Genomic DNA, 144,179 nt, shown 5'->3' on the forward strand with positions numbered 1-144,179 from the left:
CATATGAATTCTAAGGAGATTCAAACATTCAGTCTAAAGCAAGAGTGAAACAAAAGAGAGGAGGAGCTGGAGCACTGTATGTTAATCCAATTTGCATGGAGAAGAACCTCAAGGGGCAGAAAAGATGGTGACAGATAAACAGAGGAAACTAAAGTTATCTAAAGAAGAAAAGCAAAGGGCCTGGAGCAGGCTATTCTGGCTTAAGGAGAAGTCTATGTGGTTTCTTAAAAAAACATTATTCACTCAGTCAATATAAGCCACCTCCTATGTGCACAATACCCAGACAGGCTCAGCATAACAAGGCAACAGGATATGAATTCTGTCCTGGAGGAGATAGTCTGAGAAGAAGCAAAAAGAAGAGACTGTTGTGAGAGAAAGGGAAGAAAAAGTATTCAATATAGCTGGTGAGGAGTAAGGCTCTACAGAGAAGAAAATCAATGTCATGCTGCTCCTTGACGGAAAAGGAGATCTGAACTGCCTGGAATTGCCCACTTTTGCATCAACATATATTTGTTGAGCCACTGAACACATAAGAGGCAGGAAGGAAAAACCAGTCTTTCCTCAAAGATGGCTTTGTAATTCCAGAGTAGGACAGGGCTGACCTTCTAGCCATCTCATGTGATATGAGTTTGGATGGGTTGTTTTTACCCATGTACTCACAGGGACTCAAACATCTATGGTGGCAAGACACCATTATTTCCTCCAAGAAAGATATGCTAATTGGCTAAATAGATGTTTGTTATGTATGTTGCTAAGGATCCAGATAGTTAGAAATGTCCAGCTGACTAACTACTTCTTCACTTTTCAGCTTACTTTTGGCATGCCTTAGAAACAGCTAAGATGAGATGATTTCTACACAAGTCAAAACAAGTGTATTATCAGCCAAGGGACTTCCTAAGAAAATGCTGTTCCCTATTTAAATAACAGAATCACCCTTGAGAACACTTCAAAGATAGACATGGCCTTGTCTGAGCCATTTTGGTTCAGTACAATTGGCCAGACTCATGGGAAAACCTTTCTGTTTGTGATGAGTGACGATGGCAAGAGAGCAGAAGGCCTTCTTCTTAGTTTGTGTTCCTTCTATTAGGCCACTTTTCTTAAACTGTGTGGTCAAATTTTGTGCTGCCCTTTGTAGACACTGCTGCTGTGGAAAATTCCGAAGCATCAAAGAATCCTAGAGCTTCTACAACCAAGGAATAAGTCTCAGGAGCCTTTTAACATGTGCCCACCTAATATTTGTTTCATTTCAATGTTGCAGAGTTTAGTGAGATTAGCAAGGAGCAGAATGAAGAACAGCTCTGCTTTGGACTGACCTGCTGGGTCATGGCTGAGGTACCTTGCTTCCTGACACAGGCAGAGATGCCCAGGCAGGATCTAACCCAACACTGTAATGTTGCTGTAAATTTAATGTCTTATTTCCTTCTCATATCCAGTCACCACAAAGACTTAAGGTAACCTTGTGTTGCCTTGCTTTCTATGCCCAATCAGCACAGGGTTGACGGTCATCTATGGAACAGAGAAGTTAAGCAGTCACGGATTTTAGGGATGTGGGCTTTAACCATGTCCACCTGACAGTGCTGACCTTCACATTCAGTTTTTCTTTTCCTCTGCTTCCCAGTGAGTCCAAATATCTCAGAGAGAAGAAATGACTTTCGGATCACCCAGGGTGTCAATGGTGGATAGATGGCAAATTCACATCCATCATCACACTCCAAGACTCAAGGGCTCTTGGGCCAGAATCACTTTTGCTTTCAGACTGTGAACTCTTAAATTTTTATTGAAATGTAGCTGATTTACAATATCATGTGAGTTTCAGGTGTATAGCACACTGATTCAATTATAGATAGATAGATACTCCTTTTCAGATTATTTTCCCTTATAGGTTATTACAAAATACTGAGTATAGTTCTCTGTGCTGTAAAGTAGGTTCTTATTGGTTATCTGTTTTATATATAGTAATGTATATATGTTAATCCCAAATTCCTAATTTATCCCTATACCCCCTCCCCCTTAGTAACCATAAATTTGTTTTCTATATCTGTGAGTCTCTCTCTATTTTTAAATAAGTTCACTTGTATCTATTTTTTTAGATGCCACACATAAGCCATGTTATATGGTATTTGCTTTCGTCTGACTTACTTCACTTAGTATGGTAATCTTTAGGTCCATTCACACTGTTGCAAATGGCATTATTTCATTCCTTTTTATGGCTGAGTAATATTCCATTGTGAATATATATGCCATCTTCTTTACCCATTTATCTATTATACTATGAAATCTTATTCCAGTATTTCTCATGTTCCTCTTTGAAAGAAACACTGTGGAATTCAATTTTGATATATTTTGGATTTTGAGTGGAGATGTATATAATATCAGTCCCCTCCTGTGTCATGGGTGTCCAGATATGTTCACAGGAAGCCACATTCATTCAGGTATTTTTATGTTTCTTCCATCCTCCATCTAGTGTCTCTCCCTCTCCATTTGTAAGAGCTCCCTCCACACTTGATTCACCTATTATCCTCCATTTTCTTGACTCTTCAGCAAAACCGTGATACTGAGCCTCCTCAACTCTCTAATGGTTTTTGTCTTCCTTCTCAGTAGTTCTTCTGATTAACCTCTATTCTTCCTTTTTTCTCTCTAAAGCCTGATGGCAAGGTAATCTCTGTTTTCCCTTCAAGACTAGCTATCTAGCTTCTCTGATTTTCAACTTGGAATCCTGGGGTCATTTGACTTTAATAATGGGAGTAACATGGCACGCCCTTTCTCCGCTACTGACGGCAAGGCAAACCCCTTCTGATCTCACTTGTCCTCTCAGATTTCCCCTCCAGAAATGCTAACCTAGCACCTCATAGAAATAGAGATTCATCAAGATATTAACTCCCCAATCCATCTCCACCTTAAACAGTCACTATCTCCCTCTTTAACATGTAACTTTTGTTTATGAAGTTATTAAACCTTGAGAAGAAACCACGTAGTCTGTTCTGCTCATTTTATAGTTGAGGGAATTCTGGTCTAGATGGCATAGTGACTTGGCCAACGTCACACAGCCAGGACTACTTACTGGCATTCGCATCAAGGACCTGCTCTCCATCTTCTTTCTGTGCGGTCTTCTCACTCTATTGTCCCCTCCCTTAGTCCTGTCAGTTTCTCTTCAATAAAATCTTGCATCTGTAATATTGACATACCAGTTTTATGCCTTCTAGGACCTTAACACAAAATCAACTAAATTGAGTGATCGAATTTTTGATTCAGTAATTAGCAGAATAAACCTGACTTCTAGATCTTTTCCTGACTTCTGAACAGTTCCCACCCTTCCCCTCTTTGACTGACTCACCTTCATTTTAGGTAGTAAATGACGGTGAGCCCCCAAGTGTGTTCTCGTGAGTTACTTTAGTCAAGAAGGGCCTTGTGTCAAACATGTTTGCAAATGCTCATAGCACATCCGATCTCTGCCTTGGCAATTCAGGATGTGTGTCAAAGGCTCTGGGAGTGCTGTAATCAGACAATTTTCATGACACTGTTTAATTTAATATTTATCAAGTCTCTTTGGTTATAGAGTTCTTTTCCTGACAACAACATCTATTGAAATCTTGCAGCATACATTTTAGGAAAAAGTAGTTCTAGACTCTGTATCTCTATTTTTGTCTGGATCCCTGACCTTCTCAAATTCTTGGCATACTTACACTGCCCTACAAAAACATTCCCATTCTATGGACTATCTTTTTAAGTTCCTACCATGTTAAAGTATTAATAGGGGCTCACTACATCTAGAAAATCAGTGAGCTTGGAACCTAAAATGGGTTGAATCTCATTGACTTTGAATGAATAACTTTACTTTCTGTGAGCGTTGTTTCTTTACCTGTAACCCCAGCATCATAATTCCTGCCTTGCTTATATCAATATTGCTTTAAGGATTGGCAGAAATAATGGACAGGAAAGCATGTCATTTACTCTAAAAAAGTGGTATAAATGTTAAAAATTGCTATGATGGTAATGACAATGATGCTGAACCTCTCTCCTTAAATTACAGATTTACTTTAGTGTCAAAAGTTCCCAAAGAAGTTTAAAAACTAGTCATATTGAGTTTAATCTATCACCTGGGTTTAGGGAAATACAGCTAAAGAATCAAAAGCAGAAATTTGCAGACTTCCCTGGTGGTCCAGTGGTTAAGAATACTCCTGCCAATGCAGGGGACATGGGTTCAATCCCTGGTCTGGGAAGATTCCACATGTACGGGGTAACTAAGCCCATGTGATCCAGAACTTATGCTCCACAATAAGAGAAGCCACCACAGTGAGAAGCCCAGGGACCACAGCTAGAGAGTATCCCCCTCTTGCTTCAACTATTGAATGCCCAGTTCAGGGCACCAATTCAGGGCAGCAATGATGACCCAGTGCAGCCAAAAATAAAATGATAAATAAATAAGAATTTTTTTAAAAAGCAGAAATCTGCCAGCCACAAAAGAGAAGAAGGAAGATGTAAAGCTAGTGGGGAGAAAAGTTAAGGAGAATTTAAAATCATTCTCCAAGGAGGAGGCGGGGCTCTCATATAATTTCAGTAAGAGATTTCTCCTGACCTAGGGGCAGGGGTAGTCAGCCAGGAGCTAGGCTCCTGGTGGAAACATACATGAAAACCTGTTGAAGAAATGAAAGGCTTTGGCTGAAGCAATAGAGACCCCCTTCTCAGTGATCTGAAGGAAGCCAGAAACCGTTGGAGAACATGCAAGGTCTTTTCTCAGACATCCCAGAGATTTATCCTTTTTGCCCTGAAAGAAAAAGGGCAAAGAGGGCCAGACAGCAGTTCCTGGAGTTCAACAATTCAGAGCTGAACCAGAAAAATACTAGTTTCTCATAGATGGGTTTATTTGAGTGCGTTCTTCATGTCTGCCAGGCCGGTGGCCAGAAAAACATCTGTTACACATTTTAATAGGGTCTTCGGAACACATCACATGACACTATAATCCAAAGGAGTGATGTAAATGATAGGGAAATTTAGAGATCACAGCTGGCCACAAACGAAATGTGACATTGGCCCTTTAAGGCTTTGTCCTTCTGACCACTCCAGGTTTCTAATCTTCCTGCCAAGTGGGCTGGAGGCCAAAATATTTCTTAACTTTGCATTTATTTCAGGGTGTTAATCTCATAGGCAACCAACTCCTATTTAATAAACTCAAACTCCCCAGGCCCTCCCGCTCAGGGATGCCTGTGTCTGCTCTCCCGAAGGCTCAGCATAAAGGTGCCTGCCGCTGTCTTTTCCCGCTTGCCTAGGGTGTTGACACGGCAGTGTCAGGGCATCATCCGGCTGTCATCAGCCCCATGCCACAGATGGTACCTCAATCATGCATCCCCTTCCCAGGGCGCCTGCCTCAGCCACACGAGCAGTCTACCTGCCTCTGAGACTTACTTCGGCTCCAGATGCTAGGAGGCGAGGCAGAGTAGCTGAACTCGAGACCAGCTTAGGAGTTTTGAGCTCTGATACCGATCACAGAAGGAGTGGGCTTCCCTTGGCCTATCCGCAGCCCTATTTTTAATCACTAACCAAGAAAGGTAATGAGAAAGTACTTGAATTACAAAGATTCCCATTTATTACTCTGGCTGACCCTCCACAAAGCATCTCTTTTCCCCTTTGGCAAGAACAGATCACTATTGACACTTTTAGAAGGCCCTGGGCCCCTCTCAATTATTGGCCTAATCTCTGCCTGCTCTGAAAGCAGAATTCTTTCCTAACTAGATTTTTTTTAGAAAGTTAAGAGGCTCTTCTTTGCTTTATTCATTGGAATGACTTGGTGAGCTAATATGTTCTCCTGTCAGTACATTTCATGGGTTCAGCAACATCTGCAGGATGTGGAAAGAGCAGGAACAAACCAGATGTTTCCAAAAGGTAGCTCCACTAAGCCTTCTTAACATAATTATTGCAATAGCACGTCTGCATTTTATGGTACTTCTTCTATCTTTATGTGCTGTGAAGTTTTCCCGTAGAAATCCAAACTCGTGGACCCAAGTTCCTTCTAAACAGATTTGCAATCTTAAAAAAAAAAAAAAAAATTGACATATATCCTCCATTAAATCCAAATTTCCTTTATCAAATTTTAGAGGGGAAAAATAGATTAAGGAAATGTGGATATTTATCTCAGCCTTCAATATTTACACTTATTTGGTTAATTACCACTTAATTACACTGTCAAAGGGGAAAATTTTACCCTGGACTGATCAGTGCCCACCCTTCAGGGCCTCACTTCTTTGGAGAGGTAGACCTCTGCTCAGAGCCAACTCCTTCCTCCAAGAAACATTTGTAATGATTACTTGACAAGAAGTGCAGATACGAAATTGCGCAATGGAGAGCCATCACTCACCAGAGTCCTGCTCTCAGCTCTCAAGCTAGAGCAACAGTGCCCCCCAAAGCAAGCAGCAGAAATATCCTGTAAACTGACACTGGGCTGCCCAAACTTCTATTTTCTGCTTCATAAGCTGAGGAGCTATTTTAAGAGTTGCTGGCCGAAAAGCAGGCTCTATTACAACCAGACGAGCATTCCAACCAAGCTGGGGAGCCTCGGCTGGAAACAGAAAATGTTTCCACCTATTTTAACTCAGACGCCAGGAATTCTCTACGGAGGAGATGGGGGTGGGGAGCAGAAGTAGGAGTAGAAAATCAGAAAACTTCTGAAGTTTGCCAAACTGGAGGGAACAAAGTATAACTAGATTAATGCATAAATCTTATTAACCGAAAGGCAGCTGAATAGAGTCATTTGTCATCAGAGTTTCTCCATCTTTTAACAAATGGCAATATTTTTGAGTCTCACAGTTCTCTGCCAAGTGGAAGACCTCATTAAAGCTGTTGGAAAATAATAGTATTTGAATTAGTTTAATTATGATATGATGAATTATCAACCCAATTTTTAAAAACAATACTCAATTAGTCTTTTTTTTTTTTAAGCCAGAGACTGTTTTCCAAAACAGGAAATGAAGCATAACACCCTTAATTTCATCATTAGGGTAGAATCCTAGACACTCTGATGCAGTGGTTACAATGACATGTAATGAAACCAGCAGTCCCACCCCAGCAATCCCCTCTGTGCATAGACTAGAAGGCCTTTTGGCTCCAAGAATGGAAACTGCATTAAGCCAGAGCCTGACCCAAATTTTCTCTTTCAAGTTCTAAGCCCTGTTTTCTCTTTTTCCTTCTAGCTTGGAATAAGGTCACTCTATAAAAAATGAAATTTCACATTCCTAAAAGACAATGAACTGATGATGTCATATCAGCCTGCTTAGTCTTTATGCTGCTCTTGGGGATATTTCAAGGGGAAAAAAAAACAGTAATAATGTACTGTTGGAAAAAGAGAATGAAAGCCAGGAAGCCTGAAAACCAATCTTTCGAAACCAAACTGTATAATTAACAACATAATCATAAGAACCTATAAGGAACAACCCCTTCCACTCCTTTGCAAAAAGCTACAATGAGACCCCTCACCCATAATATTCCAACCCAAACAGCTAAAATTAAAAGGACTGATATTAGCAAGTGTTTGTAAGAATGGGAGAAATTAGAATTCTCATGCATTCTAAGTAGGAGCATAAATTGGTACAACCACTTTGGAAAACTGTTTGATAGTACATACTAAATATATAAATCCTAAGACCCAGCAGTTCTACTCCTGGGTATATATCCAACCTAAATGAGGATGTACGTCTACCATAAGGCTTGTACAAGGGTCTTCATAGCAGTTTTATTTAGAATAACCCCATCCCAAAGGTCCATCATGTGTAAGATAAATTGTGAGATATTCAGTTCATAAACTATTACATAGTGATACTTTGCATACACAAAAAAGAGTGAATACTATGTGATTTCATTGACATTTTGTTCAAAAACAGACAAAACTAATCTGTGATTATAGAAGTGCTCATATTAGTGATGGAGGTAATGACTGGACAGGGCATGAGCAAGCCCTTGGGATGTATTGGGATTGTCTGTATCTTACCATGGGTGTATTTCCATGGGTATATACACATGCTAAAATTCATGCAGCTGAGCAGTTACGATGTATGAACCTTATATATGGTATAACACTCAAAAAGGAAAAGCAATAGAAAAAGAAAGACAAAGGGTTAGGGTTAGGATAAAACCTCCCCCTGAGTCATCAGTTTTAAGCACATCTCACATAATGTTACTTCCTACATTAAGCTCTCCTGCACTTTCTGCTTCCAATGACAATGATTGCAAGCTCTTCACTTGGTTTACCAGGGCCATGCCTACCTTGGTTTTGGGCCCAGCCTACCTCGATATCTCTCACCACTTGTGTTCCACTTCCTCTTTCTGACTCCCTTCCAGCCACACTGATGTTTTTCTCCTCAAAAATATCAAGCTCATTCTGACCTAGGTCCTTGGCATTTGCTCTTCACTCTGAGTGGAAAACTCTTCTGCCAGAACCCTTGCCCAAAAAGGCCCCCAACCCATCATTCCAATCTCAGTGCAAATACCAACTCTTCTGCTTGACCACCCTAGCTAAAGTAGCATCCTCTTCTCACCATCCCTCTGTCGCCTACCACCCCACTTAGCTTCTTCAATTTTATATATAGAACTTGTTCTCTAAAAACTATTCTGTTTATTTACTTTATCCTTCACAAAAATACATGTTTTTTGAAAGAGTGGTCAAGGTCACTCTCTTAAGGTGGCCACTATGTCTCCAGTGTCTAGGATGGAGCCTCACACCCCAATAGACACTAAATAACTATTTACTTAATGATGCGTAAATGGTTCAGTAAGTGTATAAATCATCTCCCTCAGAAGTTAATATGCTCACGCTCAGTTGCTTCAGTCATATCCAACTTTTTGCAACCCCATGAACAGTAGCTTGCTATGGGATTTTTCAGGCAAGAATACTGGAGTGTGTTGCCATTTCCTACTCCGGAGGATCTTCCTGACCCAGTAATCGAAACTGCATCTCCTGAATTTACCACTGAGCCACCAGGGAAGCCCCAGAAGTTAATGGGAATGGTCATGTTAATCAGGGGTATTATGACAGTCAAAAGAGCACTGGATCAGAAGTTTGAAAACTAAGAAATCTGCAATAAGTGATCACCTTCTCTAACATCTTTCATATTCTTCTATCTATGGTTAGTTGGAAGGCTGAACCGGTAGACGTGAGAAGGGCATAAACAATTCAAATCAACAAAGAGCCCAAAATAGAGACCTCAAAAGAAAGACATAAGGTCAGGTTGGTGTGGTCAGAGGACCTTGCAAAGGCTGTGGGGTTTTCACTGGTCCTGGAAGGCTGGTTAGAAGCAGCGGAAATGGATTGAGGGGAACAGAAGATCTGCAGTATTGGACTTGGGCCAGCAAATATGCAGAGGTTAAAAAAGCCAAGGCATCATCAAGGACCAAAGCAGATGAATATCACTCGGGATAGTATTGAAGATTGGGCCCCCACCAGTGTCCAAACTTCATTTTTGAACACACCCAGCTCTTAGAAGGGGGATTAGCAATTACCAGTGAACCAAACTTCTCCCAAAGAGAAGCAGCTTGTATTACATATATATACATAATATACATAAATACATACAGAATGTAAACATATATATATAATATGTTCATAAGTACATATATATATATACATAATTTATTAGCTGAACACTGGCCTCACTTGAAACTGTGGCCTGAAAGCTGATATGGATCAAATGTTAGAAATTTATCTTATTATCTTTGGCAAGATAGAAATTTAAATGTATTCCCTATGTGGAGGTGAGAGGTTTGTATATAGAACCACCAATCTGTAGAAATGCATTCTTTTATTCATTTGCCCTAGTATTTTGGCTGTATAGAGCTAATATTATTGCTTGTATTTGAGTGTTAAAATACTATCTCATTACTATCCACTACTATCATTAAGCCAGTCATAAATTCTTTAAAACTATAATTAATTTTCAAGCTATAAACTTTCCAAATAAATTCTTTGATGGAGTAGGAATCACTTGATTAAATTGAGCATGTGATATAGCAATTGTAAAGTGTGTGTGTGTATACAAAGCCAGAGTGTAATGAGTAACACACTTGCCCAGTAACTTATAGGTTAAAAAAAAGTTTTTAGAACCTAAATAAGTTCAAACTACTGGAAGTGGGATGCAAGAAGAGATGAAAAGAAAGCTCACTGAAACCAAATATTCCTTGTTTGAAACAGTTTGGAGTTTGATCTGGAAAAAAGAAAGAAGACGATTCTGTTGTTATTTTTTCAGAACTGATTCATTTTTTCTTACTGCACAGCTGGAAACACATGGAAAGAGGAAAGGTTTTCACTACAGAAGACTCAGGTGGAAGTAACTTGAGCTAGTAAATTGTGAATTTCATACCTCTAGTGCTCGAGTTGGGGCTCAAGTTTGGCAATGGCCACCTTTTGGTTACAGAACCAAACCAAAGAATTCTAGTGTCAGCTGAGGATTCTCTCCTTGACTGTATAAGACTGGCAAAGTTGAGGCTGCTTTCCACTGGACCAATCAATTGGGTTAATCTTGTTGCTTTAGAGTCTGGCAGAGATTTCAGAAAACTCTCAATGGGTAGGCCTACTGCCATTTACAACATCTGTACATCCTGATATTGCTCACAGTTCCCAGGTATCTGCCGCAGTCAAAGAAACCACCAGTACATTCTTATTTAAAGAAGAAGGTGAAGGGAAGAGAAGGGGAAAAGCAGGTACTTTTCATTTATATGACGTGATAGAAAAGCCTCAAACAATGAGAAAAATTTCAAATTTCTGCTTTCAGCATTTGTCTCAGGCTGTGTGTACATGCTTGGCAATGAAAGACTGCTATTTCTAACTTTTACTTAAAATGACTGCTATGTGTATGTAATATATAACATCAATTCTCCAATCTTAATCAATAGCTCTGCAATGATGATAAATTGGTCTATCTGAAGGTTGCCATTTAAAGATGTTGCAGTACCATTCAATCATTCTAAGCTGTCCAACTCCACCTACAACTGCCTATTAAAAAGCAGTTCTCTTCAGGGTTTTGTTTTATTGTTTTGCTATTAAGCCATCATAGTTTAGCTATTGTTCCCTGAAAAGTCTGTGTGAATCCACAACCACAGGTCCTTGCTCCGGCCACTCTGCATATAGTTCTCTCTCCTTCCCTATGAAAATACATTCCTCTGGGTCTGCATTCTTTGCCCTACGCATCCATCCTCTTCCTCTTCCATTGGACCTATTAGTATCATTTAGTTCCTAGCATGTTTCTTTTATTGTCATTTATCTTTTTCCTTAATGGCAAAGACTATGGATTTTTACTTTTAGATATTTCTGTGACTGGTGAGATATGCCATTCATAAGGAGTGTTTTAACGGCATATTAATGGCAGCACTGAAAACAAAAAATGTAAAAAATTGGACTCAAGCAGATCTGGGTCAAACCCCAGATCCACTACTTGCTAGATTTTCCCTTTCCCTGGCCTCCATATTAAATCACCAAGCCCTTTTCTTCTTCCAAAACATGTGTTTAATCCCGTTCCTTTCCTTCTTACTCCATTGCCTCTGTTCACACCACCACCTCTTTCCTCAACCACCGGAACAGACTTGTGACCAGCTTCCTTGTTTCCACTCTTGCTCCTTGCCTTCCATGCTCCATAATACAACAAAATCATCTTTTTGTTTAAGGAAATGGCAACCCACTCCAGAATTCTTGCCTGGAAAATCCCATGGATGGAGGAACCTAGTAGGCTACAGTCCATGGGGTCGCAAAGAGTCGGACACGACTGAGCAACTTGACTTTCTTTCACTTTCATACCTCGCATTCCCTTGCTCAAACTCTTCAATGTTTTTCCACTGTGCTTAGAATCAAGTCCAAATCTTTGACCGTGGCTTCAAGGCCCTTGTGATCTGACCTCTGCCCCAGCAGCATCTCTATCCCTCTCTCACTATAATTTAACCACATTAGCCCTTGGATAGTTTCTAGAAATGGCTGAGTTCTTACCTACCTTCAGGGCCTTTGCTTGCAAGTTATCTCAACCTCGAATCCTCTCATTTGATGCTCAACTGGGCTGGCTTCTTCTCATCTCCCACGTCTCAGGACAAATGGCCTTATCATTTCATAATCTTCTTGATCACTCTAAGTTATTCCTATCTATCTTGTTATCCTTTATTATAGCATCCTGTTTATTTCCTCTGTGACACTTACAACAGTCTATAATTATCCCACTTATTTGTGTACACTTCTCTGTTAACTGCCGACTCAGTGAAATGTACCATCCATGAAATCAGGCGTCTTATCTGTTCTGTTCTCCATAATATCTGTAGGCACTATGTATCAATACATAATAGATGCTAAATAAACAATTTTTGCATCCTTACTGAACAACAAATGTTAACTTACAAGTGTATTCACAATGCATATATCAATACTTCCATTACTCCCCTCCTGGCCTTTGTGTTATTGTTATCATGTGTTTTACTGGTACACATGTTACACCATACACTGTGTATCATCATTTTTAAAACAGTTGACTGTCTTTTAAAGAGATTTAGCTAATAAGAAAAAAGAACCTTACATATTTACTTATGTAGCTAATGTTTCTAATATTCTTAATTATGTTGTATAGATCTATATTACTACATGATATCATGTCTCTGCTTTAACATTTCTTATAATACAGTTCTCCTGATGATACATTTTTCCAGGTTTCATTTGTCTGAAAAAGTGTTTATTTTGTTTTCATTTTGAAAGCTATGTTCACTGGGTATACAATTTTAGCTTATGTTAGTTTACAACTTTAAAGACATTGTTCTACTGTCTTCTTGCTTGCATGCATGCTAAGTCACTTAAGATGTGTCCAACTCTTTGCAACCCTGTGGTCTGTGCCCACCAGGCTCCTCTGTCCAGGATATTCTCCAGACAAGAATACTGAAGTGGGTTTACATGCCCTCCTCCAGGGGATCTTCCTGACCCACTGATCAAACCCAGATCTCTTAAGTCTCCTGCATTGGCAGGTGGGTTCTTTACCACTAGCACCACCTGGGAAGCCCCACCTTCATGCTAACATCAGGTCTAATGAGAAATATGCCATCATTTGGCCTTTGTTCCTCTCTATATAATCTGTTTTTTGTTTGTTTGTTTGCTTGGCTTTTCTTCTGTTTTTAAGATCTAACATTTTGCTAGTTTTGAGCAATTCGATTACAGTTTGTGGGGTGGTTTTCTTTATGTTTCTTGAGACTGGAATTCATTGAGCTTCTTGCATCTGTGGATTCACAGTATTCATCAAATTTGGAAGCATTTTAGCCATTATTTCTTAAAGTATTTTTATGTTTCATTCCTCTTCCCTCTCAAGTAACATGCGTGCTAGGCTGATTTCAGTTGTTTGACTATTCAATGATGCTCTCTATTTTACGTTGAGTTTTATTTCTCTGTGTGTTTCCCTTAGGACAGTTTCTATTGCTATGCCTTCAAGTTCACTAATGTTTTCTTCTGCAATATCTAATTTGCTGTTAACCTCATCAAATGTGTTTTTCATGTCAATCGTGTTCATCTTTAAAAGTCTGGTTTAGATCTTTTTTTACATCTTCCATGTCTCTAATTAACTTGCTCAATCTTTTTTCTAGTTTCTCGAACATATGAAGTATAAGAACTATCTTTAACGTCCTGTCTGGTAATTCTAATTTTATTGTTAGTTCTAGGTTGATTTTGATTAATTGATTTTCACCTCAGATGGATTATGTATTCCTGTTTATTTGCATGCCTGATAAATTTTAATTGGATGCCAAGTATTGTGAATTTTATTTTGTTGGGTGCTGGGTATTCTTGAATTCCTGTATATATTTTTGAACTAGACTTTGAGATATTAAGTTATTTGGAAATTTTGGTCCATGTTTAGCTTGCTTTTCAGATTTGCTAGGTAGCCTTAGCTACAAGGCTATTTGTTCTTCACTACCAAAGCAAAAAACCTCCTAAAATTCTGCAGAATGTCCAAAGAATAGTGGTGGTTTCCGATCTGACTGGGGTAAAGAGGCACTATACTTTACCTTGCATGAACGTCAAATCCTGTTCCATGTAACACTTACAAGTAATTCTTTCATCTTCCAGGGTAATTTTTTCGTTCACATCTGCTGATTAGTGCTCAGCTGAATTTTCAAACAGAACCCTCTACAGATATCCAGCGTTTTCTTTCTATTTAGTTTTTCCTTCTGTGGCATTCTGTCCTGTGACCTCTAGCTGCTTTGGTCTCTCCAGATTCTAAGCTTCATCTCTTTATTCAGGGAGACCTCTCTCCATGAGCCACAGCCTATTATTATTCTCAAGGCTATAAACTGTAGCAATTGTAGGGCTCAATTCAATTGTCTCATCTCTCAAGCATCTCTGTCCTTTGATGCTTGATGTCCAATGGGTTGATTTTTATTTATATCAGAGGAGACCATATCTGGCCTGTGTTACTCCATCTTGACTGGAAGCAGAAGTCCCAGAAATGCATGTGAGCATCGCTTAATCCTCCTTCTTATAGAGCTACTATCTGGGGAACAGGTCTAATGTATATTAAAATGGTAACAACTAGGAAAACATGAAAAAAAAAATAAGAGAAGGAAGAATGTGCAGTGAAATACCACATCCTAGTTATGCTGGAGCTGAAAGATATCAAAAAGAGAAGGGAATCACCTTTACTGATTACTACATTACTGGGGGTTTATGAAACAGGCCTTGCTACATGAAATTCTCATCTATTTGGTGAGGAAGAAAAAATCAAGGTAAAGTTAGTAAGGAAAAATAAAGCCATTTTTCCAACTCATCCCTCTTCTCTGTGTATACATGTAGCCTCTTAGTTCATTAAGCGATGTGACCCTCCTCACAAAGGAGGGTCATCAGCCGATACAAGGGCCTGTGAACACATCATGGGATGTGCTCATTATACCACAAAGACAGAATAGGGACCAAGCAATCACAGGGCAACACAGAAAATTGTTTTATAAGCTGACTTTTACAAATTGATTTCAAAACTGGGGAGCAATTACCATTAAGCAAAATAATTTGCTGCCCCGAAGAGGGTAGGGCAAGGCAGTAGGTCCAAAGATAACCTAAGCCATCATTAGAGAAATCCAGTTATTTAGTCAATTTTACTTATTTACAGGACTAAAGATTAATGAGTTCAGATACTCACTCAGACAGTAATTAGGTTTCAAAAACATACTATAACACAATCAATCATGGCTCTTGAACATAATGGCATTAGGGCAGAGCCCTCTTTCAGCTCCAGTTATTAGCAAGTGATTGGTGAACACTGGGCTAAGCTGAGAGGCTACCCTAGGGCCTTGCAATAAAATGAAAGAAGACCCTTAAATAAGAAGAAAGAGTATCTTTGATCCTTTGTCCTTCGCTTGGATATTCTGAAATACTGTGCTAAGGATGTGAGATTTATATAACAGAACTTTAATGATTGGTGGCATTTTAAAATGTAGTTGGTCTTTCACTTGAAACACAGCCTTACTTGATAATCTAGCTACTTACAGTCTTCTGAATCTAATCTTTGGGAGATAATATCACTTTCTTTTAGATTTTTTGAAAATTTACTTTCTCATGACTTTACGAGTAAAGATAATTCAAGAGCTTTATAAATATATTGAGACCTCATGGCACCAAAGAGAAAGCCAAAAAAATAAAAAAGCCAAAGAGCTTTAAATGAAGAAGTATTTTTAATCTGCTTCTACTTAGCAAAGAATGGTTTCTCCTGTCATGAAACAGAGGAATTAGGTAAAGGTACAAGTCCTACACTTGTGGAAATTAGGATGGAGAAGAGACATGAGAAAAAAGAAAGAACAGTAAACATTTGTGGTAATTTTAGATTTACAGAGAAGTTGCAAAGATAATAGAGAGTTCCTACATATACTTTACCCAGCTTCCTTCAATACTGACATCTTACATGACCATGATATACTTGCCAAAACTAAGAAATCATTATTGGTATGTTACTATTAAATAAACTCCACACTTCATTTGGATTTCACCAGTTTTTCCACTAGTATCCTTTTCACCATTCCAAGATTCAATTCAGGATGCCATTTTGCATTTAATTATGCCTCCCTAGTCTCTTCCGGTGACACCCACTCAGTCTTTCCTTGTTTCCCATGACCTTGGCCATTTTGAGAAATACAGTCAAATACTTTTTAATTTAATTTTTTTGGAGTATAGTTGATTCACAATGTTGTGCTAGTTTCAGGTCTACAGCAAGGTTAATCAGTGTATATACATATACACACACATATATATATATAAACACAGTGTGTATGTACATACATATATATATAATCAGTGTATATATATATATACACATATACACACACACACATATATATAAACACAGTGTGTATATATATACATACATGTTATCAGTGTGTATATATATATACACACACATATATATATAAACACAGTGTGTATATACATACATATATATATAATCAGTGTATATATATATACAAACATACATATATATATATACATATATGTCAAGTTCAGTTCCCTGTGCTATGCAGTAGGCTCTTATTAGTTGTTTATTTTATATACAGTAGTATGTATTGTCGATCTCAGTCTCCCAGTTTATCATCCCCTCCTTCCTCCTTGGTAACCATAAGTTTGCTTTCTACATCTGTGACTCTGTTTCTGTTTGTAAATAGTTTCATTTGTACCATTTTTTAAAAGATTCTACATATTAGCAGTATCATATAATATTTGCCTTTCTCTGCTGACTTACTTCACTAAGTCTGACAATCTCTAGTTCCATTCACGACACGGCAAATGGCATTATGTCCTTATTTTTTCTGCTGAGTAATATTCCACTATGTGTGTGTATGCATGTATGTGTATCACATATATATGTATATACATATATACATTGCATCTACTTCATCCATTCATCTGTCAGTGGATATTTAGGTTGCCTCCATATCTTGGCTATTGTAAGTAGTGCTAATATGAAGACTAGGGTGCATGTATCTTTTTGAATTAGAATTCTCTGGATATATGCCCAAGAGTGGGATGGATGGACCATATGATAACTCTATTTTTAGCTTTTTAGATGACCTCTATACTATTTTCCATAGCGATTATACCAAACATATTCTTACCAACAGTGTAGGAGTGTTCCCTTTCCTCCACACCCTCTCCTGCATTTATTATTTGTACTGGTCATGTATTTTGTAGAATATTCCTCAGTTTAACAAATGTTCTCTCATGATCAGACTGGTATTTTGGATTTTGGGAAAGAATACCACAGATGTCAAGTACCCTTCTCATTGCATCATATAAGAGGGTCTATGGATATCAACATGATTTATTAGTGTTGATATTTCATCTTGCTCACTCAGTGAAGATGAGACCTGCCAGTTTTCTCCACTGTAAAGTTCCTATTTTCTCCTTTTCATACTCTATTCCTTGGAAGAAAGTTATTGCATCTAATACCCACTCAAGAGGGAAGAAGGGAGTTAAGCTTTATCTCCTGGAGAAGGAAAATCAACTTACAGTATTTAGAGTTCTTCTTCCAGGATGATTTGCATCTTCTCTCCCATGTGTTTATTTATTCAATCTTTTCCCTCACTTATTTTAAATAAACATGTTCTCCTAGCTGCTTCTCTCTCTATTGGGTTTCATGTCAAATTATAACAAGCTCATTAACTCAAGCTGTGTTGCAAAGACACACCGGACCTCTTCAGAAGACACATGCTTGTCCTTCAAGAAGCCACTGTGCAGCTTATTAAATTTGTAATTTTACTTTTCAAATGCTTTTCTTGCTCTTTTGAATGTAAAGTTTATTTTTCTGCAGTTGTTTGCGTACACTCCAGACATTTCCTTTTCTGTAATATTAGGTCTATCTCTGATGCAGTTAATTTTTTTCCTACAGATTATGCAGGTTATGGAATTAGTCTAAGACATGTAAAGTCAGACAATGTCTCCACAAGTTTTTAAGAACGGCTGAAAAAGAAAACTGTAACATTAGGATCATTCAATTCAGCAGTTGTTTGGTTTCCATAACAGCAAACAAAGGATTTGACTGACTTTCTCTAAACTAATCATGTTTCAATTTGGACCTACAATCCCTTTTTCCATGTGAAGTGAAAGTGAAGTCGCTCAGTCATGTCCGACTCTTAGTGACCCCATGGACTGCAGCCTACCAGGCTCCTCTGTCCATGGGATTTTCCAGGCAAGAGTACTGGAGTGGGGTGCCATTGCCTTCTCCTACCATGTGAAAGTCCATGTGAAAAAAAAAGAACTTACTCACCCCCACCTCCCTACATAGTCTCCTCTCCACCTAACCCCTCCCCAAGGAGAAAAAAAAATTCCTTTAAATTTCTAAATTTCATCCTGAAATAGATAGCCTCAGAAGAGCATAGGGGTTTGCACTTTAAGTTTGGTTTATCTGAGTCTCGATCAGCTGGCTTCCTGAATGAGCCACACCAAATTCCTTGTGTCCTATGCCAGGCTCCTGTGAGTCACAAGTCCAGTCCTGTTTTCTTACCAGCTTTTCCAGGGAAGAGCAACATGAGACCCATGGGACCTGCATTCCCGCTCCAAAGAAGGGTTCTGCCAACAAGGCATTGATTTCAAATATGGGTAAAGGCATCCCCTTGGTGTGTCATACTGAAGGAATATTGCCAATGCTAACATGTGTTGTAAGTCAGCCATTCCCTCATTCTGTTGATAATAAGAGCTTAAAGGAAGAACAGGGAGGCGTCTTCCTGGCAGATGCCAATCCTGTTCTTGGTACCCACCTGGACCTGCTGAGGATAAAGAGGATGTAGATCCCTTTATTCTCTTCCCTACCCACTGATGTTCTTTCTGTCAAGAACCCCTTCTTTCTTCTCTTCTCAATCTCCTTCATCTTTCAAGGCCAAAAATCACTGGATCTTCTTGCAAAGTTTTCCATAGCTCATGGATTTCTATCCTTTAGAAGTTCTGGTGTCTAAGCATATATCCTTTTTATTATATACTATCATGTTGCTCTTTCAAATGTGTTTTTTTTTATTCTAATCCAGCAATTTGAGGTTTAAAATAAAAAAGTCTTCCATATTTTATCAGTTCTTTCTGCTAGAATGTAAACAACATGAAAAGTCTTAAGATGTCTTTACTGCTGTGCTGGTTGCAATTCCCAGAGGACCTAGAAGATAACATGAGCTCAATAAAAATTTTTGCATGAGAAAAAAAATTAAAGAATCCTCACAGTGCCTAGTGTATCTCTTGCACCCTGTAGTATACTGACTGTCTAATTAACTCAGACCTATTCTCAAGAGGCTTAAGATCTAAAGTAGCCATAAGAGGTCCATCTCTAATGTCTTTCCAGTAACAGGTAACTGAAAATGTTTTATTTTAAGTTTACAGAGCCATTGAAATCCCCCCTCTTCCAAAATGCTTTCTTTTTTTTTTTTTTTTGTTATTAAAATAGATTTATTATCCCTGAGCGTGGCCTATCTTCCTGTCTTAACAACAAGCTTGAGAGGATGCAGGAGGCGATGCCAGGGACCCCGAGGTCATGGTGAGTCCTTATCTCATTCTCTAAGCAATTCCATGTTATAGGTTTAGTGACTTCTTTCTCAGCATTCTACTCTGGGAAAATATAATTGAACAACTCTCAATATTTTTGATCCATTAGCACTGACAACATCAAACATTAACCTCGAAAGGAGTGGCTGAATATTGAAAGTTAATTTCTACATCTTTTCTTCTGTAATCTCAAAATGTGAAATCATGACAACAACAAAGTCAGGAGTCTTTCTCAAGTGCATTTTTAGTTTCCTGAAATTAAAACACAAGCATTTTTCTCTACATAAATTTTGTTTATCCTACTACACAAATCTCAACTTGTTACCTGTTGGTGAATTTTTGTTGAGCTTACTTTGTTTGCTGAGGTTTTTTGTTGGAGCCTTGTTCAAGCCTTCTTATCTCCAGATGATACAAGCATGGTCATTTGGTGTTGCTGTTTAGTCACTAGGTCGTGTCCAACTCTTTGCAACTCCATGGACTGCAGCATGGCAGGCTTCCCTGTCCATCACCATCTCGCAGAATTTGCTCAAACTCATGTCCACTGAGTTGGTGATTCATATCTCCAGATGATTCAAGCATGGTCATTTGGTAAACATTCAAAATTCTTCATTTATTTAAATATACTTATATATTTATAGCTTTAACCTGACAAATGATGCTAAAGTGTAACAAAACTTCAAAGATATGTATCATTTATTGCTACAGATACACATTGATCATCTCAAAATGTGTTTTCCCAGTGAAAAAATGATGGTGACAATTTCCCATTCAATCCTTCTTTGCAAATGTAATTTCTGCAGCTAAAGAAAACCAAAAAAAAAAGAAAGAAAGAAGGAAAATGTTTAATAGTTTATATAAAACTTGATCTGGTCGAAAGTTACCTTCAAGTTTGTATTCTCAAAGGTAATTTGGTGACAGTTAATCAATCTGCTAGGGTTTTGGCTGTGTGTTTGTGCACATGTATTTATAAAAAAACACACCCATAAATGCTTTATTGCATTTCCTTATTTGGGATTGTGGTTTATCACTTGAATTTCTCATCCATCCTTTCTCATTTCTTTTTAGATTTCCCTTTTATCCTCCTTACCTCTCTTATTCCCTTGTCCCCCTACCTTACCCCACTCCTACATTCCAGGGATCTGGGACTTGTACCTTTACTGATTTGCCTAAACCCCCATTTTAAATACATGTGTGTAACACGGGGAGGATCTCCCAGCCCTGTCCTATCACCGCAAACTGATCAGAAGAGCCTGCTGAACCTAAGGAGATCAGAGTATGAGCATTTCAATGGATAATAGTAATCAAGCCACTAAGGATCAACCTCTTTCAGAACCAGTTAAAGGACCAGCCAGCAGGCAAGACGGGGCAGAGGCAAGACCCCTGAAGGGAGGCAGAAACCTCCCTCTGAAGCTTCCGTGCTGTCGTGGCTCTATCTGAGTACCCCCTAATTCAAAATTCCTCCCTCTTCCCCTATCCATGGACAATAAATTCAGATTCCAGGGCTAAATACATTTCCCTTTGTGAAAAAAGACTAACCCCTCCCCCATCCCAGTGAATACAGGTTAGTTGGGTGAGCATTCCTGAGTTTGAATTTCTCTCTGCTGAGACCAGTAAGTCTTTTCAGACACAGCACTGACCATTAGGATGAAGCTTATGGTCAGTCCTTCATGTTCAGAGTTTCTCACATGCTGTCCCCTCCTCTCTGCCAATCTATTTGGTGACAACTAACCCTGGGTGCAGAGGAAGGGTGTGGGAGCGGGGACAGGGAGGTAAGGAGTGTGAGGGAGCCAAGGCAGGACTTTCACTTTCAAGGCATAAAAGATGAACTTCAGGCTGCCAAATCCCACAACCTAACTGAAGCTCTGTCCTGGTTTGAGCTATTACTCAATGTTCTATGCTTTCATATTTTAAGAAAAGTTTATTATGACAAGTCAATGACAGCACTTTTAGTAGGTCAATAAATCATGGACGTATCATATCACAGAGATGACAGCTATGTAAAGCATCACAGGGAACTTGATATTATTTCAACAAAATAGCAACTAGAGCCTCTTGGCACTTACTGTAATTTTAAGTCAAGGTTTAAAAATATATTATTATTAATATTACTGAATGGGAAATTTTCTTGGAAGTGGTACTGAGAAACAAAATAACTCATCACAAAGTTTTGTGTGAGAAGGAATAACATATTAAGTGGGGAAGATTTCCAAAATGTTTCTTCTCGTATTTATGTGTTGGTTAGATTCTATAATTTGCTAATATCAGGATGGGGGAGGGGAGAAACTCAAACCAGATGAAAAATAGGATAAGAAGATTGTCAAGAGCTTTTCTTCATGGTCTCTTTCCAAGCATATGGTAAAAGGAGAGATGATAATTTTTAATAAGCTTTAGATAGTAGCAGAGTAGAGATGGGAGGCTGACCCAACCCTGTTTTCTTACTTTCAGAGTGGAAACTTCGAAGCAGCTGTCAGAGCTGGGGTGACAGATGTTAGCAGGAAGGGTGCAAAGGCAACAACTTACTCCTCCTTCAAAACTGTGAACATCATCCTGTGCCAACATGTTTTCTGTTCTCTAAGGGGAGAGGGCAGTGGAATGGCAGGATTAAGAAAGTTTAATAAACCCTGATATTTGGGTAGGACTTTCCCATTTTGAAAATGCTTTCACATGTTTGATTTGATTTGATTCTTAAATCAACTTTATATAGGAAGCAATTTGGGCTCGGCTGTAATTCTTTTCACAAAAGACAGAGCAAAGTAAGTGACTTTCCCCAAACTACATCACTGCCCATGAGAAGGGGACAATGCCCAGTCTCCCAGTGTCATTTCACTGCTTTTCCCACTGTACATGTTTATCCTGTTTTCCATCTGGTTTGGGTTTCTCTCCCTTCCCCACTCTGATATTATTAAACAATGAGCATCAATTTGAGAAGCTGCATTTGCAACCCCTTCCCCACTTAATATTACCTTCCCTCTTACATCCAACTTTGCAACAAGTTGTTTGTTTCCAGCATCCCATTCAAGACTATGCTAGTCTCAGGTCACTATTTCTTTTAACCACTATTAAGCTGGTAACACTGAGATTCAGTGATTACAGCGGCCAGTGTTCCATTAATGCCTAGAGGGGGAAGTAGACCCTGGCATTCCTCCTCCCCAATCCTGGCCTCAGAGCTGGCTCTTTGGCTCCAGCTTTTAACCACAGCGGAAGGTGTTCCACATGACAGAGGGCATGGTGTCCAGAATAACATCTTGGCTGGGGCATAGAAGGGCCTGCCTTCCCTTGGCTCCTGGAAGGTACCAAGAAAGTATTCAAGGAGAGCTTTGTCATCCAAGTGACTCTATTGCTGTTCAGTCGCTCACTCATGTCTGACTCTTTGTGACTCCATGGACTGCAACACACCTGACTTCCCTGTCCTTCATCATCTCCCAGAGCTTGCTCACACTCATGTCCATTGAGTTGGTGATGCCATCCAACCATCTCATCATCTGTCATCCCCTTCTCCTCCTGCCTTCAATCTTTCCCAGCATCAGGGTCTTTTCAAATGAGTCAGTTCTTTGCATCAGGTGGCTAAAGTATTGGAGTTTCAGCTTCAGCATCAGTCCTTCCGATGAATATTCAGGACTGATTTCCTTTAGGATGGACTGGTTGGATCTCCTTGCTGTCCAAGGGACTCTCAAGAGTCTTCTCCAACACCACAGTTCAAAAGCATCAGTTCTTTGACATTCAGCTTTCTTTATAGTTCAACTCTCATACCCATACATGACTACTGGAAAAACCATGGCTTTGACTAGATGGACCTTTTTGTTGGCAAAGTAATGTCTCTGCTTTGTAATATTATTTTTAGGTTTGTCACAGCTTTTCTTCCAAGGAGAAAATATCTTTTAATTTCATGGCTGCCGTCACAGTCTGCAGTGATTTTGGAGCCCAAGTTACTCTAACAGTCACCAAATTTAGGCAGATCACTGGTTTCTACAACTTTGAAGCAGAGATGCAAAAGGAGGTGTAATAGAATGAGATTTAGGCTGTCAATACTCTGAGACAAAAACCTCCAATAATCAAAGTCAAGTAAGTCACGCTGCTGTTCCCTCAAGTTATTCATTCCCTCAAATTGCTTTCAGTGGCTTCTTTTCCCTTCCAAAACTGCTCTAGAAAATCATTTCATATAAATATATAAATCAATTGTAAACACACATCAGCCTTGAGCTGTCATCATCCGCACCCCTGGAGGCACCAGCACTTAAGCCCAGCATTCTCCATTCTCTAGAATGTGCCTCCTAAAAACAGCCAGAGAATCCTTTGCTTGATTTCCTTTTGTGGGCCAGGCTTGGGGAACAACCTGAAATGAATTCAGCATATAACTTTCAATAGCCCTGCTGGCCAAATCCGTGTCTGAACAGAAATAAACCCAAATTGGCAGAGAGGTAGGGAGTGTAGCAATGAGATTTCATCATAGCACCATCCTCCCAAGAGATCTATAAAGAGGCAGCTCTAGGTGAGAGTAAAGAACCCAGAAAGATAGAGGCAGCAGGAAGAAGGGACAGGGCACCAACAGGCACTAGTGGTTTAAAAATAACCACATCTCAGCAGGCAGTCTGAGTCCAGCACCGAAGCCACCATGGGGCTGTGTCTGGGATACGACAGTTCTGGGGTGGGCACCACCCCTTGTGCGCCAGGTCAGCTGCACGATACATTTTCCTTGTGTGTTTCCCTGCATGATCCATTTTCCTGTTGGTTTCTCTTTTTGCAGATCTGTGAAATGAAAATGATAACATCGATGTCATAGCCTGTTGATTTCACATGATGGGTGGGCAGGACACAGCACAGCGAAGAGGAGAAAACACTTTGAAGCCACGCGATACGTTTTTGCTTCTAGTTCTTAATAACTGTGACTTTGGTTATGTCACATAAACTCCTTCAGGCTCAGACTTCTCAAAAGGGGACAAAAATGCCATCTTCATGGGAACAGCGTGTGTGTGTGTGTGTGTGTGTGTATACTGTCACTTCAGTCATGTCTGACTCTTTGTGACCCCATGAACTGTAACTTGCCAGGCTCCTCTGTCCATGGGGTTCACCAGGCAAGAATACTGCAGTGGGTTGCTATTCCCTCCTCCAGGGGATCTTCCCAACCCAGAGTTCGAACCTGCATCTCTTATATCTCCTGCATTGGCACGTGAGTTCTTTACCACTAGCACCATGAGAACAGGGAGAAGATAAATGAGATAATGGACATAAAAGTACTCAGCATAATGCCTAGCTTCTAGTCAGTGCTCAATAAATGGTTAAAAACAGGCACACTCTGAGACCTATATTTATATTCTATATTTATTCTGAGACCCCAAATACAATTGAATATGAAGGAACTTGGAACAAAATAAAATATTCTATTATTTTATAATTTATCATAAGAATAAACATATGCTATTCTTATTAATATTTACCCTTTAAAAGTCCAACCATCTTTTAAACACCTGCACTTTTAAGCATGTCCAACAGTTTTAATATTGGTTAATTGGAACCTATATTATACTTAATTATTGGCCCCAACCTCCTACAGTTTGTGTTAAATATTCACTCCCCTAACATGCCCTTCTGGTCAAAAAAATTCTCTTTCTCTTTCCTTGACTTTGGGTTTGGTCGTATCATTTGCCTTGGCTTATCGGAGTTTGCTAGAACAACTGGAAATTAGCTTGCTCAGCGAGGTTGCCATCTCGTGTGTATACTAGATCACTTTAGTCGTGTCCAACTCTGTGTGACCCTATGGACTGTAGCCCATCAGACTGTCCATGGGATTCTCCAAGCAAGAATAGAGGGGTGGGTTGCCATGCCCTCCTCCAGGGGATCTTCCCAACCAAGAGATCGAGTCCACATCTCTTCTGTCTCCTGCATTGACAGGCAGGTTCTTTACCACTAGCACCACTTGGAAAGCTCCAAAACAACCTTGGGAATTTATTTCCTTATAATCTCCCACTTAAAGGCCAGTGTATCACTGGATGTAGCCTCCCAGGTTTCTCTGTCCATAGAATCCTCCAGGCAAGAATACTGGAGTGGGTAAGCCATTCCCTACTTCAAGGAATCTTCCCAATCAGGGGTTGATCCCAAGTATTGCAGGTAGTTGATCTCTTGTACTGCAGGTAGATTCTCTTAAGTGTGGCCATAAAAATAGCTTCCTGGAGCTGCAGATCCCAGAGTGACAAAAGACACATGAAGCAGATCTAAACCCAGACATAGACTAAGCCACACCCAGCTGAGCCTGGATCAGCCAACCAACACATATATAAGCAAGAAATAAACATTTATTTCTGTATGCCACTGGGTTTTGTGGTAGTTTTCTATGAATCATATGGAGGCAATAGCTGACGGGTGAAAACAAAATAGCTCATCATTAGGGGTAAGAAGGGAGAATGCTGGCCTTTCCAGGTGTGTCTGCCCCACCTGAAACTTCTGCCCTGAGCGGCAGGAACAGAAGCCACTGGAGAAACAGGGTCCTCTGACACCCTCCTGGCAGAGGGGAGTGGGGAAAGCTGATTTATTTCCTGATGATTTTCCCACAGCCCTGGACCCATCTCCACCAGTCTGTTCTGTGGCTCTTGTCTCCACCTTAGTCAAAAAGCATAATATCATGGACTCTGAAGAATCAAGAGCACTGCACAACAAATTAAGGCGTTTTGAAAGTAGCTGAGATCTTGTATAATCCTTAAAACTTGTGAGTCACTATTCTGTATACTTGAAAGGTATATCATACCATAAATCAACTAAATCTCAATTTAGAAAAAATTAATGGTAGCTGGGATCGAGTGATAAGAGGGACTGAGAAAATGCAAAGACAAAATTGTAAGGGTGACAGAATCCATTTTCAGTTTCACTCCTACTGTTCAGGAACCCAGGATGTCTTTCCATCATACAACCAAATCTGCCCAGGAAAGAGTACAGTATCACTTGTTTAAACGTTGGGTTAAATATAAATCTATATCACTCCTCCTAGGGCTATTTTGTTACCAAGGCTGTATTTAGCGGAATAAAATGTCTTTCTGGAAAAAAAAAATCAGGAACTGCAAAAGAATGGGAAAATTATTTACTGATTTTCTTAGGGGAGGAAAGGGAAAATTACCCTAAATCCTGACTGTATGCCACACATCGCCTTTTAGAAGATGATCCAAGAATTGAAGGTAATAACACAGCATTGCATATATCCAAGGTATACTTTGCTGCTGCTGCTGCTAAGTCGCTTCAGTCGTGTCCAACTCTGTGACCCCACAGACGACAGCCCACCAGGCTCCCCCGTCCCTGGGATTCTCCAGGCAAGAACACTGGAGTGGGTTACCATTTCCTTCTCCAATGCATAAAAGTGAAAAGTGAAAGTGAAGTTGCTCAGTCGTGTCCGACTCTTAGCAAGCCCATGGACTGCGGCCCACCAGGCTCCTCCGTCCATGGGATTTGCCAGGCGAGAGTACTGGAGTGGGGTGCCATTGCCTTAAAGGGTAATAAATACTTCAGCAATGTATTTCAAAGATGATCATTTTGAAGATGTATAACTGAGACACAGAAAAAAAAAATGGAAGTGATGGCTATCAAACAAGTGTAAAAGTTCTTGTACTCTAGAACAGTCTGTAAAAGGCTAGGACAAGTAAAAGCTATCATCTTCTGTATCATCTTTAATTCCAGAAGACTTCAGAGAATAGAGCTTTCAGAGGACTGGTGACTGGAAATCTACGAGGCAAGCCTGTTAAACCTAACATCATAAATGCAAATCTATTTAACTAATGATATTAACCAGCACCTGGCTCTTCCTTTCTGTTGATTTCTAGGGCCACATCATATCACACTCAAGGCATCACTGGGATCCAGAGAGAATGAAAAACATTGTCCTTAAGATATATACACTGAAAAAGAGACATCAACAGTCAATTCCTTTACCCCAGGGTGATCCAGCAGTGAAGCCCAGAGAATAGCCCATGCCTGCTGATTCCTTTCCACAAGCAGTGGATGTACTAATGACTACATAAGACATCACAACTCAAGAAACCTTTCAGTCGACAGTAATCAGTCAAGATCTAACAAACAGGTATGGACGACAGCTATGGGAAAATGAGTTATACCAAACTGTGTGAAAATGGACTGGGTCAAAGTAATGATATGGCCAGCTTTGTCCCTGTCCTCAAAAAGTCTTTGGAGTGAAGAATGAATCAATGAATGAGTCAATTTGCACATAAGTGGATTACTTTGAGGCAGAGCCAAGCATTGCCATTGTGAACGGTGTAGAAAGTAGCCCTGAACCCACTCACACAAGACCCCAGAAACAGAATCCACTTAAATGAAACATGCCTTTTGGTTTTAATGTAATCTTTTATTCATAAGCTACAGAGAAAGAAAGCTTAAGGTTTATATTTGTACTAAGATTAATCCTCTGGCTCGTGAATTGAAGAAAACAAAATAGGTCAACAACTCAAAATTGACTTTCTTAAAAAAGAAGCACATGCAGAGGTGGGCGTTGGGCTAGAAAAGTTGTGGTGCTCTATAATGTTGAAAGCCACGTCTCTGTGAGTGGAAGAAACATTCTAGATGTAGAAAGTGAATTTTCATGAAAATATGCACTCCCTGGGGATTTTAACATCTTGGACTTCCCACGCTGTGCTGGGGAAGTGAAAACTTGTGAGGAGCAAAACATCGGGGAATTTTTATTTGCAGCCATAAGTTATCCCATATGGCTGGAGAGTGATTTTTTATACGATGGTTAGGAACTTGAATTAACTTGGCTGTTTATTGTAAGAAGAAAGCGGAGATGGGTGGGCTGGCCTTCTGTATCATACTAAGGCCTGCTGTAGAGGCAGCAGCAAATCATCTCAAACCACAATAGTCTTTGGTGGCTGAAAAATTATGGCAAGAGTGACAGTGGGATAAAGCAATAGGATGGCAGGGAGAAGAAAAAAATGGAAAAGCAATGTAAGTGACTGCCAGCCAATAGGCAATGCTTGGTAATAAATAGCAAGACAAGGGAGAAGAAGGAAATGAGGCGAGAGGAAGTAGGTGTTGGGAAGATCATTCAAAGGCAACAAAGGAGGATTTAAGCAAGATGTAAAACACAGGTGGAGGAGATCCTTGACTATTACAGAGGAAAATCAAGGCAGTGTAAAAAATAAGACAAGCAAAGGTGCAGAATGAACACAAGATAAATTATATAAGACGTTGAAACAAATAAGACATTTTTAAGTACATAAAGAACAAGGGGTCAAAGAAATGGCAAGGGAAATTTACTGCCAGAAGAAGCAAAAAAAAAGAAAATTAAATGAATACTCTGCCTGAGTGTTCACAGAGAACAGGACAGATGCCAGAAACAAGCATAAATTTCCAGAAGAAGCAAGAAGAAATATTTAAGGATCTCAAGATCAATAAGTGGGACCAGTCATCAAGAAATTTCCATGTTTCCAAACCTCAGAAAACTCCAGAGTCAGAAACGACCTCCAGCCCAGGGCCTGAAGGGAAATGGTGGAACTGGTCTCTGGAACCTTCTTGCAGGGCTTTTGCAAAACTAGAAAGGTAAAGGCAAGAGCAGTCCAAGGGAGGCAGTTTGATAGCAACTGGGGATGAACCAAGAGCCGTTCTTGGGTGACCATGTGATGAGGCCTAAATGCAGATGGAGGTTGACAGCCAACTCCCTCATGACTGGCATTTTCCCTTTGAAAAGCAGTTGTCAGTACAGGCTGGTGTCAGTAATAAAATGGCTGGTATTTGGACACCCTCCGAAGGCCAGTTGTTGTCACCCCAGCCTTTAGCAATGGTACCAACAAACTGTTGACTAAGTGATCACAGTGTCTTTTGACCCTGAGCTATGAGAAGTTATCTCTGACCTGCTTCCAGGGAGAAAGATCAACAAGATGAGCAAGAGAAAAAAGCAAGGAGCTCTGGGGAATCCAACTCATGGCTGAGGCTGTGTACTAAACTCACTCTTCACTCACGTCACATTCTCTATCCCAACTCTCTTCATGTCTCACTCTTAAATTTCTTTCATTTTTTTAATTAACTTTTTTATTGGACTATATTTGATTTACAATGATGTGTTAGTTTCTGCTGTACCACAAAGTGAATCAGTTATACGTATACACATGTCCACTCTTTTTAAGATTCCCTTCCCATATGGCCATTACAGAGTACTGAGTAGAGTTCCCTGGGCTATACAGTAGGTTCTTATTAGTTATCTGTTTTATATATAGTACTGTGTATATCTCAGTCTTCCAATTTATCCCTCCACACTCTTTCCTCCTTGGTAGCCATAGATTTGTTTTCTACACTTGTGACTCAATTTCTCTTTTGCATATAGGTTCATTTGTGCCATTTTTTTTTAGATTCCATGTATAAGCAATATCATATGATGTTTGTCTTTCTCTGTCTGACTTACTTCACTCTGTATGATGATCCTTAGGTCTATCCATGTCACTGTAAATGGCATTAATTCATTCTTTTTTATTGCTGAGTAATATTACCTTGTATATATGTACCACATCTTTATCTATTCTTCTGTCGATGGACATGTAGGTTGTTTCCATGTCCTGGCTATTGGAAATAACGCTGCAATGAACACTGGAGTGCATGTATCCTTTTGAATTATGATTTTCTCTGGATATATGCCGAGGAGTAGGATTGCTGGATCATATGGTAGCTATATTTTTAATTTTTTAAAGAATCTCCATACTGTTCTCCATAGTCACTGTACCAATTTACATTTCCACTATTAGCATAAGAAGGTTCCGTTTTCCTCTCATCCTCTCCATATTTATTATTTGTAGACTTTTTGATGATCGCCATTTTGACAGTGTGAGGTGATACCTCATTGTAGTGTTGATTCGTGTTTCTCTCTTCCCTGATAGCTCAGCCAGTAAAGAATCTGCCTGCAATGCAGGAGACCCTGGTTTGATTCCTGGGTTGAGAAGATCTGCTGCAGAAGGGATAGGCTACCCACTTCAGTATTCTTGGGCTTCCCTTATGGCTCAGCTGGTAAAGAACCTGCCTGCAATGTGGATACCTGGGTTCGATCCCTGGGTTGGGAAGATCCCCTGGAGAAGGGAAAGGCTACCCACTCCAGTATTCTGGCCTGGAAAATCCCATAGACTATACAGTCCAAGGGGTCGCAAAGAGTCAGACACGACTGAGTGACTTTCACTTTCAATCATTAGTGACGTTGAGCATCTTTTCATGTGCCTCTTGGCCATCTGTACATCTTTGGAGAAATGTCTATTCAGATCTTCCACCCATTTTTTATTAGGTTGTTTTTTTTTCTAATATATTGAGCTGCATGAACCATTTGTTTCACTCTACTGTAAATATCTTTGCTAGCGTCCTTAAATGTTGTTTGAATATCACTGAGAAAGTAAAAAGGCTTGACAAAAGAAGAGAAAAGAAGAAAGAGGCAAAATGGGGAGGAGAGGGATGAGGAAGAAATTGTGAGTTCACTTCTCAGGAGAGATGATGCAGCAAAGGAAAAAAGCATTGTCTGAATGGGGAAGAAAAATGGGTTGAAAAAAGAAAAAGATCCAAGAATTCAGGAAATGATATAACAAGGTGGGGTTGAAAAATGGAAGAGTAAACTAAACTGTAAGAAACGAAGAAAGGATTTGAAATAGAAGTCAATTGTTAGCAGACTTACTTTTGGCTTTGAAGAGAGTCCTAGGAGGCAAGTCACTAAGCTTGTGAGAGAAGAAAGGAGCTAGGCATGAAACCAAAGCATCAAGCAAGGAGAAAGACAGAGATTTAGGGGTAATCACAAGAACTTCGCATCTTATAAAGTGGGTGTCTTAGAAGGGAACTTTGGCCACACCACTGAGTCTCTAAACACCAAAAGCTACTCCCTGGGAAAACACACACACACATACACAGGCACACACCTTGCCATAAATACGTGCACATGAACACCCAATACAATACACACACACACATTTCCATCAAAATAAACCAATTTTGGCTCCCTTTCTTCCCCTTTTTGAAGGGGAAGAAATTTTCTTCCCCTTTCTGAAATAAAGATGAGTGATCTAAGAAAGTTGCTAGTGGGAGACACAGATTTTTCTAATATTCTAGTTATTTGACTCCATAAAATTTAACATCCACAGTTATAAATTGAACACGAGTGATTATAATTCTACATACAGATAAATGATAATGGCTTTAAAAGATACCTTATTTACTAATTTGATAAAAAATTCTTAGCTTAAACTTAGAGCTCACCAATAAGGAAAACAGTTCATAAATCCTAAGTCAGTTATCGAATTTCATAAAATTTCAGAATTGAAAGTGAAGATTGATGGGGTCACATAGGTCATTTCCCCATTCAAATATGCTTCAGTTCCTTAGTATATGTCAGAATGGTATGCATAGTTTTCATGTTGATTAAGTCAAATAATAGCCTGGATGTTATGCTTTTCCTCTTCTCCATGTGGCCCTGTTCCTAGCACATTGCTCAGTCAGAGTCATCTGTGTCTATTCCTTTATTTTCTGATCTTCCATGTGAAGTAAAGATCAGGAAATTTTCACTCTGATTTTGTAATTAGGCAAATGGAGTCCATGAGGAAGGAGCCATGTGAAATTCGTGTCAACTAAATTAGAACAAGAAAAGGGTTGCCCCATCACCTAATGAAAAAGAAATCTGTTTATTGTAGGGGATGAAATGTAAATTGAGTCTGGAAACAAGGTCTCCAAGATGTCTTCCTTCCCCTCTACACTTCCCCGCGCCCCAGCCCACACAAGAACACAGGGCACTTTCTGGAAGTGGGTAATCCTTGCTAATAAGCAGCCATGGGTACTTGTTTGCATTTTTGCAAATAAGTGGAATTTTCTAATTTTTTATAAAATATAAAAAATTTTAAAGTGTAGTTTTTTATTCCCTAGCCAACATTCCAAATGTCTCTGTGAAGATGATCTATGTTTTGTGAAAATAAAATAGTTCTGACAACACTATTCCCTCTGGTCAAGTGCAGAAGGCTGGTCACTTGAAACTGGACGTGGCTCTCCAATTCATCTCAGTCCTCATTTTGTTGTCTACTTGGCCCCTGTAGTACCTTGAGTTTTTGACATCTGTGCTGAATGCTGTTGATGATGCCGTTCACTTACTAAGTCGTGTCTGACTCTTGCCACCCCATGGACTGTAGCCTGACAGGCTCCTCGTCCAGGGGATTTCCCAGGCAAGAATGCTGGAGCGGTTTGCCATTTCCTTTTCCAAGGGATCTTCCTGATCCAGGGATCAGACCTGTGTATCTCGCATTATAAGAGGATTCTTTACCACTGAGCCACTAGCGAAGCCCATGAAGAAAGCATAAAAATCCCTAAACACGTCACTCAGTCTTTCAAAACAATGGTCAGTGTTCTAATCTGCTTCTCTGAGAAGGCAGAGATCAGAGGACAAGTCAAAATCACCCAGTAAAGCCTGGTGCTTCATATATATTTATGAACAACAAAAGAGCCACAGAACCAGATGACAGGGCTTAATTAGCCCCTGCCTCACTCTAAATTACAGAATAAAGTAGACTTCTGGTTTTTGACATTCTTTGACAAATGAGATTAAGAATTACATTATCCCCCCCTTTTTTTTTCAACTTAACTACTTATGTTCTTCCCTTATTTTATTGTTGTTTTCCTCATTATACTGTCTTAAACTTGATGTTGATAATCTTACTAATAATTATAATTATATTATGGAACATTTACTTTCTAATGTCTTCTTTCAAATACTCAATATATATTTTACTATGACTTTACCAAGGATTATATGGATAAACTAATTTGTTATGATGTTGGCATTTTTCAGCATTTACCTTGAAAAATAACACTGGGTCTTTTGAATGTAATGACCTGAAATTTCTAGAAGTAATTTGATGATTTATTTTAATTATTATCAAGTAGAAGGATGATAAACAAAACTGAAACTCCTTACTTCATTAGGATGCCTCATTCTGTACCCACGGGGAAAACAACAGATGAAGTATCTGGGCCCTGACCCATGGTAACCTGACTGCCAGCGAGGCAAGCATTGGTTAGAAAAGGTCATACATTGAAGTCTCAGGATCTATAAGCCAAAAATAGCACAAGGCACTGAAAAAAAGACGAGTTTTTTAACTTATGAATTCAGTGTAACCACATGCTTCTCATATAGTACAGATTCTTTTATTCAAAATTAAATGTGTATTCTTATGATAGAAGAAGTTTTATTATAAAAAGGCTGCAAACCAAAATGGATCATAACTCTTTTACAAACATAACTTTTCTACCCTGCCTTCACCACAAAACACACATATCCCAAACTGGGCTGTAGCCAAGACAGGCAACATTATTTGCAGGGCCTGGTGCAAAAGAAAAATGCGACTCCAGGTTCAAAAATGACTAAGAATTCAAGATGGTGACTGTGGAGCATTAACTCAAGGTAGGAGTCCTTCTGAGCCCAGTGACTTATACAATTGCCCGGGTCAGCTGCCCATGAAACCAGCCCTGGGTGCAAGGAAGACATTTTGAAAGCTTTGGGAAAAAAGTAATCCCTCCTTTCAAAGATATAAAAGCCATTTAGCCTTTCTTTCTAGATCCTTGTATCCAGTCTTAGGGAAGACAACATCCATACTTGAGAACAGAGCCTGGGGCTACAAAAGAGAACCAACCAACAACTGATGAACCTACATGGACCCATCATTACTGCCCAAGTCTGTTGTTTACACTAGGATTCACTCTTGGTGTGGTGCATGCTATTGATTTGGACAAATATACCCACCATTATAATATGCTTCAGAGTAGTTTCACTGCCCTAAAAATACCTCTGCGCTCTACCTATACACTCCTCCTTCCCTCCAATACTTGCTAATCACTGATTTTTTTACCATCTCCATAGTGTTGCCATTTCCAGAATGTCATATAGCTGGAATCCTATAGTATGTGGCCTTTATATTTTATTTATTAAAATTTATTTTAATCTGGACCATTTTTAAGATCTTCATTGAATTTGCTACTATACTGCTTATTTTATGTTTTCGTTGTTTGACCCCGAGGTATGTGGGATCTTAGGTCCCTGACGAGGGATCAAACCTGCACCACCTTCATGGGAAAGCGAAGTCTCAAGCCAGAGAAATCCTTATGTGACTTTTTAAAATTGACTTCTTTATTTATTAATACACATTTTAGATTTCTCTATGACTTGATAGCACGTTTCTTTTTTTTCTTTAGTGCTGAATACATTTCCATGTTTGGATGTGCCACAGGTTAATTACCCATTCACCCCCTCAGGGATATCTTTGCTTCCAAATTTTGGCAATTCTGAATGGAGTTGCTATAAACATCAAAAGAAAAACGAGAGAGAGAGAACATCAACCATCCCTCCAGGTAACTTTCCAGGTGTTACCTCCACCCCTGCATCCTGAGGGGCACATTTGCTTCCTCCCCAGAGGAGGGAAGATTTGCTCAGGCATGAACCCTTTGGGCCCCCAGAGTGGGCACATGAATACGTAACTAAGGCTGAATTTCAATAGGACTGCCTGCACCTTTTTAACCTCAGGGCAGATTTATGTTCCTTCAGTTCTGTTCAGTTCAATCATTCAGTCATGTTCGACTCTTTGTGACCCCATGGGCTGCAGCACACCAGCCTTCCCTGTCTATCACTGACTCCCAGAGCCTGCTCAAGCTCATGTCCATCAAGTCGGTGATGCCATCCAACCATCTCATCCTCTGATGTCCCATTCTCTTCCTGCCTTCAGTCTTTTCCAGCATCATGGCCTTTTCTAATGATTCAGTTCTTCGCATCAGGGGGCCAAAGTATTGGAGCTTCAGCTGAAGTTCCTTAGGGGAGTTTGAATTAAAAATATCAAATCCCTTTCTTTGAGAAGGGGAAGACCACTATAAGGAGGAAAACAAGGGCAGTGAATTCCTCTTTAGAAAAGGGTGGAATAGCTCTCCTAGAAGGGCCTTAGCACAGCAAAGCAAAAGAACCCAGATCCAATGGATCAACAAGTCAGGGAGGCTGGGTTAGCTTAGACCCTGAAGGACGCTGCCTTGGTAACAACAGAAACCGGTTGAGAAATTCTAAGAATAGACCCTCAGGCATTTTGTGGGCAAGGTTTTGGGAGATCAGGCTTTGTGGAAACTGTGGCATCAGCTCTTGGCAGGGACATGGAAGGTCTGGTGCTATTTCCCAATTGAACTTAATTGTATGTTTCCATAGAACATTCTAGTTATTCCTTGGACTTGGCCTACCCGGTTACTTCTCAGCTCTGAGAAATTTATACAACAGGATTTCAGGTGCAGGCAGGTGTCTCGGTGTTGCGTTTGGGGGGTTTAGGCTGGCAGTGGCCAGGGAAGCAAGATAACTGGGTTGTGACATCAAGGGGGTATGTGACCTTGAGGCAATGCCCAGCACCTTCAAACATAACTTCTCAGCTTCATCAGCCAAGAACCTGGGAAAACTTGATTAAATCAGGAAGTTGGCTCCTCTTAAGAGCCCTGGGGTAAGAGGGTAACTGGTGAAGGATCAGGTCTGGGCTGCACCCCACCCTAGTTCCAACAAGTGAAGCTCCCTGATTTTCTTTCATTTTATTCCCCCACTAGGGCACAGAGGTGACAAAGGACAGCCCCACCATGTTCCATTTGGGTTCCACTAGCTCTGACACCAGTTTCCAGGGTCCCATCCCAGCCCCACCTCTTCCTAACTGTGTGACCTCACATGTGTTTTTGAACATCTGTGCCTAAGTTCCTTTGTTTGGAAAAGAAAAATGACCATACTATATACGCTGTGAGTCTTTGTGCAGCCTGAGGTCAAATGTGTAAAATATTTAGCTCACTCCCCAGTTTCTAGGACAAGCTCAATGAATGTTAATTATAATAATCCTGTTGGATAAAGAATTCCACAGCAAAAGAAAGGCTGAAAAAACACTGGACCTGATATCTTTAAAGGTCTCTCTAGGACTAAGGTTTCCCAGGTGGTGCAGTGGTAAAGAATCTACCTACCAATGCAGGAGATGCAACGGACATGTGTTCGATTCCTGGGTCGGGAAGATCACCTGGAGGAGGAAATGACAGCCCACTCCAGTATTCTTGCCTGGAAAATTCCAGGGACAGAGGAACCAGGCGGGAAACAGTCCATGGGGTTGCAAAGAGTTGGACACAACTGAGTGACTAAGCACAGCACAGGACTGAATTTCCATGATTTTTCGACCTTTCGCCCCTTGTTGTCTTTATCCCTTCACTCCCACCCTACAAAAGCCTTGGAGCTGAACCAAAGTCAAACAGGAATCTTCCCTTGAATATGGGTGATGGTGACAGAAAAGGGAGAGCAGTGGGTGTGTCCAGTAATTTCAAGTGTTCCTGAAAATTGCTGTCAGAAAGCCCAGGATCATGGGATTTCTCCTGGCCTGTTTTAGTGGGTGTAACTGAACCCTTCCTCCATGGAGAGAACTGTGATGGCCTCTTGTCTCTGTAAGAGCAAGGCCTAAATCTCTATTTACCTCTGCAGACAACAATGCTAAAGCCAGTGGCAAGCACCATCACAAAGAAAAAAACCTAGGCCGAGGCCGGAGCAATAGCTAAGGCCTTGCAGAATCCATATAATTTATGTCCACTCCACGGCGCCAATTCACAAACGACCTCTCAGCTGGCAGTTCCCTTCCCCGGCTTTTGCCTTCCACCTGCTTAGTGAGAAAACAGCCACCGATGACAGGAGTCCAGGATAAATCTGTCAGCGAGACTTACAGGACAAAATCTCCCGAGAAAGGCTTGAGGAATCCAGAAAATAAATCTGTGTGTCCCAAACAGTAGCAAGGTTACTCAAGTTTATTATGTCTCCTTTTAACCCCTCGGGTATGAGCTTTATTGACTATAATTATCACCAACCTCAGATGACACCAAGTAGCATCCTGTCTCTTGCTACTGCAAGGACTGCCCCACACAGACCTGCTTCCTGGGGAACAGACTCAAACGCAGCAGGTTTTGGACAAGAGGTCATGGTTATCTTCTATCTGACAGGTGAGTTGGATGCTTCCTGCTTCGGATATTTCAGGAAGGGGCTGGACATTGACAAAGGAAGTCAGGCATTTAGCATAAGCTGGAAAAGGATTTCAAGTGACTTAGAGGACAAGAGGGTAGAAGGGTCACAGGCTACAAGATAAGAGAAGTTCCAGAGCTGTCATCCAAGCCTGCAGACTTGACCACAAATCCACAGTGATTCCAAAAGAGGTCTGAGGACACCCTGAAAAGCTTGACCCTGTCTTTTAGAAACCCCTTCAGTTTCCTCCTTTGGATGTCAAGGGCACTTCCAGTAATAGCCAAGCTGCAGAAACTGTGAAAGTTAGCAGAAGATAAGAGCTCCTCCAAAGGCTACACCGGTTAGACAGGCAAGGAAAAGGTGGAAGAGTGGAGGCAATTTAAGATTACCTGCTGCCCAGGAGATAAAATCCTGCCTCCTAAACTTGATGCTCAAGGGTCTACCCAACAAAGCCAGCTTTCTCTGGCTAACTGTGCCATCTGGACCACCCAGATGCAGCTCCAAAGTTACAATTGCAGGCACCAAAGGGACCTCAGGTTCAGCCCAAGAGACCGCAGTTTCTGATACATTAAAGTTGTCATATATATGTATATATAAAACTGCCAGTGTTTGTGTGAAGCCCATAGGATAACAGTTTCTTTAGAAATATTACTGAACTTTTGCTTGCTTTTAGTACTGAAGGAGCAATTACTTTCCTGTAGAAGTTTTGTTTTGTTTTTTAATATAAAAAAATCCCCCTTGAGAAGTGGGGGTCCTACAGTCTACATGGGCCCGTTTTTTCAGTTAGGCAATCTCTTGCCTGACATCTTTCTCTCTCCCAGGGTCTGATAGAAATTTAATGCAAGCCACAAATGAAATTTTAAACTTTCTCATAACCACTTTTTAAGAAAATAAAAAGTAAACAGGAAAATTTTCATAATATAATATATCCAAGCTAATAACATTTCGACATGTAATCAATACTTTCAAAATTATTAATGAGATGTTCTACCTTTTTCATATTTTCAATTGAGGTACACTTAATTTATAATATGTTAGTTTCAAGAGGAAAACTAAGTGATTAAGTTATGTATATATATTCTTAGTTTCTCAGTTGTGTCCGATTCTTTGGACCCCATGGACTATAGCCCACCAGGCTCTTCTGTCCTTAAGAATTCTTCAGGCAAGGGTAGAATACTGGAGTGGGTTACCATGCCCTCCTCCAGGGGATCTTCCCAACCCAGGGATCAAACGCAGGTCTCCCGCATTGCAGGTGGATTTTTTACCAGCTGAGCCACCAGCAGGGAAACCCAAGAATACTGGAATTGGTAGCCTATCCCTTCTTCTGGGGAACTTCCCAACTCAGGAATTGAACTGGGGTCCTCCTGCATTGCAGGCAGATTCTTTAGCAGCTGAGCAACTGGGGAAGTTATACTTCAAGGTCTCAGATCCTGCTGCTCCCCATGCCTTCCTACCTTCCACACCCTTCCTCCCTCCCCCTCTGCTCTCTCCCATCCACACCTCTCTGCCTGCCTGCAGCACAGGCAAGGATACTAGAGTGGATTGCCATGCTCTCCTCCAAGGGATCTTCCCAACCCAGGGATCAAACCCATGTCTCATATGTCTACCTGCCTTACAGCCAGGTTCTTTACCACTAGCACCACCTGGGAAACCCCAAGTGTGGGTCATGTATCCCCAAAAAGTTTGAAGCCTGTTCATGGCTAGTAAATGTGCCTTTCATCTTTTTTCTCCTCCCCAGCACTAAGCAGAATGTGGGACACACAGTAGGCTCCATGGGTACTGGTTCAATTGACTCAATTTCATTTTCCTAGACACTGTGCTCAATGTTTTCTTTGCCAATGAAGAACATAGAACAACAAAAGAACAAAGAGATGTGTTATTTTTTCTCCAGGGGCCAATTCTCTCACTTTTGGATAGATGCACTTTGCCATCAAGAATATCTTGAGACTTCCCCTGACCTTATTTTATACCACCTCAGGCTTCTCATCAGCATTCTCAGACTCCAAATATATTTCACAAATCTATTCAAAATACTTTCCAAGGTACATTTCCATATGCCTCAAACTCCTTCTCCATTTCAATATCATTGAAATAGAGAAGATATGGACCACTTTGAGGAAAATGACCAAATGGCAAGATAAAACTCTCTCTTTCCTCTTGGAGGTCTGAAGAAGAAAGGCCACGGGGATGGGGCAGTAGGCAGTTACAGGTGCCTGTGTCATAGACTTTGAATGCATAGCCATGGAGCCTTTGCACCATGGAGGTAAGGTCCATGGTGTATGATTTGATCCAGAAACCCTTTGGAAGACTTGAAGTGAACTATGGAAGCAGGGGGAATCAGGAAACCTGGACCATGAGCTATGACACATATCACAAATTCATCAGTTGCAGAAATGCCTGGAGAAAGTAGTCAGCTAAACCTGATCTCAGCAAACATCATTCAGCACCCACCCAAGGCAAATCATGGGGCGACCCTTCATCCTGAAAGGATGAAGATCTTTCTCCTTTACTCTGACATCATTTTAAGAGAGGATGAGGGACTTCCCAGACAGTCCAGTGGTTAAGACTCTGCGCTCCCAGTGCAAGGGGCCCAGGTTCCATCCCTGGTCAAGGAACTAGATCCCATATGCCACAGTTAAGAGCCCATATGCCACAATTAAAAGATCCTACTTGCCACAATGAAGACCTGGTGCAGACAAAATTAAAAGAAAAAAAGTACAGAGGATGAGGTGTAGGGAAGAATCTGAATAATAACTCAAAGAGATCATCTACCCATGAACTAAGTTAGAACCAGGCTACAAATTTGGACACTACAGTTTTTCTGTACATCTCAGTATAGGATAATAACTCTGTGACCCTGATATAGATGAATGAAGTCATGGAGTAGATGAACCTAAAACAACAATTTATGGGATGCAGATGATATGCTTGTAGGCGGTGAATGACTTTCAGACGACGTTCACATTCTCTAGAGAATTTGTAGTCACAAAATGTACTTTAATGAAACAGCACTGGCGTTGAGTAAAGTACATTTTAGACATCACATTCAAAATAGCATTCACTGAGCACTTTGGGCCAGCCACCATCGATGCTCTATTAAATCAAACCCACTTCCAAGGCACTTACAGAAGTCTGCTCTCAAGAAGGTTCTGGTGTTTGTCATGTAAATACCTTAGTGTAAACTAAATTAATGATGTACCTCTCCATCACTTGCAGTTCATTTGTTCATGGTAGTGGTGATTGTTTACACTTTTAAGTCATTCTTAACTATAAAAGCAAAACTTGGATCTCTGCTAGAGTGACTTGCAAGTAGTAAATACCTAGGGAGCTGTCTAGTTTTTCCTACCAGGAGGTCTTCCTCCCCGAAATTCATTTAACAAATACTGATGGTGCTAACTCTGTTCTAGATCCAGAATTAAATGCTAAAAAGATATAGATGCTGCTCTGCCATCTCCACTTGGAAGCCCCACAAGCATCTCAGATTGAATACACCATAAGAAGAGTCCATGATTCCACTCATACAAACCTGTCTATCCCCAGTTTTCCTTATCACAGAAGATAGCAGAGCTGTGTAAGCAATGTGCTCAAATTGGGAACCCTGACATAATCCAGTTCCTCCCTTTAACCAACACCTCCCTATGCACACTAATGCACACACACTGACACATATCCACATGTGCATTGTGAAATTAACTTAACAAGGAGGCTATTAAACCCAGGTGGCTAATAATAATAATAATGTAGGTGCCACCTATGCAGAATCTAAGCCTGTAAAGATTTCAAGCTTATGAAATCAGAACCTAAGGGCAACTGGTCACAAACAGCCAAGTAGGCTTTACACTAGAGCCAATCAACAATTTTCTTGTTTTGCCTCTGTTTTTTCCGGAAAACTCTCTCTCCAATTCCTGTCAATGGAGTGCTGCTGGTCACCTCTGGTTTGGTACTGCCTGATTCAAATCAGTTTTTGATCAAATAAACTCCTAAAAGATGTAATATGCTTCAGTTTATCTTTTAACAGCACACACATACACACATGTGTCCAAGGAGTCATTCCCTTTTTGCCTGGAAAATCCTATGGACAGAGGAGTATGGTAGGCTACCGTTCATGGGGTCACAAAGAGTAGGACATGACTGAGCGACTTCACTTTCAGTTTATCTTTTAACAGCACACACACACACACACACACACACACACGTGTCCAAGGAGTCATTCCTTTCAGTCCAGTCTCCAAATCAGATCTTGAATCTGTAGGAGAGTAAAAGTAATTTTCCCTCCACCTTGCTGAGTTCTTGGCTGAGATGCCCTGTAATAAAAGATTAACAAGATGTAAAGCAACAGAATTTTGTTAACGTATATACTTCATGGATACATGGAAGATACCCAGAAACAATGAATAAACTCCCCAAAATGGTCCAAGTCACCACCTTGAGCTCAAGACAAAAGAAAGATATTGGGGAGAGAGAGGAGGTCAGTTACTTGAGAGGTGACCAGAAAAAACACAGGAAGCAAGTGTATGGTTGTTATGCAGATTGAAGTGGGTGCCTTCATCACTAATCCATGTTTCTAGTGATTTAAAGTCATTCGCTTCTTGGGACAGGGAGGGAGGCAGCCTTATAAATGGAGATTTCCTTCATAAGTGGAAATTTTCCTTACAAAAGGATAACTTCTATTGTTTCTCTGCTGTTTTCTACTGTTTTCACTACTGTTTTCTCCTATGACTGCTGGCTCTCAAGAACAACGAAGTCAAAATAAATCGCATGTCAAAGAAACTTATTTGGGGAGGCGTGTTCTCGTCTTCAAGTCTGGGCTCCACTGTCTGTGCCCATTAGCCCTGCCGTCTCTCCACCAGAGCCCAGACAGACTCTGGACAGCTTCTTAGCGTCTGCTGCTTCCACACTTGCTTCCTCTAGTGCACACAGACCTCGGCCCTCAAATTAGCATTCAGACCGCCTCACTCTCCTGCTTAAACCCTCACTGGCTTCCCAGGTCAAATGGAATACTATCCCAACTCCATCCCGTCCCTCATTTACCCCGCTTTTCTCCCCATGAGATCTACTCTTTCCACCTCCCCAACCTCACCTTTAATGTCTTTCTTCACCACCTACGTGCTCCAGTTATGATGGCTCCAGGTGGTTCTGAGAAGAGATCACATCCTTTCTACTTCCAGCCCCTTCCCTTGTTATTTATGCTGCTTTGAAGGTGCTTCCCCAGTTCCATGACTGGGGCCTGCCCTTCCCACAGGTCTCAGGTTAAATATCACCTCCTCACCAACTTCCCCGGAGGTCCAATGGTTAAGACTGTGCTTTTACTGCAGGGGACACAGATTTGATCCCTGGTCAGGGAACTAAGATACCACATGCCACATGAGAAAGCCAAAAAAAAAAAAAAAAAAATCACTTCCTCACAAACTTCTTCCCTGATCATCCTAGCATAGTTTTTAACTATCACTAGCATTCTGTTTATTAATAGCAAAATCACAGGTTATAAATAGAGGATTGAGTTTTTGCTGGTATAACATCACAGTTAAGAGCCTGGACTCTGAGGCCAGACTCTCTGGATTCAAATTCTGACTCTGTCACTTCCAAGCTGTGTGGCCTTGGAAAAGTTACTTAACCTCTCTGTGCCTCCATTCTGTTATTTCAAAAATGTAAAAAAAAAAAAAATGATAGTACCTGCTCCACGGAGTTGTTGGAGGATCAATGAGTCAATATACATGAAGTACTTCAGAAAACGACAGTCTGTAAGACATATGTCATTTGTTAAAGAAATTCAAAGCATAAAATATGATGCAGGCAGGAATCCTATTTTTCTTTCTTTAATTCTTCCCAGGGCTTAGCCTCTTGCCTAGCACAAAGTAGACATTCAATGAATGCTCATTAAATACATAGACATATAAAAGAATGATGAAATGACATAACTTCTGTTCCCAGAGAATCTGCAAGAGAACCCAACAGGTTGCAAACTTAAACATGCAAATAAATCACCTGAGGATCTTGCTAAGACCTGAGAATCTTGTTAAGATGTCGACTCTGATGCAGCAGGTCTGGGGGAAGCCTGAGAATCTGCATCTCTAAAGCACCAAGTGGTGCTGAACCACAGTCCACACTTTGAGTATCAGAGTCCTAGCTGACTGTCAATTGACATAGGTCTAGAAATGAGCTTCTGAAAACTGGCTGCCAGAAACAGGCTTCCTATTGCTATCTGTGTGTACCTTAGACTCTCTTCCTCCTAAGGCCATCCCAGAGTTAGCACCTTCTGCAAGCATTGATGGAGTCTCAACGGACAGTGCTCATGATCCCACTCAGATGTGGGGTCAGTGATCACCCCACCTTTACTTCTGACCACCTGGGGAGGTCTGTGAAAGGTCTCCTTGTATCTTTCCCCTTTATCATCACTGGGCCATGGATATATTTCATCTGAAAAGACTCTTTTCTCTTTAGGGCTCTCTTTGGGGTCTTACAAGGTGTTGTAAATGTGTTCCCTTTACACCAGCATTTTCAGTAATTTATTCCAGATACTAGTCTTGTGTTATTTAACTCTTAAATGCTTTCAGATTTCAAATATGCTTTATATCAGCACATACAAACTATGTGTGTTGGCACTGGTATTTAAGAACAAGAAGGTTAAAATTTCAAAAGCGACGCCCTGATTTCTAAAACATGATAAAGGTGTGATTTTTTTTTTCCCCGGGGCAGGGGTGAATGTGGCTGGAATTTCTCAGAACTTCTCACTGGTTCCCTCTCAGATTTTAATACTGCCATTGCCTCTAATGTAGTGTATGCTCCAGAAGGGCAGTCTTCCCCTTTTTTCCAAACTTGCAACTGAAATAATCCTGGAAGCACTTTTGAAAGTAAGCGTGGTCTTCACACGAGAGGACATTTCACAGAGCCACAGATGAAGACTGCAACCTCACTGTATATCTTCTTTAAACAGTCACAGCCTGCAATGCCTAATTATCTGCTTCCAAAAGCATTTGGTTAGGCACACAACACATCTCAGTAATGGAAATGGACTCGGATCTCCTAGAGCCAGTTCATAAAAGCAATGGAGTCGTTTTAATACTGTCAATTCCCTCTCGGCAGTACAGTCGAGTAATGTAGCAGAACTGTCTGATGGCCAAGGTAATAATCGGAAGAGATAGACACATCTACTGGCTGATATGGTAGAATTAGCTCATTCGTTCAGCTGAAAGAGTTTGGCTTGAGGGCCCCCTGGTACTTGTTCACATTCCACTGTCCCCTCCATGGCAACACTGCAGAGGGGCTCTGTAGGTTCAATGTCCAAATCCTTACCTGCTCCCTGGAACCATAGCTCCATCTGTCACTCCAGCGAAATCTCACTGTCTCTCCCATTTGTACTCACAGCCTTTATCCTGGGCACCAATTATTTTGAGCTTCCCTGGTGGCTCAGAGGTAAAGAATCTGCCTGCAATGCAGGAGATACTGGTGCAATCCCTGGGTGGGGAAGGATCCCCTGGAAGAGAGCATGGCAACCCACTCCAGTATTCTTGCCTGGAGAATTCCGTGGACAGAGGATCCTGGGGGAGTCACATAAAGTTGAACATGACTGAAGTGACTTAGCATGCATGCATGCACACACCAGTTATTTTAGTATTTGAGAATACTAACTCTAGCCAAAAAAAAAAGAAGCTGTTAGAATTTCCTACTTTAGAGATTCTTCATAACTGACAATCAAATGTCCAGCTAAACTGAACAAGATGCTGCTTTTCCATTGTTGAGTCCTACACTTCTGGAAGTTAGAAAATTCTGTGATATGCTGAAGTATCTCTCACTGATGTCCCATGGTCCTTGTTTTATCCCAACTGAACTTCCCTCCAAAACACAATGATTCATCATTGTTCTTCCTGCTATTGGTTAATATCCATGTTAATTATTCATAATTCCCTGATAGCTCAGCTGGTAAAGAATCCACCTGCAATTCAGGAGACCCTGGTTCAATTCCCAGGTTGTGAAGATCCCCTGGAGGATGGCATGGCAACACACTCCAGTATTCTTGGGCTTCCCTGGTGACTCAGATGGTAAAGAATCTGCCTACAATGCAGGAAACCTGGGTTCAATCCCTGGGTTAGGAAGATCCCCTGGAGAAGAGTATGGCAACCCCCTCCAGTATTCTTGCCTGGGGAATTTCCACAGCCAAGAGGAACCTAGTGGGCTATAGTACATGGGGTCATGAAAAGTCAGACATGATTGAGTGACTAAACGCGCTTCCTGTCAATAATCAGGCCTCCAAGGAATCACTTCTCCTTTCTTCTATTTATCTCCCCTAATCTAGTGAAGCTACAACAGGAGAACTATACTGAAGTTTGATGTTCATCCCTGCCCCAGATTCTTAGGCATAAAAGGATAAACAGTGGTAACCTCCCCCTCCGCTCCTGAGTCTTGGTTATGGTTTAACAATCACAAAGGAAGAATCATAGTGTCCACACTTCTCTAAAGCAAGCCATCAGATTGCTCTCCAAGAGGAGAGTTAGGTGGGTTTTTTTTTTTTTTTTTGCTTAACAAATATATTTTAAAATGGAGGTCACTGATTTTACAAGGAGAATTAAAATACAGCACACTCAACAGACAGTCTTCCCTCCTCCCCAGGGCTGACCAGGCAACCTTGGTCTAAAGCATAGGATGCTTTTAGTAAAATATAAAGGGCTTTCAAATGGGCTTCCCTGGTGGCTCAGAGGTTAAAAGCATCTGTTTCCAATGTGGGCGACCTGGGTTCAATCCTTGGGCTGGGAAGATCCCCTGGAGAAGGAAATGGCAACCCACTCCAGTATTCTTGCCTGGAGAATCCCATGGACGGAGGAGCCTGGTAGACCCCAGTCCATGGGGTCTCAAACGGTTGGACACAACTTAGCGACTTCACTTTCTTTCAAAAAATTACTGGTGATTGTCATTGGCATTATTAAGTCTATGGCTTGACACTGTAACTATACAACTGGCAACTTCCTCCAAGTCCAATTATGACCACTACCAAGTAAGTGCACAAAACCAACTTTTTCTCCTAGGAATCCCTTTATCCATGAACAGTGATTCTCAAAGAGGCATGATTTTGACCCCGGGAAATGTTTAACAAGGTCTGGAGACACTTTTGGTTGTCATGGCTAGAGATGGCAGGGGTGCTCTTAGCACCTAGAGGGTAGAAGCATGGGATGGATGGTCCTCCAAACAAAGAATTATCCCACCCAAAATTGTCAGCAGGGCTGATGTTGAAGACTCCTATTCTGTGAGATCATGAGAAGGAAAGAAAAGGATGTTCTTAGCCCAGTCTCTATCTGGGACCTCATTATCAGCTCTCTAGGTCCAAGTGGGACTGAGTACAGTAACAGAGCCCTGGCCTTGGAATTGGAAGATGGAGACTCACCCCAGATGCTTTGCAATTGTGTGATCTCCAACAAGTCAAACTCCCCAGGGGTTAATTTCAGTATTCTGTCTCTGAGGTCAAGTATACCCTAGGTTGGGATTCACAAACACATTTACCGTAACTCAAGTGACATCATAGTGCCTCTTCCATGTTTTTGTGAGTGAAAGAGATGCTATTAATACTCATTCTGGGTCAACAGGCATAAATCTAGACCATCCTGGGCAAACCAGGACCTGTGGCCATCCCACCAATAAGAAGAGAGCAGCAGAAACTAGCAAAGGGAAACAGTCTTCTCTTGTATTCATCTGGTATTCTGTCCATTTCAAGAGACTTACACATTCACTGGCTTGCCTGCTTCTTACATCCACTGTTTTATACAGGAAGGACAAGGATCATTATTACTCTAATTGAAGGGCAAGCAAACTGAAAAATAAACTGGGAAGCAGGGGCCCATGTGTCCCTGGTCTCCTGATTTCTAGCCCAGTGTCCCATCTTCCACAGAAGTGTCTCCCCTCCCCCAGCAGCATGGCAGTCTAAAGCAAGGAGTCAGGATGGCATGGTGGCAGATTTGTGGATCCATGCCTATTTCCTTAACGGTTTAGCAAGCCTGTTATGTGCATTAAGTGCTGGCTGCATAAGAGGGCCTGCAACACCATCTTAATACTAACCAGGAGAGAAGCTGGTTAACATTAAGTGCTGAGAAGGTCCTGAGCCAGGACAGATAGCCATATTTTCTTCATTAATGCTCAACTTCCTAAAGCATTGCTGGATAGCAAATCACATCCATCTTTATGGGCAGTTTAGGGAGAAAAAAGGAAGAAAGACATGCATGGGTAATAGAGAACATCCTCACAGAGAAAACTGTCAAATCTGGTCACCTGATTTTAGATCTACTTTTTTTGTTGTTTTTCTCTGTATTTTGTTTTATTGTATGCCATGAGACAATAGATTTTTATTTTATTTATTTTTAAACTGACTGTCCGGTTTTTGGTGTTTTGTTTTTTTTTTTTTTCTTATCTCATTTTCTACTTGTTGCAAAGCCTGGTCTCTTAGACCCAGATCTAGAAACTTGGATTAGAGTTTGCCTTTGCAGTTCAATGTAACCTGAACAGATTATTCTCTTGATATGACCTCCTCGCATGGAAGTATGCGAGGTCCAGCGCTGGACCGTATTCTCACTATAGTGGTCACATAAAATGGCCTCACTCCTTTGTTCTAACACAGAGTTTCCAGTTAAAATACAGGATGCATAGTTACACTAGAATTTCAAGTACTAAAATACTATATTATTTCAGATAATAATATCTTAGTATAAGTATGTTCCAAATATTACAGCAGGCAACTGCAAAGTACAATAATTCTATCCTAATATAAGGATTTCCCTGGTGGCTCAGTTGTAAAGAATCTTCCTGCCACTGCAGGAGATGCAGGTTTGATCCCTGAGTCAGGAAGATCCCCTGGAGAAAGAGATGGCAACCAACTCCAGTATTCTTGCCTGGAGAAATCCATGGACAGAGGAGCCTGATGGGCTACACTCCTTGGGGTCACAAAAGAGTCAGCCACAACTTAGCAACTAAACAACAATCCTAATATAAAGGTGCTCTGACTTCCTCCACAGACCTATTGTCCTCTGGCCTGGAATCATTTGAAATACACTGTAATACAGATGACCACAGATCTACTTAAAATTAGAGATCCTAAATTATCCAGAGCCATTAAAAGAGGGTTGTTGTTTTGGTCTTTTTTTCGAAAATATAGAGACTGAAGCTGGTGGTTATTGTGTGAAATGGGGAATTTCTGTATTCCACTTGAAGATTTTAACCAAGTACTCACTAGTACTTACAGGCTGATCTGAGACTCAGGATTTTTACCTAAGAGAAAAAATGAGCTTAATGAAGAGACGCCATTTGCTGATTTGAAGTAATGACCAATGGCAACTCCCAGAGCTGGCCGGAGAGGTTGAAAAAAAAAAAAAAAATCTAGAAATAAAAACAGAACAGTCTTGATTCTGGCTTGGGTGAAAAAGAAAATCTGTGAACAAAGAAAGCATTAGTGATATATCCAGGTGGGGAATTAATGTTGTTTGTGCCAAAAGGCAAGTTTCAAGGGAGCGCCCCATCGCCACTTGTAGCTGAAGGATGCAGTGAACTATGGGAGAGGTACTCGGGGATGCTTTAAAAATTCTGGGTTATAGAGTCTGCAGGCAAACCAAAGTCTTTTGAAGTTTCCCTTCCTATACCTTAAGCAAATAACCATCTCTCTGACTAAGGAGAAATATATATTTGTATAAGCTCATCTGGCTTTTCCTATGTTTAAGAACACAAATAATATTTTAAATATTTTAGTAGGAAAAATTCAAAATATTGAATAAAAAGCAGATGGAGCCATTTAAAAAAAAAAAAAAGAGAGAGGGTCGAGGGGGCACTAAGTTTAAAAACTAGATAACATGGGGTAGTCACTATACCCCTGGAGTGGAGGAATAGCCAAACAGGGGAAAGGCATAGCTGACAAATGAGACAAAATTTCATCCTCCTTGTAATTGTATCACCCACATCTCACTTAAATAAAGGACTCTTGGGACATGGTTCCATTACAGAACAACATGGATCCAGTGCTTTATCAATTTTCAAGGAACCACCTTGCCTGCAAGCCTTGGCCTCCTCCAGTGTGGAGGGGCAGCCGATTGCCAGCCCTGGTCCCACACCACACTATGTTCCCAGAGGTCTCCCATCCTACCACCGCCAGGCCGGGACCAGCTGTTTCGAGTCCAGGGTGTGCTCCTTGCTCGCCTGTGTACACTGGAAACCATCTCTGGCCAGTCTCTGCTAACTGAGATCAACTCAGAACTTCATTAGCCACTTACCTGATACTGTTTGGAATCAAACTAGCTCCACCTCTATCAAATACAATCTGAGTTAAAATCAACACTACAACATGAAGTGGGACATTTAAATAGAAAAGAACCACCACACACACTCTCCTGCCTTTAAACTCAGCTTCTTCAACAACAGTGGATGGCGGTCCTGAAGCAGCACTTGACTACCATTGTTTTATGATTTCAGCCCCTTCCATCATTCTGCCAGGGAAGACTTGCCAGTCTGCTGCATGACAGATACTTAATGATAGCAAGACCTTCATCATCACCTGTGATTAAAGCTGAAAATGCTCAGTGATACATCTTTTAATGATGCTCTCAGAATTGCAGTGTCTGATCTTGGTTGTGAGACATGTCGAAAGCACTTTAATCTGCCCTGGGTTAAGGGCTCACACATTTCTGTGCTGGTGCCTTTTCAAACAAACAGTTGGTGATTTTTTACTCCCTGCTCCAAATATTCATTCTTCTTTCTATTTGCCTCATAACATAGAAATGAAAGAAGCAAAGAGAGTGTGTCCTCTGGAATCAATTGTAACTACTGCTATTACACAGGTCATTTGGCCCAAACTGAGGTACCCTGCCTAGTTTTTCTATGACTTGACTTTAAGGCAACAGAAAATGGAAAGAGGGGCTCATAAGAAAACAAAGTGCCATCACCAGTATACTCTGGCTATTTCAGGGCCAATCTCAGCCTGTTATCACGACCAGATCCAGAAACCTCCAATGCCTCTTGCTTATTCAAAATACCCTCCTATTTTTAGTGTGGAGATGCTTCTCACAGCAGGAGTTGGCGACTAGCAGGTTAAGTGGGAGTTCCTTGTGGCATACCTGCTTGTGTTTTTAAATAAAGTGCATTCAATTGCAGGACTGCTTGTCAGCACATCTCCCATCCTTTTATTTAAGAGAGCGAGGCAATATCACCAAGTTTTCATCTCATCTGACTTCCTCAAGCCATGTAACTACATGCAGACTAGTGAAGTCTTCTGACCCTCAATTTCCCATTGGTCCAATAAGGAACGTAAACTCCCATGATTGTTAACTTCAAGTTCTGGTTAACTGGGGCTCCTGACTCATAGTATTGCCTAAGGACGAAGAGTATATCTCAAGAGTATATCTCAAGCATGTCCTTTTTTCTCAAAGACAGGGATAAGGATATTTTCATCAGGGCAAGTGGCCTAATGTGAAACATTTTTCAAACTATTCACCCCAGGCTATTTGTACTTCAATTAGGTCTTATGGATCTATTGAGGCAGGATGTTCCCCACCCCTGCTCCGCCCCAGGATAAAGCAATTGGAGATTCATTCCCTGTGGACAGAAACTCCAAGATGAGAAAAGCAGGAGAGTTAAGGGAGAAGGCTGGGTCCTTCCCAGACCGCATATTTCTCATTCCTGAAGTCCGGAGAGCTCGGTAACCACACATGTGCAGAAAGGCTCCTTGGAGGTCAAAGGGTGATGTTATGTTAAGGGATGTTCTATCCATATGCCTTTGCAATAGAATCCATCTTGGCTAAGAGATGTGTGCGCACACATGGAAGGATCCTGAGACAGATCAAATATGGACTGTGAACCAGGCAAATCAAAATGATTGGCTAAAGGATAACCAGAAAAAATACCCTATATAAGTGATTTAAACGGGAAGCCATGAGGGTGCAACTCAGGGACTCTCCCTGTAAGTCTGCCCCTGCGTCTGTCCACATGTATTATACCTTTTTCCCTCTTAATACACACTTTACTTGGTTCACTACTTTCCATCTTTCTGGGAATTCTTTTCTGCAAAGCCAGAGGGCCAGGGCTCTTGTCACTGACCACTGGTCTAGTGACAAGGATCTTGTGCTTTCACTGCCCCAACCCAGCCCCAGTCTCTGGCTGGGAACCCAAGCCTGGCTCCAAGCCACTGCAGGCCGAGCTTACCTGAGATCAGTATCATAGTACAGAAATTGCTCCAACAAGAAAGAATGAAATCACTAAGCTAAAGATAGTGACTCAACCAATTAGACTTGACACCTGAGCTCCATAAAGAGAAACTTTTGTTGATATCATGTGTGTATTCCCCAAGTTCATCTAATAATTCAGATAGAAGGGGGAAAGTGTAATAATCTGAAATGATATCACTAAGAGTCTGAACTCTTGAGTTGTACTTTTGAGGAGTAGTTATAGCAGACATGGGGGGAATACAAGTGAGAGAATTTAGATGTATTGATAAGCACTGCTAGAATCTAGATTTAGAGAATGGACATAGGCACCTCAAATGACATTAATTCACTTAAAGCCCTTTACCTTCTCTAGATATACAATGCCCAACAGGGACCTAAATATTCTGAGAAAACCCAAAGCACTATTTTTACTTTTGCTCTTTTTGAAGGTTTTTGTTTTATTTTATGTGTGTATATGTGGTTTTCTTAGGATTTATTTTATTTTATTATTATTATTTTGGCCACTCTGCATGACATGTGGGATCTTAGTTCCCCAACCAGGTTAGAAGCTCAGGGTCTTAAGCACTGGGCCACCAGGGAAGCCCCTATTTAAAGTTCTTTTCCACAGGTACCACTGAATCTTAAATTGCATAGACTCTTGATTCAAAAAGTGACTTCTACAGTCTGGAAACTAGCAGACCTTTTAGAATAAACTGGATTTCCAGATAAGACATAAAACAACCATTGTAGTTGAATTCAGAAATTATTTGTATGGACTAGAGTTTAGACTCTGAAATTACAATAAAGGCAATTATGCCTAAAATTTGGGCAAGAATATATTACTTAGATGACTAAATATCTTAAGATAATGTCATCAAGTTTTAGTGTACACAATGTACTGAATGTTGATGTTCCCCCAGAATTCATATGTTGAAACTCTAGTCTCATTGTGAGAGTATTTGGAGATGGGGCCTTAAGGAAGTATTTAGATCCTGAGGGTGGAGTCTTCATGAATGGGATTAGTGCCCTTATAGGAAGAGGCCAGATGACTTGCTGGCTCGCTTTCCACAATGTGAGGGTGCAAAAGGTACAACAAGAAGTAGGCAGTCCGTAACCTGGAAGAGACCCTCCCCAGAACCCTCCCACACTGGCCCTCTGATCTCAGACTTTCAGCCTCCAAATCAGAGAAATAAATCTCTGCTGTTTATATACTACCTAATTTGTGGTATTCTGTGATAGCAGCCTGAACTAAGATGGGATGTATTTGAGTCTCCTGAAGATAATGTTAAAATGCAGGTTCTGATTCAGCAGGCCAGGGACAAGTCAGAGACTCTGCCTTTTTAACAAGCTCCCAGATGAGGCTGACGTCACTGCTTATACCCAGACCACACTTTGAGTGACCCTAAGTGATCGATTTTTGAAGAACTTGACTGTATCTATTTACCTTCAGAATATTCTAAGGACAATTTGATATTGAGAATTCGAAAGGTACTTCTATTCCCTCCTGGGCTCCAGTTTCATCAATAATTGTTAAAAAAAAAAAAGTCCTGCTAATGTTTCAGCATTATTGTTCTTTAGAATCCAGTCCTTAAAGTCTGAGGCTGATAAAAATAAGAAAAAGGCTTACTTCACTCTGTATAATGGGCTCCAGTTTCATCCATCTCATTAGAACTGATTCAAATGAATTCTTTTTAATGGCTGAGTAATATTCCATGGTGTATACGTACAACAGCTTCCTTATCCATTCGTCTGCTGATGGGCATCTAGGTTGCTTCCATGTCCTGGCTATTATAAACAAGTGCTCGGGGCTGGTGCACTGGGAAGACCCGGAGGGATCAGGAGGAGAGGGAAGTGGGAGGGGGGATAGGGATGGGGAATACATGTAAATCCATGGCTGATTCATGTCAATGTATGGCAAAAACCACTACAATATTATAAAGTAATTAGCCTCCAACTAATAAAAATAAATGGAAAAAAAAAAAAAGAAAAGGCAAGGCACAAATGTGAACAGGAGTTTCTGTTTCTCCTATGCTTCTTCAATCTCTCCAGCTTAACAGTACACGTAAGTTATGACTTGAGGAATATGGCAGCATTGGATGGGAAGCAGCAGTGAAAACTCAGGTTGCTATCCTCAGAAATGTCTTAGGACCCCTCCCCATTAGTCCTTGTGAGGAAAGAACTGAGATGATCATATTGGTGAGGACAGCAGGCAAGTTGCATCTTGTGTGTGTGTGTGTGTGCGCGCGCATGCTCAGGCATGTCTAACTCTTTGTGAACCCATGGACTGAATGGGATTAGTGGAATCTTCCAGGCAAGAATACTGGAGTCAGTGCCATTTCCTTCTCCAGAGGATCTTTCCAATCCAGGGATTAAACCCATTTCCTGCGTGGGCAGGCAAATTCTTTACCACTGTCCTACCTAGAAAGCCCTCCAATCTGTGTACTCAACTTTTAAAGTCGTTGTCCAATAGAAGAGAGAAAGGGTTCATGGTCTGTAGTTGACCTAAAGATAAATGAGATAATATAACTGTGATAGTTAAAGACCATTTAAGACCACCTTGGTTAGTTTCACATGCACAGCAAAGTGATTCAGTTTTATATGTAGTGGAGGACAGGGAAACCTGACATGCTGCAGTCCATGTGTTCACAGTCAGGCACAACTTAGCAACTGAATGACAATATATATGTATATGTGTGTATACACACACACACACATACACAGGGCTTCCCAGGTGGCACTAGTTGTAATGAACCTGCTTGCCAATGCAGAAGGCATAAGAGACAAGGGGTCTATTCCTGGGTCGGGAAGATCCCCGGAGGAGGGCATGGCAACCCACTCCAGTATTCCTGCCTGGAGAAGTCCATGGACAGAGGAGCCTGGCTGGCTACAGTCCCATGGGGTCACAAAGAGTTGGACATGACTTAGCAACTAAATAGCAATATGTATGTACGTGTATGTGTGTGTTTGTGTACTTTCCAAGATTCTTTTCCATTATACTTTATTACAAGACACTGAATACAGTTCCCTGTGCTATACAGTAGGTCCTTGTTGCTTATTTTATATGTAGTAAAATGTATTTGTTAATCTCAAACACCTAATTTATCCCTTCTCCATCCCCTTCCCCTTTGGTAACCATAAGCTTGTTTTATTTGTTTGTCTGTTTCTATTTTGTAAGTTCATCTTATCATTTTTTTTTTTTAGATTCCGCATGTAAGTGCTATCATATGATATTTGTCTTTCTCTGCCTGACTGACTTCACTTAGTATGAAAATCTCTAGGTCCACCTGTGTTTCAGCAAACATTTTTGAGTACTTGTGATGTTCCAGATGCTTTTCTGGGAGCTGGGAACATAGCAGGAATCAAAAAAGACAGAAAATTTTGGCCTTATATTCTAATGAAAGATATCAGACAAAAAAGAAGTACTTAATTTAGAATAAAATTGAAAAATGCTATGGAGATATTATTCACAATAGCCAAAGGGTGGAAGCAATCCAAGTACTCACTCTACCCTCTTTGGAGAGCTACGAATGTCAAATAAAATAACAGAGAGAAAACCACTTTGGGTAACTAACCATTCTAGGGCCTCCCAGGAGGTGCAGTGGTAAAGAATCTGCCTGCCAATGCAGGAGACACAAGAGACTCAGTTTCGATTCCTAGGTTGCGAAGATCTCCTGGAGTAGGAAAGGGCAACCCTTCTAGTATTCTTGCCTGGAAAAATCTATGGAAAGAGGAGCCTGGCAGGCTACAGTCCATGGGGTCACAAAAGAGTCAGATATGACTAAGCACAGGTAGGCACACACCCAGGCCCACACAACAAACCATGGGAGTGCACTGAACAATCATGATTGCTGTTATATTCTTTCCACTGTCATTTTGTAACAGAATTCTTCCTTCTCTCCAGCCTGGGTGGGGGGAGGGGGGGGTCTGCCTAGAGTCTGAGCAAAATGAGGCTGTAAAGTGAGGTGTGCAGTTTATTTGTCAGGGTCCCTCATGAGGAATTTAAACCCTTTTGAAACATCTGTTGCATTTCAACACAGTAAGTGCAAATAACAGAGAAATAGTAGCATCTGGGTGAGACATGAAAAATATCTGCTCCTATTTTAAAAGAGAGAGAGAGGAAGTAAGATGGCTGTATTTCTTAAGCTATAGACTGAGCACAGGATTGCTGGGAATCTCGTTCATCTGCTGCTCAGGTAGCTGTGTGATGAATGTGCCCCTCACATCGCCATCTGCTCCGGAGTCAGCTGGGTCCCAGGGCCCCTTGCTGGCTGGGTCAGCACTTTTCTCTGTGGCGGGTGCTGAGAAGTTGACTTGCTCCGTTTCCCACTCCCTCCTTTGTGCCAGTCTTTGCTTCTAGGAAAGAAGGAAGAAATGGTCCATGAAGTTTCATTTGCCTTGGGAAAAAAAAGAAACCTCTTGGCGATATTGCAGGCTGCGATGCTGGCAGAGGGGAGCAAAGATGGGAATTGTAGCCAGCCCAGCCCGCTGACTGGAAGAAGCAGAGGCGACGGATGGGGACACAGCACATCTGGACCATTTTAGGGGAAGAAAAAGCCTTAAAAAAAAAAACAAAACAAAACTAAGCAAAGGTTTGTTTATCCCCCTTTCGGAATGAGTTTTCTGGAGCTGTTTGGGGTCTGGCCTGCAGCAGGTGGGCTCAGGGGCAGGGGAAGACGGACCAACTCGCCCCCTCTCACCTGACCCAGATGTCCGCCCCGAAAACTGGACATCAGGACAGGTAGCTGTCGTCACAGGAGGAGATGAGCCTGCGGCACTGCAGCCAGAGATGGATGCTGGGGTTCTTCGGGGAGCTCAAGGAGCATGCATCTCAGGCGGGGCATCGGGGTGCTTTTCCTGGTCAGTCACAAACTCAGCCCACCCCTGAGTCCTTTTGCCAAACTCTGGGGACCCATGACACGTCCCTTCCCAACAGGCACTAGGACACTTAGGCACACTCCTCAAAGCTCTTAACTTACACAGCAAGGACCAGTAAGACCACCCAGAGCTCATATTATTCTTACTTCAGTCATGATTTTTGCTCCACAAATTCTATTTTGAAACTATACACTGTGCTGAAATTTTATGGTGGCTCTTGACGTGGTTTATGCTTTTATCACAGATTGTTCCTTTATTTTCTGAAGTTGTCACTGAATTTCCTTCCGTTTCCTCAAACTATAGACAAATGTGTATAAACATAAAACTAGGTAAGTGATGGCATCAACTTGGCTTTTTCGAACTTTTAAAGGATGGTAGTAATCTGTTGGTCTTAGGAACCAAAAAATTGGTGCAACTCCAAATAAAAGTAATAAATCTATTCTCTTCCTTCACCCTAGCTACCCTGTTCCTATTAACAGTACCTATTATAATAACAAGCACTGACATCCCTTGAGTTTTTTTTTCTTCAAAGTAGATGAAATTTAGTCCTTTCCCTTCCCGTTCTCTTATTTCTGAAAAAGGGAAAGAGAGAGAGAGAAGGGGAAAGGAAAGAAGGAAGGAAGGAAGAGGGGGTGGGAAAAGTGAACGGGCAATGATAATACCTCTTTTAAAAGTCAGAAAAACTAAATTCTCCCAATATTTAATAATCCTTTTTCCTCTTTGTAGGGACTGAAGGCTGAGTTATGCCAAGGTGTGACAATTAAAAAAATTCTGAGTCAGGGAAAGTTTACCTTAGCCTGATTTTATGCCTTTAATACATGCTTATATTCTAAGATCTGCATTTAGAAAGGGGTTTTGAGATAACTTCTTTAGAAGTTAGGAAAGCCACAAAATACATTTTTCTCTAAATCATATAAAAGGCACTTCTTTAACTCACAAAGATGTGCAAGTGGAATCCATGGAGGACTTAACTAAGTACTACAGCAGGGTGGCCGCCGTGGTAGGTTTCAGGGACTGAAGAAAGAAGGATCTACCTGAAAGACTGCATTCCCGCATCCATCTCTACCCACTCCTCCTTACCTTCCTCCCTCCCCTGGACCAGGGCAGGAACCTCCCCCAGTTACTGGTGTCTCTGTTTCCTTGCTTGCTTCCCTACAGTCCACTCCTCTTCAAAAGGTCAGTGACCTTTGAAACTACCATCAGAGCACATTAACTCTCTTGCTCAAAACTCTCCAATGCTGCTGCTCAGTCTGGAAATAAAACCCACCCCCCGGCCCAGGACCTGGCCAGCCCCCCACTCTAATTTCCACCTTAGCTGCTCCCAGGCTGTCTTCCCTTCCCCTAGGAAGAAGGGCACCATGGTGCTTTTGGTTTCCTGTTCCTACTGCAAACCTACCTTGTTCTATCTTAGAACAGTATCCTTCAAATACCTTGGAGATTCTTCTTGTAACTAAAACTGGAAAAATTGTGCTGCTAGCCCAAGATTTTGGCCACAGGACAGGGATGAATTGTGTAAGAATCAGGTTTCAAGGAACAACGATATAAAAAAAACAAAGAAACTCGATGAAGCCATATTCTACTCACCCCCTTTGGAGCTCAACTCATTGAAACCACCAGTCATGCATTTATTATTTCTGTTTCCCATTTGCCAGAATGAAAGCCCCAGGGAGCAGCAACCTCACCTGTCCTATACTCTCCCCACCTAGAACCACACTGGGGACTTCGTGGATACAACATAGCTGAGTGAGAAAATGAGAGGAAAAAATGGACACTCACACATTATAATTTTACGTATTGACTCACAGCTATTTCATGACAAGGTACGAGAATGAAGGATACAAATTCTAAGTTGAAAAGAAGTTTCCTCTTTTCCTCTCATTTAAAAGATGCAAAACCAAAAATGGTGACATTTTCAAGCCCTCGTGGATCTACCAAAATAAGCCCAACTTCTTGCAAATCCTTTGCAAGATTTGCGGCCTTTGGCACACCCTAACTGACACAAATTTGAGGCCTTTGGCACAAATCCTTTGCAAAGACTGAGGCTTTTGGCACACCCTAACTGACCATTCAAACAACTCTTCACTTCAGAAGGAATTGCTTGACCCATGGTGGTGATTTAGCTTTCAGAGAGATTTGCTGGAAGGCCATGTGATAGAGTGGAAGAGTTTTGCAGCAGTATCTGCAATGTTGGCAATTCCTGGATGACTCAAAAAAAAGCCTGTGAGTCTCAGCTTCCACCTCTACAAAAAAGCATAAGATCTGCCTCGACTTTCCTCTTTAGCATCTTTGGAGGTGTTAGATGCCTATCAAATCCTGTGAACTTCCCTGTGGGGGGAAAAATGTAGCATAGGTATGAAGTACATCTACCTTTTTCATGGTCTTACCTGTGTGATTAAGTTAAAATGTGATGTACTCTTACTTCTGCAAGATATGCTCTTCCTCAAGGAGCACAATATGATCATTTTACCTAAAAGTCAATAAATCTGGGAGCAAGACAAAGAGGAACTTAGTTGAGACTCTGGCCTTGTAGAAATCTAGAAGATAATTCCAGCTAAGAACCAGGTTGAAAATGGATTCAGTTTCCTGAGTCAGCGCTCCATTGTGTATTCTTGTGATTTTGCTTGATTTGATACAAATTCCCAAAACATCCAATTCATTCCTATTAAAAAGACCATACAAAGACAGACTACAAAAAAAAAAAGGCTACAAAAAAAAAAAAAGGTCCAGGTGGCCCCCATTGCTGGCATCACTTAGACCTCCTCTTCCTTATGACCATGTGAACTAGTACATTGTCCAAAACTTATTCTCCTTCCACAGTAAAGCTTAAGTAGACAGTGGTGGCATTCCTTGTTCATTGTCTAACTCACATTCATTCTTCTTTGTTTACAGAACTCTCAATTGTTTTTAAGCAGCAATACACCAGCCCCAAACAATATACTCACTTGTCCAGTTTCTTAGAAGTTCAAAATACTGATATGATACAGTTCTGGCTAGTGGGATGAAAGTCAAAGTCTATTGGGAGCCTCTGGGACAGGTTTGCTTCTGTGTGAAGGGGTAGATACTAATGGCTCCCTCCCTCCCTTGCTATCTTGTATAGGCGGCAATAGATGCAGTGGCCACCTGGTAACCACAGGAAGCCACTCTTGTCTTGTCTTGTCTTGACAAGAGCCCTGGTATGGAGGTCATAGCACAAAGGTGAAAGAGTTTGAGTCAGAGATGACATCCCTGAGCAGCCAAATCTACACCAGAAAGCACCAGCACCTAGTCTTCTTGATGTCTGAGAACAAGGAACATCTATTTATCACTGAAATTAATTCATGCAATAATCATAGTCAAAATTATTACTAAGTGACACAATGACCATATTATCTGAGAGTAGAGAAATTGTTCTATAAATAGAAATAGCCTCCTGGATCATTACAAATGAAGGGCCCCTGAAAGATCCCCTGCTTCCAGGGAAAAACATCCCTAAATCATCTCCACCATTAGTCTCTATTCTTCCTGGTTTAAAAACAGAGATCAGAAATATTCGTTACAGCCTGAATCCTTAGCCCCCAGAGCCTCATTGTTTCCCACCAGCCAATTCCCTCAGGTCTTCCACATCTGCCCGTTGTGATTTTCCATCCATCAGTCACTTGCTTTGTCCACATTTACAATTTTCCAAACTCTGCCCGTTCCAATTAGATGCCATGGTGGCAGACATAACCCGGCAGCCACAACCTACAAGGGGCTAACATCAGAGACAGCAGGATTCCTGCAGGCTCTGTTCCCCATGTATGCCATCTTGAGTCCAGGACTAGATAATTTCACTCATCTAGAAAATTAAGGTGAATAAGAGAATAGAAAAAACTTGAATGGCATATGGTCTAGCTTCCTGAATTTGTGTGATTATCCATTATCAAATAGCAGGCACTGAGTTATTAAGTCTATTGACAGATGCAATGTAATTTTCCTCAAACAGATAACTGATCCTGGAGCTGATAAGGTCTGAATGTGCAGTGCATACTCCCTCATATTTGGATCATTCCTCACTTTCTTCATTCAGTGCCCCATGTTATCGAATTACTGGTACAAATATATACACAGACACAGAAGTAAAGTAACATAGAAGGCCTTAAATTTATACTCAGGGCTCTCATTTAATTACTTAAAATTTTCTGACTCTGAGCTGACTTTCTAGTCTTGGGAACAAGAAAAATAAAAATAAGTAGGAAAATTACAACATGAAATGTTAAAAAGATACCTGGGTCTGGGAAAGGTTTGAAATAAATTCACAGAAATATGTGAGAATGGGCTCCAAGTTTAGACCATTTTAAAGATTTCAAAGTTTAGTGACAACACTGTTGTGATACTGCTAAATGTGTGAAGGGCTTGCCTTTTCCTTTTATAACCCCTGGCAAGGAGGCTCACATTTCAGTAATAAATCAACACAGAAATGTTATCTCAAATTACAAAAGCAAAATAAAGTCATTGGGACAATACCTAATACAAACTGACTGAGAAGATATTTTGGAAACATTTGAAAAACTCTCCTCTGTGTATACACAGTAGGCACTCAAAGGGCAAGCCTGTTTCCAGATTATTTTTCAGAAAAAAATCTTCTTAGCTTTTGAAACCAAAAAGCAAAATCCTTCTCGTCCTACCATATAGCCTCAGACTCCAAGTCAAAACGGTTATTTTTCTCTGATTTATCTCCCCAGCTACAATGACTTTGTCCATGCTCTGGGTTCCAAAGAGTTAATGATAACTTAAAAAGAGTATCTAGGTGTTTACTTACCAGATACACACTATTGTATATAAAGTAGATAAACAACAAGGACCTATGGTATAGCACTGGGAACTATACTCAATATCTTGTAATAACTTAAAATGGAAAAGAGTCTGAAAAAGATTTCCTGATGGCTCAGCGGTAAAGAATTCACCTGCCATTGCAGGAGACATGGGTTTGATCCCTGGGTCCAGAAAATACCTCGGAGAAGGAAATGGCAACCCACTCCAGTATTCTTGCCTGGGAAATCCCATGGACAGAGGCGCTTGATGGACTGCAGTCCATGGGGTCACAAATAGTTGAACACAACTTAGGAGCTAAACAACAACAAATACATATATACATACATATATATATAGACATGCATATATTCTCTGTATCTATATTTTCTATACCTATATTCTATCCATATTTATATTCTATCTATGCCTATATATATATGTACGACTGACCCACTTTGCGGTACACCTGAAGCTGACCCTACATTGTACTTCAGTTTTTTTAAAAAATGGGTAAATAAATACCCATAAAAATGGGTATGTGTATGTGTTAGTCACTCAGCTGTGTCTGGCTCTCTGTGACCCCATAGGCTGTAGCTCACAATGCTCCTCTGTCCATGGAATTCTCCAGGCAAGAATACTGGAGTGAATTGCCATTCCCTTCTCCAGGGGAACTTCTGACCCAGGGATTGAACCCTGGTCTCCTAAATTGCAGGAAGATCTTTACCACCTGAGCTACCAGGGCACATTATGATTAAGAATTCAGGAGATTACATCATGACCCCTTTGGGAGGAAATAACATGCATCAGTGTGGGGGTGGGAATCTAGCTATTTTTGTGAAGATGTAGGTAAGACCCTGTGCCTTCACTGTGGACAGTATAGATTGGGGTTGAAATTGTTATAGCCACGCTTTCCGGGAAACAAACTCACTCAGAAGGACAGCGCAGATAGTGGAGTGCAGTTTATCACACCGGCGGGCCCAAGGCAGAGTCTCCTCTTAGCCAAGGACCCCGACCAGCATTTGTGAAAATCTTTTATACCCCATGTGTATGTGTCCAAACCCACTACCCCAATTCCCTTGAGACTTACATAAACAAAGGAAGGGTAAATACAACTACAATAACCCCATCATTCACGTGTTACGTGTTCAAACAGTCAATAATCAATAAGCCCGCAGTTACATTCCAAATAGTTAATAACCGATAAGCCTGTGCTTGCATTCTGATAGATAGTGGAGGCAGGGGGGATTAGTGTCTGTTTTCTCTTCTTCAAGATTCCCCTGCCCAGAGGGGGGTCTTATCCTTCCATTGTCATTCCCACAGGCGCTAAGCACAGAGTTCAGAATCCACTGGAGAGGTGGCCGCGCACGACCAGCACGGACAGGCCTGAGATGGAGTCCAGGCCCTATGAATTCCTTCTTCAAAATCTTACTGGAAATCAAAATATTTTAGCAGTTCAAATATGTTACCTTTTGCTTGACAATAATTCACAGTGTATTGAACTCCAAAATAAATCATCAATTATATCTGACTATAAGAATATACTCAAATATAAGATCAGATAAGAATATTATTTAATAAACATAGTGATCATGGCCTTGGGATTTCAAATATTCAGATATCATTGCACATTTAACAGACAGTCCCCAGGTAGCCTCTTTGTTTTCCTAGCTACCAGACTTTGATATTTGTTTGAGGATTTAGTTAAGATTTTTCCCCTTTTTAAACCTACTAGGAAAACATTCTATTTCTTCTTGGCTGGTCATTTTCAAAGATGAAAGCATTCAGGCTATTCATTTTCTCCCGTGAGTTGAGTCTTTATTCTGCAGAACTAAAGTTCCATAGAACATTTCAGTTCTCAGAGTTCCACGTGAAGTGTTGTTAGCGTAATAGATTTAGGAATGATTTTGTTTCAGAATTCCTCTTCCCTTCTTGAAGTACCACATTCAGACATAAGTTCAAGTTGAAAGAAGAAAATAAAAATATTAATTACCCAGAGCTGCCTTGATCCTGACAGCTGCGTTGAATGTGTGGGACACTGGTGGAGGCTTCCAAGGAACATCAATATTTATTATGAAGATATGCGTATTGATTGAGCTGTAAAATGATTCAAGTAATATATGCCATCCCAATAATTGAGTTCCATTCAAAAGAACACCAATGTAGCCACAATGAAAATTGAAAAAGATGATTTTGATTTATTAAATTACTCTATGCAGCCACAAGATATTGAACAAAGAGAGGAAAAGTTAATATAAGTCTATGGTCTTGCTGCCTTAAAAAGAAGGACGAGAGCTATATTGTGCAGCATAAGTAAGAGGACTAAGACCAAGCAGGATCCTGTGGGGCTCTGGGGCATGGAAGCCTTTCTGTCCACCTCCAGCTTCCATGAACTTCTCTCAGTTCCAAAGAGCAGATTAGGACAGCCCATAATCCATATGGGAAGGGAGGGGATGCAGAGACAAGGGAGGAACTGCCAGGAAACTATACTGCAGCCCTGGGGCATGGTCCTGGTTCCACCTCATGGGATACACAGAACAATGTCTTTAAGCCCTTTGTAGAATAAAACCCAACAATGGCGTTCTTCATACCAGAGAAGACCATTTGAGGCCAGAATAAAGGAACCAGAGAAGCTCTAAGATTACCTGATACACCCCCCTAATCTTATCAGCAACACCATCCTTGAACCATTGGCCATAAAACTCCTCACCAGACTCCGCTGGGTTGGGACATAGAGTTTTTGTGGGCAGGAGCCTGCTGTGTCCTCCTCTGCCTGGCAAAGCAATTAAGCTATTTTTTTCTACTTTACCCAAAGCTCTATTTCCAGGATTCAGCCTGGCCCTGGTACACAGAGGCCAAGCTTTCAGCATCAGGATCTGGCCCCACTTTAGTTGGAGGATAGATATTCTTTTGAATGAGCATTTGGTGGCCCTAAGGCCACATCTTCTTCCTTGAACAGCCCATCCCCTTTCCTGTCCCTTCTCCCATAAGACCTTCCCTGATCACTCCAAGTTTTCTTTTTTCTCTTTGCTCTGAACTCCTATATCTGTAGGTGGATATGGTGATAAAGGTGAGTAACAGGTTGAAACTCACATTTAAGAAAACTCTATGTAAAAATCCTCAACTAGCCAGAATTCCTCCATATACTTTGTATAAATACAGGACAAATCTCATGTATATCATGTACATTCATGGAAGAGATGAGGTCAGTTGGCATGTTTTAAAGGACTTTAAGAGTCTGTGTCATGGTCAATAAACATGTCTCAGCTTTTTCCATTCTCTCTTTAGTTAATAGTGCAAATTCATATTCAGATGGGGAGAGCTGCCTGTGATATTATAGAGATATCTATTATTAAAGAAACACATAATTAACCTCATAATACCATCATTAGTAGATATAAAAGTAAACAGAAACAGGTTTAAATGTAGATCAAAACAAAGAGATTTTATGAAACCATCAACCAAAAATGTTAACTTCCCCCAACTAACCTATCTTATTATTTTTGTTAATAGGGGTATAAGTCCACCAAGAATCTTTAATATATACCTTATTTGGAAAAGGGGGTAGTTGCAGATGTAAGTTAAAGATCTTGAGATGAAGTCATCCATCTCGAGATTGTTTTCCAAGTGAACTCAAAAATCCAATGACAAGGGTCCTGATGAGATCTAATGAAAGAGACACACAGAGAGAGAGAGAGAGAGAGAGAGAGAGAAGGCCATATGAAGGCAGAAACAGAGCTCAGAAGTTTGAGGCCACAAGTTAAGGAGCCCTGGAGCCACCAAACCTGGAAGAAGCAAGTATCTGCCCCTAATGCCTTCAGAGGGAGCTTGGTCTTGCTGACACTTTGATTTCAGACTTCTGTCCCCCAGAAATCTGAGAGAATAAAGCCACCACATTTGTAATAATTTGCTGTAGCAGCCCTAAGAAACTAATACAGCATGTTTTATTTGATTAAATGTCACTCAATAAAGGCAAATAAAGTATAATTAAAGATGAAGACTCCTCAACAAGGCATTCCACAAACACATAGTAAGTGTTACCATGTGTCAGACACTGTGTATGACTCTGAAGATACAGTAAACATTTTTAAAGATATTCTCCTCTGAGACCCTCACGGACCTTACTGTGAAATTTGAAAAGATGTTTTTTCCCCAGTCCTTGTAAAACAGTGGAAAGAAATATCAGAGATTTTAAAGAGGAGAATATTACCTGGGGTGGGTGAATGGAGTTCTTTTGATATAAAAGGTCTTTTTTATCAGAACTAAGAGAAGGCAGTTTTAATGTGCAGAAAAGATACTGTTACTAAAAAACTTACTGTTACTAAAGGCTTAGAGACATTCAGTCCAAACCCAGACCTTATCAGTCCCCAAAGATGCAATTGTTTTCCTTGTCCCCTGTTGATTACAAAGGAAAGAAGAGCAAACCTGGACAAGGAAGACCTGAACGCTTTCCCAAGTAACTATCCTAATGAAAGAGATCTTTTCCACTAACATATTCAAAGAATTAGAAAGTAAAAGTGGCTTCGAGTCTTCTGTTGTTTTTCTACATTTTCCAGATGATATTTTGCATTATGATGTGTCATACCATGTTGTATCAATCACATTACAATATGTCACTTAATGTAACATAAAGCAAAATGATTGACATAATCTACTAGGGCTTGTCACAACATTGCATGTCAACCAGGACATTTTTATGGGTTTTGTAAAGAAAAAAAAAGTTAACATATTTCACAGAACATCGCATCCAAGGTGCAACGGGGAGGGGAAAAAAGGCTCCTTTGAAGATTTTTGCAACATTCCTGTGGAGGAAACTGATAAACATCTGCTAAGTAAATGGAGTCAAATGTCATCCTTGTACACATATCACATGGGCACAATAAGCTATTGCCATTCTGTCTCAGGTTCATGGTCACCTCTTACTGCTCCCTGTTCTTGCTTGTCACAATTAATCCAAGACGCCTTATAAGATCACCTTTAAAGGAGGGACCAGAACTGTCAAACCAAAGGCTCACGTCTGAACCAAAGGAGACAGTACAGGTAGGCAGGACTTGGGAATGTTCTAGAAGCCATTATTTGTGCACATGTGGCTGCACGCAACTACACAAAATGACTTATCAAAAAGGTGGAAGTTATTATGAGGACATGGGGAGTTCTCAAGGAACAGAGGATAGGATAGAACTAGACCTTGAAAGCGCTAGAAGCAATAAATACAAATTCAGCAGTATTCCCTCCTCACTCCTGTTTCTGCTTCTCTGTCCCACCTGCTTTCTTTTGGTCATTCTACTGCTGCTCACCCATTTGGTAGAATTCACCCTCCATGAGGATGAACTTCACAAGATAGAGTCCCAACCACAAGGGAAATTTTAATGCATATTTATTGATTTCCTCTGTGAGATGTAGTTCCTCCTCTGGACGTTATTCCAGTTTCCCAGCATGCAGTGTGAGAGACGGACCTTACCTCTACTCCAGCTGCTGCTGCTAAGTCACTTTAGTCGGGTCCGACTCTGTGCGGGAAACTCAGTTGGCTTCAGTCAACCAGAGGATTCCCTGTCCCTGGCCAGTGATTGGTTCATGGAAAGACATCTGCCTAAATAGTTACAATTAGACTGAATCTAGGGAAGACTTGTCTAGAAAGCTAGGACGTGGTCTCACTCTTCTCCTCCAGGTCTATCTGAGTGAGAATGGGAGTTTGGAGCTGCTGTCACCTGCTGCCAAGAAGGGAGTAACCTAGGAGTTTGAGCCAACTCAGAGGAAAGGAAGTCAAGACTTCGCTGACATCATTTTTGAGTCCTCCATCAAATCACTCCAGCAGCCCAAGTCTCTTTGTGAGCAGTTTGGGTACATAAGTCAACAAAATACCTTTATACTTAAGAAGGTATATTAAGTTTTCTATTCCTTGAAACCAAAAGAATACCAGCCTATGCCAAAGACCAACTTACTATCTTCAGAAAAAAATCTCTAGCCAACCTAGCTTGAGCCAGTCAGTCTAGTTAATTGGCATCTCAAGAGTACAACCATACTTGCTAGGTGCCAAAGTTCATGGACCAAGTGGGAGAAGAATTCTCAGAAAAGGGGGAAGGGTGGCATCTTGAATAAAGTCTATCACCAGTGAAGATACCCATTTACTGGGTAAGTCTGGATACATAGCCCTCTCTGCTTGGAGTTTTGTTTTGTTTTTCATTTTTAAGCTGGTTTGTCATATCTCTGCACTTTAAATTCTTCCTGGTATGCCAATGAGGGATGAATTTGACTACTCACTCTAAGTAGATTTTCATACCTCACGGACAGATTTTCATAAGAACGATACATCCAGATGACTTTTGACATTTTTCACAACTCTATCCCTTCTCTCCCTCTGCTGCTACTGTTTGTGCATGGAAGAAAACAAGGGAAAAAATTTAGATTCTTCCATTTTATGACTGCACATTCCCTCGCTACCCCACACTCCAAGTTTCTATGGAAATACTCCTCTAAGAACACCCTCTTTCGAGGCTGGTCATGTGGTTCATCCCCTACTGCTTGAGGTGCAAAGACTCAGCCTTTCTGGCCTTTCTGGATAAAACTTTGACATGATGTAGCAAGAGGTTTAAAACTGCTCATACCCTTTATGAAAAGAATTTCTCTTGGAATTTTACAAGAAGCAAAAATCAGAATCATGCATACAGAATTATGAGCTCTGTTGATTCAAGTGTTTTGCTTTTCCATATTATTTTTATTGAAATATAATTGATATACAATATTATATAACTTACAGGTGTATAATATAGTGATGCACAATTTTTAAATATTATACTTCATTCATAATTATTATAAAATATTGGCAATATTCCCTGAGTGTTTTGCTTGTTTCAAATAATTTTTAAAACCTGGCTCTGTTGCACAATGGATAGTGCATTGGACTTCTAAAATAATGATTAAAAACTGGGAACAACTGAATGTTAAAAAACATTGACCTTGTTAAACAAAGTATGATTTATCCTTTTGACAGGAGTCTATCAATATTAAACAATTAAACTCTTATTTTGGAGAAACACTTAAGGAAATGGAAAAATGCATGTGAGGCACAAGTGAAGGAGGCAGTTACCACAGTATATATACAACATGATGATCAGTTCCACATACATTCACATAAACTCAAACTGGAAAGAAACTGGTATTGATTGTGGTTACCTCAAGATTCTCAAGAGTAGAATTATAAATGGACTTTTTTTCTTTTTGACATATTTTTCTACATTTTTCAAATGAATGCACAGTGAATAAATTCCACTTTTAAAATTTGCAGGGGTATTAAGAGCTCATCCTATTTTTGTGGATGTGAAATAGAGTTCGTTCTCTAAATTTTGGTTTTAGAGACAGTAAAAGCACGTCAACATAACATAGTTCTGAGACAATATCAATGCCCCACACTTCAGTCATATTAAAGAAAATCTAAGAATAGCTGAAAACAACAGAAACAAATATCACCCACCCAAGTAATGAAAGGGTTTTGTTGTATTTCTTGGCTGAAGAATTTTATTTTTAGCAGAAAAGTGTTTACTTTCATTTGTACCTTTGAAACGCCTCCAAATCAAAGGTCAGAACAACTTCCTTTTTGCATCACTGTATTGTGGCAGCTGTATGATTTATAACTCTGATTATATTTTTGTCTCCTCCAATTGCTAAAGCGAGTGAGGTCAGAGATTCTGCTTTCACTCAGGTTCCTTGTTTTGGTGGCTTGAAGTCAAATTATTCATATTACTTTAATGCAGTTTTGTTTAGCTTAATTATATACTGAAAGTCTGGTACACATAATTAATCAATGCATTGCTAGTGACTGTTGAACAACCCGTATCTGTTGGAAATTTTATTACAAAATACCGGATGTGAGGGGAAGGCTGACAGGAACAGATGAGAGAGAAAAACCATGCCATCTCTTCCTCAGACCAGCGTTATCAAAGTGGTCGTGTGTGTCGAGAGAAATCAATTTAGTTTTACAGATTTGTCCTCACTTCTGGAAAACCCAAAGTATATCTTCTATTGTTCGTCCTCCTACCAGGCAAACACACCCAAAAAACCTGCCTCAAATATTTTTACTTCATTTACACAGATAAAAAGATGCATTCTTGTGCATATCACACAAAAATCCTAGGCACTATTGGTGTGATTATATAACCCAGCACTTTCTCAAAACCTTCCTCTTCTCCCCAAAGTATTCAATCTTGAGTCTTAATGCCTGCTCCTTTCTTTCATAGGAGAAAGTGGGGAAAACAAATGGCACTGCACATTTTTTTTCTCGGTAAAGGTCTTTGTTTTTTTGTTTGCTTCCTTAGACTTCACGGACTTTTAAGGAACTCTATTTTAAGAATGTGTTTAAATTTATTTTTAAATTTTAAAGTTTGTTTCATTGTACATTGCCATGAGGAGGCGGTAGACATTAGCATCTAGTGCTTTCTTTAAATTAGTTTTTATGGGAGTAGAGTTGCTTCACAATGATGTATTAAGTTTCTACAGCACAGCAAAATGAACACACCGTACATTTACAGGCACCCGCTCCGTTTTAGACCCCCTTCCCGTCCAGGTCACACAGAGTGTTATCTATTTGATACACAGTATATTCTGAGCACCTCTTTTAATGATAAAGTTCCATTTGTCCATCATTTAACTATCTTTACCCACTGCCTACTGGGAACCAGGCACCAGACTCGGCTCTTAGCTTCATTTGATACAAAATAAGGATGCTTGTGTCTACCCTGAAAGAGCTTACAGGAGAGTGATAGAATAACCAGATAAACCCAGGGCTACGTTTAGTGAGACAAGTGTGGTTACCAAGGAGGGCAGGGGTCCACCCAGCACCCCAGTGGTCCAGGAAGGCTTCCCCAAGGAGGTGACACTTGACAGCATTTCAAAAGACAGACATCAGGCAGCTGGGATGTAAAACGCAGCCCTTTAATTTCCTGATTCCTCAGTGATTCTTACAGCATTATTAACTCCATTCCAGAAATGAGAATCCTGAGTTGCAGAGAGGTTAAAAGATGAACAGTGTTGCACGCCCAGAGAGTAAAATGTCAGGCTGCAAAGGAGCAGCCTATATGCCAACCTCTGCCCTTCCCACCGAGTCGAAACAAAGAACCCATCGTTTTGCTAAGGTGTGCAATGCCACACAAAGGCACTTCCCAGAAAGTGCATTATTTGTAAATAAAGATCTTTATTACCTCTTAGAGATACCAAGTGAACTTAAAAAACTGCTTCCTCCAAGCACTTTCCTCAGCCAAAACCAACGCAGCACACGTTAAACACCCGGCCCGAGACGATGATAACGGGGAAACTGGGAATCCCAACACACATGTTCTTTTCATTCCCCTGAAACGCTGATCATTGTGTGATGGGCTCCTGGGCACTGACCTGGTTATTTCTCCATTTTGCATAACCCCAATCTTGCACCTGCAACCTAGTCCCTTTTCTCTTCTGCTTCATTGTTACGGTCATTGCCACAATTCAGAGAAAAAGAAAATATGTCTCTACTGACGTGTCTCTTTATTTTGTTGTATTTACTCAAAAGGAGAGGGAGAAAGAGACAGAGTAGAACTGAAACTAGCAGAAAATAATTCTGTTTGACAAAAGGCAACAAAATTACAAAAGCAGTCAAATTCCACAGAAGTCAACCAAATTTGAAAAGGCTGGGATCCAAATATGCTTCTAACAGAACCATTGGCTTTAAGAGCTGTCTGTGGCCAGAGTGATTCACCATCCCAGGTCCCAGACACATTTCAGCTACTTCGAGAAACAGACCGGAGCCTTAAGTAGGACATCTGGATTTGGTCACCATCATGATGGTGACTTCCTGTCATTACTGAGCTGGTTTTCCAAAGTGAAGACCCCATCAAAAATGGAGAGCACACCTCAGAATGGGAGGCCCTGACACTCTCAGAAGCAAGTAAAGGACATGTGGAGTCCATTTCTGGGCTCCCCATGGGTCAGAAATACTCCCGTCGCAACTTCATCTTGTCACACCTTATACACTACTGATACTATGTATGAAATAGATAACTAACGATTGCCTACTGTCCAGCACAGGAAAGTCTACTCAGCACTCTGCGGTGATCTAAACAGAAAGGAAATCCAAAGAAACGGGATATACACATACATACAGCTGATTCACTCTGCTGCACAGCTGAAACTAACAGCATGCTAAAGCAGCTATATTCCAATATTTTTTAAGAGACTATAGGAAAAAAGTGGCAGAATATTGCCCCAAAAATTTAATAAAATAAAAAGTGTGAGAATGGGAAAGAAAAGAAAATGTTTCCAGAGACCAATAATAACATTTATAATAATAACATTTATATTGAGGTTTCCATTCTCTCCCCAATACAAATGGCATCTCATAGCTGTTGTTTTGTGGTGTTACGTGTTTTAACTTTACTGTTAAAAAAATTGTTAAGCAAGTGTAATTGAGTCAAACTGCAATCTGAATGCAATCAGTTAGAAATGAGTATGAACACAATCTCTCAATTATTTGTCTTATTCAAAAATTTGTGTTTAAAAAAAAAAGGAAAGAATTATTTACCAGCAAGGTATTCCCTGTGTGGGAGAATCACAACTCTGCCATCTGACACTGTTCAACATGAATACGCTGCCATGTAACCAATGAAAAGACACCCTGCCCTCTTTGCGGAGTCATTCATGGTCCTTGCTCTGTACCAAGACACTGTCTACTTCCAATGGGCCAAAGAGCCCCACCAAATGACCCTGTGTCTTTAGCCAATACAAGCTTTTATCCTTAACCTATCAAGCATCATTTATAATATGTTGGTGTTTTATATCCCTCTCCTAAGAGAGCTTGCCAGGTGGTGCCAATGATAAAGAATCTGCGTGTCAGTGCAGGAGACGCAGTCTCAATCCCTGGGTTGGGAAGATCCCCTGGAATAGGAAAACGCAACCCACTCCAGTATTCTTGCTTAGGAAATCCTATGGACAGAGGAGCTTGGCAGGCTACAAAAGGTGTCAGGCAGGGTTGCAAAGAATCAGACACCACTGAGCACACGCACAGATCCTAAGAGTTGAAATGCAATTGAAGATTAGGAAAAAAAAAAAAAGGAGTATTATTTATTAGCTCTATCCATCCCAGAATAAACCCACATGAATAAAGAAGGGAATTATATCACTTACAAAACAAAAATAGATTCAGACACAGAAGACAAACTTATGGTTACCAAAAAGGAAAGGGGGTGCGGGAGAGATAAATTAGGGGTATGTGATTAGCAGATACCCACTACTATATATCAAATAGATAATCTAAACAGCAAGATCCTCCTGTATAACACAGGGAACTATATTCAACATTCTGTGGCAAACTATAATGGAAAATCATATTTTTTAGGTCTATATGTCTGTATGTCTATAACTGAATCACTTTGCTGTACACAGCAATTAATGCAACATTATAAATCAACTATACTTCAACAAAATAAAATTTTAAAAAATAGATAACCAACAGGACCTACTGTATAGCACAGAGAACTGTACTCAATATTTTGAAAAAACCCGTAATGGAAAAGAATCAGAAAAAGAACATATATATCCATATAAATATACATGTATACATATAATTCACTTCGCTGTACATGAAACTAACACACTATATATAAATTTTACTAATATAGTAAATCAACTATATTTCAATTAAAGAAAGAATGAAAAGAGGACAAGAGTAGAAAGCCATTTGGGGGCATGATGGGAGTTGGGGTGGGGTGTGCACACGCATGTACACGTGTGCACACGCTCCCTCCCTCCTGCATGTGTTAATCCCGACCCCTGGTTCTGAGGAAAGACAAAACACGAGCCTCACTCATTTACAGTTAATCTCAAAGGTTAATTTTGTTGCCTCTACGCGGTAAACAAAGAAGAGATTTCTTCCCCGGCACAGGGCCTTTTGCCATCCGCGAAACAGAGAAGAAAGTCAGTGCGTCCTGAGGATTAAGGAGAGGTCGGAAGATCCGAAGGACCCGGTGCTGACAGATACGCTTATTAAAAAGCGAGCTCTGGTGGCCAGGCTGCCGCTGACGGCCTGCCGCGGCCAGACTTCAGAGGACCAGCGCACAATCAGCAGCCTGTGCTGCTCCGGGGACAGCGGGCACGAGGGAGCCTTTTCTAATTTGTCAAAGTTGTATCTAATTCCACAGAACAAAGTTCGCAAAGAGAGATGAGCAGAATCCACAAATTATTGTTCATTCACCGAGCCCGAGATGGAGAGATAGAAGCCCGGCACAGCTAGGGTTTTGTCAGGTAACTCGACCCCTGCCAGGAGGCTTTGGGTAATTCGGCCTTGTGGGCATAACAGTTTCCCTTGTTTTTTGTTTAATAGGATTATTTCTCAGAATATTAAAAAGATAGCATCAGCATCTTTCAGTGGCCCCATAAACTATCTCTGGAAATATAAAAAGAATGGTTCAGGTGGGTTTCCTTACTCCTGATAGGAGGGACTTTTGTTCTCTCACAAACCCAAAGGTAAAAAAATGTGGTTTGGTGAGGCGTGTGCCTGGAGCAAACAAAGCAAAATGTGAAGTGTTCTGGAAAAGGTAAAGTTGTTCAAACTTACCTTGCCCATCGAAACTGTTCCTTGGAAAATGAGACTGACTTAGAAGTTCAAACTCTGCAAATTTAGGGGTTGTTCCCCAAAGGGAAAGCAGAGACACTGATAGTTTCTCTGTGTCTGAAATGGCCACCAAAAGAAAATACATTCTCCAAAAGAAAATATATTGAACAATCTGGCAGTCTCCAAGAAAATCCAGCCTTTGTGTTGGTAAGGAGCAGTGCATCTGAGTAGAAGCAGACACAGGTCTCCCAGGAGCTCTGTTGACCCAAGTCTGCCCAGGAGCCAGGGTGGTGAAGCCAAGCCACCCATGCTGGTGGCTTTTCCATAGCAATTCCTGAAGGGTTCTTGTAACTCAGTGCTTTAAAATGATTTATGGAAAAAAAGAGCACGAGGAAGAATTGAACTCATGCAATGGAATGCACCACATACCACCACTAAACAGTTCATGTACACATAAAATACAATCACAGATGGATAGAATCAGAGTCTAAGTCAGGCCTGGATACCCATCCCTCCTCAAAAGTTCAGTGAGGGTCTTCCCTGATGGTCCAGTGGCTAACTCTGCACTTCCAGTGCAGGGGACCTGGGTTCAATCCCTGGTCAGGGAGCTAGATCCCACATGCCATAATTAAAGAGTCTGCATGTCGAAACTAAAGAGCTCATATGCTGCAATGAAGACCGAAGATCCCAAGTGCCACAACTAAGACCTGGAGTGGCCAAATAAGTAAATAAACAAAAAAATATTTTTAGAAAAGTTATTTGATGGTACTCTGTCTAGAGGTTGTCTTGATCTCCAGGAAGCCCCATCTTCATTTGTTGATCAAGTCTTCATCTCACACCCAGTCTCACTCAAACTGGTCATCTTTTTCACCCCATAACCAAGATTCTCAGGTCAGATACTTAAAATTCATAGAAATTCACTACTTGCCTTATACTGAATTCACCCTAATGGGCTCTAGTTAGGTTCTTACTGCATAGACCATGAAAGTGTAGCCATCACAGCAAACATGACTCTCTTCCAATACCATGGGCTCAGCTAATTGCTATTGCAGAATTTGTTCTGCCAAACCCCTTCCCCAACTATGAGGAGACTGGCATTCAGGATCATCCTACTTTTAGGCAAGAAAAAGAAAAACCTCCAGGTGAAACATACCTGAAAGACAGTTCTTAATTAGAAATGCTTACCTTTCTCCTGCTCTTCTCCACCAAGCAGTCCTTTGGATGCAATACGAGAGGTTAAAGGAGAATCTTGTTTATTGAACTCACAAAGTTAGGCCTTGGGGAAGCATCCTGGAATAGTGGATAGGACCTGGGATTTTTAAGATCTATTTCAAATCCTGACTAGGGTAATTCCTTGCTATGAGACCTGGGGCATTAGTCCAACCATATCCAAGACTTTGTTTTCTCATACTAAGTGGAGCTGAAAATAATGCTTCTTCATTTGGAGGGTTGATGTGAAAAATGAACTAGGTATATGAGGATACCTTGTAAAATAGTCTATAAATATTACCTGCTGTGTTTGCACGGTCATTTGGTTTTTCATATGACTATTATTAACTATTTGGCCTCATTAGCAAGTTATGTCCCCACAAGGTTAGTTGACATCACAGCCTTAACCCTTATAAGACATTTTTCCCTTTGCATTTAAATAACATGTCAGGGTGGGATTTTCACACCCCAATCTTTGAAAATATAAAATAAATGTTTATATAGAAAGCAACTTTGCCATTTTGATGATTTTTGGTCAAATAAAAAAAAAAATGTTCCAAACCAGGTGTGTAGAACTAGGCAGAGGACTTGTTTATAAGAAAACCCACCTGCGTGATAATGTTTTGTGGTATTTATTTACCTTTCTCTCCTCCATCTTATAAAAGGGTTTTGAGAGAGTTTAAAATATAAGGCACAAAGATCAAAAAACTGAAAAATCATTGGCATGGCATGCATGCTCAGTTATTTCCAACTCTTTTCAACACCATAGACTGTAGCCCACCAGGTTCCACTGTCCACGGGATTCTCCAGGCAAGAATACTGGAGTGGGTTTTCATTTCCTCCTCCAGGGGATCTTCCTGACCCAAGGATCAAGCCTGCGTCTCTTGCATCTCCTGTATTGGCAGGCAAATTCTTTACTATTGCACCATAGCCTGGGAAGCCTGAAAATCATTAAAATGAGTAGGAAGAGACAAGAAAAATAAAAAGTCAGTCTTTGTTAAAGCAAATTTCTGCAGCTAAGCACAGAAATTAGCTATGAGGCTACTGACAGTCAAAATAGGCAGGATTGTGAGTGAAGTAGCTTTCCTTTTCATTAGAAAACCTCAGAAGGAGAAAAACATTTCCTAACTAATTCTGGAAGAGATTTTCATAGGAGCCTTCCCATGACTGATTTCAAACAACATAAAAGGTCTTCACAAAAGGTCTTCCAAACATGGCCACTTTTTATTGGTTATCTGCCCTACTGAGAGGGACTGAGTTTAGAAACCCAGCTTGAAAACTACGTTTACTACTTGCAATAAACACTACTAACTCTTGACTCATCATATATCTTACTGTAATTTACATGTTCAGTAATGATGAACTTATATAATACAAGATTTACAACAAACTTGTTTTGTTTGTTTTAATTAGCTGAGAAACACTGAGTTCTCACTATGAGCGAGGCAAACACTAAGCCCTTTATCTATATTGGCTCATTTAATGCCCCCCCAAATCTTACGATACAGGGATAATTATTTCACTCATTTTACACATGAGAAAATTGAAGCATACAGAGGTAAAGAATTTTTCCCAAGCTTATACAATGTGCAGGTCAACATCGAGTCTGAACTTGAAGCCAGTCCAAGGTTATCTGCCAGACCCCTTATCACTGTGCACACTCACCTTACACACTTTCAGATAGCTTTTATAAAGACTTCAACTAACCATCAAATGAATGCAAAAGTGTATTACAGTTGATCGGAAAAGCAAGTTGCCAGTTAATACGTATTCTATATTGTACACTGAGAATTTATAAGAGGTAAAATTATGGAGGGCTTCCCTGATGGCTCAGTGGTGAAGAATCTACCTGCCAATGCAAGAGATGCAGGTTCTATCGCTGGGTCAGGAAGGTCCCCTGGAGAAGGAAATAGCAACCCACTCCAGTATTCTTGCCTGGGAAATCCCTTGGACAGAGGAGTCTGGCGGGCTGCAGTCCATGGGGTCACATTGACTGCAGTCCATGGGGTCACATGGGATCAGACATGACTTAGCAACTAAATAACAAAGTTTATGGAGGAAGAAAGGGATGTTATTCCTAGTCTGCCTGTTGCTGAGATTGAACAGCCAATCAGGGAACCTTAGGAGAAATGAAAGCACTTCATTTGAAAGTTGGGTCAGAAGTCCCCTGGATGTCTGCTTTGCTTCTCTAGAACATCAAGTAGACCTTCTCCCATGTGCTACAAGCTTACCCTTCCAGAGTTAGAGCCCTGTGTTAAGTAAGATGTGTGACCTTCGCATCCTGGTCCTTGCCCACAGTGAGGTCACATCAGCAAGCTGGCGAGCATCACTGTGTACATTGATCACCTCCAGCAACACACATGTTATGATTTTAACTGACTTTCAGTCAGCTAAAAAAATTTTTTTAAGTTATTATGAAGGAGAAATAGATCATGGTGCTTTAAAATTCTACAATTGTATGATTCTATGACCGAGTCTTCTTCCCCTGGCAAATTTAACAAGGTCGTAAAAATTCCTTTTCCTCAAATCTAAACAAAATATTATTTTATACGAGAACACCCAAAGGTGGACTATCTCTTTTCTTTTGCCTTCTTCTCAAGTCAAGTCAAACGAAAGTCACTCAGTCACGTCTGACTTTTTGCATCCCAGTGGACTACACAGTCCATGGAGTTCTCTAAGCAAGAATACTGGAATGGGTAGCCTTTCCCTTCTCCAGAGGATCTTCCCAACCCAGGGACTGAACCCATGTCTCCTGCATTGAACCCATGTCTCCTGCATTGCAGGCAGATTCTTTACCAGCTGAGCCACAAGGGAAGCCCGGGAATACTAGAGTGGGTAGCCTATCCCTTCTCCAGCAGTTCTTCCCAACCCAGGAATCAAACTGGGGTCTCCTGCATTGCAAGTGGATTCTTTACCAACTGAGCTATCAGAGAAACCCTTTATCAGGGAAAACCTTTGGGGTAGTCTTTAGTTTTTATACTCATTTTTGAGGACATTAGAGGGCTTCTCGGGTGGCACTTGTGGTAAAGAACCCAACTGCCAATGCAGAAGACATAAGAATAAGGGTTCAGTCCCTAAGATGGCAAGATCCCCTGGAGGAGGGCATGGCAACCGACTCCATGGGTCACAAAGAGTTGGACATGATTGAAGTTGGACATGCACAGCACAGCACACATGAGGACATTAGATAAATTAATACTACAAAGTGTGGAGAAAGCCAAAGTATGTTGTTGTCTAGAGTAAGAGCAAAAGAATTATGAAGTTTATAAAATTATAAATTTTACCTTAACAAGGAACAAAATGTGAGTCTTTTACTCCATCATTCAAAGGTACTATTTTTGAAATGCAAAAGTCATCTTGACTTCTCTGACCATCTAATTCCCTGAATCTAATCATGCTAAATCCTATAAAATTCTTCCTTCCTAAATCTCTCTCTGAGATGCACTCAGAGAGTCCTCTGACTCTCCCATAGCATCTCTTGCAATCTGTTTCATATTAAAGTTATTTACGTCCATCTCCCATACTAGATTTTTTGGACTGGGGTGCCCTGGAGCCTGATTTGTCTTTGTATCTCAAGCAGCATGTAACACACAAGGTCTGTACTTCAAGTACCCTCTACTTCTCCCTACACACAATCACACACACACACACACACACAGTGAGCACACACACAGAGTTGTTTCTCTCTTCTAAGCCTTTCTTTTTAATTCCTGTTCCTTTCAACCCAGTGTCCTCCCCTTCTACCTTCTCTCTCTCCATTATGAAACCCTTCTTATCCTTTCAGCTCAACTTTTGTTCCCTATTCCCACCCACACTTTTCCTGCAGGGTTCCATTCTCTGGACGAGAGAACAGAGAATCTCACACTGCCAGACTTTTTCCAGATCCTTCTTATCTTTCTACCTGATTGTAAAGTTCTTGAGGGATAAAACCATATCATCTTCATCCTTCTAGTCTGCACAGCACCTGCTACAGTGATATGGACACTCAAAACGACTTGTGAAATGGAACTAACTTGAATCATAAGGACCAAACTCAAGAGTAATGTTCCTGAGGTAAGAAATAGATGGGCCCCTGGGCTGGACAGCTGAAGTTTGTCAGATGGAGTAAAATTCAAGCTTTGTTATCACCCAGACACCCCAAGGGCAAAGTTAGTGGCAGCAGCTGAGCTTTGCTAAAATAAAGAGATAAGGTGCCCACCCCTGAGGTCAAGGAACACTTCCCTCTCTGCACATGCACAGGAAGGCTTCTTGGGGGTCAGAAAAGAAGTGGGCCCCACCCCATAATAAGTTTGGACATCCACACACAAGACTCTGATGTAGGATCCACCTTAGAAAAGTTGTGAACACATCTCAGGAAGGGTCCAAGGCCCAGTCAGTTGTGAAGAAAGAAACAAAATAATTGGCCAAATATAAATAAAGACCTGGAAGAACTGTCCTATATTAGTGATTTAAATCACCTTCCTACTGTACCCCTCCTCCCTCAGGAAGCCCACATTCCTCCTCAGGTGTTTATTTTTGCCTTGATTCTGACTTACCATATTCCTCCTTCATCAGGACACCCCACATTACTCACTGGGTGTGCATTTCTGCCTTGCTTCTGTCTTAAATAAACTGTTTCTCTGTGTACTCTCCCATAGAGAGCATTGGAGCTTCAGCTTCAGCATCAGTTCTTCCAGTGAATATTCAGGGTTGATTTCCTTTAGGATTGACTAGTTTGATCTCCTTGCTGTCCAAGGGACACTCAAGAATCTTCTCCAGCACCACAGTTTGAAAGCATCAATTCTTCCATGCTCAAACTTATTTATGGTCCAAATCTTAAACATCCATACATGACTACTGGAAACACCATAGCTTTGACTATATGGACCTTTGTCAGCAAAATGATATCTCTGCTTTTTAAAACATTATCTAAGTTTGTCGTTATCTAAGAACTGACTCATTGGAAAAGATCCTGATGCTGGGAAAGATTGAAGGCAGGAGGAGAAGGGGACGACAGAGGATGAGACAGTTGGATGGCCTTGCCGACTTGATGGACATGAGTTTGAGCAAGCTCTGGGATTTGGTGATGGACAGGGAAGCCTGGCATGCTGCAGTTCATGGGGCTGCAAAGAGTTGGACACGACTGAGCAACTGAACTGAAGTCTGTCATAACTTATCTCCCAAGGAGCAAGTGTCCTTTAATTTCATGGCTGCAGTCACCATCTGCAGTGATTTTAGAGCCCAACACAGGAAAGTCTGTCACTGTTTCCATGTTTTCCTCCTCTGTTTGCCATGAAGTGATGGGGTCAGATGCCATGATCTTAGTTTTTTGAATGTTGAGTTTTAAGAGCTTTTTCACTCTCCTTTCTCATCTTCATCAAGAGGCTGTTTAGTTCCTTTTCATTGTCTGCCATTAAAATGGCAGGCATTCTAATGTATCATCTGCATGTCTGAGGCTGTTGATATTTCTCCAGGCAATCTTGATTCCAGCTTGTGCTTCATCCAGTCAGGCATTTCACATGATGTACTCTGCATAGAAGTTAAATAAGCAGGTGACAACATACAGCCTTGTCATGCTCTTTTCCCAATTTTGAACCAGTCCATTGTTCCATGTCTGTTCTAACTCTTGCTTCTTGACCTTCATACAGGTTTCTCAGGAGATGGATAAGGTGGTCTGGTATTTCCATTTTCCACAATTTGTTGTCATCCACACAGTTGAAGGCTTTAGCATAGTCAATGAAGCAGAAGTAGATGTTTTACTAGAATTCCCTTGCTTTCTCTATGACCCAGTGAATGTTGGCAATTTGATCTCTGGTTCCTCTGCCTTTTCTAAATCCAGCTTGTACATCTGGAAGTTCTTGGTTCACATACAGCTGAAATTTAACTTGAAGAATTTTGAGCATAAACTTGCTAGCATATGAAATGTGCACAATTGTACAGTAGTTTGAACATTCTTTGGCATTTCCTTTTTTTGGGATTGAAATGAAAACTATCCTTTTCCAGTCCTGGGGCTACTGCTGAGTTTTCCAAATTTGCTGACAATACTGAGTGCAGCACTTTAATAGCATCATCTTTAAGGATTTGAAATAGCTCAGCTGGAATTCCAACACCTCCAATGGCTTTGTTTGTAGTAATATTTTCTAAGGTCCACTTGACTTCTCACTCTAGGATGTCAAGCTCCAGGTAAGTGACCACACCATTGTGGTTATCTGGGTCATTAAGACCTTTTTTGTACAGTTCTTCTGTGTACTCTTGCCACCTCTTCTTAACCTCTTCTGCTTCTGTTAGGTCCTTGCCATTTGTGTACTTTATTGTGCCCACCTTTGCATGAAATTTTCCCTTTAGTTCAGTTCAGTCGCTGAGTCATGTCTGACTTTTTGCAACCCCATGGACTGCAGCATGCCAGGCCTCCCTGTCCATCACCAACTCTCGGAGTTTACTCAAACTCAAGTCCATTGAGTCAGTGATGCCATCCAGCCATCTCATCCTCTGTCATCCCCTTCTCCTCCTGCCCTCAATCTTTCCCAGCATCGGGGTCTTTTCAAGTGAGTCAGCTCTTCACATCAGGCGGCCAAAGTACTGGAGTTTCAGCTTCAGCATCAGTCCTTCCAATGAACACCTAGGACTGATCTCCTTTAATATCCCCTCTACCCAGTATTCTGGCCTGGACAATTCCATGGACTGTATATCCATGGGGTGACAAAGAGTTGGACACGACTGAGCAACTGAACTGAAGTCTGTCATAACTTATCTCCCAAGGAGCAAGTGTCCTTTAATTTCATGGCTGCAGTCACCATCTGCAGTGATTTTAGAGCCCAACACAGGAAAGTCTGTCACTGTTTCCATGTTTTCCTCCTCTGTTTGCCATGAAGTGATGGGGTCAGATGCCATGATCTTAGTTTTTTGAATGTTGAGTTTTAAGAGCTTTTTCACTCTCCTTTCTCATCTTCATCAAGAGGCTGTTTAGTTCCTTTTCATTGTCTGCCATTAAAATGGCAGGCATTCTAATGTATCATCTGCATGTCTGAGGCTGTTGATATTTCTCCAGGCAATCTTGATTCCAGCTTGTGCTTCATCCAGTCAGGCATTTCACATGATGTACTCTGCATAGAAGTTAAATAAGCAGGTGACAACATACAGCCTTGTCATGCTCTTTTCCCAATTTTGAACCAGTCCATTGTTCCATGTCTGTTCTAACTCTTGCTTCTTGACCTTCATACAGGTTTCTCAGGAGATGGATAAGGTGGTCTGGTATTTCCATTTTCCACAATTTGTTGTCATCCACACAGTTGAAGGCTTTAGCATAGTCAATGAAGCAGAAGTAGATGTTTTACTAGAATTCCCTTGCTTTCTCTATGACCCAGTGAATGTTGGCAATTTGATCTCTGGTTCCTCTGCCTTTTCTAAATCCAGCTTGTACATCTGGAAGTTCTTGGTTCACATACAGCTGAAATTTAACTTGAAGAATTTTGAGCATAAACTTGCTAGCATATGAAATGTGCACAATTGTACAGTAGTTTGAACATTCTTTGGCATTTCCTTTTTTTGGGATTGAAATGAAAACTATCCTTTTCCAGTCCTGGGGCTACTGCTGAGTTTTCCAAATTTGCTGACAATACTGAGTGCAGCACTTTAATAGCATCATCTTTAAGGATTTGAAATAGCTCAGCTGGAATTCCAACACCTCCAATGGCTTTGTTTGTAGTAATATTTTCTAAGGTCCACTTGACTTCTCACTCTAGGATGTCAAGCTCCAGGTAAGTGACCACACCATTGTGGTTATCTGGGTCATTAAGACCTTTTTTGTACAGTTCTTCTGTGTACTCTTGCCACCTCTTCTTAACCTCTTCTGCTTCTGTTAGGTCCTTGCCATTTGTGTACTTTATTGTGCCCACCTTTGCATGAAATTTTCCCTTTAGTTCAGTTCAGTCGCTGAGTCATGTCTGACTTTTTGCAACCCCATGGACTGCAGCATGCCAGGCCTCCCTGTCCATCACCAACTCTCGGAGTTTACTCAAACTCAAGTCCATTGAGTCAGTGATGCCATCCAGCCATCTCATCCTCTGTCATCCCCTTCTCCTCCTGCCCTCAATCTTTCCCAGCATCGGGGTCTTTTCAAGTGAGTCAGCTCTTCACATCAGGCGGCCAAAGTACTGGAGTTTCAGCTTCAGCATCAGTCCTTCCAATGAACACCTAGGACTGATCTCCTTTAGTATCTCCCTTGGTGTCTTCAATTTTCTTGAAGAGATCTCTAGTCTTTCCCAATTTATTGTTTTCCTCTGCTCCTTTGCATTGTTCACTTAAGAAGGCTTTCTTATCTCTCCTTGCTATTCTCTGGAACTCTGCATTCAGCTGGGTACATCTTTCCCTTTCTCCTATGTCTTTAGCTTCTCTTCTATTCTCAGCTATTTGTAAGGTCTCCTCAGATAACCACTTTGCCTTCTTGCATTTCAATTTCTTTGGGCTGGTTTTGGTCACTGCCTCTTGTACAGTTTTACGAACCTCTATCCATATTTCTTCAGGCACTCTGTCTAACATATCTAATCCCTTGAATCTATTCATCACCTCCACTGTATAATCATAAGGGATTTGATTTAAGTCAAACCTGAATGGCCTAGTGGTTTTTCCTACTTTCTGCAATGTAAGCCTAAATTTTGCAATAAGGAGCTCATGATCAATTCCTGGGCAGGAAATTAAGATCTCTCTTCAGTATCACTCATTGCTCTCCCTCCAAGATCACTCCCTTTAAGCAATCATCCTGAATTTCTCAGATCAGTTGCCAGAAGAGCAGTTAGGACCATTTACCTATTGTTATATGTCACCCAATGCCTTGGATACATGATCGCTGAGTTGAGGACAAACATGAACAAGGCTTCTCTGATAGTTCAGTTGGTAAAGAATCTGCCTGCAATGCAGGAGACCCTGGTTCAATTCCTGGGTCAGGAAGATCCCCTGGAGAAGGGAAGGGCTACCCACTCCAGTATTCTGGCCTGGACAATTCCATGGACTGTATATCCATGGGGTGACAAAGAGTTGGACATGACTGAACGACTTTCACATGAGCATGAATCAACAGGAAACCCATTTCAAGAAATCTGACTGCACTTTGGGCTACACAGCCAAGTGGCAACATGAGAGAAGAAGGGAAAAGACCAAGCCTAATGCTCATAGAAATTCATAAGCAGAAACTTAAGAAATACCACAAAATGAGCCACATGTTGTTTTCCAGTAAATCATCGGCAACTCTATTGGGAGGAGCCCAAGATGTTGCTCCATGGCAGGACATCAAAGGAACTCAGTTGCCCTTAAGAATATGTCTTATGTTCTCTTTAATGACATGGAAACTCCTGGAACACTGGCCTCTCTGCCCCTCAGGTAGCTTCAACCCTTACTTCTGAAAAGTCTTCTGGAAGAAGGGCATAACTCATCTGCCAGCACCAAAGCTATTTCCCTGGTCTCCAAAGCATGATATTAATCTTCCATTTTTCTGTGCACTACAGTTTTAAAAATCTGTCCCAGAGATATTTGATAGCTGGACAGATGATTCTGTAATTCTTTACTCAGATGAAAAGAAAAGGTTGTGTGAAATCTTCGGGTGGAATTTCCACCCCTTCCCTTTTTATTTGATCAGATTAAAATGGTTTCAGTGTTTTTAGAGAGGGTTCCTCTTAAGAAGATGCAAATTTATACCATCTTTCTGCATTCTTAGGATCACATGCTCTGCTAAAAATCCACACTCTGCTTCAGTTACACACGCATAATTCTTCTTGACCTAAATGGAGAGGAATACTCAGAGCAAACTGAGAATTCAGACCAGTTTGAAAGCCAAGGAAAGAAAGTTAATGGCTTGCATGTCATTCCCATGTACAGGATTCTTGGGGACTTTTTTTTTTCAATTGTGCCTTGTCTTCCAACAAAAATAAGCTCCTTTTCATTTCTTATTACAGCCTGGGAAAGATCCACACTTAAAGGGAGAGATTGCAATTTTGAGAGACACATGTGGAAATCACTTCCATGATGTCAATTTCCTGAACTGTTTTCAAAAGCCCTTTTTTGGCTTAAAGAGTCTGTGGAGCCCTTTTAAGATTTTATACAAAGAAACTGATCAGTTCCATCATGTTGTGATAAAATTAGAGCCCATATTGCTTAGCTGGACAGACTTTACACACAGAAGCTCTCTTCTCTTAGAGATGGGGTGTAATTGTCTTGGGGGGAAATCACTTCAGGAGGATTTAAAATGAGGCAGGAAGGGCATGGAGTGAAGGCAGAGACTTGAACCTCCCTTGAAGAAATTCAAAGATTCAAAGAGAATATTCTGACTCCCTTATTGTGAGCCTTGTTTTGATTCTCACATTCAGGGAACTCATTTCAGTGAGGAAACGACTGGTTTTCTCTCCTCTTCTTTGTGTGAGTGCTCAGTTTCCTAGCTGTGTCAGACTCCTTGCAACTCCATAGACTGTAGCCCAGCAGGCTCCTCTGTCCATGGAATTTTCCAGGCAAGAATACTAGAATGGGTTGACATTTCCTTCTCCAGGGGATCTTCCCAACCTAGGGATCAAACCTGTGTCTCTTGTATTGGCAGGCGGATTCTTTACCATTGAGCTGCCAGGGATTCCCTGAGGCCGAAGGGCTGAGGACTCAGTGCGTGGTGAGTCCTGGATTACCAATGTAATTCTCCATTTGACAAACCCCTCGGGCTTTACCCAACACCATGACTTTTTTTACCTGATGGCAAATAAACCCCAGATCACGTCTCAGGTCACAGGATATCTGGGGCAAATGGAAGTAGCTAAGATACTTTTCTGCATTCAGAGGCTGGGTCTTCTTACCCATGCCTGCCTCCCTGATATGAAGACATCTTATTTTCGTGACTGTCACCCATTCCTCTTGCTCAGAAAGTCACCAACTTTAAGTGGTTCTGCTTTTCTTTGGGGAATTTCCTTCCTGGTTCATGAAAGAAGAGAGGAACTTTTGTTTAAAATAGTGATATGTGCATCAGCTTCTGAAATTTTCAAGGCCATGGTCATGAGGTCATGGCCAAATATAACTTTCATGGGTCATACAGGCAATTTTGCCTTCATGGCTCCTTCTTCCATGGATAAAAAATATAAAAATTAGTGGACTTCACTGGTGATCCAGTGGATAAGACTCCAGGCTCCCAATGCAGGGGGCCTGGGTTCAATCCCTAGTTGGGGAACTAGATCCCCCATGTCACAGCTAAGAGCTCTCATGCCATAACAAAGACCCAATGCAGCCAAATAAATAAATAATTTTTTAAAAATAAAAATCATATTTTGCTGTAAAAATGCATATATTGTTATTAGACATTAAAATATTTTCTTATATCTTAAAGTTTACTTTTTTCTTCTAATCTAATAAAAGAAACATATTTTCATGTGCCCTTAAAACCATCATGAATCCCAGGACCTATACCTACTGGGTAAATCAGCTCTGATAGCAAATACTTTTCACCACTTGGATGGTTGCGTGCATGCATGCTAAATGGCTTTAGTTGTGTCCAACACTTTGCAACCCCTTGGGCCCCCACCAGGCTCTTCTGTCCATAAGATTTTCCAGGCAAGAATACTAGAGTGGGTAACCATTTCCTCCTCCAGGAGATCTTCCCAACCCAGGGATTGAACTCGCATCTCTTTTGTCTCCTGCATTGCAGGCAGATTCTTTACCACTGAACCACTGGGGAAGCTGTAACTTGTATGGTTATGATTCTCAAATCCGATCCCTGGAGTTGGCTGAGTGGGGCCTCAACTTCTTCCAGTGGAAGATGACCGGATTTGAACTTTCTAACAGAAGCAAAAGATATTAAGAAGAGGTGGCAAGAATACACAGAAGAACTATACAAAAAAGATCTTCACAACCGAGATAATCATGATGGTGTGATCACTCACCTAGAGCCAGACATCCTGGAATGTGAAGTCAAGTGGGCCTTAGGAAGCATCACTATGAACAAAGCTAGTGGAGATGATGGAATTACAGTTGAGCTATTTCAAATCCTAAAAGATGATGCTGTGAAAGTGCTGCACTCAATATGGCAGCAAATTTGGAAAACTCAGCAGTAGCCACAGGACTGGAAAAGGTCAGTTTCCATTCCAATCCCAAAGAAAGGCAATGCCAAAGAATGCTCATGCTACCACACAATTGCACTCATCTCACACACTAGCAAAGTAATTCTCAAAATTCTCCAAGCCAGGCTTCAACACTACATGAACCATGAACTTCCAGATGTTCAAGCTGGTTTTAGAAAAGGCAGAGGAACCAGAGATCAAATTGCCAACATCCAAGAAAAAGCAAAAGAGTTCCAGAAAAACATCTATTTCTGCTTTACTGACTACACCAAAGCCTTTGACTGTGTGGATCACAACAAACTGTGGAAAGTTCTTAAAGAGATGGGAATACCAGACCACTTGACCTGCCTCTTGAGAATCTGTATGCAGGTCAAGAAGCAATAGTCAGAACTGGACATGAAACAATAGACTGGTTCCAAATCGGGAAAGGAGTACGTCAAGGCTATATACTGTCACCCTGCTTATTTAACTTATATGCAGAGTACATCATGAGAATTGCCGGACTGGATGAAGCACAAGCTGGAATCAAGATTGTTGGGAGAAATATCAATAACCTCAGATATGCAGATGATATCATTCTAATGGCAGACAATGAAAAGGAACTAAAGAGCCTCTTGATGAAGGTGAAAGAGGAGAGCGAAAAAGCTCTTAAAACTCAACATTCAGAAAACTAAGTTCATGGCATCTAGTTCCATCACTTCATGGCAAATAGATGGGGAAACAATGGACACAGTGAGAGACTTTATTTTGGGGGGCTCCAAAATCACTACAGATGGTGACTGCAGCCATGAAATTAAAAGATGCTTGCTCCTTGGAAGAAAAGTATAACCAACCTAGATAGCATATTAAGAGGCAGAGACATTACTTTGCCAGCAAAGGTCCATCTAGTCAAAGCTATGGTTTTTCCAGTAGTCATGCATGGATGTGAGAGTTGGACTATATAAAGAAAGCTGAGCACTGGAGAATTGTTGCATTTGAACTGTGGTGTTGGAGAAGACTCTTCAGAGTCCCTTGGACTGCAAGGAGATCCAACCAATCCATCCTAAAGGAAATCAGTCCTGAATATTCATTGGAAGGACTGATGCTAAAACTGAAACTCCAATACTTTGGCTACTTCATGCAAAGAACTGACTCATTGGAAAAGACCCTGATACTGGGAAAGATTGAAGGCAGGAGAAGAAGAGGACGACAGAGGATGAGATGGTTGGATGGCATCACTGACTTGATGGACATGAGTTTGAGTAAGCTCCAGGAGTTGGTGATAGACAGGGAGGCCTGGTGTGCTGCAGTCCATGGGGTCGCAAAAAGTCAGACATGACTGAGTGACTGAACTGAACTGAGCCTACATTATCTCCTTGACTGTCCCCCTAACCCATAGAGTTAGCATTATTATTCCTATTTTCACAGACTCAGAAATTTTTAAGTTATTTTCCTAAATTGTGTCATCCGGTCATTGACAGTATTTCTTAGGAAAGCGAAAAGAATGAGCACCAACAATTACCATGTTACCCTGTATTAAGTGTTTCACACATAGTCTGCCATTTGATTCCCAACAGCTGGGAGGTGATACCTGAAATGTCCATCCAAGCTAGCCAGCCTATGGAGAACCTGGCCAGGGGGGAGGGCATAAGTGTCACTAGGAAAAGTTGGGAAAACCTAACACTAAGTCCAAAAGATAGAAGCAGGGCTCCAAGCAAGAGTCAAGGGCCAATGGTACTGATGAATTTATTTGTAAGGCAGCAGTGGAGAAACAGATGAGAACAGACGTGGGGAGAGGGGAGGAGAGGGTGAGGTGTATGGAGAGAGTAACATGGAAACTTACATTATTGTATGTAAAATAGATAGCCAATGGGAATTTGCCATATGTCTCAGGGAATTCAGACAGGGGTTTTGTATCAACCTAGAGGAGTGGGATGGGGAGGGAGATGAGAAGGAGGTTCAAGAGGGAGGGGACATACGTATACCTGTGGCTGACTCATGTTGATGTTTGACAGGAAACAACAAAATTCTGTAAAGAAATTATCCTTCAATTAAAAACTAAATAATTTTTTTTTTAAAAAGTCAAGGACCTCAAGACACATAGGAGCCTGGGGGAAATGGGAAGACTAGTGACCTGTAGTTGGAGCTAGGCCAGCATTCCCATGGACCCTCATGTTAGCAAAAAGACAAAAGAGAAAGTAGATCATGGCCTTCCCATTTTGCAGCTGTAGAAACTGACAAACAAGGGCCTTAGTGGTTTCTGGTCACACACCTAAGTGGCAAAACTGCATTTGGCCTGTAATGCCACATCCGTTCACAGAGCAGGCATCTATAGTAACACTAAATCTCCATTCTGAGTGTGGCTTGTGGCCTCCAAAGAAGATATCCCTCCCAGCAATCCCACTACTGGGCATATACCCAGATAAGACAAAAACTCTAATTTGAAGAGATACATGTACCCCAGTGTTCACTGCAGCACTATTCACAGTAGCCAAGACATGGAAGCAACCTAAATGTCCATTAGCAGAGGAATGAATAAGGAAGATGTGGTATACATACACAATGGCATACTATTCACTCATAAGAATGAAATAATGCCGTTTGGAACAGCATGGATGGACCTGGAGGTTATCATACGAAGTGAAGTAAGTCAGAGAGAGAAAAACAAATATGATATCACTTACACATGGAATTTTTAGAAGTGATACAAATGAACTTATTTAAAAGACAGACTCACAGACATAGCAAACAATTTAGGATTATCAAAGGGGAAGGGAGGAGGGAGGAATAAATTAGGAGTTTGGGACTAACAGATATACACTACTATATAGAAAATAAACAACAGAGATGTATTGTATAGCACAGGGAAATATTTTCAGCATCTTGTAATAACCTATAATGGAAAAGAATCTGAAATATATGTGTATGAATCACTTCGGTGTAAACCTGAAACTAACACATTACAAATCAACTATACTCCAATTTAAAAAAAAAGATATCCCATTCTTTTGAGCAATTGCATGAAAACATGCCAAATTGGTCCCTGCTAAGTTGAATAATTGTGCATGTATCCCCAGTACAATACTTATGGCTTAAACTCACAAGGAAACTCATAGCCTTAGCCAGCATTCTATGCTCAATGGATACACAGAAGCAATGGAGACAGGTATAATTTCCCCTTTATATCTTGTCAAAGAAAAACTTGGGAGAAAATGGAGAGAAAGAGGTAGAGAAACCTGACCATTCAGTCTGCAGTAAAAAGACAAAAAGGGGCCTCAGGCATTTTAAGTCATCTATGTATTATGTGTTTGACATTTCCCAATCAATGGAAGCCCTCAGGATCCCCGTTTCTGTGGAAGGAGCTGTCTCTAATACTGGCTGGAGGGAAATCGTCTGAATGAGAGTCCATTTCAGCTGCCTGCCTCCAGCCACTTTTCTGAATCCGAGTGGCCAACCGCCTGCTTATAGCGCAGAAGACAAAGCTCTACGAGAGTGGTGATTAGAATGGGCTGGCCAGACATGATGGCCATGCAGAGCCACAGCTCAAAAATTAACCATATAAGGTCTCCTCCACTCCTGCCAGTGACCGATTTTAGAAATCAAATCTAGTTCACTAGGTTTGTTTCCTAAAAAAAATCTCAATTTCTGTTATAGAATTTAAAATATGCATTTCCACAAATGCTCTGTGTGTGTATCTATTCCTTTCATGCAGTTTTTCTAACAGTCACTCGTAGACCTAGGGAAACGTTCATCTTAGTTTCATAACCATCTAGATATGTCACCTGATTAATTCAGTCATTTAAATGCAAACCCAACCAGGGAGAGTCCTTTTTTTCCCCTCTCTTTTTAAAAAATATTTATTGGGGTATAGTTGATTTACATTATTGTGTTAGTTTCAGGTGTACAACAAAATTAATCAGTTATACATATACATATATCCAGTCTTTTTTAGATTCTTTCCCCATATAGGTGATTACAGAGTACAAAGTAGACTTCCCTGTGCTATATAGCAGGTCCTTATTAGTTATCTATTTTATATATAGTAGTATCTATATGTCAATACCAATCTCCCAATTTGTCCCTCCCCCATGCTTACCCCCAGTAAGCAAAAGTTTGCTTTATACATCTGTGACTCTATTTTACCAGACCACCTGACCTGCCTCTTGAGAAATCTGTATGCAGATCAAGAAGCAACAGTTAGAACTGAACATGAAATAACAGACTGGTTCTAAATTGGAAAAGGAGTATGTCAAGGCTGTATATTGTCACCCTGCTTATTTAACTTATATCCAGAGTACATCATGTGAAATGCCAGGCTGGATGAAGCACAAGCTGGAATCAAGATTGCTCGGAGAAATTTCAATAACCTCAGATATGCAGATGACACCACACTTACAGCAGAAAAGAACTTAAGAGCCTCTTGATGAAAGTGAAAGAGGAGAGTGAAAAAGTTGGCTTAAAACTCAACACTCAGAAAACTAAGATCATGCCATCCAATCCCATCACTTCATGGCAAATAGATAGGGAAACAATGGAAACAGTGAGAGGGCTCCAAAATCACTGCAGATGATAACTGCAGTCATGAAATTAGAAGATGCTTGTTCCTTGGAAGAAAAGTTATGACCAACATAGACAGCACATTAAAAAACAGAGATATTACTTTGCCAACAAAGGTCCATTTAGTCAAAGCTATGGTTTTTTCCAGTAGTCATGTATGGATGTGAGAATTGGACTGTGAAGAAAGCTGAGTGCTGAACAATCTATGCTTTTGAACTGTGGTGTTGGAGAAGACTCTTCAGAGTCCCTTGGACAGCAAGGAGATCCAACCAATCCATCCTAAAGGAAATCAGTCCTGAATATTCATTGGAAGGACTCTTGCTAAGCTGAAACTCCCAATACTCTGGCTACCTGATGCAAAGAACTGACTCACTGGAAAAGACCCTGATGCTGGGAAAGATTGAAGGCGGGAGGAGAAGGGGACGACAGAGGATGAGATGGTTGGCTGGCATCACTGACTTGATGGACATGAGTTTGAGTAAGCTCCAGGAGTTGGTGATGGACAGGGAAGTCTGGCGTGCTGCAGTCCATGGGGTCGCAAAGAGTCAGACACAAATGATCGACTGAACTGAACTGACTCTATTTCTGTTTTGTAGATAAAGTTCATTCGTACTCTTTTTGTAGATCCCACATATAAGGGAGAGGCCTTTTATCGAATGTCTACCCACTCTAATACAGCTAACACACTAAGTGATGTAGCTTAATCACTCAAGAGCTATGTCACATCTGGAAATGCACAAATGAATTTTTCACAAGTCAGACAAATCCCTGGAGCCTGGTAAGAAGTTTTTAAGAGCCAAGAGGAGACACAAAGCCTCATTCTCAGCAGCTTTTAGGAGGAGAGGTGGATCCTAGCCTGTGTGTCAGAGTGCCTTTCCTTGTGTGATCACCGGTTGAATACAGTTCCAGGAAGAAGCCAGGAGGAGGACAGGGCCGAGCCATTGCAACTGTAACTATGGGAGTTTGAGAGCTCCCTCCTGGGAGACCCCATGAGCTTTGCAAAGTTGATCCTGGCCCAGTCCCTGTCTCCATACAAAACAGAACCTGAGTGGTCCCACAAACCAGACTTTTCAGCTCCCCTGAAACCTGATGTTCATTTACTGAAGCATTTATTTTACATCTGCTAGCATATGTAAATCTCAGCTTCGGCACTGGATCACGACTACAGGCTGGGAACACTTAATGCACTAACATCCACATAAAATAGGAAAGCATCCACCACCACCAGGACGATCTACAGAGTCTTCTCAAGGCAGTTGGCCCACAGATGCTCAGCCTGCCCTGACACTGTTTACTTGATGTTCAAGTTGGGATCCAAATTCTAACAGGCCATCCAATGACACATTAACATTTCATAACGACTCTGTGTGTGTGTGTGTGTGTATGTATCTGCACTCATGAATTTTTGGAGAAGAGGAGGAATTGAAGTCATAGCTGACAACATCTGAAGCCTCAGGCTGTGTCCCAGCTGCTCCAGCTGGGACTCAACCCCTCAGCAAGGAATTCGAGAACATCACATTTTCAAGGAGTCCATTTTCAGCGTGCACTCCGGCGTCTTACCATGCTCTCTTGGAAAGCAAAGTCAATCCTAGGTCACCATTTCAATGTAGCTTCCTTTGTACTAAATCCTACTTTCAAGAAAATTCTTGCCATGGTTCACTGGTGTTTAACCTATCATATAATATCCAGGTTTACTGTGTTAGAAGAAGCAGAACAGTATTAAGCTTTTTCCCATAAGCCTGTGATTGCATTTGACCTAGTAACCTGTATTAGATTAACATTTATTCTACAACTGCACAGCAAGCCCTGCACCTTGGTGAGCTACAGTTTATAGAGGACACTAACCATTTTTACAAGTGGAGCAGGAAAAGGGAATTGAATCTGAGGGAGTAATTCCAGGCAAGTATGTTGCTGCAGCAGTTAAATTGTTTATACGAGGAGTAGGGGAATTACTTCTGACTGACCTCTCTTTTTATCTGCTTAAAAGACAAAGTGCAGGTCTCCATCACTGGGGCAAACTCTGGGGAATGCGGCTTTAAAATGTATAGGAGTCATAGGGCCCCACCAATCCACCAATGAGGAGCAGCTTCAAAGGCAAAGCTGAGCAGGAATGTAAACAAAATAGAGTCTCCGGGATTAAGACGTTTTAACAGTAGCCAGGGTTCAAATGTTCTCCCATCCCCCTGCTCGCAGGCCCTCCAGGTCAGGTGGGACCCAAGTGAAACACAAGTTCAGGATGGGAACAGGCTTTCCCATCACGGATATTTTGATGGAATGGCCTCTTGGTTTGCCTTGGCCCCAGCTCAGTGTGTGGCAGATTCATTAAGGAACAAGTCAGGCTTTGAGGGAAGCTGAAAATGGCAACGAGGGATTGGGGCAGGCATCTGTTTGGGACCAAAAAAAAAAAGAAAAACTAAATCCATGAGGAAACAATTATCAGGAAATCAGAATCAGAACTGTCTAAGCATCCACCCAAAATAACAATGAGAGGAGGTCACCCCACAGTATACAGTATCATGAAATGCAATCCAATTTACTATTTCAGTGAACGCTGGATTCACCCGCACATCTGGGATATTGGGGGATGTTCCTCCTAACAGAGGCTGAGGAAAGCTGTTTCAATGTGTTGGACTCCTCCAAGAAGGTCCAATGGTGCCTTGAAGCGAAGCAAGCGACACAGCAATAAAGAAAAAGCAACATACTTACACTTGAAAATAACACGAAGAAAGTGCTAACACATCCCTCATCCCGTGTCCCTCCCATGGAAACAGATGCGCCAGGAGTATTTCACAATTCCAGCATTTCTTTGTCTACTTGGTAACTTCATCTCAATTTGCAATGGAACGACCCAGAAGTTTCTGAGTATTCATGCATGCTTATTAGAAGTGCCTAAAAAGAGTGTACTAAACATTACCCAGCCTCCTCCCCAGATACTGAGTCAGAGTCAGCCAGAATGAGGCACCATCTTCTGTACCTTGAACCACTCCCACAAAGGACTCATGAATGCTCTCAGCTGAGGACCAATGCTCTAGAACCCAGGGAATGTGAAAAATCTACCAAATGGGGGTCTGTTGAAGAGGTGCCAATCAGAGCTCAGTCACAGCTATTTAGGCCCAGCAGTACAGCCAAAGCTGACTCTGTTCTATTTAGGAATCAGTTCAATTAAAAGTTGATGAAACATTGGTGTAGAAACACCGCAGTCAATAGCCGTCAGTGTCGTGTGGGAACTCGGCGCCGGAGCTGCCCGCCCTCTAAGATTTCCCTCCCCATCACCTGGGAAGGCAGGTGGGTCTTCACGTATCAAGCTGTCACTGCTTGGGCCCCACCACCAGCACCGTGATTTGGGACTTGGCAGGCCTTTTTAAGCTGCTTCATTCAGAACAACAGGAAGGTGTTTCTTAAATTTTCCACCAGAAGCCTGGATGGCTTCTCTAACCAGATGCCCCAGAAGGGGTTGCTTTTTTGTTTTGTTTTCTTTGTGAGGGACTAGAAAAGAATACGGACAGGAAAAAGAGGGGCCGCTTGAGGCAGGTGAGCAGAGAGAAATAAGCAAGGTACACCTGGGAATTTTAAAAAGCAGCAAAGAACGAGCTCTGAGTCTGGGATAAGAATGGCATCTGCCCTGGAGACACCACCTACAAACAGGCCTGAACACAGAGCAAGGAACAGCTCAGCTGGAGCAACGTCTGCCAATACGATGAGCACTGGGGTGAAAAATCCGCGTGTGCAAATGCCCTACTTTTAAGCCCACCTACTCCAGTGGGTGAACAGGGAAGATTCCAGACAGCCAAAGGAGGTGGCTAAATGTACAGGATGGATGTGATTCCCACTATGTCCCTCACCAACTAGTACCAGAGCCTTGGCCTGATTCTCCCACCTGGAGTGTTCACAGCAAGAGAATCACACCAAAGAAGGTGTTTCAGGGACAGATAATCCTGCTGTCAGTGGGCTAAGGGGGCTTTCACCTAAATTCACCTTAATCCCAGGCATTTTAATTCTATAGGTTACCTCACTCCTACTAGTTTACCCTTTGGGGGAAAAATAGGAGAAGGATTGAAAAACCTGAACATTGCTCGTAGAAACATAAACAGCTCTGGGCAGACGTCTGCAAGATTGTGTCATTTCAAAGTCACCATACAGAGTGCCTCCTAACTACACATATGTGCCACAAATAGGCAAAGGTGTGTAAATGTTCACCCTCTTCTGTATTTATACATGCAAACGCCTACCCAGATATACCCATATTTACACAATTACAAAGTAGATAAGTGATCATGGTAGTGGGGCAATGAAGTGCAGAGAGTCTCAGAATTCAAACCAGAAAAGACTTATCCAATTCAGAAAAAAATGATTCAATTCAATCCCCTCATTTTACAGACAGGGAAACTAAGCCTAGGAGAAGTAGAAAGTAACTTGCCCAAGGTCACACATCACCTCCTAGGAACTGAGTCCAAACTGGAACCCACTCTCCTCTCTCCCTGTCTGGTATTCTTCCTGCAGTACCACACTGACTCCATGAGAAAAAGGGGTGGAAAACCTGACTTCAGACATCACCCTGTCAGTACCAGGACCGGTCATAAAGCATCCAGAGCAGCCTCTTTAGATGGTGTGCAGAATGTCAAGTTGTCGGCTGTGTGTAACGCATCCATTTTGCTGGAGTCTCTAGTGTTAATTACCTCTTCGAGATACAATATGGCTTCATGCAGCTTTGGAATCTGTATCCTTCATTAACCGTTTCCCCATTAACCTTGACTGGAATCACATTCCCCCTCTAACCGGTAAGATGTGTTTTATTTGTAAGCATTCCCATTTTCTCTCTGAAATCATTCTCATATCCTTATTTCATTGTAAATGGTCCTGCTTGCAATAAAGTGCCACTGAACGTATTTACTATTTGCTGCTTAATTTTGTCCTCTTGGAAGGAGACCGATGTCCGCTCCAACAATAGTTAATATACCTTTGAGCGCACACTGTGACCTTTCTCCTGCTCATGCCTGACTTCATTCTCAGATCTCATTAAACAGAAGAAATTATCTTTGGAAAGAGCAAAACCAGAAATTGTGCAGGTTTTGTGCTCAGCTATAGAGAAGAATTTGATTTAAATAGCCCCATGATGGCACGCATGTAGAAAATAGAAGAGGATGAAATTTCCAGCTAAAATGGCCTGTTTTGTCTACCTACTAGGCAGTAAGTATTACATGCACTGTAGTGTGGAGAGGATTTGAGTGATTTTGTGAACCTGACTGTCCTACTTTGTATATTACAGTATGCGAAGCCTTTCATTGATACACAAGCTTGTTATGAAGCTTGCCTGACCACATCCCAAACCAGGTTTGCATCAGTCAGGGTCTTACCAAGAAACTGATGAAACAAAGGAATAGCCTTTAGGATTTATCAGCCCTCTAAAAGAGCTCTGAGAAAGACAGGCAGAGGAAAGGAATTTTTTTGAGGAGTAAAAGAAAGTTAAAGTTTGGAGAAGATCAAGGATGGAGTCAGTACTTAAGAAAACAGATCTGGGTAAGAGCAGAGGCTCTGAGCTACTTTATTTCCCAATTCCAGCAATGGGGAAGTGAAGTGAAGTGAAGGTTGCTCAGTCATGTCCAACTTTTTGGGTACTGTACATGTACTGTAGCCTGCCAGGCTCCTCTGTCCATGGGATTCTCCAGGCCAGAATACTGGAGCGGGTAGCTGTTCCCTTCTCCAGGGGATCTTCCCAACCCAGGGGTCAGAACCCAAATCTCCCGCATTGCAGGCAGACTCCTTACCTTCTAAGCCACCAGGGAAGCACCACCAGCAGTGAGGAAAGGGAACCCAAAAACAAATAGTGAAAACCAAAGATGGTGATGGGTTGGGAAAGGAGAGTAAACCAAAGAGAAGTTAACAGAAACAATCTTGCCACTGGACAGTGACCCTGTGCTAAGGGGAGAGGACAGGACCAGAGATTTGGTCTAGAGTAAGTCAAATACCCAAGCTCTTCCAAGCTCTATCCACTTTGCAGTTTTAGGCTCTGACTCACTCAGCTCTCCCACCACAGATTTTGCTACCACTCTTAGTGGCTTTGATTTAGGTGATTCTTCTAAGACTGGCCTCTCAGTTCCTTGACTTTTGGTTGCTAATGACAATTTTCCTCTTTCCACCCCAGCCAACCATTCCGTGCTTATACCTTGGACTAATGATCCTCAACGCTGGCCACACATCTGAATTATTTGAGACAATTTTTCAAAGTTATAATTCCCAGGTCCCACAATTGTATTCAGAATCTCTGGAGGGGAAGCCAGTCATCAGTATTTTTCACAAGCTCCCCTGGAAATTTTGATATACAGACAGGGCTGAGAACCAATGACACAGATGCTGTTATTATCAATAACTACATCAATCACAACTTTTCTATTTTAAGCACCTCTCTATCAGGCGAGTCCCCAATTTCAGTTTGCTTATTCTTAAACTTCAATTCCAAAATCCTTCGGCCCCACTGGGACTTCTCAACAACAGACTCCACCACTTTTGCAGTTTATCCACCCGCTCATGCCCACATCTCTCTCTACTTAGCTTAGAGACCTGTTGCCATCATCATGTCTATCTTGCTTAGCAAATGCCCTTTCTCCTCTGTGAAGCTTGCCTGACCACACCACAAACCAGGTTTGCATCAATCAGGGAGTTACCAAAACAGTGATGAAACCAAGAGGGATCATATGGAGAAGAGTTTTGTGATGAGACTATTTCTAAACACGTAGGCCAATAAAGGGAAAACAATGAGCGGGAAGGAAAGAAGCCAAAGTTGGTATCAGTGGAAAGCAGATACCAGCCTTACATTTGAAAGAATAAGAAAAGTGAGTGAATTCTGGGGTCTAAAAAAGCCAGAGCTATGAGAAGGCTGCCCTGTAGGAGCTGAGGGAAACTTTCATAGAGGGACGTAACCATGCCTGCCAGGGGCAACTGGGGAGAAAGTGGAGTGATACAAGCACCTCTCTGCCCTCATGCCTCCGAGATGATGGGAGAGTAAAGACATAATTAGTATGTCCAGCACAGTCATGGGATTACAAGGTGATCAGTAACTGGGGGGTATAATCTCCCCCTGTACATGCCATTGGCCTAACCCCATCCAGAGGCCAAGGAATCCATAAGTGGCACTCTTCCAGAGCACTGAGCTGGGAGGATGAAGAGCAGGTCCAAACAGCCAAATGGAGAGTGCCCAGCATGTATTAAATTCCCTTTCTCCTTGCATCTCGCTGCCATCCAAGCATAGCTGGAAAATTATACAGCTATGTTGGTTGATCAGTCTCATGTAAGACTAAGATGGCAGATGTCAAGTGAGCCCACAACACTGCTCAGAAGCCCTTCTACGTTATCTGTAAATTTGAGTTCTCACCTCTCTGGAGGACTAAGAGTCTCCTCCCCTTATTAGTCCCATCTCACTATCTTCACCTGACATTTACTAATAAGATAGAACCAACCAGAAAAAAAAAAAAAAACATGATTCATCTTCCCACTAAATCTATTTTCCACATCTGTTTAGATCTTCTCTATCTTCCCTTCTGTCCCAGAGATGACCTGTCCCCCTTCCTAGCCAAGGCCAACCTCCCTACTTACAGAATCCATCCTCTCAACTACTCAAAAATTTTGCTTCTGAAAATTAGCTACCTTCTCTGTCTCCTACATCATAAAACAAAACAAAGTAATCCTTGAAAAAAAGCTTTGCTTATACCCCCACTGACCACCTTGTAATCCCATGACTGTGCTGAGCATACTAATTATGTTTTTACTCTCCTATCATCTCTGGGAGGAGAAGGCAATGGCAACCCAATCTAGTGCTCTTGCCTGGAAAATCCCATGGATGGAGGAGCCTGGTAGGCTGCAGTCCATGGGGTGGGGAAGAGTCAGACACGACTGAGCAACTTCACTTTCACTTTTCACTTTCATGCATTGGAGAAGGAAATGGCAACCCACTCCAGTGTTCTTGCCTGGAGAATCCCAGGGATGGGCGAGCCTGGTGGGCTGCTGTCTATGGGATCGCACAGAGACAGACACGACTGAAGTGACTTAGCAGCAGCAGAATCTCCAGGAGCTCTTTCTCAAGATATTTGCATAATTCACTCCTTCCCTTCATTCAGATCTCTACTCATAGGTAACTCATCCTCTCCAATCACCCAAGAAATATAGAGTCTCTGCTTCCTCCTCTGCCCTTCTCATACTGTTAGCCGGATTAACTTTTCATCATAGCCATTATCACTGTGTGAATAGTAGGTATATTTAGTTATGTTTTCATTTTTCATAGTTCTTAACTAGAATCTATTTTTAGTGTCTTTTTTTAAATTGAAGTATTTTGTTAATTTACAATGTTGTGTTGGTTTCAGGTAAATAGCAAGGTGGTTCAGATACAGATATAAATAATATTTTTCAGATTATTTTCCATTTTAGGTTATTATAAGATATTTAATACAGTTCCCTGTACTATACAGTAAGTCCTTGTTGTTTATCTATTATATATACAAATATATATATATATATGCATATCTGTTAATCCCAAACTTCTAGTTTATCTCTACCTATTCCCCTTTGATAACCATAAGTTTGCTTTCTATGTCTGTGAGTCTATTTCTGCTTTCTAAATAAGTTCATCTATATCATTTTTATAGATTCCACACGTAAGTGACATCATATGATATTTGACTTTGTCTGACTTGCTTCACTTAGTATGATAATCTCTGAGTTCATCCATGTTGCTGCAAATGGCACCATTTCATTCTTTTTTATGGCTAAGTACTATTCCATTGTATATATACCACATCTTCTTTAACCATTCATATGTCTTCACATTTAGGTTGCTTCCATGTCTTGGTTCTTATAAATAGTACTGCTATGAACACTAGGGAGCATGCATCTTTTCAAATTAGAGTTTTCATCTTTTCCAGATATATGCACAAGAGTAGGTTTGCCCTGGTGGCTCAGAGATTGAAGCGTCTACCTGCAATGCAGAGGACCTGGGTTCAATCCCTGGGTCAGGAAGATCCCCTGGAGAAGGAAATGGCAACCCACTCCAGTATTCTTGCCTGGAGAATCCCACAGACGGAGGAGACTGGTGGGCTACAGTCCACGGGGTTGCAAAGAGTCGGACACAACTGAGCAACTTCACTTTCACTTTCACTTTCAGGGTTGCTGGATCATATGATATCTCTATTTTTAGCTTTTTAAGAAACCTCTATACTGTTCTCCAGAGTGGTTGTACCAATTTACATTCCCATCAACAGTGTATGAGGGTTCCTTTTTCTTCATACCTTCTCCAGAATTTATTATTTGTAGACTTTTTGATGATGGCTAGTCTGATTGATATGAGGTGATACCTCATTGTAGCTCTTATTTGTTTTACTCTAGTAATTAGGATGTTGAGCATCTTTTCATGTGCCTGTTGACCATCTGTGTGTCTTCTTTGGAGAAATGTCTATTTAGGTCTTTGCCCATTTTCTGATTGGGTTGCTTTTTATTTTAATATTGAGTTGTAAGAGCTATTTGTATATTTTAGAAACTAATCCCTTGTCAATCTATAAATAAGTTCCATGAAGATCTTTTAGGTCCTGGTTACTACTGTATATCTAGTACCTGAGATAGTATCTGATATATGATAGACTTTGGATGGGAGCGTAGGGGGAAGAAGGAAAGGACGGAGGACTCAAGCATAGAGGTGAGTTGGTGAGACTATTTGCTTGCCAATCCTGCAGGACCCAGGCTTCCCAGGTGAAATGGCCCAGGTCTCAATAGCTTAGAGGTGGGTCTTTATATGCTAACGATTGTGTGTGTGTGCGTACTCAGTCATGTCCAGCTCTTTGTGAAGTCACAGACTATAGTCTGCCAGGCTCCTCTGTCCATGAATCTTCCAAGCAAGAATACGGGAGTGGGTTGCCATTTCCTACTCCAGGGGATCTTCCTGACCCAGGCAACGAAACCATGTCTCTTGCATCTCCTGCATTGGCAGTACTGCTGCGCCACCGGGGAAGATCCATCCTAGTGATGGGTGTAAACAAATATAGGGAAATGGGTGTACATAGTGAAGATTGTGTGTGTGGTTAGTCACTCAGTCATGTCCAACTCTTTGAGACCCCATGGATTGTAACCTGCCAGGCTCCTCTGTCCATGGAATCCTCCAGGCAAGGATACTGGAGTGGGTTGCCATTTTCTTCTCCAGGTAAAGATTACAAAGTCCTATGTTCGATCCTGCTTATAGAACTTCTTTTCTTCTATTTTTTATTTTATATGTATTTTTTATTGAAATATAGTTGTTTTACAATATCATGTTAGTTTCAAGTGTATAGCACAGTGACTCAATTATATATATTTGTGTGTGTGTGTGTGCATGTGTATATGTGTAGTATATATACATATATATATATATATATATATATATATATAGTTATATATTCCTTTTCAGATTCTTTTCCCTTACAGGTTATTAGAAATTATTGAGTATATTTCCCTGTGTTGTACAGTAGGTCCTCAATGGTTATCTATTTTATATATGGTAGCTGTTTCTAACACTTCTTAACTGTGCCACTTCAGCAAGTTCACGTTACCTTTCTGTGCTTCTATTTCTTTACCTATAAATTAAGAAGGATCAAGAAAGTGAATAGATGCTGCAATGTTTCTGTGAATTCTAAAGCATTATGTAATTGCTTCTTCTAAACTATAGGATCCCACTGATAGTTTAAATTTTTCAACTCTGGCATTTTCCTCTTATTTTCAAACTAAATTGTTTCCTTGCAAAATTATGACCAGGGCCATCTCTCATCATACAGGGAAATCACCCACTATAGTCTTAGTATTCAACATGTTATTTAATCTCTTCTTTCTGAATTATGAGCATTTTTATTCTGATAGTCTAGCAGAAGTATAAAAATGATCATTTTTTAGCCCCAAATTTTATATAGATAAACAAAGAAATATGAATACACAGAGTAAGGCACTATGGCAAGACTGCCAAGCGGGGCATGGAGTTTATGTTAAAGAATCTTTGTTTTCTTTTTTCTTACCAGCTTCCAGAACTCCAAGGAATCCTGGGGATCTCACGGTATAGTTTGAAGTCCTCTGGTCTACACATTGTCCATTGAGGTACTTTGAACTCTAGACCAGCCCTTCTCAACCTGGTAATTTCAAGTTGCAGAGATCAGTGGAAATTGGAATTCCCCATCTCTCAAAAAAGCATACTAATACAGACAGTATCAAAGTGCCAACCAATAGACCAGGGGCTGCCAAGCCTTCCCCTCTGGACACTATGCTGCCCACACTCAACCATTTACTACCATTATGGAAATGTGTTTGCAAGAGCCCCAACTAGTAGTATAGTCATTCATACATCATTAAACATCCTGTCAGAATCAGTTTCCCAAAATAATAGAACCCATTATTTTTACCTAGGTACATGACATAGAAGAGAGACTGTATATCCAGCCTCTCTTGCAGCTATGCATGGCCAAATAACCAAATTCTGGACAAGAGAATGTGAGAGGAAGTGACATATTCAACCAGGCTGTGTTCTTAAATGATGAGCACCCTCTTTCCTATGGGTGCTTACCTGGATCATGGACTCAGGGAGCCATTTAGGATCATTTATAAACAGACATCCTAAAGATAGAAAAGAACAAAATAGAAGGAGTTAGGTCTTTAGACAACCTTGTAGAACAGAGCTCCTTGACAGCCCTGGACCTCCTACTTCCAGATCTTTACATAAAAGAAAAATAAACTGTCTTATGTAAGGCCCTTTTGTTCAGGATCTCTACATTATGTAGGTTGAATGTTTATCTTAACTAATACAATAACCAAGGTCAGAATCAGGAGAGCATCACCTCAACCCAACTAGTCCTCTGGCCAAAAAGAAATTCAGTCCTGAAATCAGTCATCCAGGTGGATAAATGTAGTCCCAAGGTCACCTTTGGGAGCTACCACCCTCTAGCATTCAAAATCTAACTCCTACTTCTCACCTTGAGGGTAGGAGTCATTGGAAAAGGCAGGTGCAGACAAATGTGAAACCACAGTTCCTCTCTGTTCTATCTCTGCATGTTCTGCAGGGCCTGTCTGTCTACTTCCAGAACCAGTAGTCACAGCCAGGCCACAGTGCTCCACACTTGGGGAGTACCTCTGAATATGCTCAGCTAGGTAAGGGAGACTCCTAACGGTAGCAGCTGAAACAAACCAGGGCCCCTGTTTCTAACTGTACGTAACCGCCATGCAGGCTGCAGGAGGGCTGTGGCACTCCCCCTTGCTGAGCATACCCACTCATCCCCAGCCAAAGCCCCAGGCCTCACTCCTCCACCACATCCTATTAGAGGCTGCCTCCTGTTTCCGACAGGAGGTAACTATTGAAATGCAATACATTTTCATGAAATTTTAGTAAGTTTCAACATAATTATGCCCTGTAAAAAGGATACTTTTTAAAATCTTTGTAGCATTCTTTGATAATACCTTATATTCCACGTAGTTTTCCCAGGATTATCCATTTGTACATTTTGAAATCCCAACCAGATGCAATGCCCAAGAAGGTGTATAATGTGGAATGAAGCTCTCAAGCTGAGCAGGGTGAACAACCACCTTTCCCTACCCTGATTCACCCCTTGCTGAACCCTGTTCACCTCATGCCTGTACTCTATCCATCTTGGAAGATTACAGGGTGTTAGAACTGCAGGGAAACTTGGAGGTCATCTGATCTGGTGGTTTTCCATGCAGCAAAATTGCCGTTGATAAAAATTAAATCTTATATAGAATCCTAAAGGTTTAAGACAAATAAAAACAGAAATTTACTAGGATATATTTATTTCATGAGTTCAAATATGCCATACATATTGTATACACATTATACGTATATGTATAAAGTATATCTCTGACAACCCTGAGACTAATTTGGTGAATGTAAAAATTGGGAATAGCCACAGTCATATTATTCTTAGCATTTGATCTATTATCTTATTTTGGTTTAGTTGTACTTTATCTAGAGAATACTGATTCATCTAAGTATTTGCAAATTGTAACAGATTTTGTATTGTTTTGTTTTGTTTTAAATCAGCTTGCCTTACAGTTTGGGCTTCTGCTCAGTCAAATTCATCCAGAAGCTTATAAGAAAAGTAGTAGGAAGTATCTGTTTCAAAGTTGAATTGATAGTAACACCTAATAAATTCTTGCATTTCTACCTATAAAGTCAGAAAGGAAGAATTCATTCTAGCTCTAATGTGATGTTTTCATGATGTGAGAGAGTTAGTGGTGGATACACAGACAAAGCTTAAGCGAAGAGGAGGACCAATGCAAATAAGCTTGAGCTGGCACTAAACTGAGCAGGTGTAAATGTACTGTGGTCAAGAATGCACTTGTGCAATTTTTTGCAGCAGTCATGTCAGAATTTAAGAAAGACAACAGTCAGATCAGTGCAGAATATTGATATCCCTCACAAAATATGTACACCCATAGGCAAGCTTTTATTCTGATGTTCATTCCAAATAAGTTAACTGAGCAGCATATCTTAATATGCTAATGTTCTTGGATAAATTAAAATGTGAAATAAAACACATCTGAATGTATGCTATTTTATTATAGTGTTTTAAAATTGTTAAAATGTATTCTACAAGGGAATTTCAAATGAAAAGTTGTAGAACTACTAAAACCCTTCCATGGAGGCCCGATCTGAAAACCACTCCTGAGATTCACGAAAGTATCCTAAGTCCAAACAGGTAAATTTAGTTCCCTGAGTCATTGTACCAGGATCAAGACTTAAGGTCTCAGTCTTCAACTCCCATTCTAGTGCTCTTTCAACCAGACCAACCTATGCCTCTCACATCTCCCATTCAAGGCCATGTTCCAGACACAAGCTCTAAATCCTGGTGGCTCAATGTTAGAAACCCATTTAGATGGGTGTGTGCCCAGAAATGTTAAGGCTTTTTTACATGCCCTAAAAATAAAGAAATTATAAACCTAAAATTTATGGCTTGGAGTTGGGCACTCTCCTCATTGATAAATTGCTGGATATGAGATGAGTAGGGTGTGATGTCAAAACTCAGGACAGATTTTTTTAATCCATGGTATCCTATGATAAGGGCTTCCCTCATAGCTCAGTTGGTAAAGAATCTGCCTGCAATGCAGGAAACCCTGGTTTGATTCCTGAATCAGGAAGATCCGCTGGAGAAGGGAAAGGCTACCCACTCCAGTATTCTTGGGTTTCCCTGGTGGCTCAGCTGGTAAAGAATCCGCCTGCAATGTGGGAGACCTAGGTTTGATCCCTGGGTTGGGAAGATCCCCTGGAGAAGGGAAAGGCTACCCACTCCAGTATTCTGGCCTGGAGAATCCCATGAACTGTACAGTCCATGGGGTTGCAAAGAGTTGGACACGACTGAGCAACCTTCACTTTCACTTCCTATGATAAAATCTGATTGCCAAACTAGTTGGTAAAGATTATGATAATTTCCATAAGGCATTGTATTGGCTTCCTAGGGATGCCATAACAAAATACCACAGACTGGGTGACTTAAACCATAAGAAATTTATTTTTTCACAGTTCTGGTGGCTGGAAATCCCAGATCAAGTTATGGGCAGGGCTGGTTTCTGCTGAGGCCTCTCTCCTTGGCTTGCAGACAGCTGCCTTCTCCTTCTGTCCTCACCTGATCTTTCCTCTTCGCATTTCCGTCTTAATCTCTTCCTGTGTGTATATATATGCTAAGTTGCTTTAGTTGTGACCGACTCCGTGCGACCCTATGGACTGTAACCCACCAGGTTCCTCTGTCCATGGGATTCTCCAGGCAAGAATATTGGAGTGGTTGCCATGCCCTCCTCCAGGGCCTTTCTTTAGGAGGTTTCAAAGCCTTAGGCAGGCAGTATTGACTGTGTAATTTGCTGAATCCGAGAGTGGAACTGGACTAAGTGACTTTCACTTTTCCTTTTTGCCCTTCCATGAAGCAGGCCCCGAAAAGGCTCGTCCAACCTGCCATAGCCTTGGGTCTAGGACTTATAAGGAGCAGAAGGGGACAAGATTGTTAAATTGTCACTGAGTTCAATCTATTTTGGCCACCCAGATGGGTAGAAATGTAATTTACATGTCCACATACATCTTCTCTCCAGTGCTAAGAAAATTCCAACCCTGCCTTCCTTCCCCAAAGCTAGGCATTTAATACCCCAAATATGACAGTTTATAAAGTAATCACCATGTTTTCTTTTTTCATTCTGTTTTGCCCTTAAATTTAGGTTCTATGACTTTAAAAATATCAGTTCTGTCTTCCTCTCTTTTTAGCTGATCTTGATCTTTTTTTCCTGCCTTAACTGTTAAAAATCATATTTTCAAGGTCACTGAAAGGCTCAGTAATATACTTCAACCACATAATTCACAGAAATATCTGCCAGGCAGCTAAATTTTCAACAACTCACACTAACCCAAATTTACATTTCAGGAGAACATTAAACTACTAGAGAAAATGTTCTTTCTACACTTAGTTTTTCAGATATTTTCTAAAGCCATGCATCAAGGTGAAATGAAAATCTAGCATAGTCCCTTCTTTCATTGGAGATCTTCTCCTCAATAGCAAACACTATTAATAATGCTTCTCACTGGGATAAACAAGAACATCTTTCCCACTATGACACAAATCACTGAAACTGGAAATATTCAAACCTCAATAACAACAAAAGATTTCCCAAATTCACACTTCCTTTTTGTATTCTTATTCCTGGTGGCAAAACAAAACCAACCAACAAAAAACACTGGGATCATTTGACTACATCTGTTTTCTTCCTGAAAGCATTCTTCCAGGAACTTGTGTGTTCCCACTGTTACTGCCTTTTTTCCTAACTGCAGCCTGGTGTCAGAATGTCATGTCCAACTCTTTGCAACCCCATGGACTGTAGCCCACCAGGCTCCTCTGTCCACAGGATCCTCCAAGCGAGAATACTGGAGTGGGTTGCCATTTCCTTCCTGAGATCTTCCCGACCCAGAGGTTGAACCCGAGTCTCCCACATTCAGGCAGATTGTTTCGCATCTGAGCCACCACAGCAGCCCAATGTCTGGATAAAAAATGACAAAAAAGATCCAGAGAAAGTGCAGAGTATCCTCTCAACATGGTCGAAGCTCTCAGCAGCTGTTGTTTGATTGACCTTGGATGAGGTAGGGGATTCAACACCTACCTCCTTTCAGTTTTTAGTAAAATCTGTGGATAAGAATAAAAAATCAAGTCAAACAGCAGGTTGGAGACTGGTCAGAGCAGGAACGGAGCATTCCCATACTAGAGCATATTTATGCTCTAGGGAGAAAAGGGAGTCAAGAGAACATAAATTCAGAAATCCATGGGCCCTGGGAATAAATCTCACTGTCATCTGCCTCTTTGCTGTCTTTGAATAAATAGTAGCTGCAACCTGCAAGGCTTCCTTTAAAGCTGCACCTAACCCAGCTTTCCTGAGATTTGGGGCTCATAGTTTACTCTTGAAGGAATCAAAGACCTTTAGCAGCTAAGGTGAAATAGATGATCACTGCCCTCCAGCTCTGTGGGATAGCTGAGCACCCTGCTCTGAACTTTATTAGAGCATTCATCACATCGTTGTAATTAATGTTTACATCTCTCTCTCCCACTGGACTGTGAGCTCCCCAAGGGCGGGAGTCATTTCTCATTCATCTCTCTATTCACAGTGCTTAGTTCTGTTCCGGGTGTATAGAAGACTTCCTATAAGTGTTTGCTGGGAAATGGATGGATGGATGGAAGGATAGATGAATAGTTGAAGGAAGAGGTCCTGGAGTTTAAAAAAAAAAAAAAACCTGACACAAACACACAAGAACAAAAAACAAACAAAAACTCCATCTCCCTATATTTGCCTGTAAAGACATCCTCGCACTATAATAAAATCTGTATTGAAGGACATTTTCTTGGGTATTTTTTTAATACTATTCAAATAATCTCATTCTAAATCTTTCTGCTTTCTCTATGAAGGAAAATTACTTTAATTGTACAACATGTCTCAAACATTAGGTTGGAACAATATTCCATAAGATGTTACAAAAAACCCCGAATGAAATTTCCAGCCAATATTTCCAAAATAAGATTTTGGGTGATCATGTGTTATTGGAAAGGCAGAAACTTTTCCACTCCAGTGTCAGGATGACCAACAGTACCCAGAAAATGTGATCCCAGAACAGGAAGAAGGAGGCAGCAAAGGGGATGGGAGACAGGACAACCTTGGGGGTTTAATTGATTAGTCTCTGTGACAGTTACCATGGTACCACCCCTGACCCCTTGACTCGAGGGAGTTCTCACATGGAAGGAGAGTTCCCCAGACTCTATCAACTGTGACACCCTCCCACCCCATCCCAGTAATTTATATAACCAACTCTTTACCCCATGAGAATAAAGCTGTAGGGAAGTCCAGAACTTTTTAAAATCATATGGAAAATTATAGGAATCTTGCTTTAAACCAAGGATAATGATTTAACCTAAGTTATTTAACCTAAGAGAAGTTATTGCTCTTAGTTTACTACTAGTTTAATCCCTCAGGGACACTTATTCCCATATGTTCTTTTCTTTCTTAAGCATCTACCTCTTCCCTTTCCCTCAACTCATCTACTCATGACCTATACTTCATCCTTGTCATTGGAACCTACAGTCCCCATAGACCTTATTTAACCCCACTAATGGCCCTGAGAACTAAAAAGAGTTCTGACCTTTGGTCTAGGCACATAAATATTCATTGCTATTTATTTCCACTGCACTTTTCTAAAGGGTTTCTCACATTTCACTGTGGCCAGATATATTCCATGAATCCCAAGAAACCCAAGAGACCTGAACCCAGATGGGCCAAAATATCAACACAACTCCCCAAACCCTTCCAAAGCTTACGTTCATCACCTCCCATACCTTGCACAGGGACCCTCAGGTACCATAATTTAGAGGGGAAATGTGGTTCCTATTAAAGAGAACTGTTGTCTCATATTTTGGAAAGTTGCTTTTCCTTCTTCTTTTTCCCAACTTCAAATTAAATCTGCACTTTTGTGGAAAAAAATAAATAAATAAAGCCCTTACCATGTGAGGAGAGGAGAAGTACAAGATGGCTTTATTAACCTGAGTGTGAGGTCACACATCATCCAAACAGCCTCGTGGCTAACAGGAAGGGGACAGAGGAGATGGGAGGTCTCATTGTGCTTTATTGGAAACACATCTGTGCAGATGGCAAGCTGGGAGCACATCTTCTGTCTCTTCCACTGGGAACATGGAAAAGGAACTCCCCATGCTCTCATTTAAATTTCACGTATACCTTAGAAGACTGTTGATATTTTGGTAACTAAAGTATAGGAAACAGAATTCGAAGAGACAGCCTAGACTTATAAAGGACTTAATTTTATAATTGCTGTGTTATCTACTCAAATTTCCAATAAATAAAGTTTCCATTGCAGGATCAAGAATGACAGTCTCTCACCAGCTTCTATCTCGGTCCATTTTGTGTTTTCTCTCTGGAGGTCTGATTTGTAATCAAACAACCAATGATACAGGTAGATAGAAGGGAGAAATTTTGAGGTGGGGGAAGGGAATATCCTAACCTTTTCAGCAACATTTTGTTGCTGAAATAAAATTCCAAGTTTTCCAGGAAACCTTGTCAACCACCCCATGAAATCAAACTTCTGCACTAAAGCCAGTCCAAAACCATTTAGCATTCAATTGTTCTCTAAATGCTTGTCATCCAGTTGCCTTATCTCCCCAATCACAAGGAAGGCTCACTCAAGTGGAGACCATATTTACTTTTCCAGCAGAGAGTTTGTGCAACCCAGTACAAGGTCAAGGCACGTCTGTTGATTGATGGCAAAGTATGCCTCTTTTGACTTCACTTAGTAAAACAAGATTGGCCAGAAATGATCAAAGCAATGTATCTTATATTCAAGATAAAATTCTAATGCCCATATTAAATAAGTAGTTTAATGAGAAAGTATATACTAGAAAACCACAAGGGAATATGACCACCAGGAAACTAGGTTTTTTAATAGATCATATATAGTCCCTTTGAGCTCTTATATTTTTGTATGTAGAGCCCATATACAAGAATTTAATATCACTCAGAGTTGTGTTATTTCAATTATATTTCTCTAGATTTTATCTGGATCCCCAACTTTGAAGGAACGCATTGGAATAAATGCATTTGTGGTAATTTTGGAACAGGACCAAGAGTGCTGGAATTATATGCAAATAAATCTGAAAAATAAGCAGAGGAGCTTTAAGTCACTGGCCTTTCCTTCTGATTCAGCTTTGAACATTAGTGAGAACTTTGTGGGGGATTTAGAGCACGAGAGCCCATAGGAGGCAACATAGAGGATAAAAAGGATAGCCCAGTAGCTAGTAAATCTGCCCATTTATAGCACCTTTACCACCCCACACCACACATAGCAGAGAGGAGAGCTATGAGCCAGGTGGGAAGCAGAGTCTAAGTTTTACAACACAAAGACACATTTCTTTAGGGAGATTGAGAAGAAATCAAGTTGAAATTTGCAAATCAATGAATGCTAGTGGATATAGCAAGCCAAGGGTCTGAAACCAAGAGAGCAGAAAGATACTGTATTAGTTTGCTAGGGCTGCTGTCTCAAAGCACCACAAACTGTGGCTTATACAACAGAAACACATTGTCTCACAGTTCTGAAGGCTGAAGAGCAAGCTGAGGTCTGAGACTAAGGTTGGTTCCTTCTGAGAGCTGTGAGAAAGAAACTGGTGCATGCTTCTTTCCTGGCTTCTGGTAGCTTGCTGGCTATCTTTGGAGTTCCTCAGTTTGTAAAAGCATCATTCCAATCTCTGCATTCATCTTCACATGGCATCTTCCTAGGCATGTGTTACTCTTGTGTCCAGATTTTCCTACTTTTATATCAGTCAGAATGGATTATGGCTCACCCTTTTGATGACTTCATTTTAAATTTGATTACATCAGTAAAGATTCCATCCCCCAAAAATGTCACATTCAGGGGTTAGGGCTGCAATGTATCTTTTTTGGGAGGGGGGTGGAGAAGGTCACAATCCAACTCATGATCAGTAGGAATTAAAAGCAAGAATCAGTGGTCAGAAAGACATTGTTCTGGAGCCCAGTGGCTCTGGTGGAAAAAAGCAGAACCAATAATAATTGAGATTACAGTTTGGGATTTTGCAAGAGTTCCTTAAATATTCTTCCTGTCTGCAGTCTCTCCTCACTTTCATCTACCATCAATAATGCTGCCAGGTTTCTTATTGCACATAGAGATGCAGCCACCTGTGTACTCAGACCCATCCATAGCTACCCACCGTTGCTATTAAAGTATAAAACATAGCTCAATTTGATGGACCAACTCCTCATTTGGCACCTTAGAAAGTTCAGGCCAGGAGAGAACCAAAGACTTGATCAGTCTTTCATTTGCCAAACCAGGAGTCACTCAAGCCTCAACTCCTCCCCTTTGTCTGCCCTGCTCCTTGAGTTCCAATTAAAAGGAAACTCTCATTCAGATTGGTCAGACTCATCCAGCAAAATCAGGTAATCACAGAGCAGATTAAACCTTCCCTTTAGTCCGAAAGTATTCTCGAGATGGAACTAGTCAATGTGGAACAAAAGAGGCCAGAAACTATCTCCCTGGCCTCAGGAAGAACTATATACCTCAAGCAGGGGGATCTTGATCAAATGCTACCTGGTTTTCTTCTTTGGCCCCCTCTCTTCTCGCACACCTTTTTCCTCTGCCTTTGCCTCCAGCCGCCCTATTCCTTGAACCTAAAATCAGGACATGTGGTCTAGTCAGCATAATTTCTGATGAGTTGGTTCATGCCCATCAATCTCATTTAAGTAGAGATTTTCATCACACTTAATTAGCATAATTAGTGGTTGACCTCAATGACCAGAAAACAGAAAAACAATCAAAACCTAAGTAAAAGTCTGGCTTTAAGGATGGATGCCATTTGCTTGGATGTAGAAGGAAGTCTCCTGAACCCAAACTACAGCCTTAAAATGTAGACAACACAGTCTCCTGAACCCAAAATACAGCCTTAAAGTGTAGTAAACTCTAGGACAGCTGCCAGTGTCTACCCTGCTTTAGGGTGAAATCCAGCCAAGGGTCAATAAATGCATCTGTTTTCAATTCACCTGCACCGTGAAGGCGAAGGCATCACAGAAGGCAAAGGCAACTCCGCCCGCTGGCTGCACTCTGACGAGGTCCCCATTCAGAGGCCGATAATTAGACTAGCTAAATCTTTTAATCTCACAATTGGAAAGCATGACTTCACGTGGCTCTCTGAATGTTAATGACCAATAAAACCAGCTGTAGCACCACATTTGGTGCAGTTTATTAATGTGCTATTTCAGATGAGCTGAAGTAAAAAGAGACTCCATTATCCAACGTGAGACTCCTCTCTTGTGTACCACCGCTTAGACAAGGCTTTTACTCTACAAGAAACCCAGATTCTCAATCTATCCTTTTCCCTGAAGGCTTAGTTTTTTGTTGTTGTTATTTGGTTTGGTTGGTTGGTTGTGGGGTATGTGTGTATGTGTGTGTGTGTAGCAGCATTTTGGCTAAAAAGCAATTAAGTAAAGATGAACAGTCCTTAGGGGCCAAGATAACTGCGACTCTTCTCATCCTCCACAATCATTGCTTCCCAGAACTCAGACATCCGCCTCTACTTTTTGCTCAAAGGCCTACATCTTTCAATCATGAAGTTCAGTGGGTTTGACCACTGTACTAGTGGGCTTGGCCCACAGCAAAAAAGAATAAGTGTCCTACATCTAAGGACTGTACACGTAAAAATCCAATCAACGGTTGCCTCAGCAAACATTCATGAAGCACTTACCCTGTCAGACATGGGGTACATGGTAATTCAATGAAGTAGAACAATTTATTTATTCTTTCAGTCAGCAGCTATCTAGAGACCGAGTACACGCCAAGCTTGACTCCAGATGCTAGAGACATGGAGCAGGACAAGTCAGACCACCCTTTGCCCCCATGGAGCTCACTGAGTTAGTGAGACAGATCACAGACAAGCACATAAATACTTGTTGTCATGTTGTTGTTGTTTAGTTGCCTAGTCGTGTCTGACTCTCTGCAACCCCATGGACTGCAGCACGCCAGGCCTCCCTGTCCTTCATTATCTCCTGAAGTTTGCTCAAGTTCATGTCCATTGCATCAGTATTGCCATCCAGCCATCTCATCCTCTGATGCCCTCTTTTCCTTCTGCCCTCAATATTTCTCAACATTACAGTCTTTTCCAATGAGTTGACTCTTCACATCAAGGGACCAAAGTACTGGAGCTTCAGTTTCAGCATCAATCCTTCCAACGAGTATTCAGGGTTGATTTCCCTTAAGATTGACTGATTTGATCTTTCTGTCCAAGGGACTTTCAGGAGTCTTCTCCAGCACCACAGTTCAAAGGCATCAATTATTTGGCTCTCTGCCTTCTTTACCGTCCCGCTTTCACAACCGTAAGTGACCACTGGGAAGACCATAGCCTTGACTATACAGACCTTTGTCGACAGAGTAAAGTCTCTGCTTTTCAGCATGCTGTCTAGGTTTGTCATAGCTTTCCTGCCAAGAAGCAACCTCCTTTGATTTGATGGCTGCAGTTACCATCCACAGTGATTTTAGAGCCCAAGAAGAGGAAATCTGTCACTACTTTCACCTTTTCCCTTTCTATTTGCCTTGAAGTAATGGGGCCAGATGCCATGATCTCAGTTTTTTAGTATTTAGTTTTATGCCAGCTCTTTCACTCTGCTCCTTCACCCTCATCAAGAGGCTCTTTAGTGCCTCTTGCTTTCTGCCAGTAGAGTGGTAATATCCACACATCTGAAGTTGTTGATGTTTTTCCCACCTATCTTAATTCCAACTTGTAACTCATCCAGCCTGGCATTTCTCAAGATGTGCTCAGCATATAGGTTAAACAAACAGGGTGACAGCAGATTACCGTGTCATACTCCTTTTTCAATCTTAAACCAATCAGTTGTTCCATACAGGGCTCTAATTGTTGCTTCTTGACCTGCATACAGGTTTCTCAGGAGACAAGTATGACGGTCTGGTATTCCCTTCTCTTTAGGAGCTTTCCACAGTTTGCTGTGATCCACACAGTCATAGGATTTAGCATAATTGGTGAAAAAGAGATAGATGTTTTTCTGGAATTCCCTTGCTTTCCCTATGATCCAGCAAATGCTGGCAATTTGATCTCTGGTTCCCCTGCATTTTCTAAACCCAGCTTGGACATCTGGAAGATCTTGGTTCTCATAATGCTGAAGCCTAGCATGCAAGATTTTAAGCATGATCTTAAATACTACATAAATATTTTATAGAATGTTATTAAATAGCTGTTGTTCAGTCATTAAGTCATGTCCAACTCTTTTCAGCTCCATGAACTGCAGCATTCCAGGCTTCCTGGTCCTTCACTATCTCCGGGAGTTTGCTCAGACTCATGCCCATTGAGTCAATTATATCATCCAATCATCTCATCCTCTGTTGTCCCCTTTCTCCTCCTGCCCTCAATCTTTTCCAACATCAAGGTCTTTTCTAGTGAGTCAGCTCTTCGCATCAAGTGGCCAAAGTATTAGAGCTTCAGCTTCAACGTCAGTCCTTCCAATGAATATTCAGGGTTGATTTCCTTTAGGATTGACTGATTTGATCTCTTTGCAGTCCAAGGAACTCTCAAGAGTCTTCTCCAGCACCACAGTTCAAAAACATCAGTTCTTTGGCATTCAGTCTTCTTTATGGTCCAACTCTCACATCTGTACATGACTACTGGAAAAACCATAGCTTTGACTATGTGGACCTTTGCCAGCAAAGTAATGTCTCTGCTGCCATGAAAAACAGTAAAGCCAGATAAAAAGGTAGGCAGCAATTGGATTGCTTTAGTAGATGAGAAAGTTGAGAAATAGATTGGATAAAATTATAGAGTCAGCTATGTTCTTGCACACAGAAAAAGTACAAGAGGCAAGGTGGTGAGGGTTGTCAATAAAGACAGTAGGGCCATATTGATTAGACCCTTGTAGGCCACTGAAGAGTTTAGAAGAGGAAAGTTTTATGATCTGATTTTTATTATAGAAGAACCTTCTGGCTGCTGGGTAGGAAAAGAACCACTGGAATTCAAGTTGGAGTCGGGGAAGAAACAGGAACAGAAGCAGGCAGACCAATTAAGAAGCTACCAGGATCATCTCTAGAAAGAGATAGGATGTTGGCTTAGCTGAGGTTGGAAATGAAGGAGGGATCATAAGTGATTGGATTCAGGATACCTTCCTATCAACAGGATCTATTGATGGATGTGAAATAGGAATTTAAAAGAGACAGGACGATTTAAGGTTTAGCAATGATAGGGGCCTTTTAGTTCATAAGACTTTCACATATATTACCTGGTTTAAGATTCACGAGGCCTTTGCTTCTCAAAATGTGACGAGAAGATAGGTATCATCAGCATCACCTGGGAGCCTATTAGAAATCTCAGGCTCACTTCAGATCCAAAGTAATCCACATACACATTAAAGTTTGAAAAGCACTGATTTGAGAGGCAGAAATGATGATGATGATGGAGGTGTTGATGAGGAGCAGGTTGATAAAACAGGCTCCTGGAGGTTAAACAATTTGCTAACGATGGTCAGGATTCTAGGATTCTGACTGCAAACCCTGTTTTCTTCCCATTACGCTATGTTTTTGAGACATAATAGGTTTACAGCCTATTGGGGAATATAAACCCCACTAGGTAACAGTTATTGTGTGAAACAGGTTCATTGGGGGTCACGATTTAGGGATCACAGGACAGGCTTCAGGGAGGAGACCAAATCGTCCTGGATGTAAGGGTGAGTAGAATTTAGATAAGGACAAGAGCAGAGGTTGTGTGTGAGTGTGTATGTGTGTGTGCGTGAGTAGGGAGGCGGAAGTCATGGTGAAGAGGAGAGCCACATGAACAAAGCCCAGAGCTCCCCTTGACACTGATAAATCACCCTCCCCATCACATTCTGCCTACCAGACATATTGATCCTGAACTAATCAAGTAGAAAGAGTCATTGGGGAAAAAATAACAGGCTTAAAAAAATAAATCCCCCTCACACAATTACTGCTCCAGAAAGAGTGACCTCTGCCCAGCTGATGGCAAATTTGCCAAAGGGCATGGTGGCGGGAGGGAGGGGCGAGAATATGGGAAAGCAAGCTCCCACCAGATAGAAGCGGGAGCCTGCTGCTGTTTGGTTTTCACCTGTATCCTCTGAGCATCTCCAGTGTAACATCTGGGCTCAGCGCAGACCTGATTTAATAATGTGTTGGGAGTTGGCATTTGCTGCAGTCTCGCAGCAGCAGTAAATAGTGGCAGAGAAGATGCATACCAGACCTACGCTGCCCCCTTTTTCTACTAGAAAGGCACATTAATATTTAATAGAAGAAAAATAATTCATGCAGATTTGAAAGCAAAATCCATGAAAAGGCACATTGAAAAAGCTGGGGGGAAATGGGTCTGTTTCAGGAAAGCTGGATTCTCCCCCTAAACGAACAAAAGCTGGTGATTTACATCCACAGAGGCAACCTAGGCAAATTTCTCCCACCTGCTTCCTCCTCTATTTTGGTTCTATGGCTATAAACATCCCTTAACTTCCCACCCAGGCCTTGTGTTTCTGCCTCCTTAGTCTAGTCCTGAAAATTCACCAGCAAAGGCAGGACCTGATGATCAGAATATCAGATGGGGAGTTGGGGAGGAGCTGAGCCTTCCAGTATCATAATCATTTCTTAGGACAATTCTGGGGCCTCGACTTATGGTCCCTATTTCTGTTAACTACAGAACAGGTGTAAGAAAGCAGTTTGCTTGGGGTCCCTTAAGAAAGGACTATATGCAGTGGTATTGATCTAGGTGGGAAACAACATTCTCCATCCAAGGCAGCTGGGAGAGAAAGAGAGAAGACATGTCTCAGACCATTCTCATCCTCCTTTGGGGAGATTTCTTCATGAGGATTCCAGGTAACTTTTTGCTGGGCCTTCAACCTGGCCTTGACATTGTGCAGTCCACAGAAAGAAGATCTATACTTAGGCCTTTCCCATCTTCCTGCTCTCATCAAAACTTACCAGTCCTATGTCCTCTCACTGCAGAAGGCTGCTGTTGGCATCCCAGACTGACAGTTGCCAACTGATCCATCCTGAATGTCCATCAGCTCGTTGGTGTCACATCCAAGGAAGTACATTGGTACTTTACCAAGAGTTCTTTAGAGGTCAGGCCTTACTTCTAAAGATTGACCCTATGTATATCTGGACAAACTATAATTCAAAAAGATCCATGCACCCCTACGTTTATAACAACACTATTCAAAATAGCTAGGCATGGGCACAACTTAAATGTCCATTGATAGATGAATGGATAAAGATGTGGTACATATATACAATGGAATATTAGCCATAAAAAGGAATGAAATAAGACCATTTGTAGCAACATGGATGAAACTAACAATGGACTTTGTTTCATATTAAGTGAAGTAAGCCAAAAAGAAAAAAAAAAAAAAAACAGACTCCCAGACATAGAGAACAGACATGTGGTTGCCAAGGGGAAGGGAGTTTGGGAGAAGGAAGGATTGGGAGTCTGAAACTAGTAGATGTAAACTATTGTATATAGAGAATGGATAAACAACAAGGTCCCACTTTATAGCACAGGGAACTATATTCAATATCTGTGCTAAACCATAGTGGAAAAGCATATCAAAAAGAATGACTTATAAATATATATGAGCTTACCCAATGGCTCAGAGGGTAAAGAACTGCCTGCAATGCAGGAAACACAGGAGACACGCATTTGATCCCTGGGTCAGGAAGATCCCCTGGAGGATGGCATGGCAACCCAGTCCAGTATTCTTGCCTGGAGAATCCCATGGACTGAGGAGCCTGCTGGGCTACAGTTCAAAGGGTCGCAAAGACACAACTGAAGTGACTTAGCATGCTCATATATAATATATTTGAATCACTTTGCTACACAGAAGAAATTAACACAATTGCAAATTAACTATACTTCAATTTAATTTTTTTTTAAAGAAAGACTGGCCCTAAAAGGGTGACTTGTAGGTGCAGTAGCATGTTGGCAGGGGCACATGTCAGAACTTTTGTGTCCCTCAAATTACATGATATAGAGGGGTTTGGCCCTGCTTCCTTGAAGCATATGCTAGAATACAATTCAGTGAATTTCAATCAAAGATAGCCACCCACACCCCCAACTCAATCACCTCTTATGTCACATTAGCCGGCAGGGTGGGCTCTTGTTCCTCTGCCACACCAGGGTCATTTCTGTCTCTCTGCATCCTACAAATTGCCTTCCAAAAGAACCTCCACTTCCACATCTCAGTCCTTAACTCCCCTCAGCTCATGGCGTGAGCCAACTTGCTTTGATGATGAGAGGACAAAGGAGTTGTGGAAGCCGACAGGTGGGCCCAGCCTGCCTCCTTGAGACAGAGAGCAAGCCCCGCAGCAGAGGGCAAAACAGTCCCACGAGCGCAGGAGATGGTTGTGGTTATCCCTTTCCCAAGCCCGTAGGGGTAATTCCCGAGCCACATCAGCAGGTTTTCATTTAGCCCAATTTTGCCTCATTTCCTCTGAAATCATTACTGCCATGATTTAATGTTCAGTCTGAGAACAACACATCTTATCCTCTCTCCCTTTCGTACCACGAGCTGACCTCCCCTGAGGATATAACACAGACCAGCATGGCGGGCCAGTACCGTTTAATAAACGCAAAGCAACATGATTTCACAGGGCAAACGTGTGACGACATTTTTTCCACGTTAAAATAAGTTTTGTGACAAAGGGACCTTGGATTTTTTTTTTTTTTCTATGAATAGGTCCATTATAAGCTGCACCTGACCAAGAATCATTTTAGAATTGTTCTTTCTCAAGCTTTCTACTTAGCAAATATTTCCTGATGCTAAATCACCCTAAGCTACATTTTATGTCACTGTGAATTTGCTCAAAATAACTTCTATCCACTTCCTTGGAGTCTACTTGGCAATGTCTCTCAGTGAAGATTTGACTGTTGAAGAGATTGTTGTTGTTGTTTTAAATCTAGGAAGTTGTTAAGCAGAATGATTTGGGTAGGTGGGGGCAGGATTTAGAGGGGGAAAAAAGTCAGAATCCCTAGGAGTTTTTCCACTAAAGCAAAGCTTATTTAGAATTTGCTTATTTTCTTAAAACCAACAGGAAAGAAAGAATAGTGCTCACAGAGTGGGCTGTTCTCCAGCTAGAGGCCCAGTGGAACAATTTGCAGAGAGACTAGGTCAGCTCAGCCTGTCTCTGCCTCCAAGAAAAATACTCAGGAGAAAGCTCCAGCTTCTCTGGGGGGCCATATCAGCAGGTAACCACGGATGGAAACGGAGTATTAATTATCCCTTCCTGTGTTTTATATTTTCCGATTTAACAGCCATCGGAAAGCCAGACATTGATAAAAATGACAGGAAATATTCTTAGTCAATTAAATCGCCACAATGTCAGGCCTAACATCTGTTCTCTGAACCCTGCAGAAATGTGTGGCATTAATATTTAATAAAAAAAAAATAGCCCTGATTTGGACTCAACAGCCATTTCACACTGTTCTCCCAGTACATTCACTTCAGGTCTTATAACCCTACAGAATTTAAATACATATGGCTCTCCCCAGTGGCCCTTCTCCTTGGTGCTCAGAGGGGTGCTCAGAGGAAGCTTGGCTTTTCCTCTTACTGGACCACACACCTTCCAATCCTACTGCGTTCCCCAGTGGTTTCTGCTCAGTGAAGGCAGCTGTCACAGGATTGACCTTGGACCACACTCACCTATAAATGGAGAGACATCACATGAGACGACAGCAAAGCTCTGTACTCCAGAGTTCGGCCCCACCAGCTGCCCCTCGTCCCTGCGGACCCCAGGGCTTGGTTGTCTCCCTCTGTGAAAGGCTGAGTTCACCAGGGTATCTCCCCAGCTGCCATTTTCTTCTCTATCTCAGCCAACAAGGAGTGGCCCCAAATGGCCCCAACAGCCCTGGACACCTGTCACCTGCGTGCCTTCACTGCTGTTGGGAATCTCCACCACCATTTCCCTTCAGTATCCACAGTACCTTACGTGGGACCCTAAGAAAAACCCATTGGTTAGAATTTTACCCATCTCTTTCAACAGAACCATCACCTTGTCCCTGTTTCTTTCTTACCTGGAATTTATGTACAGTGGGTGACCAGAGTGCAGCCCCAGGATTTTCAGATGAAAAACCCCACTTGCTAGAATGAGGACAACTACCCTCTCTTTTTTCCAGCAGGCCTAAGGGAAAGTCACTTCAAGAACTTTCTTTCATTTTCTCCATTTCCAGTCAATCCTATTTCCCAGGAGCTCCACCATAGACTCAACTCAAGTTTAGGAGAGTGGGATGGGAATTGCCAAGGCCATCTGTTTGGAACAAAAACAAAGCTCCTTTTACACAAAGCTTGCCTGGGCAGAGAGAAGGAAGGGAAAGTCCACACCTGGCTGGAGGCTGGCGCAGCTGAGGCGATGGAAATGATGTTACCTTAGCTTTGAGAGGAGGTGGCATCATGGCTTCAGTCTCACTCCTCTTCCCTCCTGAGTTCTGAGCAAGTGAGCCAGTCTACTCAAGGGTCATGAGGGAAAGGGGTGCCAAGGCATTTGTTTTGTTAATGTCCAAACAAATGCTCAATCAACCACAAAGACTGGGTTCTCTGTTCAAGCCGGTGGGGAGGGCACAGGCTGAACTTCGGGGCAAAGTGGAGGCTTCCTTCTCCAAGTTCGTTTCTAGTCCTTGGGACCTGTAGAGAACCTATCCTAACACATGGCCCAGTAGTCAGGAGAGATGCCAGGGCACGAATCAAGAGAGAAAGGGACCTGTTCGGTATGATGACCACGTGCAGACAGGAAGTACATGTGCCCATCTGTTCTGGACACAGGCAGAGGCCCCAGGCCACACTGAGCAATGCCCTTTCACACAGCTCATGGATGGCAGCCTCTCGGACACCCGATTACCTACCTCAGCCCTCGGGAGTGGGGGAAACCCAAAGTGTTCACTCCCAAACTCCCTACTTTAGGGAACAGGAAAGAAATCTCTTTATGAGAAATGGGAGGAGGAGGGGGCTTGGTTAGAAAGAGAGAAGCTATCCAGGTGTTGGTAAGAACAGTCTCAAGGAGAAGGAACCAATCTCAGTACACTCGAAGAAAGTTCTGGAGCCATAATCCACCTTACCTGAAAAAGAAAGAAAAAGGGGCCCTGAGAGAAGCCACACCCTAGAATGGATACCACCACCCACCCCACCCTTCACCCCCGCCACTTCCTTCTGCAATCCCACTGCTAGTGAAGAAGCATCTAGCAAAAGAGAGGATCGCAGGAATCCTTTGTCTTCATTCCCAGAGTGGTAATCCCACTTTGGAAGTACAATGAAAGCCTGATTCCAGCCACAGTTCAGAAGATTCTAATGATGGAGTCAGCACCCCAGAAAATATAGTTTTTCCTTTCACACAAAAATCAAATAATAAGCTCTGGGATTAAAAGATGTATTCTGCGCTTCTGTGGTGCATGTGATTACAAGTGACTTTATTATACTGTACAGATAAAGGAAAATGAGCCAAACAAATGTCAAGTGCAGAAAAGTGTTTGCTTCAAGTTACTTGAATTTCAACAAATGACTTTCTCAGAGTCATCATTTTTAAGTGGCATCTTTCTGCAGAGATAGCATGGGATCATGTTAAAAATAAAGTTATCAGTGGAAAATAAGATCATTTGAAAGTTCTAAATCCTTGACAGCCCACTCCCTGGGATACTCCATCTGATGTTGACATCTCATCCATTCTTTTGTCTTAACCCATAAAACGGGGAGTATTTAGATTTAATAGGATTTTCTTCTCTCCCTGCTATTTCAACACAGCAATAGAAAATCCATCCCAAAATCTCCCAGAGAGTCAAGCACATACATAGCTGCCAACACAAGGGCTTGGCATCTTATGTGGGTCTGGCCTCATCCTGGAGCAGATGAGTGTCTAAAGTTAGCATCAAAATCAGCTTTGTCAAGTTCTGTTTTCCCATTGTCATCAAGTATTTAATGCTTTATCTCAGTTTCAGGTTGCTTTCTCTTTTGCATAGGGACCTAAAGCTTTAGCCTGGAGTTCCCCAGCCTCAGCCTCTCCAAACAGAAAGTTAAGGATCCCTAGACACTCATAACAGCTAACATTATTGAGTGCTCACTGTGTCTGAGTCATTTTACCTCATTCATTTAATACTCTGCCTGATGAAGGCACTGGTATTTTCCCCATTTTGCAGATGAGGAAAGGCAAGTAGGGGAAAAGATGCCTGCCTCATATCACACAGCAAGCAATAACAGAGGCAGGAACTGGACTCATAAGTCCTCCTCCATCACAAGACCTGATATCTAGCCTAAAGCAGTGCATGGTCCTGTGTTCATCGCCACCTGCAGAGGAGTCACACTGCTGTGCCCCAGGTAATCCTCAGCTTAGTCTACAGAGGCTTTCAATGCTCAACAATCAGGTTTGATTGTCTCAGAAACTACACCCAGGTGCTCAGCAGGACCTGGAAGAAACTTGAAAAGGACTCAAAATGTATCCCTTTTCCAAAAGGGGAAAAAAATCAAAGGGAAAAATATTAGCAAAGACCCAGTTCTTTTTTTTCACTCCTTGAAGAGAAACCACACACACACAAAAATGGCTGTCCATTAAAAGTTCCACCTCACAGGTTAGGATGGGACTGAACAGGAAGAAAGAAGTTTCTCCTGCAGCCATGCCAATGCAATATGCATTTCCCAGAAATCCTTGCTAGTGGCAAGAGAGAAAGAGCTGGTCTCCCTGGGCTCCAAATCTACCACCAGAGCCAATGTGGTAAGTCCTCACATTTACATAGCGTTTTGCCTTTCTAAAGCTGCTTCACGTGTCATCTCTACAGCCTTCCTGTTAAATGTATAGCGGGAACTTTCAACCCATTTTACAGATGAAAGAATGCAAAGTCAAGATTTTGATGTGCTCAAGGTTCCCTCTCAGGGAAGATTAAGACAGGATGTAAGAAGTCTCTGAAGAAAAGCTATAAGAATTTTCTCTTTCCTAACTTATCCCATGCCTCCTTTCCTGGTAGCAGGGACTTTAGGCAAATGTCACAAGAGACTTCACTGATGATAAAACATTTCTCTCTGACATCTTCCACTTCTTTATACCTTTATTAGTGTTCCTCTCCTCTAGGGCCTCTGGCCTCAAGGTGACCTCAGCCCCCCCACACAGGAATCTGCCCAGGTCAGTTCAACTCCCATACTATTCCACAATCTGAAGTTCTCTGTCTTCCTTCCCGTCAGTCAAAATTATCAGTTCTTTGTAGACAAGTAAGCCAAGCTAGGTGTTCAGAGGAAAGGAACCTAAAAGAATTAGTTCACAGTAAAGCATAGATGTTTGTTATCCTCCAACATTTTCAAAAGTTGTGGCACTATTTTTAGAAGATAAAATTGGTTGGCCTTCATGAATCTCCACTGCTCAATTAACTGAGATCCTCTTCAATAAAATGAAGAGACTCAGGACACTCCTGGGTAAATGACTACATTATATGAGCTAACCTTCCTGGGAGTCTAAACTAGAAACTGATCATAGGCTATGTTGAGCCTCTCACGATTTCTTCCTTTTCCTCCCATTTCTGGACTTAGATATGTTAAAAGCTCGAAATTACAACTCCCATGAGGGTAGCACCATGACATTGGTGGAGACTAGGAAAAGGAAGAGTTATGAATGTCAGGTTCAGAGTTTATAAACTAGACACTATGCTTTAGAACTCCTTGGGACAGAGGAAAACTAATGACAAAACAGGAAAATGTCAAGTATAGATTACCAATGTGATAGTTAAATGCCACCCCCCAAAAAAGAGTCTACCAAAGACTAATGCAGCTGGCCAGATTAAACAAAACAAAAATTGGATCATTTTTAAGGTTAATAATCTGCAGATGGATATCTTTTTTTTTTTTTCCTCAGAAACCACCTTGGCATGTTAGAATAGGAAAACAAAATGATGGAAAACAGACAGGAAAACAGACCAACCCAGCCAGATAGACTCACGACAAAAGTAACTCAACTAGGCGAGTAGCAATTATGGTTTCCATTTAGTGAATGACACCATGTGCCATATGCTGAACATGTACATCTCATCGAGTCATCCCAATATTCCACAATAGGCATTATGTCCAATTTACAACAAATACACAGGGACTCAGGCAGGGTAAGTCATTTGCCCAAGGTTCTATGACAACCTCAAGATTCGAATCCAGATGACCTCAAGATTAGAATCCAGGTTTGTCTGATTCCAAACGCCAGAATTCAACTATTATACTAATTACAAGTCCATAAACCCTTGGTTCTCTGTGTTAGAAAAACGCCACCTCTAAGGACCGGTGGTAAAGGCCTTTATTAAGCGTCGCTCTCGGGCAGAACTCCCAGGGGCGGGTGAGTGAGGAGACAAAGGGAGTCTGCAACGTGTGAGGGAGTGGGGAGGGGTTTTATAGTCAGGGCCGGAGTCCAAGCCAGGTCTTTTCATATAAGGAAGAAAGCACGGGCTACAGCGGCGGTCAGTGTCCAAGGGCTCTGTGTTGGTACCTGATTGGACCAGGCTGCAGGGGGTCGGTCTCCGGAAGTTTAGCCAGCCTCCGGAATTTGCCTTGCGGCACTTTTCCGGGGCATGTCTCAATATGCCTGACCTTTCACTCTGGACATGTTCTCAAGCGTCCAAAATAATGATCCATGAAAATTTAGTAATTTGGTTCTCTTTTTGTAGAAAGATGATAGACCTTTGGGCACACCTAACTCAGAAGAGCCTCGCTCTGGCACTCTGGACCAAAGCACTGCAAGCATATTCACTGGGTGGATCCCGAATTCCTGTGAAGCACTTAGAAATGCTGATTAGCAAGAAACATCGTAGCAAATGCACAACAAATACTTACTCTGTCTTCTTTCAAACAATGATTGGATTAGCTATCCACTTAATGCAGGTTTAACTAACAATGCAGTGTTAACCTTTCCTGCTAATGAAGGAGACAGCAAATAGAGTGAGTAGGAGATGCCTCATTGAAATGGGCATTTGAGGATTGCCTCAAGGCAGAGAATGGGCTAAGAGAAAGGTCCAATTATCCTGAACTACCAAACAAGAGCCTGAAGTTTTTGAAGCAATTTTCTATAGCATTCTTATGCAACCAGGCTTCCTCTGCAATAAGAGAGTCACTTTAGTCAACACAGAGAAACAGAAATATATAAAATTGAACTTGACATTATATGTCTCAACTACTAAGGATAATGTACATTCTTTCATTTCAACAATTACAAAATAAATTGATTTAGCCTTTCTATATAATTTTTAATTGGGGAGGGGTGTTAGAGTTACATAAAAGCTACAAGCATGAGAATTTTTCCTTAATTTCATGCATGTACTTATCTAAAACAATTATTAAATAAAAAGCTCCAAGAAGTTTTTCTTTATTCCTGTGAGAAGTGTTCTGTACATTCTCAAGTTGGGGAAACGCAGGTGTTAGTCATACTCTCCTCAACTACATTCATAAAGAAAAAGGGAGGTATTTTTTACTCAGTGCTGGGAAGGAAGAATTTTCCTCTCCCCTTCTAGGTTCTTCTGGCTGGCATAAGAATTAAGTTGACACAAAACAGATTAACAGATTAATCAAACAGAAGTTTAGTAACATGTATCCATGGAAGAGACTAGGAAAACTGATTAACACACCAAAATGGCTGAAGCCATCACCTAAATCTTTAGTTAAAGACAAAAAGGGATGTTGGGGGTAGTGATTTGGGACTTCAAAGGGGAAAAAGGCAGTTGACAAGGAGATGGAAAAGCAAATGTTTGGTAAATAAATGTTTGCTGGGTCATGCAGAGACACTGAGACACAGAGAAGAATTTTAACAAACAGAATTTGTTGGATTCCTCCCTGTCTACACACCTAGTTCAAACTAGTTTTCTATTGTGATGGCTCCCTTCCTAGATGGCTCCCTTCTCTCCCTTCCTCTATCTACATTCTTTCAGGTAGTAAGGGGGAAGTCAAAGTTCCTTCCTGAGTCTTTTGGGTCTTGATTGTTTACAGCTCAAAATCCACATGCCAAAGAGATATTTGGGGATGGAAAATTTTGCTCCCCATATCAGGATACACTAGGTTCTACCATGCGTGCTAAGTCGCTTCAGTCATGTCTGACTCTTTGTGAGCCCATGGACTATAGCCCGCCAGGCTCCTCTGTCCATGGGATTCTCCAGGCAAGTATACTGGAGTGGGTTGCCATGCCCTCCTCCAGGGGACCTTCCCAACCCAGGGATCAAACTTGCATTTCCTGCAACTCCTATAGAACAGGTAGATTTTTTACTGCTGAGTCACTGGGGAAGCCCAGGTTCTATCATAATGCCAAATAAATCCTGAAACCTCCACGGTTAGTACATCAGTGATTTACTTCTCACTCTTGTCGCTATTTGAGGCCAAGGAAGCAGTTCTTATTTCTCTTCCAATAGTGACTCAGGGAACCTCGCTGTTTCCTGGGCCCACTCAGCCCCCTCCTCTGCGGCCACCGCAACCCTCCCTCCACATGGGGAGAGAGAGCATGAGGAGTTCACACCAGCTCAGAATTGTCTCAGACAAGAAGTAGCACCAGTCACTTGGGCTCATATCCCACACTAAACTCAATGGAACCCTTCATATCGTTTCACATCAAAGAAGGGACACATGGAGAATATTGGGGAAGAACAACAAAGAATCAGAGATGATGAGAAAAGAAGGTTTAATCTGCAATATGGATTCTTTGTTAAATCATATTTCATTTACAAAGTTTGATTTATTCACCTTTCCAGAATGTATCTGATGTATAAAAAGTACTTCACTGAATGTTAATTGAGTGTCTATTATGTCCCTGGTATGGAAGATGTAGAGATTCATCAGACAGAAATAAACTGAAAGGACACCCATAGTATCTAGTAACTCAGATGTAAGAACTGATGAAGACAAAACAGTGTTATCTTTAATTTTCAAATGCTTTGCTCCCCTGCCTTGCGCCAAGCTTCTGTTCCTTGGAAAGGATTTCTCTAAGATAAAGAAGAATCAAGAAAATTAAACTTGAATGGATTAGGTTTATGTAAAGTCTACACCTTGATTGACCAAAAGCTATGTAAAATGGCCTAATTATTCAACGTTTAGTGGAAATGCAGAAGAAACAGGAAGTTGTTAACAAAGGACTGCTCAGGTAAGGAGCCTTGGGGTCTGGACCTCTATAACCACCATCACACATCAAGCCAGGTGGGTGATCCCAATCCCACTGGACATCAGTCATCTTTGTGAAATGAAGATAATGCCACTTTGCCTTCCCCGCCTGCAGGTGACCAGTGGGCTTCAGTGTTGCAGGGAGATTCCACAAGAGCTGATGGTACGTTTTGAGCTGAGACAAATTACGCTTTACCTGGCTGCTAAGATGCTTCCTCCCTTCCCGATGTCTCACGTGGTCAGATTGGGGGCAAAATTAGAAAGGAAACAGCACCACCTCATCCTTCCCAGCATCCCTTTTCTGAGTCCTTTCTTCTAGTGGACCCTCCAGCCTCTCTCCTGAAGACATACAACATTACCACTACTCTCCAAATTTCCTTTTAGCAAATCCTGCTTCCAATAGGGAATTGATAAATACACGCTCTTACTAACCAGTGTGTGACAGATGTGAATATTTACTAATGATCCACTAGAGCTTCCCTGGTGGCAGGAGCAGTAAAGAGCCTGCCTGCCAAGGCAGGAGACTTTAGAGATGCAGGTTCAATCCCTGGGTTTGGAGGATCCCCTGGAGAAGGGCACAGAAACCCACTTCAGTACTCTTGCATGGAGAATCCCGTGGACAGAGGAGCCTGGAGGACTACAGTTCACAGGGTCACACAGAGCCGGACACAATTGAAACAACTTAGCACAGAACAGTCATCTATTATGTGCCAGATAACATGCTGGGTGCTGACTTACAGTAATGAGTGAGATGTGTCCGTGCACGTAATGAGTTCACAGTGTTATGAGAGAGTCAACAAACAGTGCTGCTCTTTACGAAATCATGCCATGTTAGCCACAACCTACTCTTCAGAGAGACCAGAGGTGACAATACCCACCCATTCACTGAAATAATTAATGTTTGTCTTGAGTTTTGTTTGTTTCGTTTTTTTAGATCTTGACTCCTGAGTTCCATTCTAGTCGATTTTACTCATCTAGTATTGGGCCTTTGTACTCTTCAAAACTCCCCATCAAGTGATTTTAATGTGAGACATCTATGCTCTCAATTCATTAAGAGAGTCTTTGCTTTCAGAATCAACTCTCATCTCTGTAGTAATTTTATCATTTGCATGAACCAATTAATAGTGGGATAGCGTCTATCTTCAACACGCAACTGTGTGAATCCAAGTCTGAGACAATAAAAATCAGCTAAAATCCACTCAAAGAAAAAACAGTTAGTAAATTCACAGGTTGTGGATTTTTTATTAGCTTGATTTTTACAGGTTTATTAATTTCAGCAGAAAGTATAGCTGATACTTACTTTTTAAAGGATGTCTGCCAAAACATAACCCATAAACATATGCATTTGTTTCCATACCTTCCCTAAAACCAAGCTAAAATTATAATAAAGGAATAATTCACAAGAAGAAAGGAAGAAGACAGTAGTGGGTAAGAGAGGCAAAAAAAAATTTTTTTTAATGTTAATAGAATGGGAAATTAACTGAGAAATTAGTGTACCAAATGTCCATGGATGGGTGAAAAAAATAAGCATCATGTCATAACTCAGAGACATTTGCTTATGTGATCCACCTTACAATACAAAAGAAAGATTATGTCAAATAATAAAGTCAAAAACAATTTATAAGAGAGAGAAGAGAGAAAAATATATTACAGACTGTCTAAGAAGAGTGAATCTTGTTTGCCCATTTTGAGGGTAAACTGATAGCCAGCAACTAGCAAAGAGGTAAACCTTGATCAGCCTTCCTGAATTACTAAATGTAGTCATTTAAATTTTGTGTCTTATGGCGTTAAAGAAAACAACTATAGTTGGTAGTGGCTCTTAAGAAATTCTTGAGCTTTAGCTGTGAGACTGACTGTCTCTGACAGATACCTCAAATACAGCTCTACGACCTTAGTTAGACTAGATCTGCCCCATTTTCCTCCTTATAATTTCTCTGAAGTCAGTTGAATCTGCAGAACTAAGGAAAGAAAGAGTCTCAACTCTGAACAAAACAGATACCAAGCTCACAGGTGCAATTACCCAGATCCTCCTCACCATCCTCTGTATCCAGGCAACTATCCCTTCTCATCCTCTGAAAACATTTCCCAAAGAGAGTCTAGACTCCGCGACATAAGTTCCTTCCACCACTTTATGGTAAGAATGCTGGCAATCAGTCCCACATCACCACCTCCTCTGGAAGAAGACTGATGGATTCTTTCTAGAGACTCTTACCCATACGTAAAATCAATATATACTGGCAATTAGTATTCGTCTCACAAAATGGCCAGATGTACCTAATCATTCTACAGTGAAAACCACTAGCTGAAAAAAAAGAAAAGAAACACACCAAATATCCAGTCAACTTGTTACTAACTCACTTAAACATAGCCAGACACTGAAAGACCAAGTTGACCTGAAACAAATAGCTGCCAGATATTTCTCCAGCAAAGATAGGTTTATTTGGGATTGGTAGAGAATTGTAATTCAGGGTGTGCAATCTGGCAAGTCACACACAAGTTCACCACAGCAAGGGAAAGAGGCTGCTTTTATAGAGAGGAAAAGGAAGTGGGGAGGGCTATAGAAAACAAAGAGCCTACAGCTTTTCATTGGCTGAGTTTTTGTCACTGGCGAAAAGTCTTTCTTCTTCCTGTTGGGGCTCTGCTATTATTGCAGAGTGTGACAGCTCCCCCTCCTGGTCTCCCAACTCTATTTAATTGAGGCTTTTGTTTATTAATTTATTACATTAACATGATTAAGAAAAGCCTCTAAAATGAAAAACAGTAAAAATGAACAAAGAATAACAGGAACAAAATCAGGAGCAGGAGAAAACTGAAAACAAAAACTATCATTGATATCCTCAGAGAAATGAGATATGTGGCATCCCTTATATAAAACAAGAAGCCATAAAAAAGAACAATCAGAGAATTAACACCAGCACTGGAAAGTAAAAAAAAAAAAAAAAAAAAAAAAGGCAGAAAACTGTAAAATCCTGTAGAAGTGGTAGAAGATACCCTTGAAGAATCTCAGAAAGTACAGAAAAGGTGAAAAATAAAAAAGGAAAGCCAAGAAAATTAAAGAATCGGGTCAAGATTCCCAACAGTAGAATAAGAGAAGCAACAGAGAGAGAAAACAGAGAAAATGAAAGGAAGAAATTAAGTAAATAACAAAAGGGAAAATGACCACACCAAAAGACTGTGAATTTCTATTTTGAAAGAACCCACTGAATGTTTAAAACAATAGGTGAAAATTGACCCACATTAAATTATATCATTGTAAATTGTCAAACATTGACAAGAAAAGATATTAAAATATTTCATGGGCAATGGCAACAGAGGGTGAATTAAAACTTAGCATGACAGTAGACTTTCCAGCCACAATACCAGAAATAGAGACAATAAAGCATTTCTGAGGGAAAATGATTGCAAATAGTTGCAAGCAAACAAAATGTACCAGTTATCAATTTATTGCCTCTCAGCTCCAAACTCACCCTTCTTTGCCTTACTTAGTGATAATAGAGATTATTCCTGAAACATATTTCCTTCAACACCCAGGTGAGCAGGCTTCATCAATAAAGGGTTCTAGAGAGACACTGGGCTTCCCATTGGCTCAGACAGTAAAGAATCTACCTGCAACACAGGAGACCCAGGTTCAATCCCCGAGTTGGGAAGATCCCCTAGAGAAGGATATGGCAACCCACTCCAGTATTCTTGCCTGAGCAATCCCATGGACAGAGGAACCAGACAGACTACAGTCCATGGGGTCACAAAGAGTCAGACATGACTTAAAGAGACATTGCAAGGTAACAAATAAAGGGGCTTCTCTTGTTCCCAGTTTGTATTGTCTTCAATTGATGACAAAGCTTCCAGGAGCATGTAGACAGCCCACTATCACTTGCTCTTCAGCAAGCTTCTCAGCATCCCAATGGACACCAACTGCAGCCCAGGGCATCCAGTAAACTTCTCTGCCACCAGCAGCCAAACCATAATCTCTCCAATACGTTCTAAATCTCAGCCTTGGGGAAGGGAGTACCCCTGATATGGTTTTAGTCTCCTGACTAGACCCAGGCTGACACATAATATCAACTATTTCCCTTCATGCATCCTTTCTCAGGAAGCTTTTAGAAATTACAGTCTACAAACACCAGAAAAAAAATCATAAAAGAGAAAGGTAGCATATTAAGGAAGCAGATGATCCAACAAAGGAGAAAAGTCAAGAGAATTTTCAGGACAAGGCCTAAGGAGCCGACAGCTCCCTAGTGTGTACTATGTCCCAGAGTGTAGCAGCGAGACAGAACACCTGAGGATTTATGTCTCCAGGGAGGGGAAAATGAAGTTGATACATCACCTGATGTGTTTGAAATAAGCATTAATTCCAGGAAACTGTACACTTTTTGGTTTAGTGGTCAAAATAATGCAAATATTACTGTGACATATAATGCTGATTTATACGAAATCTGTATTTATTTTAAATATAAATTACATTAATTAAAAATACATAAGTAAAATTAAATAAATAAAATTGATTTAAATTCTGTATAAATTTGTGTTTGTGATATTGTGATTTTTACTAAGAAACACTTCTTTGGTCTTCATTCTCATTTCTGGCACAGAGCTCCTAAAACTCGAAGAATCAAGATTGCCGGAGAAATATCAGTAAACTCAGACATGCAGATGCTGCTGCTGCTTCTAAGTCGCTTCAGTCGTGTCTAACTCTTTGTGACCCCATGGACTGCAGCCCACCAGGCTCCTCCGTCCATGGGACTTTCCAGGCAAGAGTACTGGAGTGGGTTGCCATTGCCTTCTCCAAAGATATGCAGATAACACAATTCTAATGGCAGAAAATGAAGATGAATTAAAGAGCCTCTTGATGAAGGTGAAAGAAGAAAGTGAAAAAGCTGACTTAAAACTTAACATTCAAAAAACTAAGATCATGGCAGCCAGTCACATCACTTTGGCAAATAGATTTGGAAAAAATGGAAACAGTGACAGATTTTATTTTCTTGGGCTCCAAAATCTCTCCAGATGGTGACTGCAGCCATGAAATTAGAAAATGCTTGCTTCTTGGAAGGAAGGCTATGACAAACCTAGACAGTGTATTTAAAAGGAAAGACATCCCTTTGCCAAGGAAGGTCTGTAAAGTCAAAGCTATGGTCTTTCCTGTAGTCATGTACAGATGTGAGAGTTGGACCATAAAGAAGGCTGAGCACTGAAAGATTGATGCTTTCAAGTTGTGCTGGAGAAGATTCTTAAGAGTCCCTCAGACAGCAAGGAAATCAAACCAGTCAATCCTAAAGGAAATCAGTCCTGAATATTCATTGGAAGGACTGACGCTGAAGCTGAAGCTCCAATACTTTGGCCACCTGATGCAAAGATCTGACTCACTGGAAAAGACCCTGATGCTGGGAAAGACTGAGGGCAGGAGGAGGAGGGAACAGAGGATGAGATGGTTGGATGGTATCACTGAGTCAATGGACACAAGTTTGAGCAAGCTCTGAGAGATAGTGAAGGACAGGGAAACCTAGCAAGCTGCAGTCCACGGGGTCACAAAGAGTAAGAACAAACAAAAAATAAGCTTATGATAACCTCTGTGTGTGTGTGTGTGTGTTAGTCAGTCAGTCCTGTCAGACTCTTTGCAAGTTCATCAACTATAGCCCACCAGGCACATCTGTCCATAGAATTGGACAAGAATCCTGAAGTGGGTTGCCATTCCCATCTCCAGAGGATCTTCTGAACTGAGGGATCAAACCAGGGTCTCCTGCATTGCAGGCAGATTCCTTACCATTTGAGCCACCATCAGCAAGCTAAATGATATACCCACAGGCTCCTTGACAGTTCCAAGACTGACCATAAAGATCAAGATGTGGCAGTAGTCCAATTTCTGGAAATTTCTACTCCTTTCACAGGATAGCTGTAATACTCCTCCCACTCATTAGCCTATGAAATTACTCAGCCTGTAAAAATTAACCATGCCATATTTTGAGGCTCCCTCACCTTCTGAAATGGCCCACACTCTTTCTGTGGAGTGTGTTTCTCTCTAAAAAAATCCTTTCTTAGCTATCATTTTGTGTCTCACTGGATTCTTTCTTTGATGAGACATCAAGAACCTGAGCTTCATTAAGTCCTGAGATCAGGTTGTGATCTCAGTTACAACACTGTGGGTTCAAGTCCAAATCTGGGTTACATGATTTTAGGGGGAACCTCTGATTTAGCTCAACATTCAGAAAACTAAGATCATGCATCTGGTCCCATCACTTCATGGGAAATAGATGGGGAAACAGTGGAAGCAGTGTCAGACTTTATTTTTTTGGGCTCCAGAATCACTGCAGATGGTGACTGAAGCCGTGAAATTAAAAGACACTTACTCCTTGGAAGGAAAGTTATGACCAAGCTAGATAGCATATTAAAAAGCAGAGACATTACTATGCCAATAAGGGTCTGTCTAGTCAAGGCTATGGTTTTTCCAGTGGTCATGTATGGATGGGAGAGCTGGACTGTGAAGAAAGCTGAGCACCAAAAAATTGATGCTTTTGAACTGTGGTGTTGGAGAAGACTCTTGGGAGTCCCTTGGGCTGCAAGGAGATCCAACCAGTCCATCCTAAAGGAGATCAGTCCTGGGTGTTCATTGGAACAACTGATGCTAAAGCTGAAACTCCGATACTTTGGCCACCTCATGTGAAGAGCTGACTCATTGAAAAAGACCCTGATGCTGGGAGGGATTGGGGGCAGGAGGAGAAGGGGACAACAGAGGATGAGATGGCTGGATGGCATCACCGACTGGATGGACATGAGTTTGAGTAAACTCCGGGAGTTGGTGATGGACAGGGAGGCCTGGCGTGCTGCAATTCATGGGGTCGCAAAGAGTCAGACACGACTGAGCGACTGAAATGAAATGAATTGAACTGATTTATAGGCAGTTGGTCAGAAGTACAGGTAACAACCTGGACTTGCTATTAGCTTCTGAAGTGTGGGGGATGGGAGAAGGGGAGGGGAGAAGGGAAGCAATCTTCTAGGACTAAGCCCTTACTTAACCCATGGAATCTGATAGCATCTCCAGACCAACAGTCAGAACTGAGCTGAATTGTAGGACATCCAGCTGGTGGTGAAGAATTGTTTGGTAGTATGGGAAACCCTCACACACACATTGGAATTGAAGTCAGAATTTTTGTATCTATGTATGAATTTGGATTTGATTTATAATCAAATTTTGGTTTATAATCAAAGATACTGGTGGGAGAGGAAGTGGGAGTATGTGTGAGTGTGTGTGAAAGGGCAGAGGGGCTATGAGAGACCTAAATCTTCACCTTAGTAAGAAGTCAACAGGTAACATCTACATTTGGTAAATAAAAAATAGCACATAAAATATCATTTATGAATATGGTAATAAATACCAGCAGTGACAGCTAAAACAGTTGAAAGTAGTTTCCTCTGGGAATCTGAACTTGATGATAGGCCTAGAGTGGGGTTCTCCTGCTTTTTATCATAAGTCTCATATGACTATTTGATTTTTAAAATTATATACATGCTTTGCTTAAATTAAAAAACAAGAGGTTAAAGCATATCTCAAGATCTTGACAGTGGCTACTTGGAGGTGAAGTTTTTTCCCATAGGCATTTTTTCCTAAGAGCATTCTGTATTTTCCAAGTATGTACTATTTTCATGATTGGTGGGGCACAGATTGTAAAGAGTCTGCCTGTGATGCAGAAGATCCAGGTTCAATACCTAGGTCAGGAAGACCCCCCTGGAGAAGGAAACGGCAACCCACTCCAGTATTCTTGCCTGGGAAATCTCGTGGACAGAGGAGCCTAACAGGGTACAGTCCATGAAGTCACAAAGAGTCAGACACAACTGAGAGACTAACACACACACACAAGACAATAATCAATATACGTTCATAATTTTAATATTTTAAGCAAATGAAGGTAAAATATGATGATACATGCCAGGTACATGGATTACATGTGTGTACATACATGTGCACACATGCACAAGTATATGTACTATCCCTTCTCCAGTGGATCTTCCCAACCCAGGAATCGAACCAGGGTCTCCTGCATCACAGGCAGATTCTTTACCTGCTGAGCTACCAGGGAAGCCCCAAGTATATGTACACATATGTTTATTTGTCATATACAAATACTTTAGATATTTTCTTTCTCATGTGTCTAAATGTATGTTAAAACAAATTTTAATCTTGTGGATATTTGCCCAAAGAAGTCCATTTTCTTTGTCTGTTTCTCCTGGTGTTCCAAGATGTGTGCAAAGAGGGGAGTGTCAGAGAAAGTTCCTCTCTGGAGGGGATGTTTTGTCCCTCACTCTGTGTAATGCATAGCTGCACTAGCAGCAGCCAACTGTGAATTCTTTCCTGTGTCCTCCCCATCTGACTCAGACAGGCACTTCAAAGACTCCTTGAGGCCTAAACAGGTGGGTCAGGAAGGGCCAACTGGAAAACAAAATCTTTGAAATAAGACTATTAAGCATCCTGGAAAAGGCTAACAGACCTTTGCCATGAGGATGCACTGGTCATAGCAAACACCCTCTTCCAACAACACAAGAGAAGACTCTACACATGGACATCATGTCAATACCAAAATCAGATTGATTATATTCTTTGCCGTCAAAGATGGAAAAGCTCTATACTGTCAGCAAAAACAAGACCAGCAGCTTACTGTGGCTCAGATCATGAACTCCTTTTGCCAAACTCAGACTTAAATTGAAGAAAGTAAGGAAAACCAGTAGACCATTCAAGTATAACCTAAATCAAATCCTTTACAATTATACAGTGGAAGTGGCAAATAGATTCAAGGGATTAGATCTGATAGACAGAGTGCCTGAAGAACTTTGGACAGAGGTCTATAACACTGTACAGGAAGTGGTGATTAAAACCATCCCCAAGAAGAAACGCAAAAAGGCAAAATGGCTGTCTGAGGAGGCCTTACAAATAGCTGAGAAAAGAAGAGAAGGGAAAGGCAAAGGAGAAAAGGAAAGATAGACCCATCTGAATGCAGAGTTCCAAAGAACAGCCAGGAGAGATATGAAAGCCTTCCTCAGTGATCAAATGCAAAGAAATAGAGGAAAACAATAGAATGGGAAAGACTAGAGGTCTCTTCAAGAAAATTAGAGATACCAAGGGAACATTTCATGCAAAGATGGGCTCAATAAAGAACCGAAATGGTATGGGCCTGACAGAAGTAGGAGATATTAAGAAGAGGTGGTAAGAATACATAGAAGACAATACAAAAAAAAACTCTTCATGACCCAGATAATCACAATGGTGTAATCACTCACCTAGAGCCAGGCATCCTGGAGTGTGAAGTCAAGTGGGCCTTAAGAAGCATCACTACAAACAAAGCTAGTGGAGATGATGGAATTCCAGCTGAGCTATTTCAAATCCTGAAAGATGATGCTGTGAAAGTGCTGCACTCAATATGCCAGCAAATCTGGAAAACTCAGCAGTGGCCACAGGACTAGAAAAGGTTAGTTTTCATTCCAATCCCAAAAAAAGGCAATGCCAAAGGACGTTCAAACTACTGCACAACTGCACTCATCTCACATGCTAGCAAAGTAATGCTCAAAATGCTCCAAGCTAGGCTTTAACAGTATGTGAACGGAGAATGTCCAGATGTTCAAGCTGGATTAGAAGAAGCAGAGGAACCAGAGATTAAACTGCCAACATCCTTTGGATCACAGAAAAAGCAAGAGAGCTCCAGAAAAACATCTACTTCTGCTTTATTGACTATGCTAAAGCTTTTGACTGTGTGGATCACAACAAGCTATGGAAAATTCTTAAAGAGATGGGAATAGCAGACCACCTTACCTCCCTCCTGAGAAACCTGTATGTAGGTCAAGAAGCAACAGTTAGAACTGGACATGGAACAATGGACTGGGTTCCAAATTGGGAAAGGAAGACGTTGAGGCTGTGTATTGTCACCCTGCTTATTTAACTTGCATGCAGAGTACATCATACACAATGCCGGGCTGGATGAAGCATAAGCTGGAATCAAGATTACTGGGGGTAATATCAATAACTTCAGATATGCAGATGATACCACCCTTATGTCAGAAAACAAAGAACTAAAGAGCCTCTGATGAAAGTGAAAGAGGGGAGTGAAAAGGTTGGCTTACCACTCAACATTCAAAAAACTAAGATCATGGCATCTGGTCCCATCAGATGCTTTGATAGCTTACAGTGAACAGTGTCAGATTCATGATCTCCAAAGATTATTTAACTCTGGGACCAGGGACCAGGCTTGATCACTGAAGAGCTTTTGTGTAGCAGAGTTTTATTAAAGTAAGAAAAGGGACAGAGAACGCTTCTGACATAGACATCACAAGGGGGATGGACAGCGGCCCCCTAGCTAGTATAAGCAAGGGAGTTATATACTTTTTTAATTAGCTATTACAATAAATCAAAAGAATGTCTCAATGTTGTAAAGATCTTACTAGAACCACTCCCATAATTTACATTTTAAAATAACAGGGTTACCCAAGAGGTTTTCAGGAAGGAGACACTGTCCTCAAACAGGATACATTGTTGTTATATAACCCTTAGTACAGAGTTTAAACTAAGTTGTTTGCTGTGTAATCATCAGTTCTAGGCCTAAAGAAAAAAATGTTTTAGGTGACTAAGACTAAGGAATGTAGAGGAAAAAAGGGCATCTGTCCTTTCCTCCCCCTTGAGAATTCCAGACACCTATCTCCTCCTTGAGAGCCCCAGACCCCTCTCTCCTCCTCCGGGACCCGGGACTTCTTATCAACCTACCTAGGAATTCACTCTCTCAACTTCATGGAAAATAGATGGGGAAATAAAGGAAACAGTGAGAGACTTTATCTTCTTGGGCTTCAAATCACTGCAGATGATGACTGTGCCATGAAATTAAAAGACACTTGCTTCTTGGAAGAAAAGCTATGACAAACCTAGACAGCATAAGCAGAGACATTACTTTGCTGACAAAGGTCCGTCAAGTCAAAGCTATGGTTTCTCCAGTAGTCATGTATGGATGTGAGAGCTGGGCCAAAAGGAAAGCTGACTGCCAAAGAATTGATGTTTTTGAACTGTGGTATTGGAGAAGACTTGAGAGTCCCTTGGACTGCAAGGAGATCAAACCAGTCCATCCTAAAGGAAACCAACCCTGAATATTCATTGGAAGGACTGATGCTAAAGCTGAAACTCCAATACTTTGACCACCTGATGTTAAGAATTGACTCCTTGGAAAAGACCCTGATGATGGGAAAGATTGAAGGCAGGAGGAGAAGGGGACGACAGAAGATGAGATGGTTGGATGGCATCACCAGCTCGATAGACATGAATTTGAGCAAGCTCCAGGAGTTGGTGATGGACAGGGAAGCCTGACATGCTGCAGTTCACAGGGTCACAGAGTCAGACACGACTGAGCGACTGAACTGAACTGAACTGAACTGAAGTGTCCTATTCAAAGTTGCTTAAAACAAGGTTGATGGAGAGGTACATATGTATAGACGTACAAACATATATATATATATATACACATGTATATACGTACATTAGGTACAAATATATACATGTACATATATATACATAATAGAGATATATGTAAATAATTAAAGATTAAATAAGCAAGAGATAAGACAGATGGATGACTAGATAGATAGATACAGAGATTGCCCCCCTCTCCTTGAGAATTGATCCCATATGTGTTTTCCACAGATCATAGAGAACAAAAAAGTCATGATTTAGCCTTTCTTTCTCAAGTGTGTCTGACTTTAAGGGAGAGGTACTAAATATTTCACTAAAGTCATGAGTGGCCTTCCTGGAGGTGAGTGGGGGTGTGTGAGAGCAGTTTGGAACTGGTTTCAGCAATCATCATTTTCCATATCAGTCACCCTGACCCCACTCCTTGATGAGCAGGAGAAAAGTGCTACACTCATCACCCCCTATGAAACAGGTTGTTTGGACTGACCTTGACCATACGAAGATTTCTTCCAGCATTGATCAGAATAGTGTACAGAGGAGTCAGGGAGATGGTTGCCAGTTTTGTGGGGCCACTGAAAGCTCAACATAAGTCACTGCAGTGTGCAATTCAGGTCCATGATCAGGGCTGCCTTCAGAGAATCCTAGCAACTGTCTTTATCAGCTGAACAATCTCGGTAGCTCTAAGTCCAGTTTTCCCATTTGTCAAACTTGCCAATAGAACTGTTTCAGGATTGACAAGTCAAAAATACCCCCACAAGTGTTTGCTCTTGTTTGTGACTATCTTCTCTGTAACTCTATTTAGTTGTCAGAGCTGTCACAGCGTCTGCAGTGTTTGAGGCGCAAGGGATTGGCAACTGAGGCATCATCACCACCTGCATTTTACAGAGCAAGAGACCAAGGCTCGTGCATGTGAGTGAGCTGCTTGGTTTTGCACGTGGTGAAGCCAGAACTTATCCCGAGATTTTCTAAATCCACCACTACACCTTTTCCTGAGCCTGAAGAAGCACCTGCACTCCAACTCAATAGATCATGATACTGCTGTCAAAATCTTGTACTGGTCTGTAGTGAAATTAAAATCACCAAGGATCTTTCCATTAACCAGGATCTGAACTGCAGACAGCCTGAGAGCTGGGATTATGGCCCAGAGGCAGACAAACTATAGCTGGGTCCAGCTCTGACAGTGTATGCAGTCTTGGAAAAGTGAATTTCCCTCACTGGGCTTTGGGCTCCTAGTCTGTAAATCAAGGGAGTTTGACTATAAATCTGGAGAGATCGCTAGGAGTTTTATCAGCTCTGAAATGTATGATTCTTTACATTATTTTTCCTCCTTTAAACTGCTTAGTCTTGGAAAGACAGAGATGCCAAAAAAAAGATACCTCATCAAACCCAGACATCTCTTGCACCCTTTAACAGGCAGCTTGCTGGGAGTAATGAGATAGTAACTAGACAGGATCAGTGCTTATCCCAGGAGAGCACGGTGGATGTGAATTCAGAAAGCTAAACCTGAACAGTAAGAGAGCATCTCCGTAAACCTGAGGAGTTCTCCCATTCACTCTTAGGGAATCTGAAAGTGACTAGGGATCCATCCAATGCTCTCATTTAACAGATCAGAGAACTGAAACAATGGGGATTTCAATGCCTCACCCAAGATGACACAGTTAATTAGCAACAGAGAAGCAACTCTGTTGCCCAGGGCTCCAGGCTCCTTGCTCACGTTCATTGCACTGTGCTGCTCTTCATACTCCAGGTTTAGAAAATCCACATTAATGGTTCAGATGTCTCCCCGCCAGGAGACAAGCCGTGTAGGGATCAAAGCACATCTGTGAAACTAATGACAGTCTAATTCACTATTGGCAGAAACGTGAGAGATTTGGGGAGAAAATTGCAACAGACTGTTACAGACCGTTCTGCAGCACATTGTTGAAAAGGGAAAAACACCTCTTAGATCACAAAGTATCATTGAAGGGGGAGCCAACATTCCCTGCTCACTTCACATTCAGTTCCTTTGGATGGTTGGTGGATCCCCCAGATCAGCATGTTCCGAATGCACATCTGCTTCCAGGCTGGAGAAATGATAGCCAGGGCTCCACTGCTCTCATCATAAATTTATTTTTTCAAAAGCAGAGTTAAGAGCTTAACTGGATAAACTACAAAAATCAAGTGAGCATGATGCAATCAATCCCTTCATGTTCCAAAACACAGCCATGGTCCCTGACATCTAGATAGCTATCTTTCCAGACTTTTCCCAGCCTTGCCAGCTGTCATCTGAGTTTAAACTCACTTCCTGCAAAGGAAGAACACAGAAGGATTCTTGTTTCGTTGACTGAACAAGTTTTTACTGACCACTTTCCAGATGCCAGAGATGATGCTCAATCATCTCAGGGGCTAATTCTATTGCAATTCTAGTTTCTGGACTAATTTACCAAGGCCATCCTAAAGACCTACTGTCCAACTTGAAGCAGAATTCAGGTTCAACAGCCCCAAGCCCCAACCCAAAGCCCTTTCCCCTTCCTGGTAACAAAAGTTTATTCTCAAGGGTCCTTAAAGACCACATGATACATATTTTTTATTTAAAAAAATGCCATCTGTAAAGGTTATATTAACAATCATCCACACATACATATATTATATGCATATATGACAATTAAAGTCTCAATTTCAGGTACTTTCCTTATTTAACTTTTATTATAAAAATTTCAAACACACACAAAAATAGACAAAATAGTGTAATGAAATATCAAATACCTGTCACCCAGATTCAACAATTATCCACATTTTCCCCTTGCTATTGCTTCTATTTCCACTTACTATATAAACATATGTAAAGAAATGCAATGTATCTATACATATATATAGTATTTATATAGAGAGACAGTCATAGATTATATTTCTTTGTATCAACTAATATCTACTAATAAATTCTAGAGCCCCTTTCATTTTCAAACATGACCTAATTTGGATAAATTCTGGGGTCCCCTTACCTATAGACAACATTACTGGTTTGAAACACTTAAGAAAAATGGCTGTACCTTATACTATTCATTATTACTCAGTGTTGTCTGGTTCTTCCATGCTCTTCCCTGCACTTCAAGGGTAGAAAGCTTGGGAACTAGAGTTCAAAGATTTCCTTGCTAAATCTACCACTAAGAGAACTTGGCCTGAGATTTGAAAGGCAAAAGAGAAAGAAAAGTCTTATTCTCCAGCTGCAGCAGGCAAATAGGAATTGGAGGAGATGGCAGAAGTGGATTTTGCCTCTGGGGTCAAGGCCACAGGCAGCCCAGATAACAGATGGCAACTCTCCAAAATCCCTAAACTTCTGATTTCTTGACAGTGGCCTGACCTTTGTTCCCAGGGTCCAAACATTATAGGGGCCACCTCTTCCCCACATGAAACCTCTTCCATCTTGAAATACCTCGAGTGAATTATGGTTTCCTGATTAATTGCTGGCTGAAACCGTGAACAAGGGAATCCTTGTTTGGATTCTGAGAATTGCTTCCAAGAAGCTCAGCACCATAAAAAATGCTGATGACCATCCACCCCTCCACCCCAATTTCAGCGCCTCCAACCACATCGACAGCTGATATCTGGCCAGGAACCCATGCTGTTCTATGGGTTGGCCAAAAGTTCTTTGGGGTTTTTCTATACCATCTTACAGAAACACCCAAACGAGCTTTTTGGCCAACCCAATATTTCCATATCTTTTCTCAGGTTCATCTGTTAATTTCTTCTTCACCTTAGCCCAGTGCCCTTGGCTAATTTCCATTACTCGTGCAAGAAACCAAGTACTTCCTTCTCAAGAAAGTTCTTGCCTCTGTGCTCCCACAGCAATCCAAAATCTCTATCCACAGATTCAGCATCATAAATTTACATTTGAGATGTCTGCTTACATACACTCACAAATGTATGCTTGAAAGTGTATGTCCTTCTTGAGTATCAAAACCTGGTTCTGTAACCCCATTGCCGAACAGAATTTGATCTACAGTAGACTTCCCTGGTGATGCAGGTAGAAACGAATCTGCCTGCAATGCAGGAGACCCATGTTCAATTCTTATGTCAGGAAGACTCCCTGGTGAAGGAAATGGCAAACCCACTCCAGTATTTTGCCTAAAGAATTCCACAGACAGAAGAGCTTGGTGGGCTACAGTCCATGGGATCTCAAACAGTTGGACTAAATAAATGAATGAGTACTTTCTTACCACCTTCAGCAGCTTGAGGATAAAGAATTCTGTGTCTAGAGAGGACAAAGTCCTCTCAGCACTGAATCCATGCCCAGGTCTCTTACACTGCCCAATAAGTGTCTGGTGGCCACTACTCCCTCAGGCTAATTAATTTTAATTAATTGCTTTAAATAAAATTTAAAAGTCAGTTTCTCAGTCACGTGAGCCATGTTTCAAGAGCTCAATAGTCATCCATGGCTAATGGCTACCATATTGGATGGCATGGATAGAGGATTCTTCCATCACGACAGAAAGTTCAGTTGTACTGGGCTGGTCTCTAGTACTAGTAGAACAAAAGAACCATCCTAAGGGGCAAAGCTAGTAAAAGTTTTCTCATCTGGATGCACTTGGAGATGACACATTTTTACAGGCTGACTCAGGGACAAAATGACCAGCCAGAATGCCTGGAAACAAACTAACAGTAAGGATATGGGCTCTGTGAGAGAATGAGAATCCCAAAGCTGGCAGTTGTTGGGCAGTTAGTATTATATTGGGCAGTTGGTATTATAGAAGCCACTTTGATAAGTACTTGACACAAAACTTACTTAAGAAAAATAATTTTATGCGTAAGTGTAAATTCACTATCTTGTATCTACAATTTCAAAAGCCCTGAAAACTATCTCATTTTGTCCCAAGTTTTCCACAAACTCTCTTGGTAATAAAATCTGAC

This window comes from Cervus canadensis, chromosome 5 (genome assembly GCF_019320065.1).
Source record: "Cervus canadensis isolate Bull #8, Minnesota chromosome 5, ASM1932006v1, whole genome shotgun sequence".
Taxonomy (NCBI): Eukaryota; Metazoa; Chordata; class Mammalia; order Artiodactyla; family Cervidae; genus Cervus; species Cervus canadensis.